Source organism: Procambarus clarkii, chromosome 20, assembly GCF_040958095.1.
Source record: "Procambarus clarkii isolate CNS0578487 chromosome 20, FALCON_Pclarkii_2.0, whole genome shotgun sequence".
Taxonomy (NCBI): domain Eukaryota; kingdom Metazoa; phylum Arthropoda; class Malacostraca; order Decapoda; family Cambaridae; genus Procambarus; species Procambarus clarkii.
This window is the reverse complement of record NC_091169.1, coordinates 32796669-32928986: the sequence shown is the minus strand read 5'-3', so window position 1 is coordinate 32928986 and position 132318 is coordinate 32796669. Positions and strand designations below refer to the sequence as shown.

At 36.5% G+C, this 132318-nt stretch overlaps 1 long non-coding RNA gene across 1 annotated transcript; it reads left to right on the top strand.

Moving 5' to 3' along the window:
- The first annotated feature begins 14346 nt into the window (after window positions 1-14346).
- Window positions 14347-69735, top strand: LOC138366908 (uncharacterized). The gene is made up of 3 exons (XR_011229244.1): window positions 14347-14455; window positions 63229-63345; window positions 69470-69735. It is a non-coding gene; the product is annotated as an uncharacterized lncRNA (long non-coding RNA).
- The last annotated feature ends 62583 nt before the right edge of the window (window positions 69736-132318 follow it).

Here is a 132318-nt window from a genome sequence, read left to right as displayed (position 1 = left end):
CACCAAACTAGCAGCACACAGCTCTAAGTACAGAACAGACATCAACGAACTCTGTACTCACTGTCAGGTGCCTGAAACAGTCGAACACTATCTCCTGCACTGCTTCCGACATTATAGTGCCAGAGTAAATTTCAAACAAGTTTTTATCGCACTTAAAATACCCTTCACCATCGAGCATATATTAGGAGGCGGTGACCACTCGTTACAAGAAAAGTACCAAATAGTCAAAGCACTGGCTAAATATCTCCAATCGACCAACAAATTGGGTCACATCTGACCCGCGCCACATTTATACCTGGCGCCACCAACAGCTAAACACAGAAAACAACTGCCTCGTCGCAACACCAAGGATCAGCTGACGCCATAAACACAACACACCGCCCTACGGTGGCGGCAAGTCTCCCTCTAACACACACCTCTGTTTTAATCACCGTTCCTCTATCTACAGCACAACGCAACAAGCACCTTGGTAGCTCCGATCATCTTCAACATATACGCGTCTAACAACATCAGTACTGGTGCAGTCATCGGGAGGACAAACCCTTCATGCAAACTGCACCTACTATCAAGAAGAAGAAGAAGAAGAAGAGCGATAAAATGTATACACTCTTTTCATTTTTGGTCACCTCAATTGTCATCCTAGGTCTTTCATTTTGGTATCAATGTGTTCGCAATAGAATTCCCAACAGGAATATATGCATTAAATGTCAAAAACAGCAGCGCACTCCACCCGCTGACGTGATGAAAGCAGGCAGCGTTACCCAGAATTCCAGTGCCTGGCCTTCCATTAGAGAGCGTGGTAATACTGAAAGTGAATACTGTTTTCAACTTTGTCATCTTAATTCTCGTGGTAGATTTTTCAATTTGGTATCAATATGTTCGCAATAGAATTCTCCACAGGTTTTAAATTGCATATAAACTCCAAAAGCACGGCGTACCATCCGCACAAAACAGAGAAAGTGAGAGAAAGTAACCCGGGAGCACTCTAGTGCAATGTAATGTGTACACTCTTTTCACTTTGGTTACCTCAATTCTCGTCATATGTCTTTCATTCTGGTATCAGTGTGTTCGCAATTGTATCAGCTGGCATTTTACCCTTTGCTTGGATCTGAAGGGTTTTAGGCTCACCACACTGCAATCTGATAGTACCGCAGGTGTATACCCTATCTTCAAGCAGCAATTCACTCATTGAAACCGACTTATAATAGTTATCCATATATAAATGGTAACTTTTGTTCTGTAGTAGTTCAAAGCGGGAAGACGTTGGAGCGCGGTTTAAAATCAGTCCCCCCAAAATTGGATAAAACCTGAATTTTAGCAAATATTTAAAATTTTGATGCCCATACTTCGTCATTAGTGGACATTTAGCAGCTAAAATTTTGACTCCATACTATATGTCATTAGTGGGCGAATGTGTTAGAAGCCTGTCATATGAAGAAAGATTGTCAAAGCTTATATTACATTCTCTAGAAAGGCGAAGAATTTTGGAGTGACATATGGTAGAGGTGCACAATGGGATGAATGGACATAACAAAGGGGACATTAATGGGGTATTAAAAGTAGCAACACAAGACAGAACTCGAAACAAAGTATAAAAATTGGAAAACTTTAGATTTAGGAAAGAACTGCTTGGGTAAATATACTGGGTTTGTACCTTAAGGTTCATGTATGCAATATTACAGAGTTCCAATTAACTCCCATGCATGCAATTAATTTATGTTATGTTTATGTTTTTTATGTTAAAAAGGTTTTTTGATTTGTTTGTATATTTTCATAAGTAAAGCATGCTTACCATCTTATTCCAAGTTTTATGATAACTTTACAAGGTTTAAAACATAAAATTCAATATTCTGGTTTCCATACAGGACTTATATGTTAATATAACATCATAATAAACGTAATGATGTCGTGTAAATAACGTTATATTGACGTCATATAAATGTTATATTTATGTTATAAGAACGTAAATTGGATAGGTTTACATAAAGTAAACAAAAAAAAAAACAAAATGTTGACTGAAAATTATTTATTCTTAAATATAAAGCATGAAAACATTATAATTTCATAGCATTCACTATTATTTTTAAATTTTACATAAATCTTAAAAAACTGTCTCAAGAATATATGTTTTTAGTTATATTCTTTGGTTTTAAGGACGTCAGATATACGTATTTATGTCAAAAGTTACAGTATTACCTTTGTGGCACCATTTAAAAACGTCCACAAACGTTCTGTGTTTGCTGGGTAATGACTCTCTTGTTACAGCGGGTAATGAACTAAGTTTGGCAGCTTCCGCCCATTTATTTACAAGACCATTTGCAATTCCTTGTGGGTCAGGATGTGCAACAAAATTATGCTTTTTACCCCTTATTTTATTTACGTCTTGCCAGATTTCCTTCAAGTTTGTGTTACTCCCAACTTTCTCTGCAAACTCCTGCCAATACTTGCTCCTAATTTCCTTTCTCTCCTCCCCACACAGCCTAGCAACTGCCAGTAAGGCATTCTTCCCTTCCTCGGTCCTACCATTCCTATTCCAATTCCTGTGAGCTCTCTTCATTGTTAATGTCCACCCCTTAAGCGTCTTGTCATGTGTATAATTTTCTTTTCTGGGGGCATGCTTTTTTATACTAGATGTTTTCCGGTTCAATGTTGCATTAAATACATCTACCTTCTTAATTAAATCTTCATAAAATTCTTCTGCTGAAACTGGCTTATAAGTATCATACCAAGACTTAATATGGCCAACAAGTCCCCTTAATTCTCCCTCATTAAACTTTAACCTTTTCCTCTGAAGGCAGGCATGCTTTTTATCTAGTCAAAGCTGTATTTGTATTGCAAAATGATCACTTAGCTTTTCATCCACAGTAAGACAATTCCCCTCTATGCCCTCAGCATTTATCAAACAAGCATAATCTAATCTCCCTCCCCTCAGATGAGTAGGAGAAGGCTCGCCCAGCAGTTGAACATCTTCATGTTCCTGCAAAAACTGGTACCATCTTCAACCATTCCTATTTGCTTTACCCCTTGAACCTAAAGCTGGTTGTCTGGCATTAAAATCCCCTACCACAAGTGTATCTTCAGAAAAGAAGGAATCTGGCAAGTGTCTTAATTTAATTAAATCAAGGGAGCTATCAGAGATGTATAGATTAATGAAATTTAACTCTCGGTCTTGTAATTGTATCCACAAAGCTAATACTTTCAATACCTCTATATCTCTGAAGGATTCCAGTTATCTCGGCAGGTATGGTACTCCTTGACATAACATAAGACCCTCTAGTTCCTCCATCAGCATATAAGTGAAAATCTCTATAGCCATTTAGCCTCAGAATGCTACCATCCCTATCCCCAGTTTCCTGGAGTGCTACTCTGTCAAAATTCTCTCTAAGAGTATAATAGTGTACATCCACTGCTCTAGTTATTAATCCATTAACGTTTCCAAGATAATATTCTCAATCTACTTTCATCCATGATTAATAATAAAACAACCTTTGCCCTGTCCGTCACATTCCATGAAATACGAGAGTACCTTAGAAACTTCCTTCCAACACCGTAACATTTTTTCTTTCTCCTCACTTGCACAACTACTACTAATATCGAATGTAAAATTATTCATATCTATTTTCTCTGTTATTTCTGTATACCGTTTACTTTAACCTTTATTTCAACATTTGTCACAACAGGAGGTTGAACACCGCTAACACTACTAGAAAGTGTATTCTCCTGACTATCCTCTATCATCATTACGTCATGTGCATCATTACTTTTCTTCTACGCACGTTTCACTTTCCATTTCACGTCCTGTGTTACTTTCAATTACACGTCCTGTTTCACCACCATCTTCACCCCGTCTACCCTCCATAGCCAATTTTTCCATTGCCTCAGTCTTCTTATCTAGTTTTTTTTTAGATACTACAAAATTTGATTACCAGCTTCAGAGGTGAACATATTATCCTGAACCTTGTCTTTACAAGGTTTCAATTTTTCCACTGCATTACTTACTTGTCCTAGGCTCGCCTTAATTATCTCCGTCCCTTTCTCCCATACAATGTTCATAGGGGCTGTCGTTGGCTTCCAGTTGTTTCCTCCATGTTCCTCTTGCACAATCTTTCCTTGCTGCGAGGATACATCTATCCTGCTTGTAGGACCCATCCTAGTCTCTTTCAGATGAGGCTTCATGGGGCATAGATATGAACCAGGATTGTCGCTGCCTCGACAGTTTGCAACAAAATCGGACGATTTTTTCACTTCTTTCAATCTTGACTCTACACTCTCGCGAGTCGTGTCTCTTCCCACAATACCGACACCTGGGGTCAAACTGGTATTTCCATGCCATATGTCCCCAACGTGAACACTTCATGCATAATATGGGCTCCTCAATGTATTTTGCAACGTTCCTATAGCCTAGTCCTTGCACAAAATTTTCTCCGGCGCCTCACCCTTTACCAAGGCAACAATCTGGCTTTGTTTGTCACCACGAACACTGTTCCTCTTTGCCCAGACAACATTATCATTGTTGAGAAGAAGACAGTCAAGATCCAAATAATTTGGAAACTTAAAAACTATGATCTTTGTGTGCAACATACCTTCTTCTTGAGTAACCATCACAACATTCTCAAAACCAACCGTCGTGAGGTGTTCCACGGCCTTTTCAGTCCCAACTGTTATGTAGGGCCGGTGAAGACCCTCCTTGAAGAGTGGTTCATATTCCAAACACTCTTTAGCCAGACGTACCATCCACTCCAACTTTGGTGGAAATTCAATTGGCATGTTGTAGGGAACAACAGCCTCTTCCTTCTTTTGAATTGCTTCTCTTGAGTCCTGCTGAGTAGGGTCTCATTTTTTGGTCTCTTTGTTATTTCATCCTTACTCTCGCTGTCTCGCTGTCTGGTAATATTTCGCCGTTTATTTCTGTTCATTACTATTTCATACGGTCTGTTATCTTGTCTGTCCTCCTCACTACCACTTAGGTATACCGCCTCAGCCATTTCTTTGATACTCAATGGCACTGTCAACAATCGACAACAAATTCACAATATCCTGTATCACCATGTGCAAAAACGAAGAATGTGGGACAATACTCCATCTCCCACCAAGCAGCGAACACCAAGAGCGCCAAGACTGCGACCGCACACAACAGTGGTCCGATCACAACTGATAGTGTTGGTCTATAGATACTAATCGTTATTTGTTAGTATGCGTTCGCTACTTAAACCATTTACTGAATTTATTTATTTATTTATTTATTTTATGCAAGAAGGTACATTGGGATTGTGAGGATACATAGCATAGTAAATACATTCTTGTAAAGCCACTAGTACGCACAGCGTTTCAGGCAGGTCCTTAATCTAAGAAACTTATAAGTAGGTAAATACTTACAAAATTTATAAAAATGATAACAGTTACATAGCATGAAAAAAATAAGAGATGAGAGAAAAATTGTAGGTATATTAAAGCACATAGGTAGCTCAGAATGATTGCAATGACAGCTTGAATGGTAGTTTAACAAAACTTAACAGGCACAATACAGCATATGGCTAGCACATAGAAGAAGACAGCAATGAACACAATGATAAAGTTGTTTGGACTGATGTAAAATCTCCCATGTCTCTTCGCACATGGAACACCGAAACCTACACACTCTGATATATTGTTTAATTAATAGAGATTCACTAATAAAGCCTATAATTGAATATGTTATCAAAAGGCATAGATAAAGTCGTTCTTACGTTTTAGTCATAGAGATTAGATATTAATAAAGTAAAGTTAATTTTATTCAGGAAAATATATAAATAGTCGATTTACAAACATAATATTGGATTTATAGATAGAGCTAGTACATACAATACCTAAAGCCACTAGTATGCATAGCGTTTCAGGCATATTATTGAGAGAGGAAAGATATTTATATTTTTAAAAAGTTTTTTTTGTTGGCCGACGCTCTCCCTATTGATGGGAACTACAACCTAATGAAGATAAATGTTAATTCTATATAGATACTGTAATAAACGAAAGTTTTTTATGTCATCAGAAAAGCAGATGTATAGGCAAATTTTAAATCCCTTGTCATAAATATAACTGAAATGAAAGCAAATATATATGCATTTTGATAGTTACTTGATGGCTAGTATTGAGTGTGTGAAGCTCTGCACTCCAGCTAATAAATTTTGTAATTTGCATATATGTTAATTAACCTTAAAAATCTATATATCAGAAGAACGACAGATGTAGACATTAATGTGGCAAAATTTCAAGGAATATATATTACGTTAAATAAATAATTCCGCCACATCGCTGGTGTTCGGACACAAGAAAACTACCTATTGGTATCAGTGCACAATACTCACAAAATATGTAATTCATAGAGATGCTCTGGTGCTCTTTCATTGAGTCCTGTTATGTGGGAGATGAAAGAGCACCAAATGCTTAATGCACAGAGTAGCCTATACCACTAGCTAAAGTTTATAACTTTTTAGACACTCAACCCACCAGGGGACTCGAACACTGGCCAACAAGGTGGCAGTTGCATGCTGCATCCACTACACCATACTTCAAAGCCATAAGAGAGGTAGGAATTCTGAAAGAGCACCAGAGGTCCCACACTATCTCATTGCCTGGGAGAGGATTGGAGTTCTGGTTGGTTAAATACCCCAGAATTCCTACCTCTCTTATGGCTTTGAAGTATGGTGTAGTGGATACAGCGTGCAACTGTTATCTTGTTGGCCAGTGTTCGAGTCCCCTGGTGGGTTGAGTGTCTAAAAAGTTATAAACTTCTTGTTGCTATAGAACAGTTCCAAAGATGTGAGAGTATTAGAGACCTATACCTGCCTGTGACCAGAATTAATGAGTGAGCTCTCTGCCACTAGTACCACAATTCCATAATACCACTGACGTGTTACTGGACACGGGAAACACCAGTTGGCGACCTTGCAGTTAGTAGTAGGGCCCTTGTTGGGGTGGGCACATGGTTGGGAGAGAGCGGACTGTGTTCGCACTCGTCTTTGGCTACAAAGGCCGGCTGGAGATTGACTGGGATACTCTCTTGGCGAACAGTGGCACCGCGAGGATTGAGTAAAGACCTACAGGGCTACGGTGAGTAACAGTTATTGCTATTACTACTGGGTGGTGTCCATGTTGAGAGAGAGAGACACCCCGACATTGGCGACCGTTGACAGGATATCAAGAACAGTTACTTATACATATACTTATACTTACAACTAAGGTAAACCCCGACATTGGCGATCTTGCCAGGTGTCCGGGATAAAGATCTTGTGTATACTGTTACTTACTCGCCTCTTGTACTCCCCGACATTGGCGACCTCGCCAGGATATCGATCAAGGATAACGATTAAGGTTGCAATTGTGGTACTTTATAGTGGTATTAGGTATCAGGTACAGGTTATCACTCATAGCACAAGATGGAGGATGAGAAGGTAGCGAGGTTCATTGACACAAGGGATGAGCAGGTGCTGGAGGATTACATTAAGGCGCGGCTGCAATCGATAGCCGCCCACTTTGGGATAAAATTGAGATCTTCCAAAGTGGGAGAGAGAAGACTTGAGATCATGGCACAGCTCAGGGCCCGAGATGAGGCTTTGGGGGAGGAACGGCCACAGACACTTGCCAGTGTGGGAGAACATTTGAGCATTGGTGGAAGCAGCAGAGGATCCAATGGCAGCAGGCGCAGCATCAAGCTGGAGATATTGAAGCTGCAGCTGGAGGCACAGCTGCGCAGGGAAGAACGAGAGGCAGAAGCACAGCTGAAACGGGAAGAACGGGAAAGTGCAGCTGAAGCGGGAGGACCAAGAGTGAGAGGCACAGCTGCAAAAGAAGAGCGTGAGCACGAAGCGCAGCTGAGGTGTGAAGAAGCACAGCTAAGACGGGAGGAGCGCGAGCTAGAAGCTAGGCTGAAACAGCAAGAGGTAGAAGCTAACAAAGAGGTTGAGCTGAAACGAGCTGAAACTAGGGCTAGTCCCACCTGCACCACCCCAGCAGGAAGACCGCCCGAGTGACGAGAGCGAGATTTGCCGGTCTTTGTGCCAAACAAAGCTGAAGGTTTCTTTGACCACTTCGAGAGGGTCGCTACCTTCAAGAAGTGGCCGAGAGCGGAGTGGGCGGAGCTGGTTCAGAGTAGGCTCACCGGTGAAGCTCGCAAGCCTACAACACGCTCGACCTCAGGGAGTGTACCAACTACGATGCTGTGAAGAGAGCTGTGCTCCAATCTTTCAAGCTAACGCTGGAATGTTACAGGAAAAGGTTCAGGGAATGTACCCGTTTCGCCAGGAAATCTTATGCGGAGACGGCGAGGGACATGGAGAGAAAGTTCCTGAAGTGGCTGGAATCCGAAGGAGTGAAGTCGGCTGAGGATGTCAAGTAGGCCTTATGGTCATGGAGAAGTTTATGTCCGTGCTCTCTCCTGAGATCAGGGTTAGAGTAAAGGAGGCGGACATAAAGGACCTGAGGCTGCTGCCGACAGAGCTGACATGCTGGAAGAAGCCTTGCGACCACGCCGAGAGGGACAGCACCGACCGCCAGTATACTCCGGATATGGGAGACGTTATAGAAGGCCGGACGGATGGAGGACAGGAGCGAGTTCTCCCAAGTCCCACCTCTCGAGTGGAGACGGCAGAGGATCAAAGAGTGCTGTGGAGCCGGTAAAGAAGTCCCAAGCTGAGAGCTCAGGAGCTATTGCTGCGACTAGAGATGCTGCGACGAAGGAGACGAAGGATGGTGCGAGGAAGACCCACGGAGCGACGGCCTATGGAGGCGTTGCCAGTGCGAACGGTAGTGGGAAGGTCACCGCCGGGAAGTTCCACTGCTACAATTGTGGGGGGATTCGGACACTTCTCGCAGGAATGCAAACGCCCTAAGCAGCGGGGGAACGTTACTTTCGTGAGGGTCGAGGACCAGATGGCCGAGAGGGTGCGGGATGGACCCATACTGAGTGGGGAGAAAAGAGTTCACCCATTCGTGTGTGAGGGAACCGTAAGGATGGGGGACGCAGACCCCATTCCGTTGAAGATATTGAGAGACACTGGGGCAGATTTTACTCTGGTGAGTAAAACCCTGTTTCCCCGAGGGTTACGAGAGTACCAGTGTGGGGGTGGCAGTTGTGACCACTGTGGGAGGCCCAGTGAGGATGCCCCTACACCAGGTGACTCTGAATTCTGATTATGGCTGCCAGACCCTAGTGGTGGGGGTCTGTGCATCAATGCCCAAGATGGAGGCACAAATCATCCTTGGAAATGACGCATGTGGAGGATGTGTCCTCCCTAACCTCGTGAAGTGCGAGGAGTGCTTGGAGCACTATAAGGAGAAAGGCGGAGAGTTAGACGCTGGTGGGGACGAGAAGGGAATCGCCGCGGTGGTGTTCCCTGTATGCGCTGTGATCCCAAGGCGGTGAGACGGACACGGAGGGAGTGGATCTGGTAGGGCTGAGGAGGAGACGTCCGACAGCCTGGGAGTCGATCACCTCTTCGTGGAACCCGGAGAACGAGTGGAGGGCGAAGGCAGACCGGATGGTGAGTTACAGGTGACCCTCGCCAGTTCTCTTGGGGTGGACCGCACTCGTCTTGGAGAGTTGCAGCAGATAGAGTTCCCAGAATTGTTTCATGAGGCCAAGGAGGACGTGTAGGTCCTGAGAGGGCCACTCATTTTTATATGCAGGAGTACTGACTGGACATCAAGCACATCAGAGGGAAGGACAACGTAGAAGCGGATGCCCTGTCCCGTGTACACTAACCAGATATGACTTATTTTAAGGGGAGGGGTATGTGATGGTGTTCCCCCCCCCCTTATATTTCTCCCACGCCAGCTATAAGAGTCATATCCACTTTACCCGAGCGTTCTGTACGTTGCGAGCAACAGTTTGATATATGTGGGAGAGTGTAGTGTTCTCGCATTGGCGAGAAATTGTAAAAGAAAAGTATTTTGGCCCGTGGTATAGGCCCTTTAGGATGCCAATATGGCACCGGCTGTTGGAAATTTCCAACACTAATAAACTACTATTGTATTATAATAAATCATTATTATTATATACTAATTACAGTAGTCACTAAATTTACTAACAGTAGTGTCAACATAAACTAACCATTGCATCTGCGTATTAATGCTAGAATTCTCATGAAATAGAGCAGCAACATTGCGTCAGATAATGTCTAGTTAAACACATTTATTACCAATGTTTTAGAGAATTGAATGTGGTTCTCTAAAATCATCAGTATTCCGTGTAATAATTACTTACGGATAATATAACTCCCAATAATCTTAAATCGAGAGTTGTTAGTTAAATGGTTCTGTAGTAACATTTCCTTCAGTCTCGCACGAATGTCATAGAGAGAGATAAAATCTTCTCCATTTCTCGTTTAACACCATAAAACGAGAATACGATAATATTTAAACCCCTATAATTGCAACCCAGTCCTCATTAAAGTAGTTCATCCATAATCACGCGGAAAAAAATTATTCGTGATTAATAATTTCTGTGGTGAATGCGAGAGCCGGGTTGAAGGAGGCGGCGACGCCACTGTGGAGAAAGCGTGCCTGGACAGCATACAAGAGAGGAGGGTCCTGGCGTGAAGAGTGGCGAGACACGTGGCGATTGGGAGTTATCAGCAAGAATTACACTGATACTCAACTAATAGTGAATAATTATTCCTCCAAGTGCTCTATAGTGCCCAGCCAGCCAATAACGCGTCTACAATTAAAGCCAAAACCCACAAATACGCGTACAACGCCGTGAACGTCTGGGACTGGCAGACGCGAAATCGGCAGACTTCAGTATTACATACACTCACGTTAAGTATAGGTTTCTTTCTTGATGCATCATCTAAGATCGTATATTTGTGAGTAGTCTGTCGTTACATAGTGAGAAGACCCCATATCCAACGTTAGTACCAAATCGGCATTTCTTCTATTTTCATGAATATTGAGATTAAAGTAGCCTATTCCAATGCTACTTAATATTCTTTAATTTTCAGCCCGTATGTGAAGAGTCATCGAGTCGTTTTTCTTCATTCGTGCTATTCACCTCTAGTTCCTTCTATGTGGAGATCCTGTGATCACGAGGACGAATCACAAAACGATGTCATAGAAATCGTCATAAAGCTAAGACTCTTTTGTACAAATTTAATTCCTCTAATTTGATTTTTATACAATTTTTGTAGGATCATTATATTAAATATTATTACCAGATATGATGATTGGAAATTCATGTGTTTGCTTAGACTGTTGCTCCGTAATTTAATAATCATTAATATTTACAATTTGAGTTCACATATTTGAATCTACAGCATTTTAGATCATAATATTATTTACTCAGCAATGAACTGGTGACGAACCACACTAGTTCCTAGACGTATATGAAGTTCTAGTAATATCCCCCCAATGTAGGTGTTTGAGGCTCTGACATTAGTTAATTAATCATACAGTCCATTCATTATTTCAAGTGATTATCCCTTTTAATAATTATCCATAGACACTGGTTCTCTAGTGTTATTCTAATGGTCACTTTTATTAGTTTTCCCTCTTTTCTCAAAAGTGGGTGGTCCTTCGTTTATTAAATTAAATAAGTAAATAATTGAATAATTGAGTCAAGCCCTAGATATCCCACATTATGGTCCTTATCGAACCGGATACATACTAATTAGCAATAACTAATCACCGTGTGAAGTAGTTTAGACTAACCACATTTATTAACTGGGTCTACCGGCAGTGTACCACATAGGTTAGCCTAATTCACACCAATTTATTTGCTGCCTATACCTCATGTATAAGGTAGCACTCGTGGGACACAGTCAATTGCCCACAACACTTAGACCTATACCTCACACTGAGGTAAGAATCTTCAGGTCACCAGGAGCAACAGCTCATAACTTTTATACTAATTCCACACTAACACCTGCGTTAGAGTGGCCTCACCATCTAACTATTATTTATTTAGGTGATAATGACATCCATCCTACTCGACACCCAGCTGAGGTAATTAATCACCTTAAAACCATAATTTCCTCATTTAAACTCATTAGCAGTTCAGTAGTGTTCACATTGGTGGAACCTCGCCAACTGAGCAATAACAATCGTTGGGGAGTAAGTCCAGAATATTACCAAACAGCTGCCAAATATATAAACTTTAGGCTGAGGAAGCGAGTACGATTGGATGCCACTTACATTCAATTTACAGCCAGACCATACAGGCAAAACCTGGCAAGAGATCGTGTACACCTGTCAGGTGAGTCTAGGTCACATGTAGTTGACAAATTGATCAACACAATCAATCACCACAAAAGGCTGTGGCTGGCAAGCCAAAATTAATTGTACATATTTGTATTTTCACCTGTGTGTGCAAGTGCACACTTATATAAACTATAAAATCTAAAATAAAACAAAATACAGCACAACTATATATTCACATTACTGCACCACAATTTAATCTTTGCCAACCTTTATTAGGTAGGAATTTAGGCTGTGATTGTGCTGAATTTGGCACAAACGCAGACTAAATAAATTTGTAGTTTCTTAGGTAGAAATTCTTACAACTAGGCTTGAGCTAGTTAGTAGTACATGCATTATTCATTCTTGTGCTGACCCTATCAAGGGTGGGAATCAACCTTAGGTTAACTCTGATTAGAGTATATCCATATTAATTACTTGTGTACTCCTTATTTGTGTGTATGCATTTTGAGTGCTGCTGAATGATCACCATTACATCTAATGGTGATAAAGCAACCTGTCCTCTTAAAATGAACGTCAACATTTGCCGTTTGACTCTACGGCTGTTTTTGGACGTTATTTTGTGTAAAACTACGTCTATTTTCGCTTCCATGGACTATCTCTTGTTATACAATGAAATACCACACTCTTATTATTCTATAACTCACTGACTATGCTCTGATATTTGTTCTTCAAGTAAAAATATATATATTTTTGCCTTAATTAGGCCATAATCCAGAAAATTCCAGCCTATCGATCTTTATATTTAGGAAAACATCTAATAAATTTGGAAATGAATTTTTCGTTCGCCGACAGTTGCCTGTTACTATTTAACCCTCTATGCTTTAATGTCGCTGGTCATTGTGACTTTCCCAGGATTTATATATGTTTTGTAGTAGCATTTAGTCAGACTACAGTAATTTAACTAATGGGAAACCTCTATAGTTGTCGTAAATGAATAATAATCATTTATCAAATAATACATTAGCAAACATATGCAACATTTTATGTTACGACTTTTCGGGTAGGCCGTTCTGTTTGTTTACAACCCCAATGGTTCAAAATACACAATACTTTTAATATATAAGTGACTAAGTATGCTCTAATATATGGTCCTCAATGAAAATTATCGTTTTTTTTTGTTAATTTGTCCATAATGAATAAGATTCCTTACTGTTGATCTTTATATTAAGAAAAACATCTAAACAAATTGGTATTGTGTTTTCGTTCAGATAAAGTTTCCAGATACTATTTCCTAGTTATCAATTAATGTAGGTGGTTATTTTAATTCGCGGCTACCAGGGGCTTTCTCCCATTATACAATATAAATGTACTCACTAACTATTCTCTGGTATCTGTTCTTCAAGTAAAATTACCTATTTTTTTGTTTAATTAGTCCATAATTCATAAAATTCCTTCAGGTCGATCTTTATATTTAGAAAAACATCTAATCAATTTGGAATTTAATTTTTCGTTCACCTACAGTTACCTGCTATTATTTCATTGTCATATTTTATGTCGCTGGTCATTACAATTTTCCAAGAATTTAAACAGCTAAACAGCAAGTAGCATCTTGTTAGAGTACAGGAATTTACCTATGGAGAACCTCGATAGCTGCCGAATATTATTAATGATTATATATGTAATTTAAAATAATGAATTATATACCATTTCTTATGTTACGTCTTTGGCGGGTAGGCCGTTCTGCGGGTTTACAACCGAATTGTTTAAAAATCACACTATTTTAAATGTATGAGTCACTAGTATGCTCTGATATATGTTCTGCAATGAAAATAAAGATTGTTTTGTTGTTAATTACTCCATAAATGTGTAATGTGTTAATTCAGTCTAAAATCTTTTTGCAACGTTTATATGCGATATACGTAGCTGGAAACTACCTAATATTTAAAAATAATAGTTACAACATTCTATTAATATATAATGTTGAAATAAATATCACACAAAGTCTGTATATCTGTTTTTAGATGTCTTATAAATCTTCTTTTAAAATAGTATTGATGATTTTTATGAATCTTGAGTAAAAATTATGTTAATTATTATTAATCTAATTGTTATTATTTTAAGTAAAAGAATTGCAAGTATTCGCATAACCACGGGATCTCTGTTTGTGTATGAATGCACGGATTTGTTTTTGTTATGAGAGGGACGCCTTAGAAAGCATGGTGTAGGCCACCTGTGGCTCGCATCCGATCCCACGATCGTCGTCGCCCCTAAATCAACACAACAGGTATTTAGTATTTACGATTATAATAAGTAATATTTCTTTTATAATAATATTGCAGCAGGTGGTGTAGTGGTAGGACACTCGCCTGGCGTTCCGCGAGCGCTATGTCATGGGTTCGTATCCTGGCCGGGGAGGATTTACTGGGCGCAATTCCTTAACTGTAGCCTCTGTTTAACGCAACAGTAAAATGTGTACTTGGATGAAAAAACGATTCTTCGCGGCGGGGATCGTATTCCAGGGACCTGCCCGAAACGCTACTCGTACTAGTGGCTGTACAAGAATGTAACAACTCTTGTATATATCTCAGGTTAGGGGCTAGGCATTTACACTCTTAGGTCAGCAAACTAGCTAAAAGGTTAGACTATTAGACTCCACTGGTCAATCGGGGCCCTGCATGACTCAGCTTATCCTAACCTAGCCCAGCTTAAACCATCTTAGCATAGTTCATTCTAGCTGTGCATAGTGCTTGCACAGCCTTGCTTATCCTAGTTTACCTCTTCCTAGCCTACCGTAGCCAAGCCTATCCCAGTATACCCTTACCTAGTCTTGCCTAGCCTAACCCTGCCTTGCTTTCAAACATGACCAGTCCTTCCTACCCTTGCCAAGCCCTGACCAGCTTAGCCAAGCCAATCCCTGCCTAGATTTAGCATATCCTTGCCTTTTAATTAATATATAGAGGGTACCACCTCTGGTTGAGTTTGTAGGAACCCTCCACTTATAGGGTTGAGGGTTCCATATATATATATATATATATATATATATATATATATATATATATATATATATATATATATATATATATGTCGTACCTAATAGCCAGAACGCACTTCTCAGCCTACTATTCAAGGCCCGATTTGCCTAATAAGCCAAGTTTTCATGAATTAATGTTTTTTCGTCTACCTAACCTAACCTAACCTAGCTTTTTTTGGCTACCTAACCTAGCCTTACCTATAAATATAGGTTAGGTTAGGTTAGGTAGGGTTGGTTAGGTTCGGTCATATATCTACGTTAATTTTAACTCCAATAAAAAAAATTGACCTCATACATAGAGAAAAGGGTTGCTTTATCATTTCATAAGAAAAAAATTATAGTAAATATATTAATTCAGGAAAACTTGGCTTATTAGGCAAATCGGGCCTTGAATAGTAGGCTGAGAAGTGAGTTCTGGCTACTAGGTACGACATATATATATATATATATATATATATATATATATATATATATATATATATATATATATATATATATATATATATATATATGTCGTACCTAATAGCCAGAACGCACTTCTCAGCCTACTATTCAAGGCCCGATTTGCCTAATAAGCCAAGTTTTCATGAATTAATGTTTTTTTCGTCTACCTAACCTACCTAACCTAACCTAACCTAGCTTTTTTTGGCTACCTAACCTAACCTTACCTATAAATATAGGTTAGGTTAGGTTAGGTAGGGTTGGTTAGGTTCGGTCATATATCTACGTTAATTTTAACTCCAATAAAAATAAAATGACCTCGTACATAATGAAATGGGTAGCTTTATCATTTCATAAGGAAAAAATTAGAGAAAATATATTAATTCATGAAAACTTGGCTTATTAGGCAAATCGGGCCTTGAATAGTAGGCTGAGAAGTGAGTTCTGGCTACTAGGTACGACATATATATATATATATATATATATATATATATATATATATATATATATATATATATATATAATATATATATGTCGTACCTAGTAGCCAGAACGCACTTCTCGGCCTACTATGCAAGGCCTGATTTGCCTAATAAGCCAAGTTTTCCTGAATTATTATATTTTCTCAATTTTTTTTCTTATGAGATGATAAAGCTACCCATTTCATTATGTATGAGGTTATTACGCTATTAGGTACGACATATATATATATATATATATGTTTCATTGAATATGACCGCATATTCTGTATTTATTATTTTCTGGTTTAGGGCTTCTATCCCTCTAACTATTTTCTTAGCATCAGGGCTTAATTGAAATAGGAGTTCTCCAAAACTCATTTTCGTACTTTTAAGGTGAAGAAAAGAAGTGATTTACTATAGAGTGTATTACACTTATTTGTATAATTTGCACGACGTTTCGAACCTCCATGGTTCATTCTCAAGTGAACAGATCTTACAATACTAGTTGATTTTATACCCGCATTAGGTCAGGTGATAATACAATGAAGGTGAAAAACATGGGGGGGATACATAAGGGATAAACATAGGGGCTGCAGAAGGCTTATTGGCCCATACGAGGCATCTCCTATCTAAACACAAAGATTAATCCAGTGTAATTGGCCTGTTATGTTGGACATTGTCTTCTGTGTTGGCATCGATATGTTCTTGTCTTCTCCTTACTCTCATGGTGGGTAGAGTAAATAGTTCCGTGATTTGGGTGTTCATGGTAGGTCGCTCTATTCTTATGTGAATTGCCTCAAGAATTTGTAATCTTCTTGAATCTTGGGTTTTGTCTATTATGCAAGTATTCTTGTTCAACATTTCTCTTGTTAGAGTAATGTCATGGGCTTGTCTCATGTGATTCCTAGGGGCACCAGATTGAAGATGGCATGTCAAACGCCTCGTCAGCTTGGTCGACGTCATACCTATGTACTTACATTGAAGGTTACATCCTTCGTGGGGGCAAGTGTACATGTATACAACGCTTGACTGCTGTAGAGGGTTCTCCGTCGGCTTCGGGCTGTTTTTGATAAGGAGTTCGGAAGTCTTCTTGGTTTTGTAGAATATTATCAGGTTTATGTTTTGGTTAGGAGTAGTGCTTTTTACTCCTTTACGGATTATTTCTTTCATTATTCTTTCCTCTTTTATATGTTCACTGTGCATGGTTGATTTGTAATATAATTTTATTGGGGGTGTTGTGGTTTCTGTTCTAGGTTCTGAATTATACCAACGGTCCAAGTGTCTTCTTATAGCAGCGTTTATTTCCGCGTTGCTATATCCGTTGTTCACCAATACCTGAGTTACTCTTTCAAACTCTCAACTCACGTTGCTCCATTCAGAGCAGTGGGTAAGCGCTCGACGAATATAAGCATTGAGAACACTGGCTTTGTATCTTTGGGGGCACTCACTTCTACCGTTCAGGCATAATCCTATGTTGGTGGGCTTGGTATATACGTTGGTGCTTAAAGAGGTTCCTGTTTTTGTTATTAGTACATCCAAGAATGGCAGACTGTTATTTTCACTATTTTCATGTGTAAATCGGAGTACTGACTCTCTCTCTAGGTGTCTTTTTAGGTCAATTAGTTCATCTGAGTCTTTTACTATTACGAATATGTCATCTACATAACGGCAGTATACAGTTGGTTTTTGTCTGCTACTGAAGACCCTATCTTCGATGGTTCCCATATAAAAATTAGCAAATAAAACTCCTAAGGGGGAGCCCATTGCTACTCCGTCTATTTGTAAATACATGTCTCCTTGTGGACTGATGAAAGGGGCTTCCTTTGTACATGCTTCGAGAAGACTTTTCAAGTGTGGCTCAGGTATGTCTAATTTGGGGGTGCTCTCGTCTCTGTATACTCTGTCCAGTATCATTCCTATGGTTGTGTCGACTGGGACGTTGGTAAAAAGGGATTCAACGTCCAGGGAAGCGATGATTCCATCGGGCTGGGTAGATTTGATCAATTCTAGGAAATCTGCTGATGATTGTAGACTAAACTTACTTGGAGTGTATGGAGTTAGGAGTTCATTGAGTTTCTTTGCCAGGTGATAAGTTGGGGTTGGTATTTGACTGATTATAGGGCGTAGTGGGTTACCTGGTTTATGCGTCTTAACATTGCCGTAGGCATATCCTAAGCCATAGTCGCCTTGAAGTTTATTGAAATGCACACTACCTTTCTTTGCGTTGATTGCTGTAATTGTTTTGTTTACTTTCCGCTTAAGGTCTTCTACGGGGTTCCTCGTGATTCGTTGAAATTTGGAGTCGTCACTTAGGATGTCGCTAATTTTGTTCATGTATTCATGGGTAGGAATCAATACATATGCTGCTGTTTTGTCGGCTTTTCTTATTGTTACGTCTTTCAGATTTTTTAGTTGTTTCGCTGCTTCTTTGAGTCGTGGGGTTAAGATTGTAGATGAATATGTTCCTCGTTTTTTCCCTGCTTCTGCAAGTAGTTCAGCTTGAAGTGTGTCAGTGGTGATGACTTTTTTGTTGTCTTCTAGCTTATGGATATCGTCCAGAAGCATTTCGATTTCCAGGCGTTTTTGATGCATCTTTGGTTTAGATAAGAATTGACAATTTAGACCAAGATTTAAGAGGTCTCGTTGGTCCTGGGTAAGATCATAAGAAGTCAGGTTAAAGTAGCCATCTTTAGGACGAGGGATTTTTAGCTGTCCACCGTTTAGGGATGTTAACTTACGGAGTGTCTTTGTTTCTACAAGAGTTTTATGTTGTTGTTTCAGGTTAAATAGTTCACTGTTGATGGTTTGCTTGAGTTGGATAGGGATGTCGTACTGGGTCCATTTGTTTAACAGATGCTCCGCCTGCTCTGTAAAGGTTTGGAGGGCTTCCTTCTTCTTGTTTAGTTGATGCCGAATGAGCTCTTGCCTATACCTATAGGTAAACTCTGTATTGCGGACTGCTGGGTCATGTGGGTTTATATTGGTGTATACTTGCAGCAGGTTTTCTTTCAAACATGTTTCATTGAATATGACCGCATATTCTGTATTTATTATTTTCTGGTTTAGGGCTTCTATCCCTCTAACTATTTTCTTAGCATCAGGGCTTAATTGAAATAGGAGTTCTCCAAAACTCATTTTCGTACTTTTAAGGTGAAGAAAAGAAGTGATTTACTATAGAGTGTATTACACTTATTTGTATAATTTGCACGACGTTTCGAACCTCCATGGTTCATTCTCAAGTGAACAGATCTTACAATACTAGTTGATTTTATACCCGCATTAGGTCAGGTGATAATACAATGAAGGTGAAAAACATGGGGGGGATACATAAGGGATAAACATAGGGGCTGCAGAAGGCTTATTGGCCCATACGAGGCATCTCCTATCTAAACACAAAGATTAATCCAGTGTAATTGGCCTGTTATGTTGGACATTGTCTTCTGTGTTGGCATCGATATGTTCTTGTCTATCAATCAACGCAAAGAAAGGTAGTGTGCATTTCAATAAACTTCAAGGCGACTATGGCTTAGGATATGCCTACGGCAATGTTAAGACGCATAAACCAGGTAACCCACTACGCCCTATAATCAGTCAAATACCAACCCCAACTTATCACCTGGCAAAGAAACTCAATGAACTCCTAACTCCATACACTCCAAGTAAGTTTAGTCTACAATCATCAGCAGATTTCCTAGAATTGATCAAATCTACCCAGCCCGATGGAATCATCGCTTCCCTGGACGTTGAATCCCTTTTTACCAACGTCCCAGTCGACACAACCATAGGAATGATACTGGACAGAGTATACAGAGACGAGAGCACCCCCAAATTAGACATACCTGAGCCACACTTGAAAAGTCTTCTCGAAGCATGTACAAAGGAAGCCCCTTTCATCAGTCCACAAGGAGACATGTATTTACAAATAGATGGAGTAGCAATGGGCTCCCCCTTAGGAGTTTTATTTGCTAATTTTTATATGGGAACCATCGAAGATAGGGTCTTCAGTAGCAGACAAAAACCAACTGTATACTGCCGTTATGTAGATGACATATTCGTAATAGTAAAAGACTCAGATGAACTAATTGACCTGAAAAGACACCTAGAGAGAGAGTCAGTACTCCGATTTACACATGAAAATAGTGAAAATAACAGTCTGCCATTCTTGGATGTACTAATAACAAAAACAGGAACCTCTTTAAGCACCAACGTATATACCAAGCCCACCAACATAGGATTATGCCTGAACGGTAGAAGTGAGTGCCCCCAAAGATACAAAGCCAGTGTTCTCAATGCTTATATTCGTCGAGCGCTTACCCACTGCTCTGAATGGAGCAACGTGAGTATAGAGTTTGAAAGAGTAACTCAGGTATTGGTGAACAACGGATATAGCAACGCGGAAATAAACGCTGCTATAAGAAGACACTTGGACCGTTGGTATAATTCAGAACCTAGAACAGAAACCACAACACCCCCAATAAAATTATATTACAAATCAACCATGCACAGTGAACATATAAAAGAGGAAAGAATAATGAAAGAAATAATCCGTAAAGGAGTAAAAAGCACTACTCCTAACCAAAACATAAACCTGATAATATTCTACAAAACCAAGAAGACTTCCGAACTCCTTATCAAAAACAGCCCGAAGCCGACGGAGAACCCTCTACAGCAGTCAAGCGTTGTATACATGTACACTTGCCCCCACGAAGGATGTAACCTTCAATGTAAGTACATAGGTATGACGTCGACCAAGCTGACGAGGCGTTTGACATGCCATCTTCAATCTGGTGCCCCTAGGAATCACATGAGACAAGCCCATGACATTACTCTAACAAGAGAAATGTTGAACAAGAATACTTGCATAATAGACAAAACCCAAGATTCAAGAAGATTACAAATTCTTGAGGCAATTCACATAAGAATAGAGCGACCTACCATGAACACCCAAATCACGGAACTATTTACTCTACCCACCATGAGAGTAAGGAGAAGACAAGAACATATCGATGCCAACACAGAAGACAATGTCCAACATAACAGGCCAATTACACTGGATTAATCTTTGTGTTTAGATAGGAGATGCCTCGTATGGGCCAATAAGCCTTCTGCAGCCCCTATGTTTATCCCTTATGTATCCCCCCCATGTTTTTCACCTTCATTGTATTATCACCTGACCTAATGCGGGTATAAAATCAACTAGTATTGTAAGATCTGTTCACTTGAGAATGAACCATGGAGGTTCGAAACGTCGTGCAAATTATACAAATAAGTGTAATACACTCTATAGTAAATCACTTCTTTTCTTCACCTTAAAAGTACGAAAATGAGTTTTGGAGAACTCCTATTTCAATTAAGCCCTGATGCTAAGAAAATAGTTAGAGGGATAGAAGCCCTAAACCAGAAAATAATAAATACAGAATATGCGGTCATATTCAATGAAACATGTTTGAAAGAAAACCTGCTGCCAGTATACACCAATATATATATATATATATATATATATATATATATATATATATATATATATATATATATATATATATATATATATATATATATATATGAGTGTCAGACGATGGAGGAATGATTTTTTTTAATTTAATTTATATAAAAAATTATTCCTTCTGAAGATGTATTAATATATGAAAGTACTTAAGGAAATTCCTGTTTCAATTCTTCCTCCGTGGTCTGACACTGTCACATTTCTCATCAAGTGTTAATTTTTGTGATTTACACACACGTGGCATGTTTACACACACATTATTTATATTATATATATATATATATATATATATATATATATATATATATATATATATATATATATATATATATATATATATATGTCGTACCTAATAGCCAGAACGCTCTTGTCAGCCTACTATGCAAGGCCCGATTTGCCTAATAAGCCAAGTTTTCCTGAATTAATTTATTTTCTCTATTTTTTTTCTTATGAAGTGATAAATCTACCCATTTCATTATGTATGTCGTCAATTTCTTTTTTTTGGAGTTTAAATTAACGTAGATATATGACCAAACCTAACCAACCCTACCTAACCTAACCTAACCTATCTTTATAGGTTAGGTTAGGTTAGGTAGCCGAAAAAGTTAGGTTAGGTTAGGTTAGGTAGGTTAGGTAGTCGAAAAACAATTAATTCATGAAAACTTGGCTTATTAGTCAAATTGGGCCTTGCATAGTAGGCTGATAAGTGAGTTCTGGCTACTAGGTACGACATATATATATATATATATATATATATATATATATATATATATATATATATATATATATATATATATATATATATATATATATATATATGTCGTACCTAATAGCCAGAACGCACTTCTCTGCCTACTATGCAAGGCCCGATTTGCCTAATAAGCCAAGTTTTCATGAATTAATTGTTTTTCGACTACCTAACCTACCTAACCAAACGTAACCTAACTTTTTCAGCTACCTAACCTAACCTAACCTCAAAAGATAGGTTAGGTTAGTTAGGTTAGGTAGGGTTGGTTAGGTTTGGTCATATATCTACGTTAATTTTAACTCCAATAAAAAAATATTGACCTCATACATAATGAAATGGGTAGCTTTATCATCTCATAAGAAAAAAAATTGAGAAAATATAATAATTCAGGAAAACTTGGCTTATTAGGCAAATCAGGCCTTGCATAGTAGGCCGAGAAGTGCGTTCTGGCTACTAGGTACGACATATATATTATATATATATATATATATATATATATATATATATATATATATATATATATATATATATATATATATATATATATATATGGAACCCTCAACCCTATAAGTGGAGGGTTCCTACAAACTCAACCAGAGGTGGTACCCTCTATATATTAATTAAAAGGCAAGGCTATGCTAAATCTAGGCAGGGATTGGCTTGGCTAAGCTGGTCAGGGCTTGGCTAGGGTAGGAAGGACTGGTCATGTTTAAAAGCAAGGCAGGGTTAGGCTAGGCAAGACTAGGTAAGGGTATACTGGGATAGGCTTGGCTACGGTAGGCTAGGAAGAGGTAAACTAGGATAAGCAAGGCTGTGCAAGCACTATGCACAGCTAGAATGAACTATGCTAAGATGGTTTAAGCTGGGCTAGGTTAGGATAAGCTGAGTCATGCAGGGCCCCGATTGACCAGTGGAGTCTAATAGTCTAACCTTTTAGCTAGTTTGCTGACCTAAGAGTGTAAATGCCTAGCCCCTAACCTGAGATATATACAAGAGTTGTTACATTCTTGTACAGCCACTAGTACGAGTAGCGTTTCGGGCAGGTCCCTGGAATACGATCCCCGCCGCGAAGAATCGTTTTTTCATCCAAGTACACATTTTACTGTTGCGTTAAACAGAGGCTACAGTTAAGGAATTGCGCCCAGTAAATCCTCCCCGGCCAGGATACGAACCCATGACATAGCGCTCGCGGAACGCCAGGCGAGTGTCCTACCACTACACCACCTGCTGCAATATTATTATAAAAGAAATATTACTTATTATAATCGTAAATACTAAATACCTGTTGTGTTGATTTAGGGGCGACGACGATCGTGGGATCGGATGCGAGCCACAGGTGGCCTACACCATGCTTTCTAAGGCGTCCCTCTCATAACAAAAACAAATCCGTGCATTCATACACAAACAGAGATCCCGTGGTTATGCGAATACTTGCAATTCTTTTACTTAAAATAATAACAATTAGATTAATAATAATTAACATAATTTTTTCTCAAGATTCAAAAAATCATCAATACTATTTTAAAAGAAGATTTATAAGACATCTAAAAACAGATATACAGACTTTGTGTGATATTTATTTCAACATTATATATTAATAGAATGTTGTAACTATTATTTTTAAATATTAGGTAGTTTCCAGCTACGTATATCGCATATAAACGTTGCAAAAAGATTTTAGACTGAATTAACACATTACACATTTATGGAGTAATTAACAACAAAACAATCTTTATTTTCATTGCAGAACATATATCAGAGCATACTAGTGACTCATACATTTAAAATAGTGTGATTTTTAAACAATTCGGTTGTAAACCCGCAGAACGGCCTACCCGCCAAAGACGTAACATAAGAAATGGTATATAATTCATTATTTTAAATTACATATATAATCATTAATAATATTCGGCAGCTATCGAGGTTCTCCATAGGTAAATTCCTGTACTCTAACAAGATGCTACTTGCTGTTTAGCTGTTTAAATTCTTGGAAAATTGTAATGACCAGCGACATAAAATATGACAATGAAATAATAGCAGGTAACTGTAGGTGAACGAAAAATTAAATTCCAAATTGATTAGATGTTTTTCTAAATATAAAGATCGACCTGAAGGAATTTTATGAATTATGGACTAATTAAACAAAAAAATAGGTAATTTTACTTGAAGAACAGATACCAGAGAATAGTTAGTGAGTACATTTATATTGTATAATGGGAGAAAGCCCCTGGTAGCCGCGAATTAAAATAACCACCTACATTAATTGATAACTAGGAAATAGTATCTGGAAACTTTATCTGAACGAAAACACAATACCAATTTGTTTAGATGTTTTTCTTAATATAAAGATCAACAGTAAGGAATCTTATTCATTATGGACAAATTAACAAAAAAAACGATAATTTTCATTGAGGACCATATATTAGAGCATACTTAGTCACTTATATATTAATAGTATTGTGTATTTTGAACCATTGGGGTTGTAAACAAACAGAACGGCCTACCCGAAAAGTCGTAACATAAAATGTTGCATATGTTTGCTAATTTATTATTTGATAAATGATTATTATTAATTTACGACAACTATAGAGGTTTCCCATTAGTTAAATTACTGTAGTCTGACTAAATGCTACTACAAAACATATATAAATCCTGGGAAAGTCACAATGACCAGCGACATTAAAGCATAGAGGGTTAAATAGTAACAGGCAACTGTCGGCGAACGAAAAATTCATTTCCAAATTTATTAGATGTTTTCCTAAATATAAAGATCGATAGGCTGGAATTTTCTGGATTATGGCCTAATTAAGGCAAAAAAATATATATTTTTACTTGAAGAACAAATATCAGAGCATAGTCAGTGAGTTATAGAATAATAAGAGTGTGGTATTTCATTGTATAACAAGAGATAGTCCATGGAAGCGAAAATAGACGTAGTTTTACACAAAATAACGTCCAAAAACAGCCGTAGAGTCAAACGGCAAATGTTGACGTTCTTTTTAAGAGGACAGGTTGGATAAAGATGAGCTAGCCGGAAGAAAGTTAATGGTGAAGTTCAAGAACTGCTCAAAATCCTTAGCTACTTATTGTTAGGTAGGTACATTTAACCTCGAGTGAGGTAGAGTGTAATTTAGCCACATTAATTTAGGCTATATTCAATATTACTTGTCAACTAATGAGCAAGTACCCAAGCTTCATTAGTAATACTTATTCAAGTCCCATGAAATTTGGACTTAAAGCCACCATGGCTACTCCTGAACAATTAAGGAGAACCTATATTGGCCTCAAAGGTCATTTAACTAGACTAATTAGTAAGTCTGATACCTTGTCTAAAGCAACTCCCATTGATTCCTATCGACTAGAAACATCAGTGAGAGTAGCTGATCTGAAATTTGATCAAGTTAGATCTACAAGCCAGTCTTATCTCGACCTACTGAATACCATTGAAACTAATCCTGATGAAATGGATCGAATTATAGCAGATATTTCCCAGTATGAAGATGAGACTCAAGATAAACTTGACATACTATCCAATATAGTAACCCAATCTAAATCTAATGCAAATAATACTATGTCTCAATCCAGTTATCAATTACCTGAGGTTCGTCTACCTACTTTAGACTTACCTACATTTGCAGGGCTGGATGAAGAAAATTGGGACAACTTTTGGACTTCATTTGAAGTTCATATACATAAGAAATCTTCTCTTGACAAGATTTCTAAATTCTCATACCTGATTAGTCTTCTCAAAGGAAAGGCAAAAAAGGTCATAAATAACCTAGCTCTCACTGAGAGTAATTATGAGGAAGCTATAAAACTGCTAAAGTTGAACTATTGCAACAAGGAGTTGAGTATAGCTAACCTTTATTACCAGTTGCTAGATCTGAATGCACCAAGTAACAGACCAGACTCACTTCAAAGCTTCAGGCTAGAAGTAGAGTCTCTAGTGAAGGCCTTAGGTACTAAAGTTGATGTACCAGCCTCAGAATGGTCAATCAAGTTACTTTTGCAGAGGAAATTACCTCGAAATATCTTAGCAGAAATCTGCTCACACTATAAAACCGAGTTTCTCTCTCTCGAGCAAATATTCGAGGGACTGAGAATAACGGTTAACAGGTTGAAGACTCATGATAAGATTAAACCTGAGTCTAAACCATCTAATATTGTCACCTCAGTCAAACCCAAATCGACTTTGAATAAGTCCAATAAATTCAAACCTAAGACTACTCCATCCACTGGAAAAAGGAGTGGTAGTGTAGGTATTTACTCTGTATCTCCCTCTGATGTAACAAATGATTTGCCTACTAAAGGGACAAATTCAACCAGAGAGAGAAAGTGTCTGTTCTGTAGTCAAGAACACGTCACCTACAAATGCACTGTTTATCCTAACTTTAATACCAGGATTAAACAGTTACAAGAATTACACAGGTGCACCAAGTGCATGGACTCTCATGATCCCAGTAAATGTGTAGTGCAACTACGGTCATGCAGTAGATGCAACAAAGGTATACATCATTATGCCTTATGTAGAAAAACTTCTACACAATCTATGACAACTGGGGAGAATTCTACGAATTCTACCACAGTACAATATTGCAAGGTACATCAGGAAATAAGTGTACTTGCTACTGAGTCAGGCAATAATACCACTCTGCCTACAGCTCAACTCAAACTAATTGACAGGAAATCTAGAGTTAACACTAGAGGTCTTTTTGATCAAGGATCACAGAAAACCTTCATCACACAACAATTAGTCGAGCAGTTAAAATTAAAACCTGCCAAAAGTGTGAGATTGAATATTTCTGGATTCTTGACTAATAGTGGACCTCGTGAATACCAAGTAGTTAAGGTATTAGTGAGACTTGGATCTTGCACTAGTCCAATACAAGTGGTAGTAGTAGATAAACTTCCTTCAGACCTGCAGGTCGCAGGACTAGCTCACACTGCGAGATATCTTAAACGAAACCGCATGAGGCTAGCAGATTACAAAATAAATTCTGACTGCCTCACTGATGTTGGTATACTTATAGGCGATGACCATTATTATAAATTTATAACGGGATGCACCAGACAACATGGAATGAATTTGTTGTCATCTGCTGGAGGCAAGTTACTTAATGGACCGGTGCTTTTCCAACAAAATCCAGCGTCAACCAACCAACAATCTAACAATACCATAGTGGCGTGACTAGGCTTGGAACAGTCACCCCTACATTTCAGAGAAATACCTGAAGATAATGAGTCTGATCCACCTGTATATCGTCTGTGGGATTTAGACACTTTAGGTATTGTCCCTGAGCAACCAAGCCCTGATGATATGTGGACTTACCAGCAATATCTGGATACAGTTGTCTATAAAGATATACAATACTGGGTGAGACTACCATGGAAGTTGAATCATCCACAACTTCCAGTTAATTATTTCATGGCAGCCTCACAATTACAGTCTCAATTAATACGGCTGAAGAAGCAGCCAGACAAACTGAACATGTATCATCGATTAATTCAACAACAACTCAACAGTAAATTTATCGAAGTTGTTGATAATGATGACCGAAAAATAGGTCACTATTTATCCCATCACGCTGTGGTAAAAGATTCATTGACAACACCAATACGTATTGCCTTCAACTGTAGTGCCAAAGTGAAACCAAACAGCGTGTCCTTGAATGAATGTCTCCAAACGGGACCTAGCCTAACACAAAGGCTACATGATGTACTATTACGATTCCGTACTGGTATTTTTGCTTATACTGCTGATATCAGTAAAGCTTTCCTTAGAGTAGGCTTGCAAGAACAGGATCGTAATTACATCAAATTTCTCTGGATTAAGAGAAATTTGAGAACCCACTGGCTCCTGACAGTGATATCATAACTTATCGTTTTGCCTCTGTGCTATTCGGGGCGACTTCCTCCCCGTTTCTACTTCAAGCTACATTAGATACACATTTGAGGAAGTCAAATAGCCCTTATAAGGCAGAGATCAGTGACAACTTGTATGTCGATAATTTCCAGGGAACTACAAATGATCAATCCAAATTGGTAGAAATCTACCATGAGGCTAACTGTGAGTTATTAGGAGCCAATATGCCACTACAATCATGGGCCTCAAACCATAAATCATTAAACCAGATAATCGAGAAAGAGTTTCCGGGGTATCAGGTGCCTAATCAATTAAAAGTTCTGTGTGTGGAATGGAACACAAGTACTGACGAGATGAATGTCAAGTCAGTACAAACCGATAATTCATCCCTTACCATGAGAAAATTACTCTCGTATGTCAGTCAACCATTTGACCCTTTAGGCTTACTTAGTCCTATATTAATAAGGGGCAAACTCCTAATGCAGGAATGCTAGCAGAAACATATGGGATGGGATGATCCGTTACCAATTGAGTTGCAAGATAAATGGCAGATACTCACAACGGATTTCAATCAGTTAGGTGTTTTGAAATTTCCTCGTAATGCTTCAGGACAAAACTTACCCACAAATTTGCACGTTTTTTGCGATGCCTCTGGCAAAGCATATGACGCTGTAGCCTACTTAGTCAATAGTGCACAATCAATTTTACTCACATCTAAAGCAAGAGTTGCTCCAATTAAGAAGAGATCCTTACCTCAAATGGAGTTAACTGCATTGCTGGTGGGAGTAAGATTGGCTCATTGCCTGACCAAGACACTCAATAATATCCACTTTGGTGAAATCGTCGTGTGGTCAGACAATGAGGCAGTCTTACAGTGGGTAAGAAATAACAACAATAAAACTACCTACGTTAGTAATCGTGTTAGGGAAATTCACGAATTATCTGCTGGATATAAATTCAGACATGTTCCCACTAAGGACAATCCTGCAGATTACTTATCACGAGGATTAACATTAAAACAACTCATCAAGTCTTCGATGTGGTTTAATGGACCTTCATGGCTTGTTAGTGGTCAGTGGCCCTAACAAAAGCCGCAAGTCATAGTGACCAATATCACTACTCCCATGACAGAACCAGAACCTCATCGAATCTTAGCTATTAATCCTCACAATTATTTTAACTTGAGTAAGTTATTAAGAGTGACAGCACATGTGTTTGACTTTCTTGCTAAGATAGGAATCAGACATAAGTTTCCCAATCCTATCCTCTACTGGATCAAACGTGCACAACAAGAGACATATGGAAGTGAATATGAAAATCTTCCAGATAAATTAACCAAGTCTCTAGATATCTGGTATGATGCCAACACTCATAATACATTAAGGTGTGGAGGACGTTTGCTTCATGCAAAAATTGATTTGGATACGAAGAATCCGATCCTTCTACCACGTCACCACATTATTACCAAACTTCTAGTTTTACATCACCATCAATATGGTACTTTGCATGGCGGAGTGTTAGACACTCTCACCGACCTCAGACAGAAATATTGGCTTCCTCAAGGTCGTCAAACTGTCAAATCAATCATTAAGTTCTGTGTGATCTGCAAAAGATACGACGCTCGAGTGTGTCCTTACCCAGGACCTCCACCACTCCCTAAGGAAAGAGTAGTTCATCTTCGTCCCTTTGAGACCACTGGTGTCGATTACACAGGAGCCTTGCTTCTCACTGGCAATCCAGATAAGATACCAGTGAAAGCTTATATTTGCCTCTTCACGTGTGCTACCACACGAGGCGTACATCTAGAAGTGACTTCTGACATGAGTGCCGAAGCCTTCATCCAAGCTTTTCGTAGATTTGCAGCTCGCAGATCCTGTCCCAAACTAATGATATCGGATAATGGCTCAAATTTTGTGGCAGGAGAAGCCTGTCTACGACAGGTATGGAATCATCCAGAAGTGCAGTCAGTCCTGCAGAGACGACAATGCCACTGGAAATTTATTGCTCCCAGAGCCCCCTGGCAAGGTGGGTTCTACGAACGTATGATAGGGACTGTCAAGTGTTTAAGGAAGACCTTACATCGACAGAAAATTAGTTACTCCAAACTCCAAACACTCGTCGTGGAAATTGAGGCGCGAGTCAACAATCGCCTATTAACTTACCTATCAGATGATTTCTCACAGAGAGAACCTCTGAGTCCCTCGCACTTAATACATGGAAGTCTGCTGAGCCCTCTAATACCTTTGGCAGAAGAGGACCCCGTCGACCCTTCCCATGTAACCAGGAGTGACTTAGTAGAAAGTTACCAACATCTCTCAAGAGTAATTGAAAGGTGGAATGAGGTGTGGACTCGAGAGTACCTCACAGCTCTACGAGAGTACCACTATGGAGCTTCGAGCCCCTATAATAAAGTACAACTTAAACCAGGAGACCTAGTATTGGTTGACAGTGATGGACCAAGGTCAGAGTGGCCTATAGGTAAAATTGTTGCTATCCACCCAGATCACCAAGGCATCCTGAGAGTAGTAAAGATTTTGTACCGAGGCAATACTACCCTAAAAACCTTAGAGAAGTTGGTACCTCTCGAATTATCAGAACGAGAGTGTTTTTCAGAACCAGCTTCACCAACAGTTTCCGAGGACAGCAATTCTGATCCACCGAGCACCCGCCCCACTAGACCTGCTGCTCAACAATGCAAATAGAAACTACAAGCCTATTATAGCTCTGACTAAGAGCAAATAATTTCCCATCAAATTTGAGTAATCATGATGATGCTGTGTTGTGATGTCAAGTAACAAATCAGTTACAAGTCACAATGACCCAAAACATTCACCTCAGAGTGGATTCTCAGTTACTTTAAATTGTATGATTTAATTCTTAATTTGTTTATATAGGCTATTAACAATAACATTATTTCATCTAGAGTATCTATGAGTTTGCAAAACTTTAAGACTTAGTAACATAAACGTTACATGTCATAGCGACACCAGTCACAGAGTATATTGTAGTCTTTATTAGTCATTAACTTTAGATGATTCACAATACCATGTTCCATTCAACATGATCTTCTTTACAAGACTCAAATTTCTTGTATGTCCTTGACAATTACGGGACATCCGTTATGTGTGTACTAACATACTAACATTAATACTAACTTCGGGATAGATACGTCAGTACTCAACATTGCACTGCGACCCGAGAATTCTTCCCCCGGAGTTATGTTGGAAATTTCCAACACTAATAAACTACTATTGTATTATAATAAATCATTATTATTATATACTGTTATGATCCCAGGGGGCCAAAAAACGAGTCTCCCCTTTGAGAATTATTCTATCAAGCCTGACCTAACCAGAAGGTCTAAGAAATATAGAGGTGATAACACATATGTAAAATAACTGGTTGGATATGATGAACAATTTAAGATTATGGGCAGTGTAGAAGAAAACAGATAAATGACTGGTTAGGAGATGTGGACATTTTGCTGGAGGCGTGAGGCTCGCTTCTGTAGGGGCTTTGACCTCACTTGAGGCCAGACATCGCAGGGGAAAAGCCGCGCTCCGTTGAGCTCCCGTCAGAGAGGAACCCCTAGTGATATATCTCGAAGATAAGAGAAGTGTGCAGACATACCAGCTGTAGAATTGAGCTGGGAACGTTGTGGTCTCAAGTCCTGGTTGAAGAGGAGAGTATTAAACCGCCCAGAGGCATTATTGCAGGCCATGGAAGCGCCCTGACCAAGCTCTGTCAGAGGGATAGTGCCCTCGACTAGACAATCTGTGGTAAGCACGATTTAAGCCAGTTCATAGTGATTGCTTGTAGTTGGTCGTGTGCCCAGTGACAGTAGCGATGTTTATTTATAAGTTAGACATGTTTTGATAAGGCAGAAAGCCTAAAATAAGAGAGTGGAGAGGGAGGAACACGGAGCGATGTCCGTCCCCTCTGAGCACTGGCAGGCAACTGAGGGAGCCCGGCTCCTGACGGTGGAAGACCCTCCCAGCTAGTGAGGACCGCCGCCGGGTCGAGGTGGAGTATGGACCCGCCCAAAACGGGGGAGTCCACTCTCACTGTATGTAGAGGACAGATAGAGGTTTGAGACAAACATATTGTGTGATTATTTTTGTTTATGTGTTAAAGGGGAAACATTTTTATTGGAGTGTCGATGGGTTGCAGGTTTGTCTTTGGGGAAGAAGTTGCTGAGAACTTCGAAGCCAACACAGAGGGAGTAGTTGATGAGACTCGAAGGTAGTGGAGCAGAGGACCTCGAGCTGTGAGGAGAAGCAGTGAAGAGGAGTGTCACATGCTTCTGTAGAGGTGGTGAAGCACCATAATTGCTCGAGGAAACTTCATGGTGTAGCAGCCAGGAGAGCTGTGGAGGACCCCAGCAGAAGGGTGAAGCACCGTAGTTGCTCAAGGAAACTTCATGATAGCAGCCTGAAGGAGCTGCAGAGGATCCTGGTAGTGAAGCCCGGAAGAACCTGAAGATATCAGGGTAGTGAACTTCCAGAGGTGGAAGGGAAGTTCTGGTGGATTACTTGTAGGGAGTTGATAGTGAAGATATCAGGGTAGTGAACTTCCAGAGGTGGAAGGGAAGTTCTGGTGGATTACTTGTAGGGAGTTGATAGTGTTTGGTTGTCATTAGCGTGCAAGACGCAGTGAGAGGTGAGTGATTGTTGGCATTCTTATGTCAAGGAGTGTTTTATACTGAAGTTTAGAGTTACAGTCGTAGGCTGGATTACCTACAGATGTATGTGTTCTAGGACTGATAGAATGATCGATTGATCATTGTTGTGTATCAATGAACATTTGTACTGATATATGTTGTTGCATTCACATGTTGATTTTCTTTGTACACATTTATAGATACATATATATATTCTCTTGCTGATAGTGCAACTGTGTATGTAGACTTGATCAACTTGAGGAGGTTGATAGCATCAGGTGGTGAACCAGGAGATAGGATACCACTTGATAAGCTGATGATAGAGTTCTGATGGTGTTGGAGTGCAACCTGATTGTAATAGTATAGAGTATAGGATTCATTATTATTATATGTGTGTATGTATTGTGTATGTGCTTTGTCCAGTAAATGTATTCCAATTTGCTGGTGTTTGCCCTTGTCCTAGTGAGGCTTCCCAGGAAATAGGAAAGGAAGAGAGAGAGAGAGAGAAAGAACCAAGAAACACTGCTGTGGACAGGGTAGAACAGAAAACTAGTAAGTCAAAGGGGGGTTGAGGAGATCATATCACCTAAGGAGAGAGTGGGGAGTCACAGCGGCTCGAGTGGGTGTGTGCACGTGACAACGAAGCTAAGTGTTGGAGCCGCATCCCCTAAACGTGTGATGTTGAGCCCCTCTCCAAGAGCCAGAAGCGCCTAGTGTGATCTCCTAGTGAGGTATAAGCACTCTACCGAGTTGTGGGTTGGGTTGTCCGTAAAGGAGGAACACGACAAAACCACCAACACACAAACTATAATAATTTGGGGGCCTGTGTCCGGGAGAGTGAACTGACACACCCACACCCTGTCCAAGAGTGAATTTGTACACCCTTGCTGAAATAAACTGTGTGACCGCAGGTGTATATTCTCTCTCTAGGGAAGACTCACGGGACAAGATGGATAAGGTGCAAGCATTTGTGGTGTCAGGCAAGCCTGAGGACTTGGAAGGTTGCACGAGGGATCAATTGAAACAAGTAGCAGAAAAATGTGGCATTAGGTTGAAAGCATCTAAAGTAGCTGGGATGAAGGATGAACTCCTGAGGCAGTTGAGAGCCAGAAGTGAAGTGGCAGAGCAAGGAGCCTAAAAAGGAGCTGAAAGTGGAAAGGAGGATGATGGGCAGGATGAAGTGAGATCCCAAGGATCGAGTAGGAGCAGCAAGAGTAGCCGCAGTAGCAGGAGTAACCGAAATAGGAGCTTGGAAAGGTTCCAGTTAGAGCTCCAGATGCAGCGTGAGGAGAGACAGTTCCAGCTGGAAAAGATGAAATTAGAACTCCAGATGAAAAATGAAGCCGAGAAGGAAAAAGAGAAAACCAGACTGGAAATAGAAAAAGAAAAAGCCCAGGTCGAAAAAGAAATAGCCCAGGTCGAAAAAGAAAAAGAGATAACAAAACAAATGCAGATAGAAGCAAATAGAACCTTGGCTGAGCAAAGGATTGAACATGGGTTGCCAGAGAGCACCACCCAGGTATCACACTCACCAGATGTTAGGGTTAGGGAGAAGGACATTCCCTTGTTTGTTCCCGAAGAGGCAGAGAGCTTCTTCGAGCATTTTGAAAAAGTAGCCAGCATCAAGGAGTGGCCACATGAGGAATGGGCCCAGCTGGTCCAGTTAAGATTGACCGGTGCAGCCAGGGAGGCATACACCCAATTGTCACTGGAAGAGTGCCAGGATTATGCCACGGTAAAGAGCAGCATATTGCGCTCGTTTCAGTTAACCCCAGAAGCTTATAGAAAGCGCTTCAGAGAGATGGTGAAGGTTGGAGCATGTACGTTTGCCGAGACAGCAAGAGATCTGGAAAGACGATTCCAGAAGTGGATTGAGGCTGCTGGAGTTGGATCTTACGCTGACCTGAAGCAACTGATGGTCATGGAGAAGTTCTTGGAGATGATGCATCCCGAAACAAAGTTCAAGATCCAAGAAGCAGGGATAAAGGTTGTGAAAGATGCCGCAGATAGGGCGGATATGATTACTGAAGCGTACAAGAGCTTAAGGGAGAACAGAGTAAGAAGCGAGGCGAGACGCAGCAATAGCAGACCCAGTGGAGTCTGGAGAGGAAGAAGTTTTGGGGGGCAGACAAGCAGACCAGCTAGTTTTAAGCCCCCGGAAGGAAAGTTGCCGAGTCCGCCTGCTGGAGGTAAGCAGGAAAATAAAAATGTGCTGAGGAGACAAGAGTCCAATGAAGCTCCACAGAGTATGAGTAGTACATCTGGCCCGAGGAACTCCAATACGAGTGGGCAGAGTCAGAGCCACTCGGGGGCGTATAGGAGAGATTTCTCCCAAATGAGATGCTACAAGTGCAACAGATCAGGTCACATGATGCGAGATTGTCGGCAGGGCAAGAGAGTCGTAACCCTGACCACATGTGATCCCCGGAGGAAGTACGTTGATGTACAACAAGACAAACCACAGAAGGTAGATTTGATGAACGAGCGGTATAGGCCGTTCATTAGTAAAGGTTGGGTCGGCATAGAAGGTCAACCCGAGGTGGAGGTTAGTATCCTCAGAGATACTGGAGCCAATCAGAGCTTGATTCTGAGAGGCCTAATAGGAAATGATCGACTGTTAGCTGGCAGTAGGAGGATAAAGGTTCATGGGTTGTTGTCTAAGAGTGACATGCCCGTGTGTGCTGTCCAGTTGAAGTCAGATTATTTGTCGGCGGAGGTGATGTTGGGAGTGTGCCCCAACATACCTGTTCCGGGAGTCCAAGTGATCCTGGGGAACGACTTGTGTGGGTCCAAGGTGTTGCCAGAGCTGATAGTGAAAGCTGTGCCGGAGGTGAACCAGAAGAACTGCGGTACAAGTTGAACGCCGGACAAGATAGATCTAGCCAGCATCCTTGAAGATGAGGCAGAGGACAGTCAAGTCATCGTTTACCCGGCCTGTGTAGTGACAGAGTCGGACGTAGCCGCCGAGGAAGACATTGGAGATGATATGGCAGTGTCGACTCCACCAAGGGAGGAGGTCAACATGGACATGTCTGGGCTGTTCGATGAAGATCCTGCTCAGAAGAATGAGGATTCGAGGAGACAGGAAGTGAAGATGAACCTTCCTGAAAAGTTCAGGGTGAACCGTGCGGACCTGATTAGGGCTCAAAAAGAGGAGTTTATAGATCTAATCAGGGAGGCAAAAGGGGGAAACTCTTGTCCGGAGTCCCCCGTGTATTACTACTTGGACGATGACGTACTAATGAGGAAGTGGCGACCGGACAAGGCCGGCGCAGATAAGGTATGGTTGGAGAGGCACCAAGTGTTAGTGCCGAAGGAGTTTAGGGCGGCCGTGTTAGAACTAGCCCACTCCGTAGATATGGCAGGGCACTTAGGGGTGAAGAAGACCTTAAATAAGGTGCAGGAGCACTTCTACTGGCCGAACGTGTGGAAGGAGGTAAAGAAGTATTGTAGGACATGTTTGGCGTGCCAACGTGCAGGTAAGCCGGCTCCGGCTATACCAAAGGCACCCTTAAAGCCCATACCGTCATTTGGCGAGCCTTTTGAGAGTCTTGATAGACTGTGTAGGTCCGTTGCCAAGGACCAGAAAAGGCCACGAGTACTTACTGACCATAATGTGCACGGCCACCCGTTTCCTTGAAGCAATCCCCCTGAGAAGAGTGACGTCGAGAGCCGTTCTGGATAGACTACAGAACTACATTGCGTGGGTAGGAATGCCCAAGGTTATCCAGACGGACCAGGGGAGTGTCTTCCAGTCGAAGTTGTTTAGGGAAACTGTGAAAGGATGGAGAGTAGAGCAAGTGCGCTCGTCACCATATCACCCTCAGTCGCAGGGAGCGTTGGAGCGTTTCCATGGAACGCTGAAGAGCTTGTTGAGGATATACTGCGCAGAGGAAGGGAGTACTTGGGACGAGGCATTACCATCCGTGTTGTTCGCCATCAGGGATGCGGTAGTAGAATCACTTGGATTCACCCCATTTCAACTGGTGTACGGACACTCCGTGAGGAGCCCAGTGGGCGTGCTGAAGGAGCAGCTCACCGTGGATAGGCCTAAGGTGGACGTGGGACAATATGTGAAAACTTTTAGAGAGCGACTCTCTAGGGCCAGAGATTTGGCCAAAGAAAATTTGAGAACATCCCAGGCAGAGATGGTAAGGTACCATGACAGGAAGGCGAGGGGCAGGAAATTTCAAGAAGGAGATCAGGTGTTAGTCCTACTACCGGTAAAAGGAAGTATATACGAGTCGAGATTTTGTGGACCATATACCATCCAGAAGGCATTAGGGGATGTGAATTATGTAATCCGCATGCCAGATCGTCCGAGGAAGTCACAGGTTTGCCACGTGAACATGATAAAGAGGTACTATGACAGAGATAAGCCTCTAAGCGATGAAGAACCGATGGAAACCTCATTGCAGGCGACTGTGCTGTGTGTAGGAGACGGCAAAGGGATAGAAGAGGAGAACTGTAAGTTAGAGAGGGCCGATGGCGCGAAGATATCAAATACGGAAAGCCTGGCCAAGATAGGTGAGCGTCTGGGTCATTTGGAGGATGACCAACGCCAGGAGCTAGTGGAGATCCTACGGAGGAATAAGTCGTTATTCACGGACGTGCCTAGAAGACACCGCGGAACGGTGCACGAAGTGAATGTAGGGAATGCTGAGCCCATCAAGCAGCACCCTTACCGAGTTAACCCGGAGAAAGCAGCGGCAATGAGAGCAGAAGTGAAGTATCTGCTAGATAACGACTTGGCAGAGGTTAGCGACAGTGACTGGAGTTCGCCGTGCCTCCTCGTGAAGAAGAGTGATGGCACGTACCGGTTCTGCACCGATTATAGGAAAGTGAATGCAGTCACAGTCGCTGACTCGTTTCCGATACCGCGCATTGACGATTGCATAGATCGGATTGGGAGTGCACGGTATGTCTCGAAGATAGACCTGTTGAAGGGATACTACCAGATTCCCCTGTCCGAGGAGGCCAAGAGGATCTCGGCGTTCGTGACACCCGACGGCTTGTACCAATATAAAGTGGTGCGGTTCGGAATGAAGAATAGTGGTAGTTGTTTTCAACGAGTAATGAATCAGGTATTACAAGGCGCGACTGAATGTGCAGTGTACATCGATGATATTGTGGTGTTCGCTGATGCCTGGAAGGATCACGTGGATCGACTTTTAGATTTGTTTGATCGGTTGGAGAAGGCCAACATGACGATCAACTTAGCGAAAAGCGAGTTCGGGAGAGCCCGCCTGGAGTACCTTGGATATATTGTAGGGCAAGGCGAGGTTGCTCCGGTGAGAACAAAGGTGGAGGCCATTGACAACTTCCCAGTATCCAGGAGTAAGAAAGAATTGTTGAGATACCTCGGTATGATTGGATATTTCCGGAAGTTCTGCGGAAATTTATCCACCATAGCCTCTCCTATGACGAGTTTGCTGTCAAAGAGCAAGAAGTGGGAGTGGAATGGAACAGCACAAGAGGCGTTTGAAAAGACCAAAAGACTGTTGACCGAGGCACCTGTACTAGTGTCACCCAATTTTGGAGCGCCGTTTACGTTGTTTGTAGATGCCAGTGATATAGGGGCTGGAGCTGTACTGAAACAGCAGAATGATGGGATTTATCGCCCCGTGTCCTTCTTTTCGAAGAAGTTCGTTAAGCACCAGAGGTCGTACAGTACGGTCGAGAAAGAGACTTTGGCCCTGGTGATGGCATTGAAACATTTTGAAGTGTATGTGAGTGGGGGAGGACACCCAGTGACGGTGTATACGGACCATAATCCCGTAGTTTTCCTGAAGAAAATGAAGCATGCAAACCAGAGATTAACCAGATGGTTTTTATCGCTCCAAGAGTATGACCTGGTGATAACGCACATAAGAGGGCGAGACAATGTAGTGGCTGATGCGTTATCTCGAGCCTAGCCACTAGAATAATTCTCAAAAACAAGGGGGAGGGAGTGTTATGATCCCAGGTAGCCAAAAAACGAGTCTCCCCTTTGAGAATTATTCTATCAAGCCTGACCTAACCAGAAGGTCTAAGAAATATAGAGGTGATAACACATATGTAAAATAACTGGTTGGATATGATGAACAATTTAAGATTATGGGCAGTGTAGAAGAAAACAGATAAATGACTGGTTAGGAGATGTGGACATTTTGCTGGAGGCGTGAGGCTCGCTTCTGGAGGGGCTTTGACCTCACTTGAGGCCAGACATCGCAGGGGAAAAGCCGCGCTCCGTTGAGCTCCCGTCAGAGAGGAACCCCTAGTGATATATCTCGAAGATAAGAGAAGTGTGCAGACGTACCAGCTGTAGAATTGAGCTGGGAACGTTGTGGTCTCAAGTCCTGGTCGAAGAGGAGAGTATTAAACCGCCCAGAGGCATTATTGCAGGCCATGGAAGCGCCCTGACCAAGCTCTGTCAGAGGGATAGTGCCCTCGACTAGACAATCTGTGGTAAGCACGATTTAAGCCAGTTCATAGTGATTGCTTGTAGTTGGTCGTGTGCCCAGCGACAGTAGCGATGTTTATTTATAAGTTAGACATGTTTTGATAAGGCAGAAAGCCTAAAATAAGAGAGTGGAGAGGGAGGAACACGGAGCGACGTCCGTCCCCTCTGAGCGCTGGCAGGCAACTGAGGGAGCCCGGCTCCTGACGGTGGAAGACCCTCCCAGCTAGTGAGGACCGCCGCCGGGTCAAGGTGGAGTATGGACCCGCCCAAAACGGGGGAGTCCACTCTTCCTGTATGTAGAGGACAGATAGAGGTTTGAGACAAACATATTGTGTGATTATTTTTGTTTATGTGTTAAATGGGAAACATTTTTATTGGAGTGTCGATAGGTTGCAGGTTTGTCTTTGGGGAAGAAGTTGCTGAGAACTTCGAAGCCAACACAGAGGGAGTAGTTGATGAGACTCCAAGGTAGTGGAGCAGAGGACCTCGAGCTGTGAGGTGAAGCAGTGAAGAGGAGTGTCACATGCTTCTGTAGAGGTGGTGAAGCACCATAATTGCTCGAGGAAACTTCATGGTGTAGCAGTCCAGGAGAGCTGTGGAGGACCCCAGCAGAAGGGTGAAGCACCGTAGTTGCTCAAGGAAACTTCATGATAGCAGCCTGAAGGAGCTGCAGAGGATCCTGTTAGTGAAGCCCGGAAGAACCTGAAGATATCAGGGTAGTGAACTTCCAGAGGTGGAAGGGAAGTTCTGGTGGATTACTTGTAGGGAGTTGATAGTGTTTGGTTGTCATTAGCGTGCAAGACGCAGTGAGAGGTGAGTGATTGTTGGCATTCTTATGTCAAGGAGTGTTTTATACTGAAGTTTAGAGTTACAGTCGTAGGCTGGATTACCTACAGATGTATGTGTTCTAGGACTGATAGAATGATCGATTGATCATTGTTGTGTATCAATGAACATTTGTACTGATATATGTTGTTGCATTCACATGTTGATTTTCTTTGTACACATTTATAGATACATATATATATTCTCTTGCTGATGGTGCAACAGTGTATGTAGACTTGATCAACTTGAGGAGGTTGATAGCATCAGGTGGTGAACCAGGAGATAGGATACCACTTGATAAGCTGATGATAGAGTTCTGATGGTGTTGGAGTGCAACCTGATTGTAATAGTATAGAGTATAGGATTCATTATTATTATATGTGTGTATGTATTGTGTATGTGCTTTGTCCAGTAAATGCTTTGTCCAAATTCCAATTTGCTGGTGTTTGCCCTTGTCCTAGTGAGGCTTCCCAGGAAATAGGAAAGGAAGAGAGAGAGAGAGAGAGAAAGAACCAAGAAACACTGCTGTGGACAGGGTAGAACAGAAAACTAGTAAGTCAAAGGGGGGTTGAGGAGATCATATCACCTAAGGAGAGAGTGGGGAGTCACAGCGGCTCGAGTGGGTGTGTGCACGTGACAACGAAGCTAACTGTTGGAGCCGCATCCCCTAAACGTGTGACGTTGAGCCCCTCTCCAAGAGCCAGAAGCGCCTAGTGTGATCTCCTAGTGAGGTATAAGCACTCTACCGAGTTGTGGGTTGGGTTGTCCGTAAAGGAGGAACACGACAAAACCACCAACACACAAACTATAATAATACTAACTACAGTAGTCACTAAATTTACTAACAGTAGTGTCAACATAAACTAACCATTGCATCTGCATATTAATGCTAGAATTCTCACGAAATAGAGCAGCAACATTGTGTCAGATAATGTCTAGTTAAACACATTTATTACCAATGTGTTAGAGAATTGAATGTGGTTCTCTAAAATCATCAGTATTCCGTGTAATAATTACTTACGGATAATATAACTCCCAATAATCTTAAATCGAGAGTTGTTAGTTAAATTGTTCTGTAGTAACATTTCCTTCAGTCTCGCACGAATGTCATAGAGAGAGATGAATTCTTCTCCATTTCTCGTTTAACACCATAAAACGAGAATACGATAATATTTAAACCCCTATAATTGCAACCCAGTCCTCATTAAAGTGTTTCATCCATAATCGCGCGGAAAAGAATTATTCGTGATTAATAATTTCTGTGGTGAATGCAAGAGTCGGGTTGAGGGATACGGCGACGCCATTGTCGATAGAGCGTTCCTGGACAGCGTACAAGAGAGGAGGGTCCTGGCGTGAAGAGTGGCGAGACACGTGGCGATTGGGAGTTATCAGCAAGAATTACACTGATACCCAACTAATAGTGAATAATTATTCCTCCACGTGCTCTATAGTGCCCAGCCAGCCAATAACGCGTCTACAATTAAAGCCAAAACCCACAAATACGCATACAACGCCGTGAACGTCTGGGACTGGCAGACGCGATATTGGCAGACTTCAGTATTACATACACTCACATTAAGTATAGGTTTCTTTCTTGATGCATCATCTAAGATCGTATATTTGTGAGTAGTCTGTCGTTACATAGTGAGAAGACCCCGTATCCAACGTTAGTACCAAATCGGCATTTCTTCTATTTTCATGAATATTGAGATTAAAGTAGCCTATTCCAATGCTACTTAATATTCTTTAATTTTCAGCCCGTATGTGAAGAGTCATCGAGTCGTTTTTCTTCATTCATGCTATTCACCTCTAGTTCCTTCTATGTGGAGATCCTGTGATCACGAGGACGAATCACAAAACGATGTCATAGAAATCGTCTTAAAGCTAAGACTCTTTTGTACAAATTTAATTCCTCTCATTTGATTCTTATACAATTTTTGTAGGATCATTATATTAAATATTATTACCAGATATGATGATTGGAAATTCATGTGTTTGCTTAGACTGTTGCTCTGTAATTTTATAATCAATAATATTTACAATTTGAGTTCACATATTTGAATCTACAGCATTTTAGATCATAGTATTATTTACTCAGCAATGAACTGGTGACGAACCACACTAGTTCCTAGACGTATATGAAGTTCTAGTAATACCCCCCCCCCCCAAATGTAGGTGTTTGAGGCTCTGACTTTAGTTAATTAATCATACAGTCCATTCATTATTTCAAGTGATTATCCCTTTTAATTATTATCCATAGACACTGGTTCTCTAGTGTTATTCTAATGATCACTTTTATTAGTTTTCCCTCTTTTCTCAAAAGTGGGTGGTCCTTCGTTTATTAAATTAAATAAGTAAATAATTGAATAATTGAGTCAAGCCCCAGATATTCCACACCGGCCCCTCCGTTTTGCCGCCAAAACTGTGTGACGTCAGTGGCACCAGATTGATCACTGACAGTGACGTGGCACAGGGAGCCAATGAAAACCGCCCCTGGCAAGTATGACGTCACAATGGCAGGGGGGACCGGAGATCGCGCCTCTTTGGCGCCACCAGTTTGAGACAGCACGTCAAGGTGGTTGGACGTGCAGCAGGGGATCCTGTCAGTTTGACAGGATCACCCATCTCCGGAGGATTTACACATCACCAGCGGTCTGCCAGCACCTGGGGAGGTCTTCCTTCATTCCATGTGTTGGACCGAAGAGGGAATTGACAAGAAATGAGCAGCAAGTGCTCCAGGGACAGGTGCTGTGCAAGAGTGAAGTCTAGACAGTGACGTCTAGAACGTCTGATAGCTTCACAGTGATGACGTAGCGGCTGGGCCAATCCTCCATGAGGGAACCAGTCTGAGATGACACGTTGACAAGGTCGGACGTGCGAAGGTTGGTTCTGTCAGTTTGACAGTTGTACCTCGCTCCCGTGGATTTTACGCGTCACCCGTAGTCTGCAAGTACACTGTGAGGTCTTCCTTCGTTCATGTGTTGGACCGAAGAGGGAATCAATGGAATATTGAGCAAAGGGTGCTCCAGAGACAGGTGCTTTGCAAGAAGAAGGATTGGAGTCTGTGCAGTGACGTATGTGACGAATGAGGCAGTTCACCCATCTAGTGACGACGTAGCGGCTGGGCCAGTCCACCGGGAAGCAGTGGGAGAAGAAAACTAATTGGGAATCAGGACGACTGCAGCCGAGAAGTAGGTTTGCAGACGTAGTTGTGAGGAGAAGTCGACGGCCAGGAGACCGACTCCAACCCTTCAAGAAGTTGTGGAGGAGCACGGACCTGTGGAGAACAGAGCACGGAGACGACGCGTTTATTTTGGGATGTTGGTTGGATTCCTGGAGTGAGCATCACAGTGTGTGTGGGGGTGTTCCTTACAACGAGGCAAGAGCCGGGACCAGGAGCTACAATTCAACTCTCACCGGAGGGCGAGTCCTCATCAGTGAGGTGGAAGTAGGTGATTCTAGTTTCCCTCCCAATTCCCCTCTAGTCAGCTATATATTTAGCCAGGGTATCTTTCATGTCGTGAGTAAGGCTCACTAATGTCTATGTCACGGTAGGACATAGTTGTGAGAAGTGAGGCTGTAGAAAGCTCTCACGGTATATATATTTGCGGTGTGTGGATACACCTGTAATCATTGAAGAGTTTACTGTGTCGTTGACGATTTCTTTCATGTGACATTAATATTATAAATTATGCCAGAGAATATATATACATATATAAGTGTACCAGTTATTGGTGTTAGGCTGTATGCCCAGTATTTATCTTATTATTATTGATATTGATGAATTGATCCATATATATATGTTGGTGTGTTGAATAACATTTCCATGTGTGCAGTGATTAATTGTGTTATCGCCTTCGAAAAGAATTACTGAATCTAAAGACAGTACTGTGGTTAATTGCACTCATTGTCATTATTATGAAGTACAGTGCATTATGCCATTATAGTGAAATATAATGTTAATTGCTGTAGAAATGAGTTATTGAACTTGAGATCAGTGTGGTGATTCATTGCGTTCTACTGCCATTCTAGAAAATATTGTGTTGATTACAAACAGAGTGATCCCTGCGAATTTAAAGAAATAGGCGCTTAACGCCAAAGAAACAAGTACATAAGCATTCACACTGTGAGGGGGCCGCCCAGCTTACATTGACAGGAGGGAGAGTGTTGCCCTCTAGACAAGCCCCAGTTTTGTGAAGAGAGAGTGACTTACTGCATGTACTTGATGTTTCGTTGTTGATATGGATATAATACCTTGAAGTTTTTAAGTAAAATACAAAATACCTTCGCGTTTGTATTATCCCTCCATATATCTTGTTGCTATAGAACAGTTCCAAAGAGTGAGAGTATTAGAGACCTATACCTGCCTGTGACCAGAATTAATGAGTGAGCTCTCTGCCACTGCCACTAGTACCACAATTCCATAATACCACTGACGTGTTACTGGACACGGGAAACACCAGTTGGCGACCTTGCAGTTAGTAGTATGGCCCTTGTTGGGGTGGGCACATGGTTGGGAGAGATTGCTGGTATATATATATATATATATATATATATATATATATATATATATATATATATATATATATATATATATATATATATATATATATATTTATATATATATATATATATATATATATATATATATATATATATATATATATATATATATATATATATATATATATATATATATATATATATATATATATATATACCAATATATATCAACAGGCAATGTACTTGTGAAAATTATAATGCACAACTATATTCTACCCACTTCAAGACTCCGCACCAATGTAGAAGCATCAAGAAATATGGGCCAACAGGCCCTTTGCAGCTACTTCCATTCTTCCCAATAACTTACCCAATATTATACCCATTGTTTCGTGTTCTGTCTTGTGTTGAAAGTTTGTTTTCACCTCATCCAAAACTGTTGTAATATATCACCTCACCCAAATGCAGGTATATAAGATAAAAGGTTAAGATAGGTTTAAATTATATATATATATATATATATATATATATATATATATATATATATATATATATATATATATATATATATATATATATATATATATATATATATATATATATATATATATATATATATATATGTCGTACCTAATAGCCAGAACGCACTTCTCAGCCTACTATTCAAGGCCCGATTTGCCTAATAAGCCAAGTTTTCATGAATTAATGTTTTTTCGTCTACCTAACCTACCTAACCTAACCTAACCTAGCTTTTTTTGGCTACCTAACCTAACCTTACCTATAAATATAGGTTAGGTTAGGTTAGGTAGGGTTGGTTAGGTTCGGTCATATATCTACGTTAATTTTAACTCCAATAAAAAAAAATTGACCTCATACATAGAGAAAAGGGTTGCTTTATCATTTCATAAGAAAAAAACTATAGTAAATATATTAATTCAGGAAAACTTGGCTTATTAGGCAAATCGGGCCTTGAATAGTAGGCTGAGAAGAGAGTTCTGGCTACTAGGTACGACATATATATATATATATATATATATATATATATATATATATATATATATATATATATATATATATATATATATATATATATATATATATATATATATATATGTCGTACCTAGTAGCCAGAACGCACTTCTCAGCCTACTATGCAAGGCCCGATTTGCCTAATAAGCTAAGTTTTCATGAATTAATGTTTTTTCGAGTACCTAACCTACCTAACCTAACCTATCCTAACTTTTTCGGCTACTTAACCTAACCTAACCTATAAAGATAGGTTAGGTTAGGTTAGGATAGGGTTTTTTAGGTTTGGTCATATATCTACGTTAATTTTAACTCCAATAAAAAAAAATGACCTCATTCATAATGAAATGGGTAGCTATATCATTTCATTAGGAAAAATTTAGAGAAAATATATTAATTCAGTAAAACTTGGCTTATTAGGCAAATCGGGCCTTGCATAGTAGGCTGAGAAGTGCCTTCTGGCTACTAGGTACGACATATATATATATATATATATATATATATATATATATATATATATATATATATATATATATATATATATATATATATATATATATATATGTATGTATATATATTAGTATATTTTGGTAGCAGTCTTTCTTGTAAACATATGTTGTTAAATATGACCGAAAAACTAAGAATAATAATTGTAACACGAATTCTCTCACTATTTCTTATGTTTCTTTTTACTGTCGATGGTAATTGAAAAATCAATTCTCCAAAATTCATTTTTATTTCTAGTCTGACACGACACTTGAACACGCTTCGTAATAACTTATTACATTTTCAAAGACTTTAATTTATGCACACACAACTATAACCTGCAAACACTAAACAGAGTTTTACTATGCAAACATTTAAACAGCTTTTATCTTATATACTCGCATTTGGGTGAGGTGATATGTTACAACAGTTTTGGATGAGGTGAACAAAACTTTCAACACAAGACAGAACATGGTGCAATGGGTATAAATTGGATAAATAAAAGGGAAGAATGGAAGTAACTGCAAAGGGTCTATTGGCCCTATTTCCTCTTGATGCTTCTATATTGGTATAGAGTCTTGAAGTGGGTAGAATATAGTTGTGCATTAATTGGCTGTTGACTGCTGGTGTTGACTTCTTGATGTGTAGTGCCTCGCTTATGTCAAGCCGCCTGCTATCGCTGTATCTATCGATGATTTCTGTGTTGTTTGTTAAGACTTCTCTTGTGATGGTCTAGTTGTGGGAAGAGGTGCATAAACAACAGGGCTCCATTAAGGAACATATAATCTCTTCCCACAACCAGACTAGTGAACTAGTGGCTTTACGAGAATGTAAGAACACATATATGTATAAATACAAATTAAATAAATAAAAAAGTAGCAAGGTAGGCTACTTAGTATTGAGTGCCCGGCACTCATAAATCAACCCCTTATCCTTAGAGATGTTGGGATAATTTAAAAAAAAAAATAGGCTAATTTGCACTACTAATGTTCCGAAACGCTATCCCAGCAAACACAGAACATTTGTGGACATTTTTAAATTGTGCCACAAAGGTAATACTGTAACTTTTAACAAATATGTATTTCTGACATCCTTAAAACCATTAGATATAACTAAAAACATATATTCTTGAGACACAGGTTTCTAAGATTTATGTAAAAATTTAAAAACAATAGTGAATGCTGTGGAATTGTAATGTTTTCATGCTTTATATTTAAGAATATGTAATTTTCAGTCAACATTTTTTTTTTTGTTTACTCTATGTAAACCTATCCAATTTACGTTCTTATAACATAAATGTAAAATTTATATGACGTCAGTAAAACGTTATTTACACGACATCATTACGTTATTATGACGTTATATTAATGTATAATTCCTGTATGAAAACCAGAATATTATATAAACTTTGTTTTAAACCTTGTAAAGTTATCATAAAACTTGGAATAAGACAGTAAGCATGCTTTACTTCTGAAAATATAGAAACAAATCAACAAAAAAACATTTTAACATAAAAAACATATAGTACATAAACATAACATCAATTAACTGCATGCATGGGAGTTAATTGGAACTCTGTAATATTGCATACTTGAACTTGGAGGTACAAACCCAGTGTATATACCCATGCAGTTCTTTCCTAAATCTAAATTTTTCTAATTTTTACACTTTGTTTCGAGTTCTGTCTTGTGTTGTTACTTTTAAGGCCCTATTAATGTCCCCTTCGTTATGTCCATTCATCCTATTGTGCACCTCTACCTTATGTCACTTCTAATTCTTCGCCTTTCTAGAGAATGTAATTTAAGCTTTGAAAAATCTTTTTTCGTATGACAGGTTTCTAACACTTTCGCCCACTAATGATGAAGTATGGAGTCAAAATTTTAGCTGCTAAATATCCACTAATGAAGTTAATATGCACTCGCTTTTGGAGTTTATATGCATTAAAACCTATAGAGAACTCTATTGTGAACACTTTGATACCAAATTGAAAAGCCTAGGACGAGAATTGAGGTGACAAGATTGAAAAGAGTATTCACTTTTTGTATTACCTGGCTGATCTCTAATGGAAGGCCAGGCACAGCATAGCACTCTCTTCTGGGTAACGTGGCCTGCTTTCATCGCGTCAGTGGGTGGAGCGCACTGCTGTTTTTGACATTTTATGCATATACTCCCGTTGGGAATTCTATTGCGAACACATTGATCCCAAAATGAAAGACCTAGGATGACAAATGAGGTGACCAAAGTGAAAAGAAGGAATACATTTTATGGCTCCTGTGCGCTCCCGGGTAATACGCACTCGCTTTCTCTGTTTGTTGTGGATGGTATGCCGGGCTTTTGGAGTTTATATGCCTTTAGTACTGTAGAGAATTCTATTGCGAACACATTGATACCAAATTGAAAAACCTAGGACGAGAATTGAGGTAACAAAGTTGAAAAGAGTATACACTTTTCAGTATTACCGCCCCCTACCATGGAAAGTCCAAAACCACAGGAGATAGTGGAGGGCTAACTCCCCCAAAAAGCGGAAGTGTTTCGGGGGATTAATTCATTTATCTTACGCTGGACGCATTCTAGTGAATTTATATCCATACAACGACCAAAAGTGAAGTGCATATATCTAAATGGAGCCATGCGAGCAAGCTTGAATTCCACTTCAAATGCCTTGAAGTGAGAAAGAGTGAGTGAGAGTGAGTAAGAGTATGAGGAGTTAGTAAGAGTGAGAGTAAGAGTGAGTAAGAATGAGAAAGAGGGAGTGAGAGTGAGTAAGAGTATGAGAGTGAGTGAGAGTAGGAGTGAGAGAGTGAGTAAGAGTGAGAGTAAGAGTATGAGAGTGAGTGAGAGTAGGAGTGAGTGAGAGTGAGTAAGAGTGAGTAGGAATGAGTAAGAGTGAGTGAGAGTGAGAAAGAGGGAGTGAGAGTGAGTGAGAGTAGGAGTGAGTGAGAGTAAGAGTGAGTGAGAGTGAGTAAGAGTGAGTGAGAGTGAGTAAGAGTGATTGAGAGTGAGTAAGAGTGGGTAAGAGTGAGTAAAAGTGACTGAGAGTGAGTAAGAGTGAGTAAGAGTGACTGAGAGTGTGTAAGAGTGACTGAGAGTAAGAGTGAGCGTGAATAAGAGTGAGTGAGAGTAAGAGTGACTGAAGGTGGGCAAGAGTGACAGAGAGTGAGTAAGAGTGACAGAGTGAGTAAGAGTGGGTAAGAGTGAGTAAGAGTGACTGAAAGTGAGTAAGAGTGACTAAGAGTAAGACTGAGTGAGTGAGAGTAAGAGTGACTAAAGGTGAGTAAGAGTGACAGAGAGTGAGTAAGAGTGAGTAAGAGTGGGTAAGAGTGAGTAAGAGTGACAGAGTAAGAGTGAGAGAGAGTAAGAGTGAGTATGAGAGTATGAGTGATTGAGAGTGGGAGTGGGAGTGATTGAGAGTAAGAGTGATTGAGAGTAAGAGTAATTGAGAGTAAGAGTGAGAGTAAGAGTGATTGAGAGTAGGGGTGATTGAGAGTAAGAGTGAGTAAGAGTAAGAATGAGAGTAAGAGTGATTGAGAGTAAGAGTGAATATGAGAGTGAGTTAAGAGTGTGAGGTGTGAGAGGGCAGAGTGTGAGGTGTGAAAGTGTATAGCTGGTCTGGGAGGCAGGATGTGTGTGGTCACACCTAGGCCTTGCCCTTGTGATCTCTAATGTTGGTTTTTATATATATATATGTTGGATTTTTTGTCCTGTTTCAACTTATAATTATTTAGCAGGAATGTAATAAGATATTGCACGGTATTAATATGATAATAATATATGCATTATTTCAACTCTGGGCTGGTGGTGAAAGAGACCAGATGTTTAGTGTAGTCCAAGCTGCCTCCAGTGGTGGAGGGTCCCAGCTGGCTGCTATAGCCGCCACCGCCCATCACCGCCAGCCACCAGCCGCCAACGCCCGCCACTAGCCACCACAGCCCGCCACTAGCCGCCACCAGCCACCACCGCCAGCCACAAGCCACCACCGCCCGATACCAGCCACCACCTCCCGCCACCAGCCGCCACCTCTTTTTCTTTCCTCGTTATCTCTCTTCTCTCTTTTTCTTTCTTTTTTCTCCTATCTTTCCTTCTCTCTCTCTCTCTCTCTCTCTCTCTCTCTCTCTCTCTCTCTCTCTCTCTCTCTCTCTCTCTCTCTCTCTCTCTCTCTCTCTCTCTCTCTCTCTCTCTCTCTCTCTCTCTCTCTTTCTCTTTCTATTATCTCCCTTTTTCTTCTTCTCTTTGCTCTCTCTTCTTTTTCTTCTTCTCCTTCTCTCTTTTTTTTTTTTTTCTCTCTCTCTCTCTCTCTCTCTCTCTCTCTCTCTCTCTCTCTCTCTCTCTCTCTCTCTCTTTCTTTCTCATTTTCTCTCTCTCCCTTGTTCTCTTTTTCTTTCCTCTTTATCTCTCTTCTCTCTTTATCTCTCTCTTCTCTCCTATCTTTCCTTCTTTCTATCTCTCTCTCTCTCTCATTCTTTCTCGATCTCTTTCTCTCTTTCACTCTTTTCTTCCTCTCTTCTCTCTCTCATCTCATTCTCTCTCCTCCCTCTCTCTCTCTCTCTCTCTCTCTCTCTCTCTCTCTCTCTCTCTCTCTCTCTCTCTCTCTCTCTCTCTCTCTCTCTCTCTCTCTCTCTCTCTCTCTCTCTCTCTCTCTCTCTCTTTCTTTTCTCTCTAGCTCTTTCTCTTTTCTCTCTTCTCTCTCTCTCTCTTTTCTCTCATTATATCTCTCTCTTCTTCATGCTCTCCTTCTTCTCTTTCCCTCTCTTCTTCACACTCTTCTTCTCTCTCTTCTTCTTCTCTATCCCTCTCTTCTTCACACTTTTCTTCTCTCTCTCTTCTCACTTTTCTACTTCTTTCTTTCTCTCATCTTCTCTTTCTCTCTCTCCTCTCTGACTCTATCTTTCTAAATGCAATAAAGATAATTATGCTTAATAAATTCAACCTTTGCTCCAAAACGTTATATCATGACATTTAAAATACGTTGTATTAAAACGTTTTGACCTCACGTTTTAAAGTCGTCTATACAAATTTTCAAAATATGTATTTTAAACGACACCACCAGTGGGAACCCAGTCTCTAATGACGAGTAGAGAAAGACCAGGATTGTTTGTCCCGCACACTTCAGGCGGGTATGTAACGTGTGATCATACTGGTAGATCAGTTGTAGTGCTCAGAGATAGTGGAGCAGCCCAGTCCCTGATCGTGAGAGACTCTACCCGAGGGAGTGAATGTTGATGGGAGACAAAAGGTTGTTCTAGTTGGGTTTCCTTTGACGCGGTACATTGCCCCCTTAGTGCAAGTACACCTCGACTCGCCCTACTTCAGTGGCACATGTGCGTTGGCGGTAGTTGATACCCTGCCTATAGCTGGTAGTACTAGGCAATGACTTGGCAACAGGTTCGAACTACGAACATCTCAAGTTGGTGCACGATCCAGTAATAAGGTATGAGGTGACAGCAGAAAACATTAATACCCAGGTACAGGCAAACGTGAAATTATATAACTTGTTTAATTCTCCCTCTACCCAACAGATTGAGCGCATTCCAACAGATTCTGCCGACTCTTCTCCCGACGAGATACATGGGGCTACAGTGACAGAAGCAACTGAGCAAGAGAGGCCTCATGTACAAGCACCCATGGATACCCAAGAGTCTGGAGTGACGGCACATAAGTACTTGCGGTATAGCAAGGTACTATATTCACTGAACCGGCCAGAGATTCCTCAGACATCAGATGTATGTGAGGTATGTGCGAAGGTCCTAGTGCCCTCTTTGATCCAAGCCAGGCTAATGGATATAGCCGGCTATAGATATTACAGGCTCATGAAAATTATTCCTAAGTTAGCCAAATGTTTCTTAGCGGTATTTTGTATTATTCTCGTGTCTGTCCTAAGCGAAGATCAGTGGACGAACCTTCAGATGATGGCTCCTGTGAACATCGCTCGTTACACCAGGGATTGGAAACCCACCCAATGAGTATTGTAGTCGAAGAATGGGCCCAGAAGGTGATTGATGATACAGGGAGTAGGAGAAATGTTTAAATGAGTGACTGTTCCCGACAGGTTGACACCCCAACCTGTCCTCTTAAAAAGAACGTCAACAATTGACTCTACGACTGTTTTTGGACGTTATTTTGTGTAAAACTACGTCTATTATCTCTTGTTATACAATGAAATACCGCACTCTTATTATTATATAACTCACTGACTATGCTCTGATATTTGTTCTTCAAGTAAAAATATATATATTTTTGCCTTAATTTAGGAAAATATATTTAGGAAAACATCTAATAAATTTGGAAACGAATTTTTCGTTCGCCGACAGTTGCCTGTTACTATTTAACCCTCTATGCTTTAATGTCGCTGGTCATTGTGACTTTCCCAGGATTTATACAGGTTTTGTAGTAGCATTTAGTCAGACTACAGTAATTTAACTAATGGGAAACCTCTATAGACGCCGTACATTAATAATAATCATTTATCAAATAATAATTAGTAAACATATACAACTTTTTATGTTACGACTTTTCGGGTAGGCCATTCTGTTTGTTTACAACCCCAATGGTTCAAAATACACAATACTTTTAATATAAGTGACTAAGTATGCTCTAATATATGGTCCTCAATGAAAATTATCGTTTTTTTTTTGTTAATTTGTCCATAATGAATAAGATTCCTTACTGTTGATCTTTATATTAAGAAAAACATTTAAACATATTGGTATTGTGTTTTCGTTCAGATAAAGTTTCCAGATACTATTTCCTAGTTATCAATTAATGTAGGTGGTGTTACGGTGCCCTCTCCTATTTATTTCGTTTGTCGGCTTAAAGAGTCATATCAGCTCTCCCTACTGATTCTCTGAGGTTCAGGGAGTCTATTGACATATGTGGCGACCAGACCGGCTGCCAGTTAAAGGAAGGGAGTTACATTATAAGTTGTAAATAATGAGAAATTGGCGCCCTGATATAAAATGAAACAGTATCCCCTACGGCAGATATGACCTTTTGGAAGGGACATTAGCCGATCACGGATTGGCCGACGTGGGTCGCGGGCGACCAATCAGGGCCCGCCATGACGTCACCGAGTGCCCCGGGCGGCGCCAACGTCTGAGTTGATCTGACCTTGGAAGCGACAGGACGCGCCTCGGTCTGCTCTCAAGGATTAGAGGCTCTACAAGCCTTATTCAGTGGATTGACTAGCCATCGCAGCCCACCATAAGTTATTGGAGACCCTGCGCTTCTGGGAAGCAAATAAGGAACCAAGTTCATTGAGCAGAGAAGTGCCAAACTTGGAAAATAGTCGGCAACGACGCTGGGGCGGCGCCGCTGGACGTGAGGTCTGGAAGGTGCGGCGGGCAGGCCTAGCTGTGACCGGGTCACATCCACTGAGGGTCTTGGAAGGACGACACCGTGCCTAGGACAAGGAGCAACGCCTTGTGGAAGGGGCGAGTGTGGGGAAAATAGTGATTAGCTCAGGGCCCATCGATGAACCAGGATTGGGGCAGCTGAATCTCAGGGATTGGAACGGCGACGACGCGAAGGCTCCACGACACCTGAGGACCTATGGAACGTCCTGGATCGTCAAGGATCGACCCAAGGAAGCGTGGGAACCTCACACCATCGAGGGACAGGCGTCGTGAGCCAGGAATGTAAGGTAGATCATTTTCCCTCCCATTACCCCTTGTGTGAGTAGGCTAGTTAGGCCACAATAGTTATTTATGTATGTAGCAGCAGGACTTTAACACTTTAATAGTAGAATAGGCTGCAAGGCAGCTTGTGTCCAGGACTGTCAGAAGGGACATTGTGTATGGATGGCAGGACAGTGAAGAAGAGGCGCCGACGTGGTGAAGAGTGTGGGACTCCTGTCTTCCTGCCCAGTTGAAGGAGTATTGGAGGTCGTGGAAGAAGAGGCTGACGATCTCCAGACTTATTATCCATATTTCCATATTCATGTATTACTTGTGATTGTGTGTGTGTGTTCATGTAATTTGCATCAGTAAATTCACACATTTTATCACTGTGTTTGAGTGTGCCTCCATTTATGATATTTCTCTATGAGCATGCACGAAGGTTATCATAGTACCACCTAGGGAACACTACGTTCTCTATAGCAGTTCTTATTGCCTGGAGGGTGGTAAAGACAGCACAGACTTACATAAAAGTGTACCCTTAGCCATCCGATCAGTATCGGTGCCTGAATGGTGGCAACTATTAACGTAGTGGCTACAGAGAGGTAAAGCCACACAGACCTTCCTGGGAGAGTACCCTGGGCCGACAGTCTAGTAGCAGATCCATGGGAGTAGCAACCTTCTGGCTACAAACATTATATAATACACCCACTGAACTGCATTGCTGGGGTGCAGATATAATAACCCAGCTGGCGACCTTGCTAAGAAGAAGATAGAGAAGACAGGCGGGAAAGGAGTTCCTGCAACCTTTTTTTGTCTGGCAGGCAAGACTCAGGGAGGTTATGGTTATAAGGTAAGCATGAGACTTCCTTCACTCCCCCATGGGTCTAGGCCGGAACTGTTAACAGCAGTTTCCCCGTGTTTGACTGAAGGGCTTCCAGGGTGAATCAGTGGCACCCCTTTGTGGTGGAAGCAAAGACCTGCGGAGGTGGGCATTGTCGGTCCTCTCTTGTGTGACCAAGGAGACTCCAGTGAATCCAGGGAGTCGGAGGGGCTGAGTATTTGGGCCTTTTGAGCCCCTAGCAGCCGAGTGTTAGCAGAGCCCCGACCGGACCACCTCCACGTCACAGTGGTTATTTTAATTCGCGGCTACCAGGGGCTTTCTCGCATTATACAATATAAATGTACTCACTAACTATTCTCTGGTATCTGTTCTTCAAGTAATATTACCTATTTTTTTTTTTTGCTTAATTAGTCCATAATTCATAAAATTCCTTCAGGTCGATCTTTATATTTAGGAAAACATCTAATCAATTTGGAATTTAATTTTTCGTTCACCTACAGTTACCAGCTACTATTTCATTGTTATATTTTATGTTGCTGGTCATTACGATTTTCCAAGAATTTAAACAGCTAAACAGCAAGTAGCATCTTGCTAGAGTACAGGAATTTACCCATGGAGAACCTCGATAGCTGCCGAAAATTATTATTGATTATATATGGAATTTAAAATAATGAATTATATACCATTTCTTATGTTGTATTCGGCGGGTAGGCGGTTCTGCGGGTTTACAACCGAATTGTTTAAAAATCACACTATTTTAAATGTATGAGTCACTAGTATGCTCTGATATATGTTCTGCAATGAAAATAAAGATTGTTTTGTTGTTAATTACTCCATAATGAATAAGATATCTTACTGTCAATCTTTATATTTCGAAAAACATCTAAAAAATTTGGTATTAAGTTTTCGTTCAGATGAAATTACCATTTACTATTTTTTAGGTATTATTAATTGTAGGTGTCATTATTTTACTGTTATGTATATAGCTATTTAACATTATTTATTTATAAAACAGAACCGTTCGGTAGTTCAACTGCTTCATAATTATGTTAAAATACATTGTGAAAACTACTTTATAATTAAAATCAGAATTTTGTGACAACCCCACATATCCTGTTTAAATCATGCCTCTTCGTTTTGTTGTCATGCACCTTTTTGTAAATATTATTATGCAATGTTTGACACAATTTATCACTGTATTCAAAAAATGTTTAGGTATTAATTCATTGCAAAGATGATTTTTTAAATGTGTAATGTGTTAATTCAATCTAAAATCTTTTTGCAACGTTTATATGCGATATACGTAGCTGGCAACTACCTAATATTTAAAAATAATAGTTACAACATTCTATTAATATATAATGTTGAAATAAATATCACACAAAGTCTGTATATCTGTGTTTAGATGTCTTTTAAATTTTTTTTTATATAATATTAACGATTTTTGTGATTCTTGAGTAAAAATTATGTTAATTATTATTAATCTAATTGTTATTATTTTAAATAAAAGAATTCCAAGTATTCGAATAACCACGGGGGGGGGGGGGTCTCTGTTTGTGTACGAATACACGGATTTGTTTTTGTTATGAGATGGACGGCTTAGAAAGCATGGTGCAGGCCACCTGTGGGGCGCATCCGATCCCACGATCGTCGTCACCCCTAAATCAACACAACAACAGGCCACCTGTGTTATCCAGGTATTTAGTATTTAAGATTATAATAAGTAATATTTCTTTTATAATAATACTGCAGCAGGTTAGGGGCTAGGCATTTACACTCTTAGGTCAGCAAACTAGCTAGAAGGTTAGACCATTAGACTCCACTGGTCAACCGGGGCCCTGTATGGCCTAGCTTATCCTAACCTAGCCCAGTTTAAACCATCTTAGCATAGTTCATTCTAGCTGTGTATAGTGCTTGCACAGCCTTGCTTATCCTAGTTTACCTCTTCCTAGCCTACCGTAGCCAAGCCTATCCCAGTATACCCTTACCTAGTCTTGCCTAGCCTAACCCTGCCTTGCTTTTAAACATGACCAGTCCTTCCTACCCTAGCCAAGCCTTGACCAGCTTAGCCAAGCCAATCCCTGCCTAGATTTAGCATAGCCTAGCCTTTTTATTAATATATAGAGGGTACCACCTCTGGTTGAGTTTGTAGGAACCCTCCACTTATAGGGTTGAGGGTTTCATATATATATATATATATATATATATATATATATATATATATATATATATATATATATATATATATATATATATATATAAATATATATATATATATATTATATATATATAATATATATATATATTATATATATATAATATAAATAAATATAAATAATGTGTGTGTAAACATGCCACGTGTGTGTGTAAATCACAAAAATTAACACATGATGAAAAATGTGACAGTGTCAGACCACGGAGGAAGAATTGAAACAGAAATTTCCTTAAATACTTTCATATATTAATACATCTTCAGAAGGAATAATTTTTTATATATATTAAATTAAAAAAAATCATTCCTCCATGGTCTGACACTCATATATATATATATATATATATATATATATATATATATATATATATATATATATATATATATATATATATATATATATATATATATATATGCGAACAAGCCTGAATGGTCCCCAGGACAATATGCAACTGAAAACTCACACCCCAGAAGTGACTCGAACCCATACTCCCAGGAGCAACGCAACTGGTATGTACAAGACGCCTTAATCCACTTGACCATCACGACCGGACAAAATGAGGTGATAGCCGAGGCTATTTGAACCACCCCACCGCCGGCACTCGGATAGTAATCTTGGGCATAGCATTTTACCAAATCACCTCATTCTTTGGGGCACACGTGAGGAACACAAATGCGAACAAGCCTGAATGGTCCCCAGGACAATATGCAACTGAAAACTCACACCCCAGAAGTGACTCGAACCCATACTCCCAGGAGCAATGCAACTGGTATGTACAAGACACCTTAATCCACTTGACCATCACGACCGGACAAAATGAGGTGATAGCCGAGGCTATTTGAACCAGGCTATTTGGGTTCGAGTCACTTCTGGGGTGTGAGTTTTCAGTTGCATATTGTCCTGGGGACCATTCAGGCTTGTTCGCATTTGTGTTCCTCACGTGTGCCCCAAAGAATGAGGTGATTTGGTAAAATGCTATGCCCAAGATTACTATCCGAGTGCCGGCGGTGGGGTGGTTCAAATAGCCTCGGCTATCACCTCATTTTGTCCGGTCGTGATGGTCAAGTGGATTAAGGCGTCTTGTACATACCAGTTGCGTTGCTCCTGGGAGTATGGGTTCGAGTCACTTCTGGGGTGTGAGTTTTCAGTTATATATATATATATATATATATATATATATATATATATATATATATATATATATATATATATATATATATATATATATATATATATATATATATGTCGTACCTAGTAGCCAGAACGCACTTCTCAGCCTACTATGCAAGGCCCGATTTGCCTAATAAGCCAAGTTTTCATGAATAAATTGTTTTTCGACTACCTAACCTACAACCTAACCTAACCTAACTTTTTCGGCTACCTAACCTAACCTAACCTATAAAGATAGGTTAGGTTAGGTTAGGTAGGGTTGGTTAGGTTAGGTAGGGTTGGTTAGGTTCGGTCATATATCTACGTTAATTTTAACTCCAATAAAAAAAATTGACCTCATACATTATGAAATGGGTAGGTTTATCATTTCATAAGAAAAAAATTAGAGAAAATATAATAATTCAGGAAAACTTGGCTTATTAGGCAAATCGGGCCATGCATAGTAGGCTGAGAAGTGCGTTCTGGCTACTAGGTACGACATATATATATATATATATATATATATATATATATATATATATATATATATATATATATATATATATATATATATATATATATATATTATATATATATATATATATATATATATATATATATATATATATATATAACCTAACCTAACCTATCTTTATAGGTTAGGTTAGGTTAGGTAGCCGAAAAAGTTAGGTTAGGTTAGATTAGGTAGGTTAGGTAGTCGAAAAACAAATAATTCATAAAAACTTGGCTTATTAGGCAAATCGAGCCTTGCATAGTAGGCTGAGAAGTGCGTTCTGGCTACTAGGTACGACATATATATATATATATATATATATATATTTATATATATATATATATATATATATATATATATATATATATATATATATATATATATATATATATATATATATATATATATATATATATTAGTATATTATGGTAGCAGTCTTTCCTGTAGACATATATTATTAAATATGACCGAAAAAGTAAGATTAATAATTCTAACACGAATTTTCTCACTCTTTCGTACATTTCGTTTCACTGTTGGAGGTAAATCAAAAATCAATTCTCCAAAATTCATTTTTATTTCTAGTCTGACGCGACACGAGCGCGTTTCGTAAAACTTATTACATTTTCAAAGACTTTAGTTCACAAATACACAACTGAATAGAACTTACGCAAATCCGATTTTATATCTACATTTGAGTGAGGTGGAAGGGGTGATGTGGCATTAACACAAGACAGAACAAGATGTGGTATTAATAGGGTATTAATTTCATCAACACAAGACAGAACAAGAGTATTAATAGGGTATTAATTTCATCAACACAAGACAGAACACGAAACAATGGATATTGAATAGAAGTGTTTGTAGAAAGCCTATTGGTCCATATTTCTTGATGCTTCTCTATTGGAGCGGAGTCTTGAGGTGGGTAGAATATAGTTGTGCAATAATTGGCTGTTGATTGCTGGTGTTGACTTCTTGATGTGTAGTGCCTCGCAAACGTCAAGCCGCCTGCTATCGCTGTATCTATCGATACATATATAGCAGGCGGCTTGACGTTTGCAAGGCACTACACATCAAGAAGTCAACACCAGCAATCAACAGCCAATTATTGCACAACTATATTCTACCCACCTCAAGACTCCGCTCCAATATAGAAGCATCAAGAAATATGGACCAATAGGCTTTCTACAAACACTTCTATTCAATATCCATTGTTTCGTGTTCTGTCTTGTGTTGATGAAATTAATACCCTATTAATACTCTTGTTCTGTCTTGTGTTGATGAAATTAATACCCTATTAATACCACATCTTGTTCTGTCTTGTGTTAATGCCACATCACCCCTTCCACCTCACTCAAATGTAGATATAAAATCGGAGATGCGTAAGTTCTATTCAGTTGTGTATTTGTGAACTAAAGTCTTTGAAAATGTAATAAGTTTTACGAAACGCGCTCGTGTCGCGTCAGACTAGAAATAAAAATGAATTTTGGAGAATTGATTTTTGATTTACCTCCAACAGTGAAACGAAATGTACGAAAGATTGAGAAAATTCGTGTTAGAATTATTAATCTTACTTTTTCGGTCATATTTAATAATATATATATATATATATATATTATTAAATATGACCGATATATTATTAAATATATATATATATATATATATATATATATATATATATATATATATATATATATATATATATATATATATATCCTATTACCCTACCCTATTATACCTTAATACCCTATTAATGCCACCTCACCCCATACACCTCTCTCAAATATATATATATATATATATATATATATATATATATATATATATATATATATATATATATATATATATATATATATATATATATATATATGTGTCGTACCTAGTAGCCAGAACGCACTTCTTAGCCTACTATGCAAGGCCCGATTTGCCTAATAAGCCAAGTTTTCCTGAATTAATATATTTTCTCTAATTTTTTTATTATGTAATGATAAAGCTACCCATTTCATTATGTATGAGATCAATTTTTGTTATTGGAGAATTCTAATTAACGAATTCTAATTAACGTAGATATATGACCAAACCTAATCAACCCTACCTAACCTCACCTAACCTATCTTTATAGGTTAGGTGAGGTTAGGTTAGGTTAGGTTAGGTAGCAGAAAAAGTTAGGTTAGGTAGTCGAAAAACAATTAATTCATGAAAACTTGGCTTATTAGGAAAATCGGGCCAAGCATAGTAGGCTGAGAAGTGCGTTCTGGCTACTAGGTACGACATATGTATATATATATATATATATATATATATATATATATATATATATATATATATATATATATATATATATATATATATATGTATATATATATATATATATATATATATATATATATATATATATATATATATATATATATATATTAGTATATTTTGGTAGCAGTCTTTCCTGTAGACATATATTATTAAATATGATCGAAAAAGTAAGATTAATAATTCTAACACGAATTTTCTCAATCTTTCGTACATTACGCTTCACTGTTGGAGGTAAATTAAAAATCAATTCTCCAAAATATTCTCCTATATATATATATATGTATATATATATATATATATATATATATATATATATATATATATATATATATGTATATATATATATATATATATATATATATATATATATATATATATATATATATATATATATATATATATATATATATATTAGTATATTTTGGTAGCAGTCTTTCCTGTAGACCTATATTATTAAATATGACCGAAAAAGTAAGATTAATAATTCTAACACGAATTTTCTCAATCTTTCGTACATTACGCTTCACTGTTGGAGGTAAATCAAAAATCAATTCTCCAAAATTCATTTTTATTTCTAGTCTGACGCGACACGGGCGCGTTTCGTAAAACTTATTACATTTTCAAAGACTTTAGTTCACAAATACACAACTGATTAGAACTTACGTATCTCCGATTTTATATCTACATTTGAGTGAGGTGGGAGGGGTGATGTGGCCACATCATTAATGCCACATCACCCCTCCCACCTCACTCAAATGTAGATATAAAATCGGAGATACGTAAGTTCTAATCAGTTGTGTATTTGTGATCTAAAGTCTTTGAAAATGTAATAAGTTTTACGAAACGCGCCCGTGTCGCGTCAGACTAGAAATAAAAATGAATTTTGGAGAATTGATTTTTGATTTACCTCCAACAGTGAAGCGTAATGTACGAAAGATTGAGAAAATTCGTGTTAGAATTATTAATCTTACTTTTTCGGTCATATTTAATAATATATATATATATATATATATATATATATATATATATATATATATATATATATTATATATATATCCTGCCTGAAACGCTGCGCGTACTAGTGGGTTTACAAGATAGCTCTTATAAAGATAGCATTTTGTGGTTATTCTCTATATCTGGTTCACCTAACAGTAAATAAGTACCTGGGAGTTAGACAGCTGCTATGGGCTGCTTCCTAGGGATGTGTGTGTGTGTGTGTGAAAATTAGGATTAAGGACTTGCCTGAAATGCTATGTGTGCTAGTGGCTGTACAAGAATGTAAGAACTCTTGTATATATGAATAAATATATAAAATGTTAAAAAAAATATTAATTTTTTAATGGATAGATAAGTGCATAGTGTAATGGGAGGAGAGCAGGGTGGGGAACATAATATCTGATTTTGTAAATTTTAGCGACCATTTTTGAGACCTTTTTGGTTATGTGCTGTATGTGGGTGCTGAAGTTCAGTGTCTTATCTATGTATAGGCAAAATAACTGCCCCTCATTTGTATTGGTAATGTTAACATTGTTTAAAGTTGAATCTGATTTTATAATTTTCTACCAAATAAAATGTTGAAGGTCTTTTTCTATGTTTAGTGTAAGTTGGTTGGTTGACATCCTTGAGTGGACATTTTTTAGGAACATTTTTTCCTATATCAGTGGACACTGAGATAGGAACGAATATAGTCCAGAGCAAGGCCTTGAATACCATAGTGGTGAAGTTTTAAGTAAGAGGTAGTTATGGTTTACAGTATCAAAGGCCTTTCTTAGGTCAATTGAGAAGTCATTGTTCTCAAGGGCTGTTTAGATTATATCAAGCAAACTAATAATGGCATCATTGATACTCTTTTGGAAATGGAAGCCAAACTAACAGGGACTTCGTATTCATGTTGAATTTTACAAAGTAGGAAGAGAGATGTTTGTTAAAAAGAAAATCAAATATTTTTGAAAGTATAATTAGATTTGATATTTTTCTTTAATTGTTTATGTCTGCTGTCTCGCCTCCTTTATAAAATGGCATCATTCTTGCTTTTTTAAGGATATCAAGAAAAGTGAGGCACTCCAGAGATTTGTTGACTCCTTCCTAGTGTTGCCTAGCCCAGCCCAGCCTAGACAAGGCAGGCTGGGCATCCTAGCCTCACGCAGCTTAGCCCCCACCTATCATAGTACATGTAGCATCCCAGTCCATCCTAAGTGATCATTACCTTACTGGCTGTGTTTTCTCTTCAGCCCTGAATGTAATGTGGTGGAACATAAGCAGATACATATCAGGTCTTAGAGAATCTGTACTTCATACATTTTTTAATAATGTCTCACAATTATTTAAATAATTAAAAAAATTGTATAATAACTTCATATTATTCTTGCAATTTATTTTTGCATTTTTTTTATACAAAATTTACATTTTAAAAGATTACCTCTATTTTTAGATTGATGACTTGAAGACTACAGTGCCATCCACAGCAAATCATGGTCTTAAAATATCTCCTAGCAATGACGAGACCAATTTTCACAGAGGTCAAATTTTCGCTAAGCAGTAGTCACAGGTAAATATATACTATATATATATAATATTATATATGAAATTAACTACTTCATTGCTCAAAGCACCTTTAGGCATTCTGAGAGTTGTGCTATTTTATTAATTAATTAATTAGGCTATATTTTAATGTTTTGTAATGTTTTCATTACTTTTTTGGTTTTGAAATAGAAATAGTTGAGTTTCAAAACATTTTGACATTAACTATACCTGAATATTTATAAACAAAAAAATACCAGAACTATGTCCTTGACAATTGCACTAAGAAGTTTTTGCCAAAATCAGGTGCTCAGTGCAGTAGTTAAAAACTTAAAAGGGGTACCACCTCTGGTGCAAGATTAGGGACCCATAGCCTCAGAGAAGAAAATAAAGAGTACTCAGAGAAGGCCTTGAATAATAGGCAGGCTGTTTGTGTGTGTTTCGACGGTAAGCTTGCTGACACCATATGTAATTACCTAAGTGTAGTTACAGGATTAGAGCTACGCTCGTGGTGTCCCGTCTACCCAGCACTCTTTGTCACATAATGCTTTGAAACTACTGACGGTCTTGGCCTTCACCACCTTCTCACTTAACTTGTTCCAACCGTGTACCACTCTGTATGCGAAAGGAAATTTTTGTATATTTCTTTGGCATCTTTGTTTAGTTATTTTAAATCTATGACCTTTTGTTCTTGGAGTTCCAGGTCTCAGGAAATCTTCCCTATCGATTTTATCAATTCCTGTTTCTATTTTGTACATAGTGATCATATCGCCTCTTTTTGTTGTCTTCTAGTTTTGGCATATTTAATGCCTCTGACCTCTCCATGTAGCTCTTGCCCTTCAGTTCTGGGAGCCACTTAGTAGCATGTCTTTGCACCTTTTCCAGTTTGTTGATGTGCTTCTTAAGATATGGGCACCACACAACCGCTGCATATTCTAGCCTTGGCCGAACAAAACTCGTGAACAATTTCTTTAGTATTTCGCCATCCATGTATTTAAACGAAATTCTGAAGTTAGAAAGCGTGGCATAGGCTCCTCACACAACGTTCTTTAAGTGGTCCTCAAGTGATAGTTTTCTATCTAGAATCAACCCTAGACCTCTTTCTTTATCAGAATTATATAAAGATTTCTCACATAATTTATAGGTTGTGTGGGATCTATGTTCTATTCCACATTCCATAACATGGCATTTATTCACATTAAATTCCATTTGCCAAGTGGTGCTCCATATACTTATTTTCAGCAAACATGTTTATATAATTCTGTATTCCAACTGGTAGATCATTTATGTAGACAATGAACATTACTGGTGCATGTACTGTGGTACTCCACTTGTGACACTTCTTCAGTCCGATTGCCTCTGATTACTGCCCTCATTTTTCTATCAGTCAGAAAATTTTTCATCCATGTTAGAAGCTTACCTGTCACCCCTCCAAAATTTTCTAGTTTTCAGAACAACCTCTTATGTGGAACTCTGTCAAAAGCCTTTTTTATGTCTAGATAGATGCAGTCAACTCAACTACCTTTTTCCTTTAAAATCTCTGTGGCTCAATCATAGAAACTGAGTAAATTCGATACACAGGATCTTCAAGATCGAAATCAATACTGTCTGTTTGATATTATATAATTTCTCTCCAGATGTTCTACTCATTTAGTTTTTACTATTTTTTGTTTCAATCTTTTCCCTGTTACACTTGTCAATGATCCAGGTCTATAATTGGGGGGGGGGGGTCTTCCCTGTTGCCACTTTTGTAGATTGGAACTAAGTTAGCCTTTTTCCACATGTTTGCTATGACTCCTGTACACAGGGATGCCTGAAAGATCAGGTGAAGTGGAAGGCTGAGCTCAGATGCACATTCTCTCAGAACCCATGGTGAAACTCCATCTGGACCAACTGCTTTGTTCTTACTTAGCTCCTTTAGCATATTTTCCACTTCATCTCTAGACACCTCTATACGCTCTATGATGTTCTCTGAAATTCTTATTGTGTCTGGTTCTCTGAAGATTTCATTTTGTATAAACACACTTTGGAACTTTTCGTTTAATGTTTCACACATTTCATTATCATTTTCTGTGAATCTGTTTCCTATTTTCAACCTCTGGATATTATCCTTTACCTGCAATTTGTTGTTTATGAATTTGTAGAATAGGCCCAGTTCTGTTTTACATTTATCCATTATCTCTTTTTAAAAATTTCTTTCTGCCTCTCCCCTTACTGCCGTGTAGTTGTTTCTCGCATCTTTGTATCGCTGGTATGTTTGGGGGTTTGCCTTCTTCCTATATTGATACCTGCTTGATGGGGTTCTGCTCTTCTACTCCCCAAGCCCGGCCCGAGGCCAGGCTCGACTTGTGAGAGTTTGGTCCACCAGGCTGTTGCTTGGAGCGGCCCGCAGGGCCACATACCCACCACAGCCCGGCTGATCCGGAACTTCTCTTAGAAAACAGTCCAGTTTTCTCTTGAAGATGTCCACGGTTGTTCCGGCAATATTTCTTATAGTCGCTGGGAGGACGTTGAACAACCGCGGACCTCTGATGTTTATACAGTGCTCTCTGATTGTGCCTATGGCACCTCTGCTCTTCACTGGTTCAATCTTGCATTTTTTTCTATATCGTTCACTCCAGTACGTTGTTATTTTACTGTGTTTGATTTGGGACCTGTCCCTCCAGCATCTTCCATGTGTATATTATTTGGTATCTCTCTCGTCTCCTTTCTAGAGAGTTCATTTGGAGAGCTTTGAGACGATCCCAATAATTTTGGTGTTTTATCTCGTCTATGCGTGCCGTATATGTTCTCTGTATTCCCTCTATTTCAGCAATCTCTCCTGCTCTGAAGGGGGAAGTGTATACTGAGCAGTACTCGAGACGGGACAACATAAGTGACTTGAAGAGTACAACCATTGTGATGGGATCCCTGGATTTGAAAGGTCTCATAATCCATCCGATCATTTTTCTGGCTGACGCAATATTTGCTTGGTTATGCTCCCTAAACGTTAGATCGTCGGACATCATTATTCCCAAATCCTTGACATGCTGTTTTTCTACTATGGGAAGATTCGATTGTGTTTTGTACCCTGTATTATGTTTCAGATCCTCATTTTTGCGGTACCTGAGTACCTGAAATTTATCATTGTTAAACATCATGTTATTTTCTGCTGCTCAATCGAAAACTTTGTTGACATCTGCTTGTAGTTTTTCAATGTCTTTCATTTCATTTTTGTGTCTTCTGGTCTGTGGCCCTCTCTCAATTTCTGTTGAACCAATCCTGTTTTCTGGCCCTGCATCTCTGTTTTGGTATGAATGTTTGTGTGCTTTCATTGTATATTTTGCAAAATTTGGCATACATTTAATTTACTTCCCTGTCTAGCAACAAGTCTGCCTAATTACTTATTAAAAAAATTTTGAAGTTCCCCATAGTGACCTCTCTCTCTTGAAATCAAGTTTATCAACTGTTTCAATGTCCCCATTTTCTGTGTGTGTGTGTGTTTGGAGGCTAAGCTTACTGATACCATGTGTGTGTGTGTGTGTGTTTAGAGGCTAAACTTGCTGATACCATTTGTGTGTGTGTGTGTGTGTGTTTAGAGGCTAAGCTTGCTGATACCATGTGTGTATTTGGAGGCTAAGCTTGCTGATACCATGTGTGTGTGTTTGGAGGCTAAGCTTGCTGATACCATGTGTGTGTGTTTGGAGGCTAAGCTTGCTGATACCATGTGTGTGTGTGTATTTGGAGGCTAAGTTTGCTGACACCGTGTGTGTACTCACCTATTTTTACTCACCTGTTTAAATAATAATAGGGGTGTGTACCACCTCTGGTGCAATTGTAGGGACCCACAGCCTTGAAGAAAATAAAGAGTATTCAGAGAAGACCTTGTGGATTCTCACTGAACACTAATCTTTTCTTCTCCTACCACCCCTCTTATTTTGTTTTATGCTGTATTCTATTATATATCATATAAATACATAGCCAAATAGCAATATTTATTATGTCTATACAAAAAGAAGACAACCACTTTACTTTTTTTCTCTCCTTTGTTTCTAAATGGATTTTGTTGTGACTTCTACATCTTGGAGAATACATATCCGGCACTAAGCATGTGAAGTTTGAACGAAATTGGTCAACATGTAAATTAGCCACAGGTGGCCGAAGTTGTGACTTTTATTTTTTTTGGACCGATTTATTTGCAGAGGTCAAACACTATTCTGTCTATTTAGCTTGTATTCATTAATGAGGACCAGATGAGGGCCTTATCACTAATAAATGGGAAATAAGGTATTGCAACATATATGTTTTGTTATAATAAACATAAGAATGAAGGTAACTGCAGAAGGCCTATTGGCCCATACGAGATAGCTCCTATTTATATCCACCCAATCTCATTCATGTATATGTCTAACCTACTGTTAGACTGTTAAGGGGCCCAGTGTCTGTTTTTTCAGTTTTCCCTAACTTATCCCTAGATATTTTTTTTGTTTTTTTTTCGTGACTTCATTTCAATACATATTGACCCACAACTTTCACATATTCGAGTACGAATGCCAAGCAATCCTAATTATAACCTACAAGATATGTTATAAATTAAAAGTACTATATTTATTGTTGTGAAATTTAGATGCATTTTTCTCTGTGAAAAACATTTTCTACTTTTGAGACGTAATACAAAATTCATTTTCTGACCGATTCTCACCATTTTTACATATTATGTGCAAAGTTCTTAGTGCTAAGGTTCCTAATGAATCGATTTGTCATAAAGCCATAACGTTTGGAGTTATAAATATTTTGCATATAAATTTGGCACATATTTGGATGGCCCCATTCAAAAAATGTTTTACAATAAACTATACTCCTGAACAATATTTTTCTCACTGGCAATTGAAAGTTATATTTCATTCTGAGACCATAATGAATAAAATAACAATTGGTGACAAAATATTTAGAGCCATTTGAATTTTTTTGTTTGTAACTTTTTTTCCGTTCGTGTTGTGATGTTGATTTAAAAGAAAAAGTTGGAGCATTTGCCATGAGGATTATGCACACAAAAAATTGAGTGTGTATGATGAAGTTTCGGTGCCCAATCACTGGGCCCCTTAAGAGGTTTTTATGGTTTATAGTATCAAAGGCTTTCCTCAAGTCAATGAATAGGCCAATTGAGAACTCATTTTTGTCAAGGGCAGTGTAGATTATATCAAGCAAGAGTGTTGGTGGGTGTTGCAAGAGCTGGGCAGCACTCTTATATATCATAGACATTGTTTCATTAATGTTCCAAGCTTTGATTTTAAGTAATTGAATTATGGATATAATGTCTGTCGGGACTGTCGAGACTGTTCAACACGCTTCCACTACACATAAGGGGCATAACTGGCAAACCCCTCACAGTGTTCAAGAGAGAACTGGATAAGCACCTCCAAAGGATACCTGATCAACCAGGCTGTGACTCATACGTCAAGCTGCGAGCAGCCGCGTCTAACAGCCTGGTTGATCAGTCCAGCAACCAGGAGGCCTGGTCGACGACCGGGCCGCAGGGACGCTGAGCCCCGGAAGCACCTCAAGGTAGCCTCATGGTAGGTAGGCTGACTGGTAAAAGAAGTAGTGTTAGCTACCTGTGAGATATGTAGTAACATGTGTCTGGGTCTTTGGAATTTTTCTGCCAAGGTTTGCACAAATTCATGAAAAGAAGCTATTGAAATCAGTTGCAATATCTAAGTCTGTTGCAAGTGTGTATCCATCTTTGGAGAGTTTTATCTGCTTGGTATGTGATTGTTGTTTAGACCCTAGGATGTTAGAGATGGGTGATGATAGAGATGTAATGTTCATATTTCCTTTTGCTTCTTTAAATCCATTCTCATAAAAGGAAGCTTTGGCTCTTTGTATTATATTGGTAATCATTGATGAGTATCTCTTAACTTCTTGTTTTGTAACTAGGCAAATTCTATTTTTATTTTTTTCATATTCGTCTTGTTAATTGTTTCAAGTACAGTATGCAACTTGTGGGCCAGGGGTTGTTTGATCTTTTGGCAGTTAGTTACTTAGTGAGGAGAGGACTCAAGATGGCTCAAAATGCTCAGAATACTCTCACAAATTTATATCAATGTAATATTTTGGAATCTTATAAAACAAAAATTGTATGACTAAAAATTCTCCTTCTTTCCCATCAACAGGTCTTTCTCACTGGGCTTGCTCGGCTTTTGTGTTACTCTGAGGGTGCCATCATCGTTTACCCTTCAAGACTGACTCATGCTGGCATTGCATTTGTGGACTTCCCTTCACAGTAAACAGTCCTTCTCCATATGGTGATTGTCCAGGGCAAGCAGGGTGTGACTGCCATCTTGGAGAAGCAGGGTCTTTTAATATGAAGAATCTTCCATCTTCTCTAATTACGCCAGCTTGTGCCAGCCTTGCATTCTTGTTACTTCATGGCCCTTGGGCCTTTTTTATTTATTTTACCTAATAATTTTTTTTATTAATACCCGTGTTTCACAAGAGATCCTTAACATTTTAAGCACCAATTGTATTGATTAATGTACGTCTTGTAACCTTTAAGACATAGATAGACAAGACATACATAAATGAGTGAATAATACTGAGTGACTAGGTTAGGGCGAGGAACATAGTACAGTGTCTGACTTTGGAAGAATGCCTACTGTTTTAGAAACCTTATTGCTATGATCATAATCGTATGGGTGAAAACCATTTGTTGTCACTCCTACATTGTAGCTTGTTGAGCTTGAAACCTTTGCTCCTTGTTCGTGTTACATCTTACCTTTTGAAGAAATTGTATGAATCAATATCTTCCAAATTGTTCAGTATTTTAAAGGTTTCGCTCTATTACTCTCTCATTTGCATATATCTAAGCATATAGATTAGATATAGATTTAGATTAGATTTTTTATTCAGGTAAAGGTACATACATTGCAGATGAGTTACAAAGGGAAAGACAATGGCTAGAGTTCACTAGCTCTATTGGAAGAGAAACGTCTGCAAGACAAGTGTGTGCAAAATTTCAGATAGCTAAGGGGAGCAGAGCCCGGCCTGCGGCTCACAACGACCCCCCAGGGTAAGGCTGAAGAACTAATTCACAAGTGGAGTGATGCAGCTGCATCCTCCTCCCTCCCTGCAGAAGTAAGCAGGGAACAGCTCCTCCGACATAATGACAGAAGGATTAGGATAACAAGAGCACAATCTAGTGATGACGAGTATGGGGAACCAATTACAGCCAAGGAAGTAAAGGGGGCTATGAAAAAGGGTAAAAGTACAGCACCTGGTGAAGATGGCGTCACCTACGACATACTCAATGTACTGTGTGAAGTGTCTGGCAATCCACTACTCCACATGTTTAACAAGTCATTCCTATGTGGAGTGTTGCCCACACAATGGAAACATGCAATAATGGTCCCAATACCGAAACCCAATGACCCTGGTAATTACAGACCTATCAGTCTCATGTAATGCACTTGGAAGATGCTTGAAAGGATCATCCTAAACCGACTATTGCACAAAATAGGCAGGTTAGGGGAGGGGGTCAGTGGATTTGTTAAAGGACGGAGCACAGCAAACTGTATAGTTAATTACCTAGCTAATGATACAGCTAAGTACTCCCAATAAACTCGCTCCTCGAGGCAAAATTTTAAAATTTAAAATACAATACCTAAAGCCACTAATACGCATAGCATTTCGGGCAAATATATACGAAGTAAAACCCAAACAAAGAACTGACTCCGTAGGACCCATAAAAGATGAGACTAACAATGTTAAGTTGTATGATAAAAGGGCGGCAAAAAATCTCAATGAATACCTAACATCAGTGTTCACACTAGAAAGCTTGAATGACATCCCATCACCAACACAAATGTTTGTCGGAGGTAAGGAGAATGAATTAAGAGAAATACCAATTACACGCGACACAATCAGGAAGAGCATTGACAAACTAAAAGACTCAAAAGCCCAAAGTGTAAATGGATTTAAGTCCCAAGTCATAAAGGAACTGGCAAATTAATTGGGTGGTTGTAGGTAGGAGCTGCCTCGTATGGGCCGGTGGGCCTTCTGCAGTTGCCTTTGTTCTTGTGTTCTTGTGTTCTTATGTTGAGTAGCAACATTTGCAAATTTGCAGATGATGCAAAAATAGGTAGGGAAATTAACACGGAAGAAGACTCACTATCACTTCAAGTTGATCTAAATAGGGTTTTGAAATGGTCAAAAGATTGACAGATGCAGTTTAATGCTGATAAATGTCAAGTTTTGAGACTAGGTAATGATGATAGTTACAAGATACGAGCTAGATGGTGTTGAGATTGCGAAGTCGTATTGTGAAAGGGATCTGGGAGTTATGATTAGTAAGAATTTAAAACAAAAGGATCAATGCATGAATGCTCATAATAAGGCAAATAGGACACTGGGATTTATTAATCAAAGTGTTAGTAACAAGACACCTGCTGTGGTTCTTCAGCTATATCTTTCTCTGGTTAGGCCCCATTTACATTATTATTATAGTCTTGTGGGTTGGTGGTGTTGTCGTGTTGATCCTTCTCTACGGACAACCCAACCCACAACTCGGTAGAGTGCTTATACCTCACTAGGAGATCACCCTTGGCGCTTCTGGCTCTTGGAGAGGGGCTCAACGTCACACGTTTAGGGGATGCGGCTCCAACACTTAGCCTCGTTGTCACGTGCACATACCCACTCGAGCCGCTGTGACTCCCCACTCTCTCCTTAGGTGATATGATCTCCTCAATCCCCTTTTGACTTAGTATTACCTTCTACCCTGTCCACAGCAGTGGTTCTTGGTTCTTTCTCTCTCTCTCTCTCTCTTCCTTTACTATTTCCTGGGAAGCCTCACTAGGACAAGGGCAAACACCAGCAAATTGGGATACATTTAATGGACAAAGCACATACACAATACATACACACATATAATAATAATGAATCCTATACTCTATACTATTACAATCAGGTTGCACTCCAACATCATCAGAACTCCATCATCAGCTTATCAAGTGGTATCCTATCTCCTGGTTCACCACCTGATACTATAAACCTCTCTCTCTCTCTCTCTCTCTCTCTCTCTCTCTCTCTCTCTCTCTCTCTCTCTCTCTCTCTCTCTCTCTCTCTCTCTCTCTCTCTCTCTCTCTCTCTCTCTCTCTCTCTCTGTCTCTCTCTCTCTGTCTCTCTCTCTCTATCTCTCTCTCTCTCTCTCTCTCTCTCTCTCTCTCTCTCTCTCTCTCTCTCTCTCTCTATCTCTCTCTCTCTCTCTCTCTCTCTCTCTCTCTCTCTCTCTCTCTCTCTCTCTCTCTCTCTCTCTCTCTCTCTCTCTCTCTCTCTATATATATATATATATATATATATATATATATATATATGTATATATATATATATATTTATATATATATAAATATGTATATTGTGACGATAATCTCTTTCAAGAGAGATTGAGCCTCCTCTTCCCTACCTAAAGTTACGTCCAGTCTACAAGTATAAGATGCTCCATTCACAATACGTCCACCAGTAGCACAAAACGTTTTGACCAGGAGGCAAAACGTACCCTAAACCTCCAACTCCACACATCCTTCACGTCGGCTCGTCATCAACCAGCCAACTACCCATCCCAGCCTGCCTGCTCCTGATTGGTGACTCGCTGACCACACACTTGCACACTGCACCTCAGCGCCATCTACCTGATTCGATATCTGCGCCTGGACCAGCCATCAACTTCAGAATATTCTTTGTGCTCTAAGAGTTGAGATCTCTCCCTGGCATACTAAGCTCTCTGGCTTTTGTATGCTAAGGGAGGTCTCAGCCATAGCCAATATTCTCAGCACCATTTTATCATTTACTATTTTGTCTCACATTGTTTTTGCATTTATCTTTGTTATTTAATTGCACTATTCATTTCCCCCGAGATTTGTCTTTATTTTTATTTATGTTTAAAGTATATACTAAAGTTTCATTGTTTATACTTTGTGTTTTACGTGTTTCTCCCTCTCACTTACCACAGACAACAGGCAAGCAGTCTATCTTTTGTTTGTAAGTGTGACCAGGCATTGACACCTGCCATTGGAGGACTGCCGAACATCTACACTCCAACACTTTCTTGTCACATTTAATGGGGGCCTGTCTGGGAGCTTCACTCAGGTACTAGTGCTAGAACATCAATTTGTGGTAAGCGTACTTGGCTATGCTAAAGTTCCTTTTCAATATTATCATTAATTTTCATATTTATATAGTGCTGTGTGTATTGTGCATTCCGAGAGTAGTATATGGTGAGTCTGGGATAACTTTGGATTACGTGGTGACTGTAGGCCTCAGTCATTCTCTTAATTGGTCATCTCTCTCTCTCCGTGTTATTACTCGTGTTTACCACCTTTTGTCCCTAGGATATTTCTCACATTATCGGCAGATCATCATTGTGGTACCCTGGTACTTTGGTTTGTCTTCGGGTCAAAGTACCCTATCTTCTGCAATCCGACCGAAGGAGGATAAGAGGGCCATAGTTCCTCTAGTACGGACTACGTTGCTGAGTTGGGACCTCAGCAGCAGTTCTTGTCACCAGTTGACACTCGCACCCCTACACGTCGGTCAGAGATGATGATATTTACTTAGGTAGGGAATTAGCTTTCTTTTTTCAGAGCACAAAGTTCGCTAATTCTGTAAGTATCATATTTCATTTAGTGGGAAACCCTTGCTTATGTCCTATAGAGACTCGGCAAGGTATGCCTACATTCTTGGACTACCTAATTCACTTTTGGAGCAAATAAAAGTTTCCTTTGTTTTAGAAACTCAGTTTCACTTATTTAGTAGGATTTTCTTGCCCTTATTCTCTTACATTGAGTACCGGGTACAAGATTTCCTGCGCTTTTGATTGACTAATCATTTACCATCCTAAAATTAACGTTAATTGTTAAAGATTAAAATTCCACAGGATAGTTACCAGTTGCCACGTTATCCTGTTTCTGACATTTACCATATCACAACTATATTCATTGTACATTTATTTGCTATCTTTCACCATGTTTCGTCTCCAAGCTTTTCGTAACGATCCAGCAGTTGAAATAGGGACCTTATGTCGTGCCAAGAGGACTGAATTACAAACTCTTGCACACGAGTATCAACTAGATGTTCCCCATGGAGCCAACAAAAATGAATTGCATAACTTAATTATGGATCACCTATTAGATGAAGGGAAAATTTACTCTGAAACTCACGAAACTCATTCTATTGCAGATAAAAATGATTTGGCAACTGTGAAACTTAAACTCGAACTCGCAAAGCTCGAGAGGGAGCAACAGCAAGAAGCTATCCACACGATAGAAAGAGAGGCTGCCCTGGCGAAAGAAGCTCTACAAATGAGGAAAGAAGAGCAAGAACGTGAGATGGCCCTATTTAGAGAGCGTGAGCGAGTACAGCTTGAAGCAAAACAACGCCACCTGGAGATACAACGCGAGGATGACAAACAGCAAGCGGATATGGCTATAGAATGTCGTCAACAAGAACTCACGTTGGAAATTACACACCACACTCAACGCCAGCAAGCTACCGCTAGTCTTCCAGTAAGTTTCAATATATCCCATGCAAGTTAATGCCACCATTCGTTGAGACAGAGATTGATGTCTTTTTTACCACCTTTGAGACCCTAGCTAATAAACTTAGCTGGCCTACTGATCAATGGTCTACCCTTCTCTGAGTGCATCTTACAGGTAGAGCTGCAGTTACTCTTAGTACCTTAGCGTCTGAGAATGACTACCAGACCCTGAAGCAAGCAGTTTTGGACGCCTATCTTCTCTCCACCGAAAGCTACAGACGAAAATTCTGTGAGCATCTAAAGGCAAGTACCACCACCTTTCTAGAATTTGCCAATACCAAGAAAATATATTTCATGAAATGGCTGGAAGCAGCACATGTCTCTACATTTTCAGAACTCGTCAACCTCATGCCAGTTGAGGAATTCTTGAGACGTGTTCACCCTTCCGTCCGTTTATATTTAGCAGATAAAGAAGAAACCGACTATATCAAATGTGCGAAGTCAGCACACACCTACAGCCTCATCCATCAGCTTACACCAGAACCACCTTCCAGTAAGAAGTCTTGATATAGTTATGATTAAGTGAGTGCCGATCAAGCGAGTTCTCAATTTTATTGTAATTATTGCAAACTCTATAGACATACCATAGATAGATGTGGGAAGGCTCAATACAAAGGCAATAAAATTACTAAACCCAAACCGACTCCTCCAAAGTCCGGTAAGCCTGTGATGAATGTTGGTGCTCCTGTTAATGATCTTTCTCTCTTCAGCAAACACCTGTATCCTGGAACTGTCTCTACCAACGGTACAGATTCGGAGGGACGTTTCAAATTGAAGATCTTGAGGGACACAGCAGCTCTTCAGTCCATAATATTGAAATCAGCTGTGCCTAACATCACCTACACCAGGGAAACCGTCCTTATCACTGACCTCACTGCTACCACTCCGTATCCACTCGCCAGAGTCCACCTGGATTGTCCTTTTGTGACCGGTAAAGTCCAAGTCGCCATCAGGGAGAAGCCTTTTCCCATGTCTGGAGTGCAACTTCTCCTGGGAAATGACTTGGCAGAAGATCTGCACCCGTCCAACCTGATCATCATGGACAAACCCCAGGTGTGTAACTCTGTAGTGGACAATCCCATCTTTAGGTATGTTTCAGCAGAGGTCCAAGAAAGTGATGAAGTTTCCCCTCCGGTTTTGGTGACCACCCGTGCCCAAGCTGCACGCCCGCAACCAGCTGAGTCTACTGCTACCGCTGTCCCTCAAGAGCCTCAGAATCTATCACCGAATCTTACTAGTTTGGAGTTCCGTAAGTTACAGAGGGAAGATCTATCATTAACACCATTATTCTTCCAGGCGGAGACTCAACCTGACAGTATCCCTGGGTTCTTCCTAGAGAATCAGTTGCTCTACCGCAGGTACAGACCCAGTAAGCTGAAGGAGGACGACGATTGGGCAAATGTCGAACAACTAGTGGTTCCCACCAGCCTACGGGTCGATATTCTACACCTGGCCCACGGAGCTCTTTCTCACTATGGTTTTAACAAAACCTACCACGGAATCAGACATGACTACTACTGGCCAGGTATGGTAAAAGACGTTAAAAAGTACGTGCAACAGTGTCATACGTGTCAGTTGGCAGGTAAACATAACATCTCTTTTCCCTAGACCCCATTGACTGCTATCCAGGTGCCTGCGGAACCTTTCCACAGACTCATCATAGACTGTGTTGGTCCTTTACCCCGGACCAGTTCTGGCAACGCCTATATACTTACGATCCTGTGTCCTACCACCAGATTCCCCATAGCAGTTCCAGTAAAGAACATACGGCTGCTACTGTGGTGAAACAGCTATTAAAGATCTTCTCCCAGTATGGATTTCCAAGAGAGGTTCAAAGTGACTGTAGCACCAACTTCACCAGTGATCTCTTCAAGAAGACACTGGAAGAGTTCAACATCACACAGCTACTGTCCAGCCCCTATCATCCTGCTTCACAGGGTTCTCTTGAACGTAGTCATCAGACTATTAAAGCACTCCTAAAGAAATTTTGCAATGAAACCTTGAAGGACTGGGATAAACAACTTGATCTCATTATGTGTGTTACGACCCTGGGTTCCTCAGTGGAAACCAGAGGTCAATATTGAGCTAAATAGACTGCCTTATAGTAGTGGAAACGCATCACGAGATGCAGTTGTTTGTATCTTCTCTGCCATACGTAAGACTATTCTTGTTTCTCACAGAGCATTTAAAGACTGAGCTTGGGGTTGATTATTAAATAATAAAATAGGCAACAACTATGTTTACTAATACTTTCTAATCAAGTGTAAAGTAAATCTGAGTAAACTTGGGATAGGATTGCTGTACGATTAGTTGAGCAGTCTACTGGCAGCGAGTGAGCTGGGAAGGAGATGCGAGAGGCTCTCTCTTCTCTGCTGGCTGGCTGTGGTGAAAGGATCCTCCTCTCCTTCCTCTCGTTTCTTTATTTCTGTGGGCTGATAACCAGCTAAGTATACTGTGTAACGTTCTCATTTTCTGGCATAGGCGTGTTCTAATGTGTAGAGTATTATACTTTGTATGAATTAGGTGTTCCTAGTGTTTGTATTACTAGTTATTCTAAAAGGGGTCCCAGTGGAACCACGTGGTCTCTCTACCCTAAGCTGACTCAAGCCTCTAGCTCTTCACTAGTAGTACTTTACCCTAGCTTGTTCTGAGTGTAAACCTTGTATCCTGCTTAAGTGGACCAAGGCTTTTAACGTAAGATAGTGTGGTAAAGTAATTATTATTATTGTTATCGGTGTGAATGTATATGGGGGGTTGTTAAGGGGTTAATAAATAAGTAAGTTAGTAAAGTAGTATCCATTTTTCCTGTATAGGAGATCCATGATCAACCTCTAGGCTGACTATTGCTGTAATAAGCCACTACAATTTTATTTCTATATATTTCTATATAGTGGGGGCCGGGCCTTTGAGATCTCCCATATTTGATAACTCTTAATGCTAACTACTGCCCCTACTTCCATTTAATATTAGATCCCCCATAGCAGCACCACCAATTATATAACAATGTGCATTTTCAGAAGTCTCCCCAATGAGTCTCTAGGAGTATCTCCTTATGAGATGCTCTACGGACGTAAGTGCCGTACTCCTCTCAAAGCTTTTAAAGACTCTCTACGTAATGCCACCTTCAGTGACCCTCAGAATGTGCCCCAGTTTCTTCAAAACTTAAAACACATTCTAGAGAGAGTACGTAAATTTGCTAATGACAATCTATTGAAAGCTCAGGAGAGGATGAAGACTCATTTTGACCAACGCAGCAAACTAAGGAAATTTAAACCAGGAGACTTCGTGTTGGCATATTTTCCTATCCCATGTTCTCCATTGCAAAACAAGTTTTCAGGACCTTACCGCATCAAGGAGTGCTTCTGCACTCCTTGATGCGGAGCCAACCACAACCACAACTACGTTCTTGAGACTCCAGATAGGCGGCAGAAGACCCATTTGTGCCACGTCAACCTCCTGAAGCAGTATCAAGGTACTCCCCCTACTGTGTTGGTATCATTATCCACCTTTAAAGGTCCATACCTCCACAGTGAGACCTTCCCTGCTTCTCCTCCTGAAAGCACTAACACTGAGTCAGTGCCTTCCAACTCGGAAATCCTTAATGATCTTCATACCTATTTGCAGGACAGTAATAGTGCTCCTCTCATCAGAATCTTCAAGGAACATCAGAAGTTGTTCAGCGATGATCCACAGGAGTGTAATGTGGTTCAGCACGACATCCAGCTACTCCCTGACACCCGGCCGATTCGTCAACCTTTCTACCGAATCAGCCCGAGCAAAAAGGAAGTTATGCGTGCTGATGTACTGTACCTCCTGGATCATGGGCTGGCCACCCCTTGTGAGTCCTCTTGGGCCTCACCCTGCATCTTGGTGCCGAAACCGCAAGGTAAAGTGAGGTTGTGTACCGATTACCGGAAATTGAATCTCGTGACTATCAAGGATGCTTATCCATTACCTAGAATAGATGACATCCTTGACGCCATTGGTAATGCTCGGTATCTATCAAAGAAGTTAGACTTACTCAAGGGATACTACCAAGTGTGTTTGACGGAGCGACCTAAGGAAATATCTGCCTTTACCACTCCTTTTGGCCTTTACAGATACAAACGCCTTCCATTTGGACTATGTAATGCCCCGGCCAACTTCCAGCGAGCTGTCAACTGCGTCATCCAGGGCTTAGATAACATCTACGCCTACTTGGATGACATCGTTGTGGCAACCAACACCTGGAGCGAACATCTACTCCAGCTGCAACGATTGTTTGCCAAGCTCCTGACAGCCGGCCTCACCATCAACTTGGGCAAGTCCACCTTTGCTAAAGGTAAAGTGAGTTATCTTGGTCATGAGATAGGGAGTGGCAGCATAGCTCCGTTAAACATACATACCCAAGCCATCCAGCATTACCCACAGCCTACCACCAGGAAGCAGCTCCTGCGCTTCCTTGGTCTTGCCTCCTACTACCGTAGGTTTGTGAAGAATTTTAGTACGGTAGCGACACCATTGATCACTTTAACCAGCCTCAAGCAACAACTTAAATTCCTGCTCAGTTCTAATCCTATTCTCGCCTCGCCAGATATCACGAAGAGTTTCATCCTCCATGTCGACGCCAGTGGTACCGACATCGGGGGTGTCTTGATGCAACAACTAGGAGAGGATGTTCTACCTGTTAGCTACTACAGCTACAAGTTAAAACCACACCAGAAGAATTACAGCACTATCGAAAAGGAGCTACTCTTCATCGTCCTGAACTTGCAGCACTTTGAATCATACCTGCAAGGTGCTCGGTCTACCACCATCTACTCGGACCACAATCTCCTACGCTTCTTGCAGCAAGCCACATTCAGCAATCAACGACTTCTACGATGGGCTTTATATCTGCAGAATTTCAACCTGGAGATCTTCTACATCAAAGGTTCTGACAACATCATAGCAGACGCCCTCTCCAGAGTCTATGAGATAGAGACAGCTCCACCTACCACTCTACCACCTGAAGACGTAACCTCACCCATAAGCGCAGGCTTCGGGGGAGAGTTGTGACGATAATCTCTTTCTAGAGAAATTGAGCCTACTCTTCTCTACATCAAGTTACATATATTATACAACAATAAGATGCTTGTTACGGCCCTCTCGGGTCGCAACGGGGTTCTTCTCTGATGTTATTAGAGTTTGGATATCCGGCCCCAAGTTAGTAGTGGCTTTCAAGGGGTGTGTTCCGTGACGCAAGTAAATTAAAAGGGGAAGGGATACAAATTCACTGGTTTATGTATATATAATTACCACCACCATAAATAAATATATCACAGTCACTCGCTGGGGCTATAACTACACTTATGTACAATAACTTGTCTTCCTCCAAAGACTCAGGATGTTTCGCGGTGCTCAAGATGAGTAGCCCTGGTTCTCTTCTCGTGGCCTCACGATGAATCCTTTGATTCTCTAGGCGAATCTACCCTGGCCACAGGCCAGCCAAATCAGAGTCCCACTGGGTGCACCGTCGTGGAGGCCTTCAACCACAAATCCAGCCTGTAGCTGGCAGGTTCCAATCAGCTCCGCTGCGTAGGCCACTCCACGACCGATACTAGGGTTGCGAGCCCTAGGCAGGAGCCTCGTGTGATTCCACAGATCACTCTCCTCACCACAGTGGCTAGTCTCTTTCACCAGTCAACCCCCGGGTATGACGATTCCTCAACTCTGCCACGTCACAGGCAGGCTAACACTCTCAGCAGTGTTCGTCCGGGAGCAACTCACAGCTTCTGCAGCAAACACATGGAGAGACTTTGGCTGCCTTGGGTAGACTGCCCATCGTCCAATCCAGCAGTCCCAGGTCGACTCTGTAATCAGACACGTCATCAGTACTAGGGACACCCTAGGGCACCTCACTTACTGGCTTAGACAAAAACGCCCACCTATCCACTCCATAGATGGCGTTGCTGTCTAAGCGTCACCTCACCAGAGGTCAGCAGCAGCTATGTTACGAGCTGATTAAGACGGAAAACCAGCCCCTGTGGCCGGTATATCCTGTCCTCACTAGATGGCTTCGTCCTTTTGGAGGGGGTTCCGGGATCCGACTCACAGATGGCGTTGTCGTCACAGCTCCGTGTTACGACGCTGGGATCGGGTCCGTAACATCTCCCCACCAAAAAGAATTTGGTTTGGGTTTCTAAAAGAAAAAAATAAAACAAATTAGTACGTGGGTACAACTCCAAATGGACTCACGTACACTATAAACTGGAGTGGCGAGGCTGTCTTGTCCACAGAACTGTCCTAATGAAAAACTCAAGCACAAAGGGAACTTGAAGATGGAAGGCAATGACCTGCCTGAAGTGATCATCCACACCTCCACTAAGATGTCAAGCAGGGGCATAATCTCAAGTGTCCCGAGTAAGGATTGGTATAGACACGATCTGGGACGACTCGACACTTCCCTGTGTCGTGGCACCGATGATGGCCGGTCACAGACGGCATTTCTGGTACCGGTCCGGTAGTCCTTCAGGGAGACGGGAACCTGGAATACAGGGGTCTGATAATTTAGAGTGACAGCGACAGTAAGTCAGTACTTACAGCATACGCCTCTACTAGGCCCACACCTAGTCCCAACAGAGCTGTTTGTACAACGAAGATGGTGTTCGCTCTACCACCGTCAGGTCGACCAACGTTCTGCATAACGCTACCGCCAGGCTCAGCAATCACGCAGGGGGGTGTCAACCTGTCGGAAACAGTCACTCATAATATCACCTCTCGTACCTCCTGTATCTACCATCACCTTCCAGGTCCCTTCTTCGACTGCACTACTCACAGTGCACGTCTCCAATCCCTGGGATCTCTTCGCGATGTTCATTGGAGCCATCATCTGTCGGGTCGTCCACTGGTCCTTATTGAGAACACACACAAGAAGAAGACAAAATACTGCTAAGAAACATTTAGCTAACTTAGGGATAAGTTTCCTGAGCTTGTAATGTCCATAGCCGGCTATATCCATTAGCCTGGTTTGGACCGAAGAGGGCACTAGAACCTTCACACATACCTCACATACCTCTGACGTCTGGGGAATCTCTGGCCGGTTCAATGAACGCTGTACCTTGCCATATCGCAAGTACTCATCCGCCTTCGCTCCAGACTCTTTGGTATCCGTGGGTGCTTGTACACGAGGCCTCTCTTCTTGCTCAGTCGCTTCTGCCACCATAACCTCATGTTCCTCGTCGGGAGAAGAATCAGGAGATTCTGCTAGAATACTGTCAATCTGTAGGTGAGAGGAAGGATTAAACATGTCATCTAATTCCGGATCTGTCTGTACCTGAGTATTACCATTTCCAGCTGTTACCTCGGACCTTGCTGTTCCAGCTGACTCGTCCGTAACCTTGGGATGATTGTTGCTCCAATCTGTCACCAAGTCGTTGGCTAGTATCACGTCAATCCCAGCTATAGGTAGGGTATCGACAACTGCCAACGCACATGTGCCGCTGAAGTAAGGCGAGTCTAGATGTACCGGCACTAAGGGGGCGACATACTGCGTCCTAGGAAACCCAACCAGGACAACCTTTTGTCTCCCATCCACACTCACTCCCTCGGGTAACGAGTTTCTCACGATCAGGGACTGGGCTGCTCCACTATCTCTGAGCACTACAACTGATCTACTAGTATGATCACCCGATACATACCCACTTGAAGTGTGAGGGGAAAACAATCTGGGTTCTTCCTGACTAGTCATCAGGGACGGGGTTCCCTCTAGTGGTGTTATACAGCCTATCAACTTCACCTCCCTACGTGGGCCGCTACCTCTTCTGCCTCGACACATAGCAGCTACATGCCCTTTCTGCCCACAAGTCCAGCACACCATATTCCTCCTCGGACTACGGGGTTTCGGACTGTTAGGACTGGTCCTTCGAGGGCTACTTGGGGGCGTCTTCTTAGCGCTTTATGGGACTGGTCTCTCCTCTTCCTGATGAGGTTTGTCAAACCGGCGTGGGTAATTCCTCGGGACATACTTAGCAGAAGGCCTATGCGTTAAGATGTACTCTTCAGCCATGGTGGCTGCCGCACGTAAGGTCTCCACCTGCTGTTCCTCTAAGTACGTCTTCAGATCTCCAGACAGACAGTCTTTGAAGTCCTCTAACAGTATGAGCTGCTCGAGGTCTTCTTTGGTCTCCACCTTCCGAGAGGCGCACCACTCCTGGAAAAGTCGTTCCTTGATTGTGGCGAATTCGGTGAACGTGTGCTCCGAGGTCTTTTTCAGGTTCCTGAACTTCTGCCTGTAAGCCTCAGGTACCGATTGGTGCGCCATGAGCACTACCTTCTTCACCTTGTCGTAATCGCCGGAGTCATCAAGGGACAACGTGGAGTAGGCGATTTGGGCCTTCCCAGTCAAGACGGACTGTATCATGATGGCCCAATTCTCCTTTGGCCACTCCAAAGAGGCTGCGACTTTCTCGAAGGCCGCGAAGAACTTCGAAACTTCCTTCTCGTTGAACTTCGGGACCATTTTGATGTTCCTTACCGGATCGAAAAGACTTGTGTCCGTTGTTTGCCTCCGACCACCTAATCGCAATACTTCTAGCTCATGTTGTCTCTCTTTTTCTTTTTCTTCTCTCTCTCGTTCTTCTCTTTCTCGTTTCTCTTCTCTTTCTCGCTCTTCTCTTTCTCTTTCTCGCTCTTCTTTCTCTCGTTTCTCTTCTCTTTCTCTTTCTCGCTCTTCTTTCCTTTCTTCTAATTCTAAACGCCTCATCGCCAATTCTTTTTCTTTCATCTCCATTTCTTTATCTTTTAATTCTCGTTCTAATTCTAATTTCTTCCATTCTATCTCACGATTTATTTCCAAGGCACGCATTTTGACTGTAAGTAAACTTATATTCAGCTCACCTGCATCACTGTCAATGTCACTGGCCTTATCTTCCTTTTCAGCGGAAGCTACTTCCTCACTTTCTTTTGTACTTTGTGCCTCACTTTCTTGTTTCTCCTCGTCCTTCAAATGCCGGTGAACCTTGGACAAGATCTCCACACGGGAATCACTGGCATGTATCTTGATCTCCAGGTAGGCACTCACCAGTACAAGTTCCTGTTTCCCCAGATATTTTAATCTAGCAAGACAGTCCTCCCTGTTTAGAAAGGCCTGAACATCGTCCAGATCGTCGATGGTCGCATTTTCTGCCATTGTCACTGAGATGGAGCACTAGCACTTAACACACCGCGCACTTCACTTGCCACTATTGCACATAATTACACCGGGCACCGCACTACGCAATATTGCACTTAATCACAGCGAGCACCGCACTCTACAATATTGCACTAAATCACTCCGACACCGCACAGGACGTATAACGTCATAATAGTTACACACGGGGAATTATTTACAGGGGATTGCGCTACTTCACCACCCCTGTCAAACATACTTGACATAGGGTCGGATCCTGCTGGGGATGCCAATTATGTTACGGGCCTCTCGGGTCGCAACGGGGTTCTTCTCTGATGTTATTAGAGTTTGAGAATCCGGCCCCAAGTTAGTAGTGGCTTTCAAGGGGTGTGTTCCATGACGCAAGTAAATTAAAAGGGGAAGGGATACAAATTCACTGGTTTATGTATATATAATTACCACCACCATAAATAAATATATCACAGTCACTCGCTGGGGCTATAACTACACTTATGTACAATAACTTGTCTTCCTCCGAAGACTCAGGATGTTTCGCGGTGCTCAAGATGAGTAGCCCTGGTTATCTTCTCGTGGCCTCACAATGAATCCCTTCATTCTCTAGGCGAATCTACCCTGGCCACAGACATGCCAAATCACAGTCCCACTGGGTGCACCGTCGTGGAGGCCTTCAACCACAAATCCAGCCTGTAGCTGGCAGGTTCCAATCAGCTCCACTGCGTAGGCTACTCCACGACCGATACTAGGGTTGCGAGCCCTAGGCAGGAGCCTCGTGTGATTCCACAGATCACTCTCCTCACCACAGTGGCTAGTCTCTTTCACCAGTCAACCCCCGGGTACAGCGATTCCTCAACTCTGCCACGTCACAGGCAGGCTAACACTCTCAGCAGTGTTCATCCGGGAGCAACTCACAGCTTCTGCAGCAAACACGTGGAGAGACTTTGGCTGCCTTGGGTAGACTGCCCATCGTCCAATCCAGCAGTCCCAGGTCGACTCTGTAATCAGACACGTCATCAGTACTAGGGACACCCTAGGGCACCTCACTTACCGGCTTAGATAAAAACGCCCACCTATCCACTCCATAGATGGCGTTGCTGTCTAAGCGTCACCTCACTAGAGGTCAGCAGCGGCTATGTTACGAGCTGATTAAGACGGGAAACCAGCCCCTGTGGCCGGTATATCCTGTCCTCACTAGATGGCTTCGTCCTTTTGGAGGAGGTTCCGGGAGCCGACTCACAGATGGCGTGGTCGTCACAGCTTCGTGTTACGACGCTGGGCTCGGGTCCATAACAATGCTACCTTCAAGATACGTCTACCAGTAGCACAAAACGTTTTGACCAAGAGGCAAAACGTATCCAAGACTCACCCCCTACTCCACACTCCCTCCACGCCAGCTCGTCATCAACCAGCCAACTACCCTTCCCAGCCTGCCTGCTCCTGATTGGTGACTCGCCGACTGCACACCTGCATTTCTGCACCTCAGCGCCCTCTACCTGAGTCGATGTCTGGGCTTGAACCAGCCATTAAAGTCAGAATATCCTTGTGCTCTTAAGCAGTGAACAACTAACTGATATACGCTGTGTATCAGGTGGATGTTTCTCAGCTAGAGCCATATTCTCAGCACCTTAATATTTTTCACTGTGTATTTATATTATTGTAGAGTAACTTCATCCCTAATCTTCATTTATGTTATATGTTTTGACTTGTTTATTTGCACTGTACATAGCCAAGGGAATGTCTTTGTTTATAATTTGTTTTCTATATTAATTAAAATTTCATTGTTCATACTATGTGTTTTGCGTGTCTTCCCTTACTTTACCACAGATAAATAGGCAAGCAGTCTATCTTTTTTTTTAAGTGTGACTAGGCATTGACACCTGCCATTGGAGGAATGCCGAATATCTACTACTCCTACACTTTAACATCACAATATATATATATATATATATATATATATATATATATATATATATATATATATATATATATATATATATATATATATATATACCTAGTACCCAGAACGCACTTCTCAGCCTACTATGCAAGGCACATTTGCCTAATAAGCCAAGATTTCATGAATTAATTTTTTTTCGATTACCTAACCGACCTAACCTAACCTAACCTAACTTTTTCGGCTACCTAACCTAACCTAACCTATAAAGAAAGGTTAGGTTAGGTTAGGTAGGGAAGGTTAGGTTTGGTCATATATACGTTAATTTTAACTCCAATAAAAAAAAATTGACCTCATTCATAATGAAATGGGTAGCTTTATCATTTCATAGGAAAAAAAATTGAGAAAATATATTAATTCAGGAAAACTTGACTTATTAGGCAAATCAGGCCTTGCATAGTAGGCTGAGTACGACGTTCTGGCTACTAGGTACAACATATATATATATATATATATATATATATATATATATATATATATATATATATATATATATATATATATATATATATATATATATATATATATATATATATATATATATATATATATATATGTCGTACCTAGTAGCCAGAATGCACTTTTCGGCTGAGTACGACGTTCTGGCTACTAGGTACAACATATATATATATATATATATATATATATATATATATATATATATATATATATATCGTACCTAGTAGCCAGAATGCACTTTTCGGCTTACTATGCAAGGCCCGATTTGCCTAATAAGCCAAGTTTTTCTGAATTAATATATTTTCTCTAATTTTTTTCTTATGAAATGATAAAGCTACCCATTTCATTATGTATGAGGTCCATTTTTTTTTATTTGAGATAAAATTAATGTAGATATATGACCTAACCTAACCAACCCTAACTAACCTAACCTAACCTATCTTTATAGGTTAAGTTAGGTAGCCGAAAAGTTAGGTTAGGTTAGGTTAGGTAGTCGAAAAACAATTAATTCGTGAAAACTTGGCTTATTAGGCAAATCGGGCCTTGCATAGTAGGCTGAGAAGTGCGTTCTGGCTACTAGGTACGACATATATGTATATATGTATATATGTCGTACCTAGTAGTCATAACACGCTTCTTGGCCTAGTATGCAAGGCCCGATTTGCCTAATAGGCCGAGAGATTTTTTTTTTTTTTTAATTTTTTTAATTAGCTTATTTGAATTATTATTATTATATTATACTAAGAATATAAAGCTTTGACTTAATTGTGCTAGTTTAGGTTAGGTTAAGTTAGGTTAGGATAGGTTAGGTAGGGTTGGTTAGCGTTATATTTAACGTTTTATTTAACGTTATATTTAACTCAAATTTAAAAAAAAATGAGCTAATACATAATGAAAAGGATAGCTTTATCATTTCATAAGAAATAAATATTTAAAAATATATAAATTCAGGAAAACAGGGCTTATTAGGCAATTCAGTCCTTGCATAGCAGGCCGAGTACGACGTTCTGGCTACTAGGTACAACATATATATATATATATATATATATGTCGTATCTAGTAGCCAGAATGCACTTTTCGGCTGAGTACGACGTTCTGGCTACTAGGTACAACATATATATATATATATATATATATATATATATATATATATATATATATATATATATATATATATATATATATATATATATATATATATATGTCGTACCTAGTAGCCAGAATGCACTTTTCGGCCTACTATGCAATTCCCGATTTGCGTAATAAGCCAAGTTTTCCTGAATTAATATATTTTCTCTAATTTTTTTCTTATGTAATGATAAAGCTACCCATTTCATTATGGGTATGCAATATATATATATATATATATATATATATATATATATATATATATATATATATATATATATATATATATATATATATATATATATATATATATATATATATATATATATATATATATATATATGAAACATAGTACCACCTCTAGCTGGAAGAAGGGGGACCCATAGCCTCGGAGGAAACCACGCATAACGCATTAGAGGGAATGTTTAGATCCCCTCCAATACAGTTTCTGTGTGCTTTTCTCCTACCACCCCCTTCCTTTTTTATTTTTTGTGCTTTATTATGCATTTGATGGTTACAAGATATACATGGGTTGATACAAAAATAATAATGCAAAAAGGTGCTTAAAGGTTATGGATCTCTTGAAAAACACAACAGTATATTAACAATATATATCAACAATATATATTATATATATATATATATATATATAATATATATAATATATATATATATATATATATATAATATATATATATATATATATATATATAATATATATATATATATATATATATATATATATATATATATATATATATATATATATATATATATATATATATATATATATATATATATATATATATATATATATATATATGTCGTACCTAGTAGCCAGAACGCACTTCTCAGCCTACTATGCAAGGCCCGATTTGCCTAATAAGCCTAGTTTTCCTGATTTAATATATTTTCTCTATTTTTTTTCTTATGAAATGATAAAGCTACCCATTTCATTATGTATGAGGTCAATTTTTTTTTATTGGAGTTAAAATTAACGTAGATATATGACCGTACCTAACGAACCCTACCTAACCTAACCTAACCTATCTTTATAGGTTAGGTTAGGTTAGGTAGCCGAAAAAGTTAGGTTAGGTTTGGTTAGGTAGGTTAGGTAGTCGAAAAACAATTAATTCATGAAAACTTGGCTTATTAGGCAAATCGGGCCTTGCATAGTAGGCTGAGAAGTGCGTTCTGGCTACTAGGTACGACATATATATATATATATATATATATATATATATATATATATATATATATATATATATATATACATATATATATATATATATATATATATATATATATATATATATATATATATATATATATATATATATATATACACACACATATATATATATATATATATACATATATATATATATATATATATATATATATATGTCGTACCTAGTAGCCAGAACGCACTTCTCAGCCTACTATGCAAGGCCCGATTGTGTATTTGTAAACTAAAGTCTTTGAAAATGTAATAAGTTTTACGAAACGCGCTCGTGTCGCGTCAGACTAGAAATAAAAATGAATTTTGGAGAATTGATTTTTGATTTACCTCCAACAGTGGAAAGAAATGTACGAAAGATTGAGAAAATTCGTGTTAGAATTATTAATCTTACTTTTTCGGTCATATTTAATAATATATATATATATATATATATATATATATATATATATATATATATATATATATATATATATATATATATATATATATATATATATATATATACTAGCTGTACCCGGCCACGCGTTGCTCAGCGACAGCAACCTTCGCTTGGCTCCTAGTCCTCCACACCATTCCCCATGCCCCGTCCTGTCATCCTCCCAACAATTCCCTACTCCCCCATCCCTTTGTCTTCCTCTACATTCCCAACTCCAGCTTCCGTTCGTCCTTCTAACCTTTCCCCACTAAAGCGTCCGTTCGTCCTTCTAACCATTCCCCACTCCATCGTCCCCTCCTCCTCCCCACCATCTCCCTCTCCCCCATCCCCTCATCCTCCCTACCATCCCCCCCCCCCTCCCACGTCCCCTCGTTCTTTCCACCAACCCCCACTCCTCTGTCCCCTTCTCCTCCCCACCTTTCTCGATTCTCCTATCCTCTCATCCCCAACTGCCGCGTCCCCTTGTAATCCCCGCTATTATCGTCTCCCCTGTCCTCTCTTCCTCCCCAATATCCCTCACTCCCGACCCCTTGTCCTCCCTAACATTTCCCACTTCCTCGTTCGATGCATTCCCAAACGATCTGATGATCCCATCAGAAAATTAAGAACATTAAATGATCTGATATTATTTAGAATAATAATATTCGTATTATATAAGTTTCGTATTATTTAGATCCAAGAAAAGACATATGACAATGTTGTTTCCAGTACAAATCATAAAAATCAACGTGTTTTCATTAGAATTAACTAAAATGTTCCTGATTTTCCTTTTATATTACCGATGGAAGATGTACACGTAAAACCGCTCTATTCCGGCTGAAACGTCGATATATGCAATAAAAACCGAACTTCTCCCCTTTTCAATATCTTACTCAGTATTTCAACGAGAAACAAATAGATGATTAAAGGTGAAGTATTTAAGTTTATTATCTAATCAATTACGTGTTTGCATCATTTTTATCGTATATATAATGAATTATTACCAATAAACTGAAAATTCACAAAAACGTGGAAAAACGGCAAAATATTGCCTAATTCGATGCTATTTTGTTTAAATCACATAAAGGAAAAGGGGATGATAAACGTCAAAATATTTCTAAATTCGATGATGTTTAGTATGAAACAAAATGCAAGAAAACTTTCTTAAAATGCAATATTATGCAAAAATCTGAGATATGAAGGCCAAATCACATATCGTGATACTACATGAAATAGTATCGAAATATTGGTAAAAATGAATATATTTACGTAATATCAAACTACATGAAAAACGTGAAGAGAGTCACTATTATTCTATCTTTGTGGATTTTAACTTCGAATCATAAAGCGAGGTTTCGTATTATTTAGATCCATGAAAAGACATATGATAATGTTGTTTCCAATACAAATGATAAAAATCAATGTGTTTTCATTAGAATTAACTAAAATGTTCCTGATTTTCCGTTTATATTACCGATGGAAGATGTACACGTAAAACCGCTCTATTCCGGCTGAAACGTCGATATATGCAATGAAAACCGAACTTCTCCCCTTTTCAATATCCTACTCAGTATTTCAACGAGAAACAAATAGATGATTAAAGGTGAAGTATTTAAGTTCATTATCTAATCAATTACGTGTTTGCATCATTTTTATCGTATATTTAATGAATTAATACCAATAAACTGAAAATTCACAAAAACAGGGAAAACGGCAAAATATTGCCTAATTCGATGATATTTTCTTTAAATCACATAAAGGAAAAGGGGATGATAAACGTCAAAATATTGCTAAATTCGATGATGTTTAGTATGAAACAAAATGCAAGAAAACTTGCTTAATATGCAATATTATGCAAAAATCTGAGATATGAAGGCCAAATCACATATCTTGATACTACATGAAATAGTATCGAAATATTGGTAAAATGAATATATTTACGTAATATCAAACTACATGAAAAACGTGAAGAGAGTCATTATTATTCTAAATTTGTGGATTTTAACTTCGAATCATAAAGCGAGGTTTCGTATTATTTAGATCCAAGAAAAGAAATATGACAATGTTGTTTCCAATACAAATGATAAAAATCAATGTGTTTTCATTAGAATTAACTAAAATGTTCCTGATTTTCTTTTTATATTACCGATGGAAGATGTACACGTAAAACCGCTCTATTCCGGCTGAAACGTCGATATATGCAATAAAAACCGAACTTCTCCCCATTTCAATATCTTACTCAGTATTTCAACGAGAAACAAATAGATGATTAAAGGTGAAGTATTTAAGTTTATTATCTAATCAATTACGTGTTTGCATCATGTTTATCGTATATTTAATGAATTAAACCCAATAAACTGAAAATTCACAAAAACGTGGAAAAACGGCAAAATATTGCCTAATTCGATGATATTTTGTTTAAATCACATAAAGGAAAATTGGATGATAAACGTCAAAATATTGCTAAATTCGATGATGTTTAGTAGTAAACAAAATGCAAGAAAACTTGCTTAAAATGCAATATTATGCAAAAATCTGAGACATGAAGGCCAAACCACATTTCGTGATACTACATGAAATAGTATCGAAATATTGGTAAAAATGAATATATTTACGCAATATCAAACTACATGAAAGACGTGAAGAGTCACAATTATTCTAAATTTGTGGATTTTAACTTCGAATCATAAAGCTAGGTTTCGTATTATTTAGATCCATGAAAAGACATATGACAATGTTGTTTCCAATACAAATGATAAAAATCAATGTGTTTTCATTACAATTAACTAAAATGTTCCTGATTTTCCGTTTATATTACCGATGGAAGATGTATACGTAAAACCGCTCTATTCCGGCTGAAACGTCGATATATGCAATGAAAACCGAACTTCTCCCCTTTTCAATATCCTACTCAGTATTTCAACGAGAAACAAATAGATGATTAAAGGTGAAGTATTTAAGTTTATTATCTAATCAATTTCGTGGTTGCGTCATTTTTATCGTATATTTAATGAATTAATACCAATAAACTGAAAATTCACAAAAACTTGGAAAAACGGCAAAATATTGCCTAATTCGATGATATTTTGTTTAAATCACATAAAGGAAAAGGGGATGATAAACGTCAAAATATTGCTAAATTCGATGATGTTTAGTATGAAACAAAATGCAAGAAAACTTGCTTAAAATGCAATATTATGCGAAAATCTGAGATATGAAGGCCAAACCACATTTCGTGATACTACATGAAATAGTATCGAAATATTGGTAAAAATGAATATATTTACGTAATATCAAACTACATGAAAAACGTGAAGTGTCACTATTACTCTAAATTTGTGGATTTTAACTTCGAATCATAAAGCGAGGTTTCGTATTATTTAGATCCAAGAAAAGACATATGACAATGTTGTTACCAATACAAATGATAAAAATCAATGTCTTTTCATTAGAATTAACTAAAATGTTCCTGATTTTCCGTTTATATTACCGATGGAAGATGTACACGTAAAACCGCTCTATTCCGGCTGAAACGTCGATATATGCAATAAAAACCGAACTTCTCCCCGTTTCAATATCTTACTCAGTATTTCAACGAGAAACAAATAGATGATTAAAGGTGAAGTATTTAAGTTTATTATCTAATCAATTACGTGTTTGCATCATGTTTATCGTATATTTAATGAATTAAACCCAATAAACTGAAAATTCACAAAAACGTGGAAAAACGGCAAAATATTGCCTAATTCGATGATATTTTGTTTAAATCACATAAAGGAAAAGGGGATGATAAACGTCAAAATATTGCTAAATTCGATGATGCTTAGTATGAAACAAAATGCAAGAAAACTTGCTTAAAATGCAATATTATGCGAAAATCTGAGATATGAAGGCCAAACCACATTTCGTGATACTACATGAATTAGTATCGAAATATTGGTAAAAATGAATATATTTACGTAATATCGAACTATATGAAAAACGTTAAGTGTCACTATTACTCTAAATTTGTGGATTTTAACTTCGTATCATAAAGCGAGGTTTCGTATTATTTAGATCCAAGAAAAGACATATGACAATATTGTTACCAATACAAATGATAAAAATCAATGTCTTTTCATTAGAATTAACTAAAATGTTCCTGATTTTCCGTTTATATTACCGATGGAAGATGTACACGTAAAACCGCTCTATTCCGGCTGAAACGTCGATATTTGCAATAAAAACCGAACTTCTCCCCTTTTCAATATCTTACTCAGTATTTCAACGAGAAACAAATAGATGATTAAAGGTGAAGTATTTAAGTTTATTATCTAATCAATTACGTGTTTGCATCATGTTTATCGTATATTTAATGAATTAAACCCAATAAACTGAAAATTCACAAAAACGTGGAAAAACGGAAAAATATTGCCTAATTCGATGATATTTTGTTTAAATCACATAAAGGAAAAGGGGGATGATAAACGTCAAAATATTGCTAAATTCGATGATGTTTAGTATGAAACAAAATGCATGAAAACTTTCTTAAAATGCAATATTATGCAAAAATCTGAGATATGAAGGCCAAACCACATTTCGTGATACTACATGAAATAGAATCGAAATATTGGTAAAAATGAATATATTTACGCAATATCAAACTACATGAAAAACGTGAAGAGTCACAATTATTCTAAATTTGTGGATTTTAACTTCGAATCATAAAGCGAGGTTTCGTATTATTTAGATCCATGAAAAGACATATGACAATGTTGTTTCCAATACAAATGATAAAAATCAATGTGTTTTCATTAGAATTAACTAAAATGTTCCTGATTTTCCGTTTATATTACCGATGGAAGATGTACACGTAAAACCGCTCTATTCCGGCTGAAACGTCGATATATGCAATGAAAACCGAACTTCTCCCCTTTTCAATATCCTACTCAGTATTTCAACGAGAAACAAATAGATGATTAAAGATGAAGTATTTAAGTTTATTATCTAATCAATTACGTGTTTGCATCATTTTTATCGTATATTTAATGAATTAATACCAATAAACTGAAAATTCACAAAAACGTGGAAAAACGGCAAAATATTGCCTAATTCGATGATATTTTCTAAAAATCACAAAAAGGAAAAGGAGATGATAAACGTCAAAATATTGCTAAATTCGATGATGCTTAGTATGAAACAAAATGCAAGAAAACTTGCTTAATATGCAATATTATGCGAAAATCTGAGATATGAAGGCCAAACCACATTTCGTGATACTACATGAAATAGTATCGAAATATTGGTAAAAATGAATATATTTACGTAATATCAAACTACATGAAAAACGTGAAGTGTCACTATTACTCTAAATTTGTGGATTTTAACTTCGAATCATAAAGCGAGGTTTCGTATTATTTAGATCCAAGAAAAGACATATGACAATGTTGTTACCAATACAAATGATAAAAATCAATGTCTTTTCATTAGAATTAACTAAAATGTTCCTGATTTTCCGTTTATATTACCGATGGAAGATGTACACGTAAAACCGCTCTATTCCGGCTGAAACGTCGATATATGCAATAAAAACCGAACTTCTCCCCATTTCAATATCTTACTCAGTATTTCAACGAGAAACAAATAGATGATTAAAGGTGAAGTATTTAAGTTTATTATCTAATCAATTACGTGTTTGTATCATGTTTATCGTATATTTAATGAATTAAACCCAATAAACTGAAAATTCACAAAAACGTGGAAAAACGGCAAAATATTGCCTAATTCGATGATATTTTGTTTAAATCACATAAAGGAAAATTGGATGATAAACGTCAAAATATTGCTAAATTCGATGATGTTTAGTAGTAAACAAAATGCAAGAAAACTTGCTTAAAATGCAATATTATGCAAAAATCTGAGACATGAAGGCCAAACCACATTTCGTGATACTACATGAAATAGTATCGAAATATTGGTAAAAATGAATATATTTACGCAATATCAAACTACATGAAAGACGTGAAGAGTCACAATTATTCTAAATTTGTGGATTTTAACTTCGAATCATAAAGCGAGGTTTCGTATTATTTAGATCCATGAAAAGACATATGACAATGTTGTTTCCAATACAAATGATAAAAATCAATGTGTTTTCATTAGAATTAACTAAAATGTTCCTGATTTTCCGTTTATATTACCGATGGAAGATGTACACGTAAAACCGCTCTATTCCGGCTGAAACGTCGATATTTGCAATAAAAACCGAACTTCTCCCCTTTTCAATATCCTACTCAGTATTTCAACGAGAAACAAATAGATGATTAAAGGTGAAGTATTTAAGTTTATTATCTAATCAATTACGTGTTTGCATCATTTTTATCGTATATTAATGAATTAATACCAATAAACTGAAAATTCACAAAAACGTGGAAAAACGGCAAAATATTGCCTAATTCGATGATATTTTGTTTAAATCACATAAAGGAAAAGGGGATGATAAACGTCATAATATTGCTAAATTCGATGATGTTTAGTATGAAACAAAATGCAAGAAAACTTGCTTAAAATGCAATATTATGCAAAAATCTGAGATATGAAGGCTAAATCACATATCGTGATTCTACATGAAATAGTATCGAAATATTGGTAAAATGAATATATTTACGTAATATCAAACTACATGAAAAACGTGAAGAGTGACTATTATTCTAAATTTGTGGATTTTAACTTCGAATCATAAAGCGAGGTTTCGTATTATTTAGATCCATGAAAAGACATATGACAATGTTGTTTCCAATACAAATGATAAAAATCAATGTGTTTTCATTAGAATTAACTAAAATGTTCCTGATTTTCCGTTTATATTACCGATGGAAGATGTACACGTAAAACCGCTCTATTCCGGCTGAAACGTCGATATATGCAATAAAAACCGAACTTCTCCCCGTTTCAATATCTTACTCAGTATTTCAACGAGAAACAAATAGATGATTAAAGGTGAAGTATTTAAGTTTATTATCTAATCAATTACGTGTTTGCATCATGTTTATCGTATATTTAATGAATTAAACCCAATAAACTGAAAATTCACAAAAACGTGGAAAAACGGCAAAATATTGCCTAATTCGATGATATTTTGTTTAAATCACATAAAGGAAAAGGGGATGATAAACGTCAAAATATTGCTAAATTCGATGATGCTTAGTATGAAACAAAATGCAAGAAAACTTGCTTAAAATGCAATATTATGCGAAAATCTGAGATATGAAGGCCAAACCACATTTCGTGATACTACATGAATTAGTATCGAAATATTGGTAAAAATGAATATATTTACGTAATATCGAACTATATGAAAAACGTTAAGTGTCACTATTACTCTAAATTTGTGGATTTTAACTTCGTATCATAAAGCGAGGTTTCGTATTATTTAGATCCAAGAAAAGACATATGACAATATTGTTACCAATACAAATGATAAAAATCAATGTCTTTTCATTAGAATTAACTAAAATGTTCCTGATTTTCCGTTTATATTACCGATGGAAGATGTACACGTAAAACCGCTCTATTCCGGCTGAAACGTCGATATTTGCAATAAAAACCGAACTTCTCCCCTTTTCAATATCTTACTCAGTATTTCAACGAGAAACAAATAGATGATTAAAGGTGAAGTATTTAAGTTTATTATCTAATCAATTACGTGTTTGCATCATGTTTATCGTATATTTAATGAATTAAACCCAATAAACTGAAAATTCACAAAAACGTGGAAAAACGGCAAAATATTGCCTAATTCGATGATATTTTGTTTAAATCACATAAAGGAAAAGGGGGATGATAAACGTCAAAATATTGCTAAATTCGATGATGTTTAGTATGAAACAAAATGCATGAAAACTTTCTTAAAATGCAATATTATGCAAAAATCTGAGATATGAAGGCCAAACCACATTTCGTGATACTACATGAAATAGAATCGAAATATTGGTAAAAATGAATATATTTACGCAATATCAAACTACATGAAAAACGTGAAGAGTCACAATTATTCTAAATTTGTGGATTTTAACTTCGAATCATAAAGCGAGGTTTCGTATTATTTAGATCCATGAAAAGACATATGACAATGTTGTTTCCAATACAAATGATAAAAATCAATGTGTTTTCATTAGAATTAACTAAAATGTTCCTGATTTTCCGTTTATATTACCGATGGAAGATGTACACGTAAAACCGCTCTATTCCGGCTGAAACGTCGATATATGCAATGAAAACCGAACTTCTCCCCTTTTCAATATCCTACTCAGTATTTCAACGAGAAACAAATAGATGATTAAAGATGAAGTATTTAAGTTTATTATCTAATCAATTACGTGTTTGCATCATTTTTATCGTATATTTAATGAATTAATACCAATAAACTGAAAATTCACAAAAACGTGGAAAAACGGCAAAATATTGCCTAATTCGATGATATTTTCTAAAAATCACAAAAAGTAAAAGGAGATGATAAACGTCAAAATATTGCTAAATTCGATGATGCTTAGTATGAAACAAAATGCAAGAAAACTTGCTTAATATGCAATATTATGCGAAAATCTGAGATATGAAGGCCAAACCACATTTCGTGATACTACATGAAATAGTATCGAAATATTGGTAAAAATGAATATATTTACGTAATATCAAACTACATGAAAAACGTGAAGTGTCACTATTACTCTAAATTTGTGGATTTTAACTTCGAATCATAAAGCGAGGTTTCGTATTATTTAGATCCAAGAAAAGACATATGACAATGTTGTTACCAATACAAATGATAAAAATCAATGTCTTTTCATTAGAATTAACTAAAATGTTCCTGATTTTCCGTTTATATTACCGATGGAAGATGTACACGTAAAACCGCTCTATTCCGGCTGAAACGTCGATATATGCAATAAAAACCGAACTTCTCCCCATTTCAATATCTTACTCAGTATTTCAACGAGAAACAAATAGATGATTAAAGGTGAAGTATTTAAGTTTATTATCTAATCAATTACGTGTTTGTATCATGTTTATCGTATATTTAATGAATTAAACCCAATAAACTGAAAATTCACAAAAACGTGGAAAAACGGCAAAATATTGCCTAATTCGATGATATTTTGTTTAAATCACATAAAGGAAAATTGGATGATAAACGTCAAAATATTGCTAAATTCGATGATGTTTAGTAGTAAACAAAATGCAAGAAAACTTGCTTAAAATGCAATATTATGCAAAAATCTGAGACATGAAGGCCAAACCACATTTCGTGATACTACATGAAATAGTATCGAAATATTGGTAAAAATGAATATATTTACGCAATATCAAACTACATGAAAGACGTGAAGAGTCACAATTATTCTAAATTTGTGGATTTTAACTTCGAATCATAAAGCGAGGTTTCGTATTATTTAGATCCATGAAAAGACATATGACAATGTTGTTTCCAATACAAATGATAAAAATCAATGTGTTTTCATTAGAATTAACTAAAATGTTCCTGATTTTCCGTTTATATTACCGATGGAAGATGTACACGTAAAACCGCTCTATTCCGGCTGAAACGTCGATATTTGCAATAAAAACCGAACTTCTCCCCTTTTCAATATCCTACTCAGTATTTCAACGAGAAACAAATAGATGATTAAAGGTGAAGTATTTAAGTTTATTATCTAATCAATTACGTGTTTGCATCATTTTTATCGTATATTAATGAATTAATACCAATAAACTGAAAATTCACAAAAACGTGAAAAAACGGCAAAATATTGCCTAATTCGATGATATTTTGTTTAAATCACATAAAGGAAAAGGGGATGATAAACGTCATAATATTGCTAAATTCGATGATGTTTAGTATGAAACAAAATGCAAGAAAACTTGCTTAAAATGCAATATTATGCAAAAATCTGAGATATGAAGGCTAAATCACATATCGTGATTCTACATGAAATAGTATCGAAATATTGGTAAAATGAATATATTTACGTAATATCAAACTACATGAAAAACGTGAAGAGTGACTATTATTCTAAATTTGTGGATTTTAACTTCGAATCATAAAGCGAGGTTTCGTATTATTTAGATCCATGAAAAGACATATGACAATGTTGTTTCCAATACAAATGATAAAAATCAATGTGTTTTCATTAGAATTAACTAAAATGTTCCTGATTTTCCGTTTATATTACCGATGGAAGATGTACACGTAAAACCGCTCTATTCCGGCTGAAACGTCGATATATGCAATGAAAACCGAACTTCTCCCCTTTTCAATATCCTACTCAGTATTTCAACGAGAAACAAATAGATGATTAAAGGTGAAGTATTTAAGTTTATTATCTAATCAATTACGTGTTTGCATCATTTTTATCGTATATTTAATGAATTAATACCAATAAACTGAAAATTCACAAAAACGTGGAAAAACGGCAAAATATTGCCTAATTCGATGATATTTTCTTTAAATCACATAAAGGAAAAGGGGATGATAAACGTCAAAATATTGCTAAATTCGATGATGTTTAGTATGAAACAAAATGCAAGAAAACTTGCTTAATATGCAATATTATGCGAAAATCTGAGATATGAAGGTCAAACCACATTTCGTGATACTACATGAAATAGTATCGAAATATTGGTAAAAATGAATATATTTACGTAATATCAAACTACATGAAAAACGTGAAGTGTCACTATTACTCTAAATTTGTGGATTTTAACTTCGAATCAAAAAGCGAGGTTTCGTATTATTTAGATCCAAGAAAAGACATATGACAATGTTGTTACCAATACAAATGATAAAAAATCAATGTCTTTTCATTAGAATTAACTAAAATGTTCCTGATTTTCCGTTTATATTACCGATGGAAGATGTACACGTAAAACCGCTCTATTCCGGTTGATACGTCGATATATGCAAAAAAAATATAAATAATAATACTAGGTTTCGTATTATTTAGATCCAAGAAAAGACATATGACAATGTTGTTTCCAATACAAATGATAAAAATCAATGTGTTTTCATTAGAATTAACTAAAATGTTCCTGATTTTCCGTTTATATTACCGATGGAAGATGTACACGTAAAACCGCTCTATTCCGGCTGAAACGTCGATATATGCAATAAAAACCGAACTTCTCCCCGTTTCAATATCTTACTCAGTATTTCAACGAGAAACAAATAGATGATTAAAGGTGAAGTATTTAAGTTTATTATCTAATCAATTACGTGTTTGCATCATGTTTATCGTATATTTAATGAATTAATACCCAATAAACTGAAAATTCACAAAAACGTGGAAAAACGGCAAAATATTGCCTAATTCGATGATATTTTGTTTAAATCACATAAAGGAAAAGGGGATGATAAACGTCAAAATATTGCTAAATTCGATGATGCTTAGTATGAAACAAAATGCAAGAAAACTTGCTTAATATGCAATATTATGCGAAAATCTGAGATATGAAGGCCAAACCACATTTCGTGATACTACATGAATTAGTATCGAAATATTGGTAAAAATGAATATATTTACGTAATATCGAACTATATGAAAAACGTTAAGTGTCACTATTACTCTAAATTTGTGGATTTTAACTTCGTATCATAAAGCGAGGTTTCGTATTATTTAGATCCAAGAAAAGACATATGACAATATTGTTACCAATACAAATGATAAAAATCAATGTCTTTTCATTAGAATTAACTAAAATGTTCCTGATTTTCCGTTTATATTACCGATGGAAGATGTACACGTAAAACCGCTCTATTCCGGCTGAAACGTCGATATTTGCAATAAAAACCGAACTTCTCCCCTTTTCAATATCTTACTCAGTATTTCAACGAGAAACAAATAGATGATTAAAGGTGAAGTATTTAAGTTTATTATCTAATCAATTACGTGTTTGCATCATGTTTATCGTATATTTAATGAATTAAACCCAATAAACTGAAAATTCACAAAAACGTGGAAAAACGGCAAAATATTGCCTAATTCGATGATATTTTGTTTAAATCACATAAAGGAAAAGGGGGATGATAAACGTCAAAATATTGCTAAATTCGATGATGTTTAGTATGAAACAAAATGCATGAAAACTTTCTTAAAATGCAATATTATGCAAAAATCTGAGATATGAAGGCCAAACCACATTTCGTGATACTACATGAAATAGAATCGAAATATTGGTAAAAATGAATATATTTACGCAATATCAAACTACATGAAAAACGTGAAGAGTCACAATTATTCTAAATTTGTGGATTTTAACTTCGAATCATAAAGCGAGGTTTCGTATTATTTAGATCCATGAAAAGACATATGACAATGTTGTTTCCAATACAAATGATAAAAATCAATGTGTTTTCATTAGAATTAACTAAAATGTTCCTGATTTTCCGTTTATATTACCGATGGAAGATGTACACGTAAAACCGCTCTATTCCGGCTGAAACGTCGATATATGCAATGAAAACCGAACTTCTCCCCTTTTCAATATCCTACTCAGTATTTCAACGAGAAACAAATAGATGATTAAAGATGAAGTATTTAAGTTTATTATCTAATCAATTACGTGTTTGCATCATTTTTATCGTATATTTAATGAATTAATACCAATAAACTGAAAATTCACAAAAACGTGGAAAAACGGCAAAATATTGCCTAATTCGATGATATTTTCTAAAAATCACAAAAAGTAAAAGGAGATGATAAACGTCAAAATATTGCTAAATTCGATGATGCTTAGTATGAAACAAAATGCAAGAAAACTTGCTTAATATGCAATATTATGCGAAAATCTGAGATATGAAGGCCAAACCACATTTCGTGATACTACATGAAATAGTATCGAAATATTGGTAAAATGAATATATTTACGTAATATCAAACTACATGAAAAACGTGAAGTGTCACTATTACTCTAAATTTGTGGATTTTAACTTCGAATCATAAAGCGAGGTTTCGTATTATTTAGATCCAAGAAAAGACATATGACAATGTTGTTACCAATACAAATGATAAAAATCAATGTCTTTTCATTAGAATTAACTAAAATGTTCCTGATTTTCCGTTTATATTACCGATGGAAGATGTACACGTAAAACCGCTCTATTCCGGCTGAAACGTCGATATATGCAATAAAAACCGAACTTCTCCCCATTTCAATATCTTACTCAGTATTTCAACGAGAAACAAATAGATGATTAAAGGTGAAGTATTTAAGTTTATTATCTAATCAATTACGTGTTTGTATCATGTTTATCGTATATTTAATGAATTAAACCCAATAAACTGAAAATTCACAAAAACGTGGAAAAACGGCAAAATATTGCCTAATTCGATGATATTTTGTTTAAATCACATAAAGGAAAATTGGATGATAAACGTCAAAATATTGCTAAATTCGATGATGTTTAGTAGTAAACAAAATGCAAGAAAACTTGCTTAAAATGCAATATTATGCAAAAATCTGAGACATGAAGGCCAAACCACATTTCGTGATACTACATGAAATAGTATCGAAATATTGGTAAAAATGAATATATTTACGCAATATCAAACTACATGAAAGACGTGAAGAGTCACAATTATTCTAAATTTGTGGATTTTAACTTCGAATCATAAAGCGAGGTTTCGTATTATTTAGATCCATGAAAAGACATATGACAATGTTGTTTCCAATACAAATGATAAAAATCAATGTGTTTTCATTAGAATTAACTAAAATGTTCCTGATTTTCCGTTTATATTACCGATGGAAGATGTACACGTAAAACCGCTCTATTCCGGCTGAAACGTCGATATTTGCAATAAAAACCGAACTTCTCCCCTTTTCAATATCCTACTCAGTATTTCAACGAGAAACAAATAGATGATTAAAGGTGAAGTATTTAAGTTTATTATCTAATCAATTACGTGTTTGCATCATTTTTATCGTATATTAATGAATTAATACCAATAAACTGAAAATTCACAAAAACGTGAAAAAACGGCAAAATATTGCCTAATTCGATGATATTTTGTTTAAATCACATAAAGGAAAAGGGGATGATAAACGTCATAATATTGCTAAATTCGATGATGTTTAGTATGAAACAAAATGCAAGAAAACTTGCTTAAAATGCAATATTATGCAAAAATCTGAGATATGAAGGCTAAATCACATATCGTGATTCTACATGAAATAGTATCGAAATATTGGTAAAATGAATATATTTACGTAATATCAAACTACATGAAAAACGTGAAGAGTGACTATTATTCTAAATTTGTGGATTTTAACTTCGAATCATAAAGCGAGGTTTCGTATTATTTAGATCCATGAAAAGACATATGACAATGTTGTTTCCAATACAAATGATAAAAATCAATGTGTTTTCATTAGAATTAACTAAAATGTTCCTGATTTTCCGTTTATATTACCGATGGAAGATGTACACGTAAAACCGCTCTATTCCGGCTGAAACGTCGATATATGCAATGAAAACCGAACTTCTCCCCTTTTCAATATCCTACTCAGTATTTCAACGAGAAACAAATAGATGATTAAAGGTGAAGTATTTAAGTTTATTATCTAATCAATTACGTGTTTGCATCATTTTTATCGTATATTTAATGAATTAATACCAATAAACTGAAAATTCACAAAAACGTGGAAAAACGGCAAAATATTGCCTAATTCGATGATATTTTCTTTAAATCACATAAAGGAAAAGGGGATGATAAACGTCAAAATATTGCTAAATTCGATGATGTTTAGTATGAAACAAAATGCAAGAAAACTTGCTTAATATGCAATATTATGCGAAAATCTGAGATATGAAGGTCAAACCACATTTCGTGATACTACATGAAATAGTATCGAAATATTGGTAAAAATGAATATATTTACGTAATATCAAACTACATGAAAAACGTGAAGTGTCACTATTACTCTAAATTTGTGGATTTTAACTTCGAATCAAAAAGCGAGGTTTCGTATTATTTAGATCCAAGAAAAGACATATGACAATGTTGTTACCAATACAAATGATAAAAAATCAATGTCTTTTCATTAGAATTAACTAAAATGTTCCTGATTTTCCGTTTATATTACCGATGGAAGATGTACACGTAAAACCGCTCTATTCCGGTTGATACGTCGATATATGCAAAAAAAATATAAATAATAATACTAGGTTTCGTATTATTTAGATCCAAGAAAAGACATATGACAATGTTGTTTCCAATACAAATGATAAAAATCAATGTGTTTTCATTAGAATTAACTAAAATGTTCCTGATTTTCCGTTTATATTACCGATGGAAGATGTACACGTAAAACCGCTCTATTCCGGCTGAAACGTCGATATATGCAATGAAAACCGAACTTCTCCCCTTTTCAATATCCTACTCAGTATTTCAACGAGAAACAAATAGATGATTAAAGATGAAGTATTTAAGTTTATTATCTAATCAATTACGTGTTTGCATCATTTTTATCGTATATTTAATGAATTAATACCAATAAACTGAAAATTCACAAAAACGTGGAAAAACGGCAAAATATTGTCTAATTCGATGATATTTTCTAAAAATCACAAAAAGGAAAAGGAGATGATAAACGTCAAAATATTGCTAAATTCGATGATGTTTAGTATGAAACAAAATGCAAGAAAACTTGCTTAATATGCAATATTATGCGAAAATCTGAGATATGAAGGCCAAACCACATTTCGTGATACTACATGAAATAGTATCGAAATATTGGTAAAAATGAATATATTTACGTAATATCAAACTACATGAAAAACGTGAAGTGTCACTATTACTCTAAATTTGTGGATTTTAACTTCGAATCATAAAGCGAGGTTTCGTATTATTTAGATCCAAGAAAAGACATATGACAATGTTGTTACCAATACAAATGATAAAAATCAATGTCTTTTCATTAGAATTAACTAAAATGTTCCTGATTTTCCGTTTATATTACCGATGGAAGATGTACACGTAAAACCGCTCTATTCCGGCTGAAACGTCGATATATGCAATAAAATCCGAACTTCTCCTCATTTCAATATCTTACTCAGTATTTCAACGAGAAACAAATAGATGATTAAAGGTGAAGTATTTAAGTTTATTATCTAATCAATTACGTGTTTGCATCATGTTTATCGTATACTTAATGAATTAAACCCAATAAACTGAAAATTCACAAAAACGTGGAAAAACGGCAAAATATTGCCTAATTCGATGATATTTTGTTTAAATCACATAAAGGAAAATTGGATGATAAACGTCAAAATATTGCTAAATTCGATGATGTTTAGTAGTAAACAAAATGCAAGAAAACTTGCTTAAAATGCAATATTATGCGAAAATCTGAGATATGAAGGCCAAACCACATTTCGTGATACTACATGAAATAGTATAGAAATATTGGTAAAAATGAATATATTTACGTAATATCGAACTATATGAAAAACGTGAAGTGTCACTATTACTCTAAATTTGTGGATTTTAACTTCGAATCATAAAGCGAGGTTTCGTATTATTTAGATCCAAGAAAAGACATATGACAATGTTGTTACCAATACAAATGATAAAAATCAATGTCTTTTCATTAGAATTAACTAAAATGTTCCTGATTTTCCGTTTATATTACCGATGGAAGATGTACACGTAAAACCGCTCTATTCCGGCTGAAACGTCGATATTTGCAATAAAAACCGAACTTCTCCCCTTTTCAATATCTTACTCAGTATTTCAACGAGAAACAAATAGATGATTAAAGGTGAAGTATCTAAGTTTATTATCTAATCAATTACCTGTTTGCATCATGTTTATCGTATATTTAATGAATTAAACCCAATAAACTGAAAATTCACAAAAACGTGGAAAAACGGCAAAATATTGCCTAATTCGATGATATTTTGTTTAAATCACATAAAGGAAAAGGGGATGATAAACGTCAAAATATTGCTAAATTCGATGATGTTTAGTATGAAACAAAATGCAAGAAAACTTGCTTAAAATGCAATATTATGCAAAAATCTGAGATATGAAGGCTAAATCACATATCGTGATTCTACATGAAATAGTATCGAAATATTGGTAAAATGAATATATTTACGTAATATCAAACTACATGAAAAACGTGAAGAGTGACTATTATTCTAAATTTGTGGATTTTAACTTCGAATCATAAAGCGAGGTTTCGTATTATTTAGATCCATGAAAAGACATATGACAATGTTGTTTCCAATACAAATGATAAAAATCAATGTGTTTTCATTAGAATTAACTAAAATGTTCCTGATTTTCGGTTTATATTACCGATGGAAGATGTACACGTAAAACCGCTCTATTCCGGCTGAAACGTCGATATATGCAATGAAAACCGAACTTCTCCCCTTTTCAATATCCTACTCAGTATTTCAACGAGAAACAAATAGATGATTAAAGGTGAAGTATTTAAGTTTATTATCTAATCAATTACGTGTATGCATCATTTTTATCGAATATTTAATGAATTAATACCAATAAACTGAAAATTCACAAAAACGTGGAAAAACGGCAAAATATTGCCTAATTCGATGATATTTTCTTTAAATCACATAAAGGAAAAGGGGATGATAAACGTCAAAATATTGCTAAATTCGATGATGTTTAGTATGAAACAAAATGCAAGAAAACTTGCTTAATATGCAATATTATGCGAAACTCTGAGATATGAAGGCCAAACCACATTTCGTGATACTACATGAAATAGTATCGAAATATTGGTAAAAATGAATATATTTACGTAATATCAAACTACATGAAAGACGTGAAGAGTCACAATTATTCTAAATTTGTGGATTTTAACTTCGAATCATAAAGCGAGGTTTCGTATTATATAGATCCATGAAAAGACATATGACAATGTTGTTTCCAATACAAATGATAAAAATCAATGTGTTTTCATTAGAATTAACTAAAATGTTCCTGATTTTCCGTTTATATTACTGATGGAAGATGTACACGTAAAACCGCTCTATTCTGGCTTAAACGTCGATATATGCAATAAAAACCGAACTTCTCCCCTTTTCAATATCCTTCTCAGTATTTCAACGAGAAACAAATAGATGATTAAAGGTGAAGTATTTAAGTTTATTATCTAATCAATTACGTGTTTGCATCATTTTTATCGTATATTTAATGAATTAATACCAATAAACTGAAAATTCACAAAAACGTGGAAAAACGGCAAAATATTGTCTAATTCGATGATATTTTCTAAAAATCACAAAAAGGAAAAGGAGATGATAAACGTCAAAATATTGCTAAATTCGATGATGTTTAGTATGAAACAAAATGCAAGAAAACTTGCTTAATATGCAATATTATGCGAAAATCTGAGATATGAAGGCCAAACCACATTTCGTGATACTACATGAAATAGTATCGAAATATTGGTAAAAATGAATATATTTACGTAATATCAAACTACATGAAAAACGTGAAGTGTCACTATTACTCTAAATTTGTGGATTTTAACTTCGAATCATAAAGCGAGGTTTCGTATTATTTAGATCCAAGAAAAGACATATGACAATGTTGTTACCAATACAAATGATAAAAATCAATGTCTTTTCATTAGAATTAACTAAAATGTTCCTGATTTTCCGTTTATATTACCGATGGAAGATGTACACGTAAAACCGCTCTATTCCGGCTGAAACGTCGATATATGCAATAAAATCCGAACTTCTCCTCATTTCAATATCTTACTCAGTATTTCAACGAGAAACAAATAGATGATTAAAGGTGAAGTATTTAAGTTTATTATCTAATCAATTACGTGTTTGCATCATGTTTATCGTATACTTAATGAATTAAACCCAATAAACTGAAAATTCACAAAAACGTGGAAAAACGGCAAAATATTGCCTAATTCGATGATATTTTGTTTAAATCACATAAAGGAAAATTGGATGATAAACGTCAAAATATTGCTAAATTCGATGATGTTTAGTAGTAAACAAAATGCAAGAAAACTTGCTTAAAATGCAATATTATGCGAAAATCTGAGATATGAAGGCCAAACCACATTTCGTGATACTACATGAAATAGTATAGAAATATTGGTAAAAATGAATATATTTACGTAATATCGAACTATATGAAAAACGTGAAGTGTCACTATTACTCTAAATTTGTGGATTTTAACTTCGAATCATAAAGCGAGGTTTCGTATTATTTAGATCCAAGAAAAGACATATGACAATGTTGTTACCAATACAAATGATAAAAATCAATGTCTTTTCATTAGAATTAACTAAAATGTTCCTGATTTTCCGTTTATATTACCGATGGAAGATGTACACGTAAAACCGCTCTATTCCGGCTGAAACGTCGATATTTGCAATAAAAACCGAACTTCTCCCCTTTTCAATATCTTACTCAGTATTTCAACGAGAAACAAATAGATGATTAAAGGTGAAGTATCTAAGTTTATTATCTAATCAATTACCTGTTTGCATCATGTTTATCGTATATTTAATGAATTAAACCCAATAAACTGAAAATTCACAAAAACGTGGAAAAACGGCAAAATATTGCCTAATTCGATGATATTTTGTTTAAATCACATAAAGGAAAAGGGGATGATAAACGTCAAAATATTGCTAAATTCGATGATGCTTAGTATGAAACAAAATGCAAGAAAACTTGCTTAAAATGCAATATTATGCGAAAATCTGAGATATGAAGGCCAAACCACATTTCGTGATACTACATGAATTAGTATCGAAATATTGGTAAAAATGAATATATTTACGTAATATCGAACTATATGAAAAACGTTAAGTGTCACTATTACTCTAAATTTGTGGATTTTAACTTCGTATCATAAAGCGAGGTTTCGTATTATTTAGATCCAAGAAAAGACATATGACAATATTGTTACCAATACAAATGATAAAAATCAATGTCTTTTCATTAGAATTAACTAAAATGTTCCTGATTTTCCGTTTATATTACCGATGGAAGATGTACACGTAAAACCGCTCTATTCCGGCTGAAACGTCGATATTTGCAATAAAAACCGAACTTCTCCCCTTTTCAATATCTTACTCAGTATTTCAACGAGAAACAAATAGATGATTAAAGGTGAAGTATTTAAGTTTATTATCTAATCAATTACGTGTTTGCATCATGTTTATCGTATATTTAATGAATTAAACCCAATAAACTGAAAATTCACAAAAACGTGGAAAAACGGCAAAATATTGCCTAATTCGATGATATTTTGTTTAAATCACATAAAGGAAAAGGGGGATGATAAACGTCAAAATATTGCTAAATTCGATGATGTTTAGTATGAAACAAAATGCATGAAAACTTTCTTAAAATGCAATATTATGCAAAAATCTGAGATATGAAGGCCAAACCACATTTCGTGATACTACATGAAATAGAATCGAAATATTGGTAAAAATGAATATATTTACGCAATATCAAACTACATGAAAAACGTGAAGAGTCACAATTATTCTAAATTTGTGGATTTTAACTTCGAATCATAAAGCGAGGTTTCGTATTATTTAGATCCATGAAAAGACATATGACAATGTTGTTTCCAATACAAATGATAAAAATCAATGTGTTTTCATTAGAATTAACTAAAATGTTCCTGATTTTCCGTTTATATTACCGATGGAAGATGTACACGTAAAACCGCTCTATTCCGGCTGAAACGTCGATATATGCAATGAAAACCGAACTTCTCCCCTTTTCAATATCCTACTCAGTATTTCAACGAGAAACAAATAGATGATTAAAGATGAAGTATTTAAGTTTATTATCTAATCAATTACGTGTTTGCATCATTTTTATCGTATATTTAATGAATTAATACCAATAAACTGAAAATTCACAAAAACGTGGAAAAACGGCAAAATATTGCCTAATTCGATGATATTTTCTAAAATCACAAAAAGTAAAAGGAGATGATAAACGTCAAAATATTGCTAAATTCGATGATGCTTAGTATGAAACAAAATGCAAGAAAACTTGCTTAATATGCAATATTATGCGAAAATCTGAGATATGAAGGCCAAACCACATTTCGTGATACTACATGAAATAGTATCGAAATATTGGTAAAAATGAATATATTTACGTAATATCAAACTACATGAAAAACGTGAAGTGTCACTATTACTCTAAATTTGTGGATTTTAACTTCGAATCATAAAGCGAGGTTTCGTATTATTTAGATCCAAGAAAAGACATATGACAATGTTGTTACCAATACAAATGATAAAAATCAATGTCTTTTCATTAGAATTAACTAAAATGTTCCTCATTTTCCGTTTATATTACCGATGGAAGATGTACACGTAAAACCGCTCTATTCCGCCTGAAACGTCGATATATGCAATAAAAACCGAACTTCTCCCCATTTCAATATCTTACTCAGTATTTCAACGAGAAACAAATAGATGATTAAAGGTGAAGTATTTAAGTTTATTATCTAATCAATTACGTGTTTGTATCATGTTTATCGTATATTTAATGAATTAAACCCAATAAACTGAAAATTCACAAAAACGTGGAAAAACGGCAAAATATTGCCTAATTCGATGATATTTTGTTTAAATCACATAAAGGAAAATTGGATGATAAACGTCAAAATATTGCTAAATTCGATGATGTTTAGTAGTAAACAAAATGCAAGAAAACTTGCTTAAAATGCAATATTATGCAAAAATCTGAGACATGAAGGCCAAACCACATTTCGTGATACTACATGAAATAGTATCGAAATATTGGTAAAAATGAATATATTTACGCAATATCAAACTACATGAAAGACGTGAAGAGTCACAATTATTCTAAATTTGTGGATTTTAACTTCGAATCATAAAGCGAGGTTTCGTATTATTTAGATCCATGAAAAGACATATGACAATGTTGTTTCCAATACAAATGATAAAAATCAATGTGTTTTCATTAGAATTAACTAAAATGTTCTTGATTTTCCGTTTATATTACCGATGGAAGATGTACACGTAAAACCGCTCTATTCCGGCTGAAACGTCGATATTTGCAATAAAAACCGAACTTCTCCCCTTTTCAATATCCTACTCAGTATTTCAACGAGAAACAAATAGATGATTAAAGGTGAAGTATTTAAGTTTATTATCTAATCAATTACGTGTTTGCATCATTTTTATCGTATATTAATGAATTAATACCAATAAACTGAAAATTCACAAAAACGTGGAAAAACGGCAAAATATTGCCTAATTCGATGATATTTTGTTTAAATCACATAAAGGAAAAGGGGATGATAAACGTCATAATATTGCTAAATTCGATGATGTTTAGTATGAAACAAAATGCAAGAAAACTTGCTTAAAATGCAATATTATGCAAAAATCTGAGATATGAAGGCTAAATCACATATCGTGATTCTACATGAAATAGTATCGAAATATTGGTAAAATGAATATATTTACGTAATATCAAACTACATGAAAAACGTGAAGAGTGACTATTATTCTAAATTTGTGGATTTTAACTTCGAATCATAAAGCGAGGTTTCGTATTATTTAGATCCATGAAAAGACATATGACAATGTTGTTTCCAATACAAATGATAAAAATCAATGTGTTTTCATTAGAATTAACTAAAATGTTCCTGATTTTCCGTTTATATTACCGATGGAAGATGTACACGTAAAACCGCTCTATTCCGGCTGAAACGTCGATATATGCAATGAAAACCGAACTTCTCCCCTTTTCAATATCCTACTCAGTATTTCAACGAGAAACAAATAGATGATTAAAGGTGAAGTATTTAAGTTTATTATCTAATCAATTACGTGTTTGCATCATTTTTATCGTATATTTAATGAATTAATACCAATAAACTGAAAATTCACAAAAACGTGGAAAAACGGCAAAATATTGCCTAATTCGATGATATTTTCTTTAAATCACATAAAGGAAAAGGGGATGATAAACGTCAAAATATTGCTAAATTCGATGATGTTTAGTATGAAACAAAATGCAAGAAAACTTGCTTAATATGCAATATTATGCGAAAATCTGAGATATGAAGGTCAAACCACATTTCGTGATACTACATGAAATAGTATCGAAATATTGGTAAAAATGAATATATTTACGTAATATCAAACTACATGAAAAACGTGAAGTGTCACTATTACTCTAAATTTGTGGATTTTAACTTCGAATCAAAAAGCGAGGTTTCGTATTATTTAGATCCAAGAAAAGACATATGACAATGTTGTTACCAATACAAATGATAAAAATCAATGTCTTTTCATTAGAATTAACTAAAATGTTCCTGATTTTCCGTTTATATTACCGATGGAAGATGTACACGTAAAACCGCTCTATTCCGGTTGATACGTCGATATATGCAAAAAAAATATAAATAATAATACTAGGTTTCGTATTATTTAGATCCAAGAAAAGACATATGACAATGTTGTTTCCAATACAAATGATAAAAATCAATGTGTTTTCATTAGAATTAACTAAAATGTTCCTGATTTTCCGTTTATATTACCGATGGAAGATGTACACGTAAAACCGCTCTATTCCGGCTGAAACGTCGATATATGCAATGAAAACCGAACTTCTCCCCTTTTCAATATCCTACTCAGTATTTCAACGAGAAACAAATAGATGATTAAAGATGAAGTATTTAAGTTTATTATCTAATCAATTACGTGTTTGCATCATTTTTATCGTATATTTAATGAATTAATACCAATAAACTGAAAATTCACAAAAACGTGGAAAAACGGCAAAATATTGTCTAATTCGATGATATTTTCTAAAAATCACAAAAAGGAAAAGGAGATGATAAACGTCAAAATATTGCTAAATTCGATGATGTTTAGTATGAAACAAAATGCAAGAAAACTTGCTTAATATGCAATATTATGCGAAAATCTGAGATATGAAGGCCAAACCACATTTCGTGATACTACATGAAATAGTATCGAAATATTGGTAAAAATGAATATATTTACGTAATATCAAACTACATGAAAAACGTGAAGTGTCACTATTACTCTAAATTTGTGGATTTTAACTTCGAATCATAAAGCGAGGTTTCGTATTATTTAGATCCAAGAAAAGACATATGACAATGTTGTTACCAATACAAATGATAAAAATCAATGTCTTTTCATTAGAATTAACTAAAATGTTCCTGATTTTCCGTTTATATTACCGATGGAAGATGTACACGTAAAACCGCTCTATTCCGGCTGAAACGTCGATATATGCAATAAAATCCGAACTTCTCCTCATTTCAATATCTTACTCAGTATTTCAACGAGAAACAAATAGATGATTAAAGGTGAAGTATTTAAGTTTATTATCTAATCAATTACGTGTTTGCATCATGTTTATCGTATACTTAATGAATTAAACCCAATAAACTGAAAATTCACAAAAACGTGGAAAAACGGCAAAATATTGCCTAATTCGATGATATTTTGTTTAAATCACATAAAGGAAAATTGGATGATAAACGTCAAAATATTGCTAAATTCGATGATGTTTAGTAGTAAACAAAATGCAAGAAAACTTGCTTAAAATGCAATATTATGCGAAAATCTGAGATATGAAGGCCAAACCACATTTCGTGATACTACATGAAATAGTATAGAAATATTGGTAAAAATGAATATATTTACGTAATATCGAACTATATGAAAAACGTGAAGTGTCACTATTACTCTAAATTTGTGGATTTTAACTTCGAATCATAAAGCGAGGTTTCGTATTATTTAGATCCAAGAAAAGACATATGACAATGTTGTTACCAATACAAATGATAAAAATCAATGTCTTTTCATTAGAATTAACTAAAATGTTCCTGATTTTCCGTTTATATTACCGATGGAAGATGTACACGTAAAACCGCTCTATTCCGGCTGAAACGTCGATATTTGCAATAAAAACCGAACTTCTCCCCTTTTCAATATCTTACTCAGTATTTCAACGAGAAACAAATAGATGATTAAAGGTGAAGTATCTAAGTTTATTATCTAATCAATTACCTGTTTGCATCATGTTTATCGTATATTTAATGAATTAAACCCAATAAACTGAAAATTCACAAAAACGTGGAAAAACGGCAAAATATTGCCTAATTCGATGATATTTTGTTTAAATCACATAAAGGAAAAGGGGATGATAAACGTCAAAATATTGCTAAATTCGATGATGTTTAGTATGAAACAAAATGCAAGAAAACTTGCTTAAAATGCAATATTATGCAAAAATCTGAGATATGAAGGCTAAATCACATATCGTGATTCTACATGAAATAGTATCGAAATATTGGTAAAATGAATATATTTACGTAATATCAAACTACATGAAAAACGTGAAGAGTGACTATTATTCTAAATTTGTGGATTTTAACTTCGAATCATAAAGCGAGGTTTCGTATTATTTAGATCCATGAAAAGACATATGACAATGTTGTTTCCAATACAAATGATAAAAATCAATGTGTTTTCATTAGAATTAACTAAAATGTTCCTGATTTTCGGTTTATATTACCGATGGAAGATGTACACGTAAAACCGCTCTATTCCGGCTGAAACGTCGATATATGCAATGAAAACCGAACTTCTCCCCTTTTCAATATCCTACTCAGTATTTCAACGAGAAACAAATAGATGATTAAAGGTGAAGTATTTAAGTTCATTATCTAATCAATTACGTGTATGCATCATTTTTATCGTATATTTAATGAATTAATACCAATAAACTGAAAATTCACAAAAACGTGGAAAAACGGCAAAATATTGCCTAATTCGATGATATTTTCTTTAAATCACATAAAGGAAAAGGGGATGATAAACGTCAAAATATTGCTAAATTCGATGATGTTTAGTATGAAACAAAATGCAAGAAAACTTGCTTAATATGCAATATTATGCGAAACTCTGAGATATGAAGGCCAAACCACATTTCGTGATACTACATGAAATAGTATCGAAATATTGGTAAAAATGAATATATTTACGTAATATCAAACTACATGAAAGACGTGAAGAGTCACAATTATTCTAAATTTGTGGATTTTAACTTCGAATCATAAAGCGAGGTTTCGTATTATATAGATCCATGAAAAGACATATGACAATGTTGTTTCCAATACAAATGATAAAAATCAATGTGTTTTCATTAGAATTAACTAAAATGTTCCTGATTTTCCGTTTATATTACTGATGGAAGATGTACACGTAAAACCGCTCTATTCTGGCTTAAACGTCGATATATGCAATAAAAACCGAACTTCTCCCCTTTTCAATATCCTTCTCAGTATTTCAACGAGAAACAAATAGATGATTAAAGGTGAAGTATTTAAGTTTATTATCTAATCAATTACGTGTTTGCATCATTTTTATCGTATATTTAATGAATTAATACCAATAAACTGAAAATTCACAAAAACGTGGAAAAACGGCAAAATATTGTCTAATTCGATGATATTTTCTAAAAATCACAAAAAGGAAAAGGAGATGATAAACGTCAAAATATTGCTAAATTCGATGATGTTTAGTATGAAACAAAATGCAAGAAAACTTGCTTAATATGCAATATTATGCGAAAATCTGAGATATGAAGGCCAAACCACATTTCGTGATACTACATGAAATAGTATCGAAATATTGGTAAAAATGAATATATTTACGTAATATCAAACTACATGAAAAACGTGAAGTGTCACTATTACTCTAAATTTGTGGATTTTAACTTCGAATCATAAAGCGAGGTTTCGTATTATTTAGATCCAAGAAAAGACATATGACAATGTTGTTACCAATACAAATGATAAAAATCAATGTCTTTTCATTAGAATTAACTAAAATGTTCCTGATTTTCCGTTTATATTACCGATGGAAGATGTACACGTAAAACCGCTCTATTCCGGCTGAAACGTCGATATATGCAATAAAATCCGAACTTCTCCTCATTTCAATATCTTACTCAGTATTTCAACGAGAAACAAATAGATGATTAAAGGTGAAGTATTTAAGTTTATTATCTAATCAATTACGTGTTTGCATCATGTTTATCGTATACTTAATGAATTAAACCCAATAAACTGAAAATTCACAAAAACGTGGAAAAACGGCAAAATATTGCCTAATTCGATGATATTTTGTTTAAATCACATAAAGGAAAATTGGATGATAAACGTCAAAATATTGCTAAATTCGATGATGTTTAGTAGTAAACAAAATGCAAGAAAACTTGCTTAAAATGCAATATTATGCGAAAATCTGAGATATGAAGGCCAAACCACATTTCGTGATACTACATGAAATAGTATAGAAATATTGGTAAAAATGAATATATTTACGTAATATCGAACTATATGAAAAACGTGAAGTGTCACTATTACTCTAAATTTGTGGATTTTAACTTCGAATCATAAAGCGAGGTTTCGTATTATTTAGATCCAAGAAAAGACATATGACAATGTTGTTACCAATACAAATGATAAAAATCAATGTCTTTTCATTAGAATTAACTAAAATGTTCCTGATTTTCCGTTTATATTACCGATGGAAGATGTACACGTAAAACCGCTCTATTCCGGCTGAAACGTCGATATTTGCAACAAAAACCGAACTTCTCCCCTTTTCAATATCTTACTCAGTATTTCAACGAGAAACAAATAGATGATTAAAGGTGAAGTATCTAAGTTTATTATCTAATCAATTACCTGTTTGCATCATGTTTATCGTATATTTAATGAATTAAACCCAATAAACTGAAAATTCACAAAAACGTGGAAAAACGGCAAAATATTGCCTAATTCGATGATATTTTGTTTAAATCACATAAAGGAAAAGGGGATGATAAACGTCAAAATATTGCTAAATTCGATGATGTTTAGTATGAAACAAAATGCAAGAAAACTTGCTTAAAATGCAATATTATGCAAAAATCTGAGATATGAAGGCTAAATCACATATCGTGATTCTACATGAAATAGTATCGAAATATTGGTAAAAATGAATATATTTACGTAATATCAAACTACATGAAAGACGTGAAGAGTCACAATTATTCTAAATTTGTGGATTTTAACTTCGAATCATAAAGCGAGGTTTCGTATTATTTAGATCCATGAAAAGACATATGACAATGTTGTTTCCAATACAAATGATAAAAATCAATGTGTTTTCATTAGAATTAACTAAAATGTTCCTGATTTTCCGTTTATATTACTGATGGAAGATGTACACGTAAAACCGCTCTATTCTGGCTTAAACGTCGATATATGCAATAAAAACCGAACTTCTCCCCTTTTCAATATCCTACTCAGTATTTCAACGAGAAACAAATAGATGATTAAAGGTGAAGTATTTAAGTTTATTATCTAATCAATTACGTGTTTGCATCATTTTTATCGTATATTAATGAATTAATACCAATAAACTGAAAATTCACAAAAACGTGGAAAAACGGCAAAATATTGCCTAATTCGATGATATTTTGTTTAAATCACATAAAGGAAAAGGGGATGATAAACGTCATAATATTGCTAAATTCGATGATGTTTAGTATGAAACAAAATGCAAGAAAACTTGCTTAAAATGCAATATTATGCAAAAATCTGAGATATGAAGGCTAAATCACATATCGTGATTCTACATGAAATAGTATCGAAATATTGGTAAAATGAATATATTTACGTAATATCAAACTACATGAAAAACGTGAAGAGTGACTATTATTCTAAATTTGTGGATTTTAACTTCGAATCATAAAGCGAGGTTTCGTATTATTTAGATCCATGAAAAGACATATGACAATGTTGTTTCCAATACAAATGATAAAAATCAATGTGTTTTCATTAGAATTAACTAAAATGTTCCTGATTTTCCGTTTATATTACCGATGGAAGATGTACACGTAAAACCGCTCTATTCCGGCTGAAACGTCGATATATGCAATGAAAACCGAACTTCTCCCCTTTTCAATATCCTACTCAGTATTTCAACGAGAAACAAATAGATGATTAAAGGTGAAGTATTTAAGTTTATTATCTAATCAATTACGTGTTTGCATCATTTTTATCGTATATTTAATGAATTAATACCAATAAACTGAAAATTCACAAAAACGTGGAAAAACGGCAAAATATTGCCTAATTCGATGATATTTTCTTTAAATCACATAAAGGAAAAGGGGATGATAAACGTCAAAATATTGCTAAATTCGATGATGTTTAGTATGAAACAAAATGCAAGAAAACTTGCTTAATATGCAATATTATGCGAAAATCTGAGATATGAAGGCCAAACCACATTTCGTGATACTACATGAAATAGTATCGAAATATTGGTAAAAATGAATATATTTACGTAATATCAAACTACATGAAAAACGTGAAGTGTCACTATTACTCTAAATTTGTGGATTTTAACTTCGAATCAAAAAGCGAGGTTTCGTATTATTTAGATCCAAGAAAAGACATATGACAATGTTGTTACCAATACAAATGATAAAAATCAATGTCTTTTCATTAGAATTAACTAAAATGTTCCTGATTTTCCGTTTATATTACCGATGGAAGATGTACACGTAAAACCGCTCTATTCCGGTTGATACGTCGATATATGCAAAAAAAATATAAATAATAATACTAGGTTTCGTATTATTTAGATCCAAGAAAAGACATATGACAATGTTGTTTCCAATACAAATGATAAAAATCAATGTGTTTTCATTAGAATTAACTAAAATGTTCCTGATTTTCCGTTTATATTACCGATGGAAGATGTACAGGTAAAACCGCTCTATTCCGGCTGAAACGTCGATATATGCAATAAAAACCGAACTTCTCCCCTTTTCAATATCCTACTCAGTATTTCAACGAGAAACAAATAGATGATTAAAGCTGAAGTAATTAATTTTATTATCTAATCAATTACGTGTTTGCATCATTTTTATCGTATATTTAATGAATTAATACCAATAAACTGGACATTCACAAAAAACGTGGAAAAACGGCAAAATATTGCCTAATTCGATGATATTTTGTTTAAATCACATAAAGGAAAAGGGGATGATAAACGTCAAAATATTGCTAAATTCGAGATGTTTAGTATGAAACAAAACGCAAGAAAACTTGCTTAAAATGCAATATTATGCGAAAATCTGAGATATGAAGGCCAAACCACATTTCGTGATACTACATGAAATAGTATCGAAATATTGGTAAAAATGAATATATTTACGTAATATCAAACTACATGAAAAACGTGAAGAGAGTCACTATTATTCTAAATTTGTGGATTTTAACTTCGAATCATAAAGCGAGGTTTCGTATTATTTAGATCAAAGAAAAGACACATGACAATGTTGTTTCCAATACAAATGATAAAAATCAATGTGTTTTCATTGGAATTAACTAAAATGTTCCTGATTTTCCGTTTATATTACCGATGGAAGATGTACACGTAAAACCGCTCTATTCCGGCTGAAACGTCGATATATGCAATAAAAACCGAACTTCTCCCCTTTTCAATATCCTACTCAGTATTTCAACGAGAAACAAATAGATGATTAAAGGTGAAGTAATTCATTTTATTATCTAATCAATTACGTGTTTGCATCATTTTAATCGTATATTTAATGAATTAATACCAATAAACTGAAAATTTACAAAAACGTAGAAAAACGGCAAAATATTGACTAATTCGATGATATTTTGTTTAAATCACATAAAGGAAAAGGGGATGATAAACGTCAAAATATTGCTAAATTCGATGATGTTTAGTATGAAACAAAATGCAAGAAAACTTGCTTAAAATGCAATATTATGCAAAAATCTTAAATATGAAGGCCAAATCACATATCGTGATACTACATGATATTTCATGTATTATCATGTAGTATCGAAATATTGGTAAAATGAATATATTTACGTAATATCAAACTACATGAAAAACGTGAAGAGAGTCACTATTATTCTAAATTTGTAGATTTTAACTTCGAATCATAAAACGAGGTTTCGTATTATTTAGATCCAAGAAAAGACATATGACAATGTTGTTTCCAATACAAATGATAAAAATCAATGTGTTTTCATTAGAATTAACTAAAATGTTCCTGATTTTCCGTTTATATTACTGATGGAAGATGTACACGTAAAACCGCTCTATTCCGGCTGAAACGTCGATATATGCAATAAAAACCGAACTTCTCCCCTTTTCAATATCTTACTCAGTATTTCAACGAGAAACAAATAGATGATTAAGGGTGAAGTATTTAAGTTTATTATCAAATCAATTACGTGTTTGCATAATTTTTATCGTATATTTAATGAATTAATACCAACTAACTGAAAATTCACAAAAACGTGGAAAAACGGCCAAATATTGCCAAATTCGATGATATTTTGTTTAAATCACATAAAGGAAAAGGGGATGATAAACGTCAAAATATTGCTAAATTCGATGATGAAACAAAATGCAAGAAAACTTGCTTAAAATGCAATATTATGCAAAAATCTGAGATATGAAGGCCAAATCACATATCGTGATACTACATGAAATAGTATCGAAATATTGGTAAAATGAATTTACGTAATATCAAACTACATGAAAAACGTAAAGAGTCACTATTATTCCAAATTTGTGGATTTTAAATTCGAATCATTAAGCGAGGTTTCGTATTATTTAGATCCAAGAAAAGACATATGACAATATTGTTTCCAATACAAATGATAAAAATCCATGTGTTTTCATTAGAATTAACTAAAATGTTCCTGATTTTCCGTTTATATTACCGATGGAAGATGTACACGTAAAACCGCTCTATTCCGGCTGAAACGTCGATATAGGCAAGAAAAACCGAACTTCTCCCCTTTTCAATATCTTACTCAGTATTTCAACGAGAAACAAATAGATGATTAAAGGTGAAGTATTTAAGTTTATTATCTAATCAAGTACGTGTTTGCATCATTTTTATTGTATATTTAATGAATTAATACCAATAAGCTGAAAATTCACAAAAACTTGGAAAAACGGCAAAACATTGCCTTATTCGATGATATTTTGTTTAAATCACATAAAGGAAAAGGGGATGATAAACGTCAAAATATTGCTAAATTCGATGATGTTTAGTATGAAACAAAATGCAAGAAAACTTGCTTAAAATGCAATATTATGCAAAAATCTGAGATATGAAGGCCAAATCACATATCGTGATACTACATGAAATAGTATCGAAATATTGGTATAAATGAATATATTTACGTAATATCAAACTACATGAAAAACGTGAAAAAAGTCACTATATAACCATATTTGAGGATTTTAACTTCAAATCATAGAGCGAGGTTTCGTATTATTTAGTTCCAAGAAAAGACATATGACAATGTTGTTTCCAATACAAATGATGAAAAAAACAATGTGTTTTCATTAGAATTAACTATAATGTTCTTGATTTTCCGTTTATAATAACGAGGGAAGATGTACACGAAAAACCGCTCTAATCCGGCTGAAACGTCGATATATGCAATAAAAACCGAACTTCTCCCCTTTTCAATATCTTACTCAGTATTTTAACGAGAAACAAATAGATGATTGAAAATGAAGTATTTAAGGTTATTATCTAATCAATTATGTGTTTGCATCATTTTTATCGTATATATATGAATTAAAACCCATGGACTGAAAATTCACAAAAACGTGGAAAACGGCAAAATATTGCCTAATTCGATGATATTTTGTTTAAATCACATGAAGGAAAAGGAGATGATAAACGTCAAAATATTGCTATATTCGATGATTTTTCGTACGAAACAAAATGCAAGAAAACTTGCTTAAAATGCAATATTATGCGAAATTCTGAGATATGAAGGCCAAATCACATATCGTGATACTACATGAAATAGTATCGAAATATTGGTAAAAATGAATATATTTACGTAATATCAAACTACATGAAAAACGTGAAAAAAGTCACTATATAACCATATTTGAGGATTTTAACTTCAAATCATAGAGCGAGGTTTCGTATTATTTAGATCCAAGAAAAGACATATGACAATGTTGTTTCCAATACAAATGATAAAAAACAATGTGTTTTCATTAGAATTAACTATAATGTTCTTGATTTTCCGTTTATATTAACGAGGGAAGATGTACACGTAAAACCGCTCTAATCCGGCTGAAACGTCGAAATATGCAATAAAAACCGAACTTCTCCCCTTTTCAACATCTTACTCAGTATTTTAACGAGAAACAAATAGATGATTGAAAATGAAGTATTCAAGGTTATTATCTAATCAATTATGTGTTTGCATCATTTTTATCGTATATATATGAATTAATACCCATGGACGGAAAATTCACAAAAACGTGGAAAACGGCAAAATATTGCCTAATTCGATGATATTTTGTTTAAATCACATGAAGGAAAAGGGGATGATAAACGTCAAAATATTGCTAAATTCGATGAAAAACCGTACGAAACAAAATGCAAGAAAACTTGCTTAAAATGCAATATTATGCGAAATTCTGAGATTTGAAGGCCAAATCACATATCGTGATACTACATGAAAGAGTATCGAAATATTGGTAAAAATGAATATATTTACGTAATATCAAACTACATGAGAAACGTGAAAAAAGTCACTATATAACCATATTTGAGGATTTTAACTTCAAATCATAGAGCGAGGTTTCGTATTATTTAGATCCAAGAAAAGACATATGACAATGTTGTTTCCAATACAAATGATAAAAAACAATGTGTTTTCATTAGAATTAACTATAATGTTCTTGATTTTCCGTTTATATTAACGATGGAAGATGTACACGTAAAACCGCTCTAATCCGGCTGAAACGTCGATATATGCAATAAAAACCGAACTTCTCCCCTTTTCAATATCTTACTCAGTATTTTAACGAGAAACAAATAGATGATTGAAAATGAAGTATTTAAGGTTATTATCTAATCAATTATGTGTTTGCATCATTTTTATCGTATATATATGAATTAAAACCCATGGACTGAAAATTCACAAAAACGTGGAAAACGGCAAAATATTGCCTAATTCGATGATATTTTGTTTAAATCACATGAAGGAAAAGGAGATGATAAACGTCAAAATATTGCTATATTCGATGATTTTTCGTACGAAACAAAATGCAAGAAAACTTGTTTAAAATGCAATATTAGGCGAAATTCTGAGATTTGAAGGATAAATCACATATCGTGATACTACATGAAATAGTATCGAAATATTGGTAAAAATGAATATATTTACGTAATATCAAACTACATGAAAAACGTGAAAAAAGTCACTATATAACCATATTTGAGGATTTTAACTTCAAATCATAGAGCGAGGTTTCGTATTATTTAGTTCCAAGAAAAGACATATGACAATGTTGTTTCCAATACAAATGATGAAAAAAACAATGTGTTTTCATTAGAATTAACTATAATGTTCTTGATTTTCCGTTTATAATAACGAGGGAAGATGTACACGTAAAACCGCTCTAATCCGGCTGAAACGTCGATATATGCAATAAAAACCGAACTTCTCCCCTTTTCAATATCTTACTCAGTATTTTAACGAGAAACAAATAGATGATTGAAAATGAAGTATTTAAGGTTATTATCTAATCAATTATGTGTTTGCATCATTTTTATCGTATATATATGAATTAAAACCCATGGACTGAAAATTCACAAAAACGTGGAAAACGGCAAAATATTGCCTAATTCGATGATATTTTGTTTAAATCACATGAAGGAAAAGGAGATGATAAACGTCAAAATATTGCTAAATTCGATGATTTTTCGTACGAAACAAAATGCAAGAAAACTTGCTTAAAATGCAATATTATGCGAAATTCTGAGATATGAAGGCCAAATCACATATCGTGATACTACATGAAATAGTATCGAAATATTGGTAAAAATGAATATATTTACGTAATATCAAACTACATGAAAAACGTGAAAAAAGTCACTATATAACCATATTTGAGGATTTTAACTTCAAATCATAGAGCGAGGTTTCGTATTATTTAGATCCAAGAAAAGACATATGACAATGTTGTTTCCAATACAAATGATAAAAAACAATGTGTTTTCATTAGAATTAACTATAATGTTCTTGATTTTCCGTTTATATTAACGAGGGAAGATGTACACGTAAAACCGCTCTAATCCGGCTGAAACGTCGAAATATGCAATAAAAACCGAACTTCTCCCCTTTTCAACATCTTACTCAGTATTTTAACGAGAAACAAATAGATGATTGAAAATGAAGTATTTAAGGTTATTATCTAATCAATTATGTGTTTGCATCATTTTTATCGTATATATATGAATTAATACCCATGGACGGAAAATTCACAAAAACGTGGAAAACGGCAAAATATTGCCTAATTCGATGATATTTTGTTTAAATCACATGAAGGAAAAGGGGATGATAAACGTCAAAATATTGCTAAATTCGATGAAAAACCGTACGAAAAAAATGCAAGAAAACTTGCTTAAAATGCAATATTATGCGAAATTCTGAGATTTGAAGGCCAAATCACATATCGTGATACTACATGAAATAGTATCGAAATATTGGTAAAAATGAATATATTTACGTAATATCAAACTACATGAGAAACGTGAAAAAAGTCACTATATAACCATATTTGAGGATTTTAACTTCAAATCATAGAGCGACGTTTCGTATTATTTAGATCCAAGAAAAGACATATGACAATGTTGTTTCCAATACAAATGATAAAAAACAATGTGTTTTCATTAGAATTAACTATAATGTTCTTGATTTTCCGTTTATATTAACGATGGAAGATGTACACGTAAAACCGCTGTAATCCGGCTGAAACGTCGATATATGCAATAAAAACCGAACTTCTCCCCTTTTCAATATCTTACTCAGTATTTTAACGAGAAACAAATAGATGATTGAAAATGAAGTATTTAAGGTTATTATCTAATCAATTATGTGTTTGCATCATTTTTATCGTATATATATGAATTAAAACCCATGGACTGAAAATTCACAAAAACGTGGAAAACGGCAAAATATTGCCTAATTCGATGATATTTTGTTTAAATCACATGAAGGAAAAGGAGATGATAAACGTCAAAATATTGCTATATTCGATGATTTTTCGTACGAAACAAAATGCAAGAAAACTTGTTTAAAATGCAATATTAGGCGAAATTCTGAGATTTGAAGGCCAAATCACATATCGTGATACTACATGAAATAGTATCGAAATATTGGTAAAAATGAATATATTTACGTAATATCAAACTAATTGAAAAACGTGAAAAAAGTCACTATATAACCATATTTGAGGATTTTAACTTCAAATCATAGAGCGAGGTTTCGTATTATTTAGTTCCAAGAAAAGACATATGACAATGTTGTTTCCAATACAAATGATAAAAAACAATGTGTTTTCATTAGAATTAACTATAATGTTCTTGATTTTCCGTTTATATTAACGATGGAAGATGTACACGTAAAACCGCTCTAATCCGGCTGAAACGTCGATATATGCAATAAAAACCGAACTTCTCCCCTTTTCAATATCTTACTCAGTATTTTAACGTGAAACAAATAGATGATTCAAAATGAAGTATTTAAGGTTATTATCTAATCAATTATGTGTTTGCATCATTTTTATCGTATATATATATGAATTAATACCCATGGACGGAAAATTCACAAAACGTGGAAAACGGCAAAATATTGCCTAATTCGATGATATTTTGTTTAAATCACATGAAGGAAAAGGAGATGATAAACGTTAAAATATTGCTAAATTCGATGATTTTTCGTACGAAGCAAAATGCAAGAAAACTTGCTTAAAATGCAATATTATGCGAAATTCTGAGATTTGAAGGCCAAATCACATATCGTGATACTACATGAAATAGTATCGAAATATTGGTAAAAATGAATATATTTACGTAATATCAAACTACATGAAAAACGTGAAAAAAGTCACTATATAACCATATTTGAGGATTTTAACTTCAAATCATAGAGCGAGGTTTCGTATTATTTAGTTCCAAGAAAAGACATATGACAATGTTGTTTCCAATACAAATGATAAAAAACAATGTGTTTTCATTAGAATTAACTATAATGTTCTTCATTTTCCGTTTATAATAACGAGGGAAGATGTACACGTAAAACCGCTCTAATCCGGCTGAAACGTCGATATATGCAATAAAAACCGAACTTCTCCCCTTTTCAATATCTTACTCAGTATTTTAACGAGAAACAAATAGATGATTGAAAATGAAGTATTTAAGGTTATTATCTAATCAATTATGTGTTTGCATCATTTTTATCGTATATATATGAATTAAAACCCATGGACTGAAAATTCACAAAAACGTGGAAAACGGCAAAATATTGCCTAATTCGATGATATTTTGTTTAAATCACATGAAGGAAAAGGAGATGATAAACGTCAAAATATTTCTATATTCGATGATTTTTCGTACGAAACAAAATGCAAGAAAACTTGCTTAAAATGCAATATTATGCGAAATTCTGAGATATGAAGGCCAAATCACATATCGTGATACTACATGAAATAGTATCGAAATATTGGTAAAAATGAATATATTTACGTAATATCAAACTACATGAAAAACGTGAAAAAAGTCACTATATAACCATATTTGAGGATTTTAACTTCAAATCATAGAGCGAGGTTTCGTATTATTTAGATCCAAGAAAAGACATATGACAATGTTGTTTCCAATACAAATGATAAAAAACAATGTGTTTTCATTAGAATTAACTATAATGTTCTTGATTTTCCGTTTATATTAACGATGGAAGATGTACACGTAAAACCGCTCTAATCCGGCTGAAACGTCGATATATGCAATAAAAACCGAACTTCTCCCCTTTTCAACATCTTACTCAGTATTTTAACGAGAAACAAATAGATGATTGAAAATGAAGTATTTAAGGTTATTATCTAATCAATTATGTGTTTGCATCATTTTTATCGTATATATATGAATTAATACCCATGGACGGAAAATTCACAAAAACGTGGAAAACGGCAAAATATTGCCTAATTCGATGATATTTTGTTTAAATCACATGAAGGAAAAGGGGATGATAAACGTCAAAATATTGCTAAATTCGATGAAAAACCGTACGAAACAAAATGCAAGAAAACTTGCTTAAAATGCAATATTATGCGAAATTCTGAGATTTGAAGGCCAAATCACATATCGTGATACTACATGAAATAGTATCGAAATATTGGTAAAAATTAATATATTTACGTAATATCAAACTACATGAAAAACGTGAAAAAAGTCACTATATAACCATATTTGAGGATTTTAACTTCAAATCATAGTGCGAGGTTTCGTATTATTTAGTTCCAAGAAAAGACATATGACAATGTTGTTTCCAATACAAATGATAAAAAACAATGTGTTTTCATTAGAATTAACTATAATGTTCTTGATTTTCCGTTTATATTAAAGAGGGAAGATGTACACGTAAAACCGCTCTAATCCGGCTGAAACGTCGATATATGCAATAAAAACCGAACTTCTCCCCTTTTCAATATCTTACTCAGTATTTTAACGAGAAACAAATAGATGATTGAAAATGAAGTATTTAAGGTTATTATCTAATCAATTATGTGTTTGCATCATTTTTATCGTATATATATGAATTAATACCCATGGACGGAAAATTCACAAAAACGTGGAAAACGGCAAAATATTGCCTAATTCGATGATATTTTGTTTAAATCACATGAAGGAAAAGGGGATGATAAACGTCAAAATATTGCTAAATTCGATGATTTTCCGTACGAAACAAAATGCAAGAAAACTTGCTTAAAATGCAATATTATGCGAAATTCTGAGATTTGAAGGCCAAATCACATATCGTGATACTACATGAAATAGTATCGAAATATTGGTAAAAATGAATATATTTACGTAATATCAAACTACATGAAAAACGTGAAAAAAGTCACTATATAACCATATTTGAGGATTTTAACTTCAAATCATAGAGCGAGGTTTCGTATTATTTAGTTCCAAGAAAAGACATATGACAATGTTGTTTCCAATACAAATGATAAAAAAAAATGTGTTTTCATTAGAATTAACTATAATGTTCTTGATTTTCCGTTTATATTAACGATGGAAGATGTACACGTAAAACCGCTCTAATCCGGCTGAAACGTCGATATATGCAATAAAAACCGAACTTCTCCCCTTTTCAATATCTTACTCAGTATTTTAACGTGAAACAAATAGATGATTCAAAATGAAGTATTTAAGGTTATTATCTAATCAATTATGTGTTTGCATCATTTTTATCGTATATATATGAATTAAAACCCATGGACTGAAAATTCACAAAAACGTGGAAAACGGCAAAATATTGCCTAATTCGATGATATATTGTTTAAATCACATGAAGGAAAAGGAGATGATAAACGTCAAAATATTGCTATATTCGATGATTTTTCGTACGAAACAAAATGCAAGAAAACTTGCTTAAATGCAATATTATGCGAAATTCTGAGATTTGAAGGCCAAATCACATATCGTGATACTACATGAAATAGTATCGAAATATTGGTAAAAATGAATATATTTACGTAATATCAAACTACATGAAAAACGTGAAAAAAGTCACTATATAACCATATTTGAGGATTTTAACTTCAAATCATAGAGCGAGGTTTCGTATTATTTAGATCCAAGAAAAGACATATGACAATGTTGTTTCCAATATAAATGATAAAAAACAATGTGTTTTCATTAGAATTAACTATAATGTTCTTGATTTTCCGTTTATATTAACGAGGGAAGATGTACACGTAAAACCGCTCTAATCCGGCTGAAACGTCGATATATGCAATAAAAACCGAACTTCTCCCCTTGTCAATATCTTACTCAGTATTTTAACGAGAAACAAATAGATGATTCAAAATGAAGTATTTAAGGTTATTATCTAATCAATTATGTGTTTGCATCATTTTTATCGTATATATATATGAATTAATTCCCATGGACGGAAAATTCACAAAACGTGGAAAACGGCAAAATATTGCCTAATTCGATGATATTTTGTTTAAATCATATGAAGGAAAAGGAGATGATAAACGTTAAAATATTGCTAAATTCGATGATTTTTCGTACGAAGCAAAATGCAAGAAAACTTGCTTAAAATGCAATATTATGCGAAATTCTGAGATTTGAAGGCCAAATCACATATCGTGATACTACATGAAATAGTATCGAAATATTGGTAAAAATGAATATATTTACGTAATATCAAACTACATGAGAAACGTGAAAAAAGTCACTATATAACCATATTTGAGGATTTTAACTTCAAATCATAGAGCGACGTTTCGTATTATTTAGATCCAAGAAAAGACATATGACAATGTTGTTTCCAATACAAATGATAAAAAACAATGTGTTTTCATTAGAATTAACTAAATGTTCTTGATTTTCCGTTTATATTAACGATGGAAGATGTACACGTAAAACCGCTGTAATCCGGCTGAAACGTCGATATATGCAATAAAAACCGAACTTCTCCCCTTTTCAATATCTTACTCAGTATTTTAACGAGAAACAAATAGATGATTGAAAATGAAGTATTTAAGGTTATTATCTAATCAATTATGTGTTTGCATCATTTTTATAGTATATATATATGAATTAATAACAATGGACGGAAAGTTCACAAAAACGTGGAAAACGGCAAAATATTGCCTAATTCGATGATATTTTGTTTAAATCACATGAAGGAAAAGGAGATGATAAACGTTACAATATTGCTAAATTCGATGATTTTTCGTACGAAGCAAAATGCAAGAAAACTTGCTTAAAATGCAATATTATGCGAAATTCTGAGATTTGAAGGCCAAATCACATATCGTGATACTACATGAAATAGTATCGAAATATTGGTAAAAATGAATATATTTACGTAATATCAAACTACATGAAAAACGAGAAAAAAGTCACTATATAACCATATTTGAGGATTTTAACTTCAAATCATAGAGCGAGGTTTCGTATTATTTAGTTCCAAGAAAAGACATATGACAATGTTGTTTCCAATACAAATGATAAAAAACAATGTGTTTTCATTAGAATTAACTATAATGTTCTTGATTTTCCGTTTATATTAAAGAGGGAAGATGTACACGTAAAACCGCTCTAATCCGGCTGAAACGTCGATATATGCAATAAAAACCGAACTTCTCCCCTTTTCAACATCTTACTCAGTATTTTAACGAGAAACAAATAGATGATTGAAAATGAAGTATTTAAGGTTATTATCTAATCAATTATGTGTTTGCATCATTTTATTGTATATATATGAATTAATACCCATGGACGGAAAATTCACAAAAACGTGGAAAACGGCAAAATATTGCCTAATTCGATGATATTTTGTTTAAATCACATGAAGGAAAAGGGGATGATAAACGTCAAAATATTGCTAAATTCGATGATTTTCCGTACGAAACAAAATGCAAGAAAACTTGCTAAAAATGCAATATTATGCGAAATTCTGAGATTTGAAGGCCAAATCACATATCGTGATACTACATGAAATAGTATCGAAATATTGGTAAAAATGAATATATTTACGTAATATCAAACTACATGAAAAACGTGAAAAAAGTCACTATATTGGTGAAATAAACGTGGAATATTTGAGGATTTTAACTTCAAATCATAGAGCGAGGTTTCGTATTATTTAGTTCCAAGAAAAGACATATGACAATGTTGTTTCCAATACAAATGATAAAAAACAATGTGTTTTCATTAGAATTAACTATAATGTTCTTGATTTTCCGTTTATATTAACGATGGAAGATGTACACGAAAAACCGCTCTAAGCAGGCTGAAACGTCGATATATGCAATAAAAACCGAACTTCTCCCCTTTTCAATATCTTACTCAGTATTTTAACGTGAAACAAATAGATGATTCAAAATGAAGTATTTAAGGTTATTATCTAATCAATTATGTGTTTGCATCATTTTTATCGTATATATATGAATTAAAACCCATGGACTGAAAATTCACAAAAACGTGGAAAACGGCAAAATATTGCCTAATTCGATGATATTTTGTTTAAATCACATGAAGGAAAAGGAGATGATAAACGTCAAAATATTGCTATATTCGATGATTTTTCGTACGAAACAAAATGCAAGAAAACTTGCTTAAAATGCAATATTATGCGAAATTCTGAGATTTGAAGGCCAAATCACATATCGTGATACTACATGAAATAGTATCGAAATATTGGTAAAAATGAATATATTTACGTAATATCAAACTACATGAGAAACGTGAAAAAAGTCACTATATAACCATATTTGAGGATTTTAACTTCAAATCATAGAGCGACGTTTCGTATTATTTAGATCCAAGAAAAGACATATGACAATGTTGTTTCCAATATAAATGATAAAAAACAATGTGTTTTCATTAGAATTAACTATAATGTTCTTGATTTTCCGTTTATATTAACGAGGGAAGATGTACACGTAAAACCGCTCTAATCCGGCTGAAACGTCGATATATGCAATAAAAACCGAACTTCTCCCCTTGTCAATATCTTACTCAGTATTTTAACGTGAAACAAATAGATGATTCAAAATGAAGTATTTAAGGTTATTATCTAATCAATTATGTGTTTGCATCATTTTTATCGTATATATATATGAATTAATAACAATGGACGGAAAGTTCACAAAAACGTGGAAAACGGCAAAATATTGCCTAATTCGATGATATTTTGTTTAAATCACATGAAGGAAAAGGAGATGATAAACGTTACAATATTGCTAAATTCGATGATTTTTCGTACGAAGCAAAATGCAAGAAAACTTGCTTAAAATGCAATATTATGCGAAATTCTGAGATTTGAAGGCCAAATCACATATCGTGATACTACATGAAATAGTATCGAAATATTGGTAAAAATGAATA